This window comes from Microchirus variegatus, assembly GCF_963457635.1.
Source record: "Microchirus variegatus genome assembly, chromosome: 8".
Taxonomy (NCBI): domain Eukaryota; kingdom Metazoa; phylum Chordata; class Actinopteri; order Pleuronectiformes; family Soleidae; genus Microchirus; species Microchirus variegatus.
In genome coordinates this window covers 7,592,257-7,736,435 of record NC_139809.1, presented here as the reverse complement: position 1 = coordinate 7,736,435, position 144,179 = coordinate 7,592,257, and the positions used below count along the sequence as shown (strand labels likewise).

General features: G+C 40.6%; 7 protein-coding genes across 7 annotated transcripts; 2 read left to right on the top strand and 5 right to left on the bottom strand.

Annotated features, from left to right (window-relative positions):
- Nucleotides 1-30,893: 30,893 nt before the first annotated feature.
- On the bottom strand, nt 30,894-33,093 carry cdkn1cb (cyclin dependent kinase inhibitor 1Cb). Its single transcript, XM_083894097.1, has 3 exons — nt 32,355-33,093; nt 32,085-32,199; nt 30,894-31,640 (listed from the first exon to the last, which is right to left on the bottom strand). Exons 1-2 carry the CDS (start codon nt 32,950-32,952, stop codon nt 32,090-32,092), a joined length of 708 nt encoding a protein of 235 aa, XP_083750223.1. The 5' UTR covers nt 32,953-33,093; the 3' UTR covers nt 30,894-31,640; nt 32,085-32,089.
- Nucleotides 33,094-40,350: 7,257 nt separating this feature from the next.
- On the top strand, nt 40,351-57,216 carry ptdss2 (phosphatidylserine synthase 2). Its single transcript, XM_083894016.1, has 13 exons — nt 40,351-40,357; nt 40,986-41,221; nt 46,574-46,675; nt 48,099-48,181; nt 48,976-49,043; nt 49,607-49,741; nt 50,961-51,011; nt 51,389-51,502; nt 52,583-52,701; nt 52,840-52,954; nt 53,462-53,607; nt 54,259-54,444; nt 56,011-57,216. The coding sequence occupies exons 2-13, from the start codon at nt 40,998-41,000 to the stop codon at nt 56,162-56,164; spliced, it is 1,497 nt and encodes a 498-aa protein (XP_083750142.1). The 5' UTR covers nt 40,351-40,357; nt 40,986-40,997; the 3' UTR covers nt 56,165-57,216.
- A 7,266-nt stretch (nt 57,217-64,482) lies between these two features.
- Nucleotides 64,483-69,422, bottom strand: tmem168b (transmembrane protein 168b). Its single transcript, XM_083894062.1, has 5 exons — nt 68,789-69,422; nt 67,002-67,695; nt 66,535-66,677; nt 66,159-66,433; nt 64,483-65,482 (listed from the first exon to the last, which is right to left on the bottom strand). The coding sequence occupies exons 1-5, from the start codon at nt 69,229-69,231 to the stop codon at nt 64,935-64,937; spliced, it is 2,103 nt and encodes a 700-aa protein (XP_083750188.1). The 5' UTR covers nt 69,232-69,422; the 3' UTR covers nt 64,483-64,934.
- A 1,816-nt stretch (nt 69,423-71,238) lies between these two features.
- On the bottom strand, nt 71,239-76,320 carry samtor (S-adenosylmethionine sensor upstream of mTORC1; the record flags this gene model as incomplete). Its single annotated transcript, XM_083894153.1, has 5 exons — nt 71,239-72,469; nt 72,775-72,889; nt 73,535-73,657; nt 73,777-73,918; nt 76,161-76,320. The coding sequence occupies 5 exons, from the start codon at nt 76,318-76,320 to the stop codon at nt 71,837-71,839; spliced, it is 1,173 nt and encodes a 390-aa protein (XP_083750279.1). The 3' UTR covers nt 71,239-71,836.
- Nucleotides 76,321-79,667: 3,347 nt separating this feature from the next.
- ppp1r3ab (protein phosphatase 1, regulatory subunit 3Ab) lies at nt 79,668-84,822 on the bottom strand (the record flags this gene model as incomplete). The annotated part of the gene is made up of 4 exons (XM_083893733.1): nt 79,668-83,036; nt 83,505-83,602; nt 83,714-83,781; nt 84,047-84,822. 4 exons carry the CDS (start codon nt 84,820-84,822, stop codon nt 80,226-80,228), a joined length of 3,753 nt encoding a protein of 1,250 aa, XP_083749859.1. The 3' UTR covers nt 79,668-80,225.
- A 3,665-nt stretch (nt 84,823-88,487) lies between these two features.
- On the top strand, nt 88,488-97,356 carry LOC310930690 (forkhead box protein P2-like; the record flags this gene model as incomplete). Its single annotated transcript, XM_083893732.1, has 15 exons — nt 88,488-88,607; nt 90,717-90,821; nt 91,102-91,179; nt 91,497-91,560; nt 92,067-92,244; nt 92,601-92,696; nt 93,037-93,124; nt 93,328-93,465; nt 94,287-94,446; nt 94,527-94,597; nt 95,640-95,741; nt 95,860-95,981; nt 96,836-96,884; nt 96,972-97,084; nt 97,227-97,356. The coding sequence occupies 15 exons, from the start codon at nt 88,488-88,490 to the stop codon at nt 97,354-97,356; spliced, it is 1,614 nt and encodes a 537-aa protein (XP_083749858.1).
- Nucleotides 97,357-110,954: 13,598 nt separating this feature from the next.
- Nucleotides 110,955-133,246, bottom strand: ankrd26 (ankyrin repeat domain containing 26). Its single transcript, XM_083893437.1, has 43 exons — nt 133,072-133,246; nt 132,144-132,432; nt 130,928-131,042; nt 130,668-130,841; nt 130,260-130,366; nt 129,795-129,932; nt 129,397-129,557; nt 128,941-128,977; nt 128,788-128,857; nt 128,659-128,710; nt 128,372-128,568; nt 125,889-126,081; nt 125,522-125,583; nt 125,341-125,437; nt 124,976-125,080; nt 124,467-124,525; nt 124,311-124,380; nt 124,189-124,233; nt 123,775-124,041; nt 123,586-123,687; nt 123,447-123,517; nt 122,228-123,097; nt 121,084-121,235; nt 120,436-120,648; nt 119,634-119,809; nt 119,233-119,446; nt 118,951-119,134; nt 118,726-118,872; nt 118,126-118,588; nt 117,478-117,983; nt 117,193-117,345; nt 116,863-117,038; nt 116,586-116,679; nt 116,390-116,434; nt 115,882-115,959; nt 115,547-115,681; nt 115,331-115,443; nt 114,912-115,059; nt 114,482-114,772; nt 113,572-113,807; nt 113,182-113,416; nt 111,547-111,592; nt 110,955-111,430 (listed from the first exon to the last, which is right to left on the bottom strand). Exons 2-43 carry the CDS (start codon nt 132,341-132,343, stop codon nt 111,300-111,302), a joined length of 7,128 nt encoding a protein of 2,375 aa, XP_083749563.1. The 5' UTR covers nt 132,344-132,432; nt 133,072-133,246; the 3' UTR covers nt 110,955-111,299.
- Between the last annotated feature and the right edge of the window lie 10,933 nt (nt 133,247-144,179).

The window sequence follows — 144,179 nt, the reverse complement described above, 5'->3', positions numbered from 1 at the left end:
TAGAACAGTTTAGTCTCGTGGTTACAGCTGGAGTTACGCTCAGCCAAAGGATTTGGCACTGCAATATAGGCTCAGGTTAAACATCTGTAGCTTGTGTGTGTGTATGTGTGTGTGTGTGTGTGTGTGTGTGTGTGTGTGTGTGTGTGTGTGTGTGTGAGAGAGAATGACCTTAAGAGAGAGTAGAGTGTGTGTGAGGACAATGGCATGCCTTAACTACAGTACAAAATGTTCTGGATTCAGGAGGACTGGCGCAAGACCAAGTCTCTGGACTGGAGTAACCTCAGTCTCTCTGCTCTATTACTCCTCATATCTCCTAACTGGCCTGCATTAGCGCACATACCAGGCTTAAGCAGCACAGAGGTACAGAAACACTTTAAGGACACAGACTGATAAGTTCCTGGATGAAATCCCCACTGAAATGCGTTTCACGAAGAAGCCAAATTCAGACGAGTCTGATTTGTCTCAGACACGCTTTCTAAAAAAAACTCTTTTAACTTTATATTTCACTACTATCAAAATCCTTCCCAGTAAATTATGGCTCTGACCTGTGTGCTCTTTATTATCGGTGCTCTGTCGTGCTACTGATGCAGAAAGTCTGTACTGTCTCACTTGCTGCATATCAGGATATCCTATATTTACACTGTTATGTACAAAAAAAAGAACTCACGTACTCACTGTGAGTTCTCAGTCACGTTTTCAACGTGCTCTGTGATAGTGCATTCCTGTACGATGCAATCAGGCTCTGATTATTCATAAGCCTTGGGTGTTCTATTGAACTAAAATTAGATTTAGACTCATAAGGCAGCTCAGGACGACATGAGACTCCCTGTCCGGCACCACTACAATGGAGTGCCGGCAGGAACAGGCGAGTTCATATTGTGAGGGGATGCTTAATTATTAGCTGGGTGAATGTGTCTCAGGCAGTGATGGATGTTGAGGTCTAGACACCAGGGGAACATGTGGGCCAAGTAATAACCCTGACTCCTCCTCCTCCTCCTCCTTAGTTACCTTTAGCTGAGGTTTGGCACATTCTTTGGACTGAACAACGCATGTTCACGGGAAGCCAAAGCACCGCCCCGACTCCACATGGTTCCCACTTAATTTTTTTTCCCAAACCAGCAGGAAGTCACTGATTTTCACCACTGCCATGTTTTTTTTCGTCATCTGCAGCTTTGGTTTTTTGACTGAAGGTGATGGTATGATTACTATTTCCATTTTTTTCTTTTATGTCATCAAAACACCCACAGCAAAATGTCAAGAGGTCACAGATGGAGAGTTCAAAATTAATGCTGGGTGGTTAGCGGTGTTAATGCTGTCAACGTTAACGCACATTAAAGGGGAAGTAAGTAGTTTATAGTGACATCTAGAGGAGAGGCTGAAATTTACAACAAAGACCTGCTGCTCTGCTCACCCCCTCCCTTCCATGAGCGCTACGGTATCCGCAGCTGGTCAAATGTCGTCCTCGTCGTCTTTCTCCGTGTCAGCAGATGAGGTTCGTGAGGTGAGGGAGAGGGCGAGCTACCACGGCCGTAGCAGACGAAGCGGAGAGAGAGGAGGCGGGACTTCCGCTACAAGTAAAGAGACGCTTGATTTGTTCTCTCGCGTTTGTCCTTACAGGCTCCGGGAAGAAACATGGCGTCTCGCTGCTAACAGTGGCTATGCGACCGCGGCCCGCGACCATGTTATTTTACATGATTTTTTGAAACACTACGAAAATGAAACAAAGAATATTATACAGCGACTAGACAATGCAGGAGCACATAATATGTATACAAAAGTGGATTTTGGGTTATATAAACCCATAAACACTACATATTGTCTCTTTAACGCATGATGCGTTTCCATGACGACTGACTGGAAAAAAAACGCGTGTGACGTCATGTTTATGTGACTCCGGATTGTTAAAATGAGTCTCTAAAGTAGCGCTAAACTTTACAAAAAACAGAGGCACACCTACGCATTACACAGTTAGGCTGGTTATTTGTAGCGCTGCTCTTTTCGTTTACGGCGCTAAAAGGAGCTAACAGAGCTAACCGGTGCTGCGGCACGTAAACATGACGTCACGCGTCTTTTTCAGGTCAGACGTCATGGAAATGTGTCATGCTTTAACGTGCTTTAACGTGCGCATATCGTTGTTTCTGTCCAGTTCAGTGCACCGCGGTACAGTTTTGGAACAGTAAATCCTGATCTCGCTTGCATTTCCATTTCGTGGGATGTGTCGGCCAGATGGCGATAGCTGCCTCAGCATGACTTCATACCACCATGACACAGTGTAGCCTCGACAATAAATTAACTCGCTGAACTGAAACGAACTGTACTGCTTTGTATATAAGGACATTTGCACAGCTGAAAGCGTGGCGCAGTACTGGAGGGTGTCCACTTTTTTAAAATTTAAGGACAGACACACCATAAACCAGATAAATAATAATAAAAATGTCAAGACAAACAACATTTAAATCTCTGGAAGAGTGACATTCACTGGAATACTGTAAGAACCTAGCTCACAAACAGCAACATACACTACCGTCACCTATACATTTCTTTGTGTTTTTCATTAAAAGTCACACTTTTATGCAAAATGAATAGAAAATATAGTCAAGACATTGACAAGATTAGAAATAATGATTTTTATTCAAAATATTAATTTTACCTTTTCGTCAAAGAACCAGCAAAACTGTTTTCAGCTGTGCTAACATAATAGCACAATCATTTTTCAAGGGTTTTCTAATCATCCAATAGCCTTCTGACGCAATTAGCAAACACTATGTAGCATTAGAACACTGGAAATGGGCCTCTATACACCTATGTACATATTCCATTAAAAACCAGACGTTTGCGGCTAGAATAGTCGGTTACCACATTAACAATGTATAGAGTGTATTTCTGATTCATTTAATGTTATATTCATTGAAAAAAGAGCTTTTCCTTCAAAAATAAGGATATTTCTAAGTGACCCCAAACTTGTGTGTATGTAGAGTAATTTTTTTTGTCAAACTAAGAACAATGAGGACTTTTTATATTTCCACCATTTACAGTTTCAGTGATTAAGCCTGGAATAATCCCTACAATATGTCAATTTTCTTCTGACAGCATCCACCACGCTGATCACTGACAGATTTTCGTGAAAGACAAAAAAAAAAGAAATGTAAGTGTTCATCCCACTGCAGCCACTTTGGATGCAAGCCTCCATAACCTCTCTCTCCTTGCTGTTTCAGCGGATCACGGCCTCGGCCTGCTGTGCTGCACCAGGCTGTCGTGGAATTTTCATTATTTTCAGAGAGGCTGCTCCTTCTTGGGTGGTCCTCTCCATGTGCCGGGCCCCAGAAGTGTAAATATATGGTGTGTGTACGTGAGTTTGTGACTTGTTGCTTGCAAATTTTTTGTGTATAAATTTTTGCCCACGTGGCTTTTGGCGAGTGTGCGTTTTTTGCCCAAAGCTGCACAAGTCACGGATTCCCTTCCCCGTGTAATTAGCCATGGCTGCGTCGCTCTGTGTGGGTGATCATTTAAAGTGGGCAGGAGCCAAAGCGCTTTGGACACAGCAGCGACAAACAGAAATGCCAACACAGAGAATTAACTGAATCAACGCAGAGTGGAAAAAAATACACACAATTGCATGATTATGGATGTTTTTTTCTGGTTCTCATGAGATTAGAAAGTATAATAACAAGCAAACATCTTCCACAAAAGCTTCAGAGGATAATTACTCCTTTCTAAAAGTGACATTTTCAGGTCCTAAAACAGGAAGTGAAGTGAAAATGTTCACATCTGTAAAGAAAAAGCCATTCACGCTCTTTATGGTGAATACAGAAGTGTGGAATTCTCCTTCGTGTACAGTCAGTAGCTTGTTTGGTTGAATTATTTCAAGTAACTCAATAATGAAAGCATATTTGCTTGATTTTCAACAGACTGCCTTTCAGTGACAAATTTCCCTAAACTTGGAATGAATTACACTTTTCCATGAAATGTCAAGACAAATAATTATTTGGAAAATTAGGGGCATGCCCAGCTAAAGAATATAAAGCCAAATTATTCCCCCTCCACTCCTCGCAATCGCAATCTGCAAAAATCGTGACCAGGTACTCTGTACCTGCCATGTGTAGCCTTTCTTTTTCTTTTTTTTTTTTTCCTACCAGATGTTGGACGTGAACGGCTGCAAAAGTGCTGCAGAAAAACAAAACTCTGTTTGTGGAAAATACTTTTTCGCTGTACACATTTCCAATGTGCATTCACCGCAGCTTGATTCAGAACACAACCAAAATTTAAATACTTGTGGTCGTCTCTCAAACAAGAGACGCCTGTTCGGAAATCGTAGGCAAGAAAGAAAGAAAGAAAGAAAGAAAGTGTCATTACTTATTACAGTGGAATATTTTAATTTTGATTGGTTGCCTGTTATTTCTGTACAACAAACCTCGGACTCTTCCGATCGTACGAAAGAACACAAATCAGTCGGCCGAAGAAAGTCTGGTTAATCTGTCGACATACACTTGGTGTTAGACACCATGTGGCGAAGCCAGGGGCCTTGAAGTCGCGCCTCCACTCTGTGTCTGGGCCCTGCGTCATCCTGTCATGTTTTTTTTTTTCTCCACAATTACAGTCTCTCTGTGCAACATCCTTTACTTATTTTGCAAATGTCTAGTCTTTATTCTTTTCTTTTTCCTCTGCAATTGTCTATTTGTTGTGACTCCCCTTTAGTATCTCTGATATGTGAACTTGTAGTCTTTGACACCAGCTATATATACTGTACGTACAACTGTTTCATAACGTAGAAGACTTGACCACAAAGACTTTGACCTATAAACACTTACCCCCTGCAGTCAGAGGAATGTGATGCATGAAGTTAAAAACTACATGTATGCAGTAGACACTGATGAGATTGTGGTGAGCAAGAAGGATTTTGAGAGACACTAGCTGTGTTTCCAGCAGCCTGTTTTTGTTGTGCATTAAATAAAACATTGAGAAAGAAATATTGACATATTGCATAAAGGTTTTCGGTGAAAAGGTTAAAGGGTAAGTGCAAGCGAGTCACATTCAACAAATAAAGGATGACATTCACAAATCCCATTGATTAATGCATAACTCGAGGCACGTATAAACTTGAGTTAAAACCACAACATTCTTCAACATATTGCAAAAAAACAAATGTGACTACAATAATAAATAGAAGCAGCAAGAAAAAATGACCATGTATCAACATCTCTTTATTAATGTCATCAAGTTGTGCTTTCTTGGCCTTTAAATTTGGAGTAAATTAATTAATTGTGTACGTGTACGTCTAACTCCGCATCCGTAGGTGGCGCTGTGACTCTCTATAAGCAAGTACGTTTTGAATCAGTTTCCTGTTGACTTTTACGTCACAGAAAAACAAACGTGAACGTCGAGAAGGGCGGTGAGATGGATCGTGCTGTTGTTCTGTATGTTTCTTAACCTGCTGTACATGTTTATCGTGATTAAAAAATGAGAGGAGCACGGCTCGTGCGGTTGCTGTCTCATCTGAAGAAAGATGCAACAAATTTTGGTGCATGCGCAGAACACCAAGTCCAACTACAGTCCGACTAAGCGTATACATGCAGGAGTAAGAGAGCCTTTGAATCACATTATCCAGATATGTTAGTCCGACTAAGACTAGCTTGATTTTCGTCCAACGAACGTGTTAACATGACATTAAGAAAACTTTTATTGTCTTAGGCCCCGTCCCAATACCTCCCCCTTAAAATTTCCCCTTGGTTTTGAGTGCCCTCAACCTTCAATTCCCCTCGTTGAGGGAAGTGGTATTGGGACAAACGAACGTGCTAACCTATGTCACATGTTGACAATTCTACCGGTGGAGCGTGATACTATTTTCATTCAGGAAAAATGCCGGCGGATCCAGCTGTTGTGTTGCTTGTTGTGTTGGCTATGTTTGTTTTTCTCCGTCCTCGTAAACGCTATATCACGAATGTGATTGAAATCTGAAGTCCAGGGTATTCGTGTTCAAGTGAACGCCATTACACACATCCAAAACACTGACAAAACTACCAAGGTGTAGCAGAGCTAGCTAGCGGCTATTTGGCAAGTGCTTCGAGAGAGTTTGTCCATCATGTAGAGCTGTCTGTGGAATATGACGGGCGAACGCCCTCGAAGCACTCGGCAAATAGCCGCTAGCTAGCTAGTTAGCTAGCTGCTTTCATACATTGTCAGTTATTTTCTGACATTGGTGTTCAAAGCTCTACGGTCCTGTTGATGTATATCAAACCAACATATTCCAACACATTTCGACACTGTAACGTGCTTATTTGCAAAACTATATTACAACAAAATACATCCTCGTCAGATGTGGCTCGCTGAATTCGCAAAGCATCATGGGTAATTTAATATTTCCCTTCGTTTTAAGCCCGCATCAGAGCTCACTACATTGTGAGAGTTGATTACAAGGGGAAAATTGCATTTCCCCTTGCTCCCCCCCCTCCCCCTACAAGAGAATGCTCAAAATTTAGGGTTAGGGCAAAAATAGATATTGGAACAGGGCCTTAGTCTGACTAAAATTGGACTTTTAACGTTTTTAACCCTAACCCTAAACACTAAAGGCCTTTCTATACTATCTGCCTCCTGTGTCTGCTTACTAAAATGAGGTCCCATGTCAGTCTGGTGTTCTCCATACCTGAGTCAAGGCAGTAATACATAATTGGCTGTATGCAGACAAACATACACAGGGTACAAGTGGACTTCTGCAACTCTTAAAGTATAAAAACAGCCTTAACAGACTGAATAAGGTGTTCATTGACTGTATAAACATGTCGTTTCTTCTTTGCAGGCTCTTGGGCAATGTTTTTTTTTTTCTTTCTCACTCTGCTAATTCCAAGTACTGGAGGGGGCAGACTGTGTGTGTGTGTGTGTATTAGTTTTGTCCTTGTTTGTGTGAACATGCCTCTTTCTCTTCCCCACTGGCATGAACAATAGCCTGTGGGGAAGTCCTGAGGTGCAGTCAAAGCCAGGAACAATGCGAGAGGCGTCGCGTGCCTCAGCAGGAGGCGGTTTCGTGCGCGTACCCTGGACGTCGACGAGGACGTCGAGACCCGACTAGAACCAGGTGAAATGCCTGGCATGCCACAGTCTCATCTGGCTTCCTGTGATGGCAAACATTCCCAAATAAAGGAAAGAGAATGCGTAGGATTATTTTCAGTCTCCAGAGGAGTGGAAGAATAGCTGATTGGACCAGAACCACTGCTAACTTTCTCACTTTCATTTCCCCCGTGGAAGGTCAAAGGATGGTGGTGATAGGCTGAGACTAAAGCATATATACGCTCTCAGTGCACTGTGTCATTATTGGTCCTCGGTTACGTTGACAAATGAATTAAAACACCATCTGACAGTGATGTAGTACAGGCAAAAGTGAATATTGTACATTCGCACTGATCTCTTAACTGTGTTTTAGTCACTGATTCATCAGCTCTGCTTTCTGAGGGAGTCGTAAAAAAGGATGTGGGCAGCGACAAGTGGGCTATTCTCTCGGAGAATTAATTGGCCCAAAATAAACACACACGGACATAAATCTTGCACTGAATAAACAGTACGAAAAATAGGGGAGGAGATTGGGGCGGCCGAGGGAGTACAAGTGACAAGTGCGAGGTTATAATGTCTGTATTATACACCTGCATTTCTTCAATCCAAACTAAATACCCTGTAATGACAAAGAAAAAATAGACAGTCAAAAAATAGTGAAATATAATTGGCAGAAATATTCAGATTAGTTACTGTTGTACTGTTTAGCCCCTTACCCTAACCTTAACCATAACAACTTAGTGCCCAACCTAATTCTAACCTTAACCCTAAAACCAATTCTAAAGCCCAATTTATACTCCTGCGTAAAGTGCTCTGCGTAGGCTACGCAGAGTCCTCTGCGTCGACGCAGAACCTGTCGAAGAGCCTCTGCGTCGTCTCCGGGTGCACAGAATATTTTTTAAGTGTCCGTCACTCCGTCAAGGGACAACGGAGACGGCAAGAGCTGCGATTGGTCCTCAGGACAGGCTGAGCGAAGCTGCTCTGTGCCGGCTCACAGTGAGCAGCGAGCGTCCACAGAGGGCGGAGCTGAACACCGCCGACTTTGTCGCTGCCGAACTATAAATACGTCATATCTTAACACACACAGCACATGTTTAGACTCTAAATGGCCAATTTCTCGCCTCAAATTATCTTAAAACTGCGTTCCGGGACACAGAAAAGTGACAAACGGCCGATGTTTCAACAACAACAGTCTTTCTCCCTCGGACGCCATTGCTCACTGTAGCCAAAAGCACAACAACCTTGCGCAGCGACCCCTACTGATCGGGCGGGAAATTGCAGCGCCTATCCGTCACCACGACGCAGAAGTATAAAGGCTCGAGTGGTCTACGTGGTGACGCAGACGGATAACGCATTACGCAGTCGGAGAAGTATAATATGGCCTTAACCCTAAACCAGGTTAGGTGTGTCAGAATGTGAGGACCAGCCAAAATGTCCTCACTTCCTTACGTATATAAGTTTTCTGGTCCCGGCAAACATACCCATACAAGAACACACATACACACAGGTTTGTGCAGCTATTCTTCTCAGGACACTGCATTCATTTCCTTCCATTTAGGCAGCCTAAATAAAGTGTTATCCTTATCTCTGCCCAAAACTTAACCATATCCTCATCATTAGGACCAGGTTTTGGTCTCCACCGCGACGACGACGACGACTCTCCATGTCAAGGTTTGTGTTTGTGTGCCAGAAAAGGTCCTAAAGAGGTAACGCAAACAAGTACTCACAAAAACCACCTCATCATCCCCGAAACCACCGCTCTGCTGATTTGACATATACACCTCAGACATGTCGGGACACATCGCTCTGCTCACTTTTTTCTTCTTGGCGTCACATCGTGTCCCAGATTTCAAAATCATTCACACTGAGGGCGAATGCGGATGATTTGGGAAAAATAAAATGGAACAGATCTCACAGATTCCATCAATAAAGGAGTGAAAACAAACTAAACAAGCTTCCATTTCTCTTCTTATATTTGTATTTGTTACAGCTTCAGGATCTTTTCAGGACCAGTAGTCCTCATTGAGACCAAAACCTGGTCCTAATGATACAGAATCTAATATCTGAGGGACTTGTTATGTTTAGATTTAAATTGTGGTAAGGTTAAGGTGAGGGATAACGCTTTGTTTATTTTGTCCAAATGAATGGAAGTCAATGCAGGTCCTCAAAAGGGTGTGTGTGTATGTGTGTGTGTGTGTGTGCGTGTGCGCGTGTGTTCGTTTTTTGCAATTAATGTTAGATTTGAATTTCAAAGGGAAAACGTCAAGCTAGCGACTTGCAAATAATAAATCAATTCATTCATTTGCATCACTAAATTCTGAGTCACGTTAATCTGCATGTTATTGGCATCCTTCCTTTGAATCAGAGCCACAGATTTTATCCAAGCGCCTCTTTACTCCCATCGGATTTTGGCAAAGCTCTGCACAGATTGTAAAAAGGTGCTTTGGGACACGTTTAGTCCTTCTGTCCACGCGTCCTTGCGTCCCGTCCTTTTGTGTAAAATCTCGCTTGATCACTGTTATTGATTGCTCTTAATCACTGCTATTGCTTTCATTTCATTACATGACCACCTCTGCAGTACTAATGATATACACAGTGCCATCTGCTCAGAGCACGAGGCAGATCTGGTTATCAATTCAACACATTATTCCCAGTAGACCTGTCCATGCGAGCTGTTTGTCCAGTCACGAGCTGCCCCTGCCCTCCAGCTCATTACTACTGTGTTTCCAACGTGTGTGTGTGTGTGTGTTTCCATTCACAGTTAAATTGGACCACTAACAGTTTTAAAAGTCTGTATCTGGTCGGGACAGACCTGCTCACGCACCGTTTTTGGTTGTGGCATTTCTGAGCACATTCTGCCGCGATCACAATCTCAATCTCAATTTCAATTTCACTCGTCAAATGATGCGTATACAATGATACACTTTGCGGTTGACGCAATCGCCATGCATTGTGGGAAATGGATGTTTATGCTCAACGCACGCCTTAAAGCAGCATAGACCTACTTTTTTTTTTTTTTTTATGACTTTATTTAAGGCATTTTCAGATATACAAACAAGAACTTAGATACATACACATACAAAAACAGATATAACATTACTCATTAACATAATCCCATATTACCCTCCCCGTGTTCCCTCCCACAGGCCAAGAGTGAAAAAAAAAAAAAAGAGATCCAGAGATACTGTAGAAGCATGACATTAATAGACCAGTCAAACAAACAGATTGACAAAAGAAAGCATTTAAATAACATGACATGTTACAAATTTAACTCCTTCACATACTCGACAAAGGGAGACCACACTCTGTTGTATGTGTCACAGGAACCCTTCAGTGTGTGCCTTATTTTTTCTAGCTGGAGTAGAGATAATATCTCCTGTATCCATCTCCTGAAGGACGGGCATTTGTTGGATTTCCATTGCATTAGAATCACCCTGCGGGATATGAGGCTGCAGAATGCCAATGCTCTCTTCTGTGCATTAGTGGCGTATATTTCTGAGGATACAGTTCCAAATACAGCAGTGAGAGGACTGGGTTTGAGAGATGTTTCGCATAGAACTGATAAACAATCGAAAATGGAGGACCAAAAATCAACTAGGGAAGGACAGGACCAGAACATGTGACCCAATGACACTGGGCTGCCACACCTAGGACAGGTGGGAGAGACAGATGGGTATATTTTGGCCAGCCTATCATTGGAATAGTGCAACCTGTGAAAAACTTTAAATTGAATCAGCCCATGCCTTATACAGAGCATAGACCTACTTTAACACCGATTTTTTAAGACCAATTAATCACTCGCGGGCCACATAAAATGACGTGTGGCGGGCCACATCTGGCCCCCGGGCCTTGAGTTTGATACATGTGTTGTAGAGGGTGGCAGTTGCCAAAATGCATTAGGAGAAGAAGAAGAAGGGCTAGACCATAAACTTTTTTGTCCTCCTTATAGTGAGCAGTTGAGGGAATCATCTCCTACATCATGGGTGTCAAACTCTGGCCCGCGGGCCAGATTTGGCCCGCCGTGTAATTTCATTTGGCCCTTGAGGCAATATCAAATTAACATTAGCTGGCCCGCCGGTATTATACAGCGGCAATCGCGCTGAATTTAGCCGGCGATTTGGCGACTTTGATGGTCAGTATAGCGGTATTTTCAAATTTATTAGCTTGTGGAAAAAGTTAATGTTGATATTTACCTCAGAAGGCTGCAAATAGAAAAGAGGCATTCAATTTTTTATTTAAATTTTATTTGATATGCCATTGATATTTTTTAATTATTATTATTATTATTTGAAACTCGATTTTGCATGTCACTATAAAGTTATATAAGCCTTGCTTGTTCAATATTCAATGCAAAACTTGTTTGGGACCCTATTAAAAGGTTAATTTGTTCAACCTTGGCCCGCGGCTTTGTTCAGTTTTAAATTTTGGCCCACTCTGTATTTGAGTTTGACACCCCTGTCCTACATCAATGGCGACACACTTGGGAGGATCCAGCCCCTGGACTGAGACACACCTATAATCCCTATACTTTCACCTCCACACTCCTTCCCTTCCTTCTGTCCCTCTACCTCCTGACATGTTGCCCCCCTACTCGTTTCTTCCTTTGTCTTCCGCCAACAGTAGCCCAATTTCCATTGGCACCCTGTTGGTCAATAGGGTTAGGGTTAGGGTTAGTGGAGGTCGTTGTTACCCAAGGCATTGACCGATCTGGTACGGCAGTATTGTTTTTAGCGGTTTTACTGCCGGGCTGCCCTTCCTGACAGAGCTCTCTTCATTTATCCAGGCTGGATGTGGCCCCCCAGTGGTTGGGTTCTTCCTACCATTCATGAACTTTAAAATACCCAATTCTTCAAGTTGACAGAGTATAAAAAAAATGCCCTGTAAAATGCATTGACTGACACACACACAGTGACCAAACTCCAATGTGGGTGGTGGACAAAAGGACCAAGCAAAAACAAAAGACGGTGTGATGAGCAGCTGTATTGTCATTGAGCACTGAGCACAAAAAATGAAAATAGGCCGAGGCCTCACACATTTAGGGCCTTTTACTGTGTGGTAACTGAGCACCAACAGATGTGTTTACACAGCCTTTATTACCTGTCATTATTGAGCTGTCGACATGCGAGTGTGGAAACAACTGCAAGGTTTACCTCAGAGATACACAGAACACGAATGCGGAGGTTGTGACGGGTCGATGAAAGGATTTGATTCTTCGTTTTTTTTTCTTTTAAACATGCCCTCAAGTGAAAATCCTCGCCGTTTCGTGAGATAACCTTATCATCGAATCATATCTTAAATCGCCCGTAAAAAGATTTATCTATTAAGTCCCCGCCTGTGTCGTCAGCAGTGAGGTTTAGGACAAGTTTAGTCTAGCACTAAAGTGAAAGCAGAGCATTTAAAGTCGAGGAAAAGTGAAGGTGTTGAGAGGCTTAGAAAAATTAGAGACATTGAAATGTAATACAGATCCTGTTACCACGAACGAATCAAAGCACTTAGTTCAGCTCTGTCGATAACAAGAAACTCGGCTCTGCAAAGCCACATCTTATCTTTTCTTAAAGAAAAACACATCATTTTACCATGAAAAATAGATTCTTTGTTAGGTACAGGTGCGGAAGGAAAAGGAAAAATTGTAATTCACAGTGTAAACACAGTGTTGCTCAATGAACTTGCAGGCCACATTCTCTGTCTTTTCCCTTATTGTTTTCAAAGGCAGATAAAAAGATGGATAGGTAGATGCTTGCTAGAACTTATTTTTAACTCTCCTGTTTGTCCATCAAATTTAAAAAAAACTGTGGGGGGAATAAGGATAAAAATGCTGTTTATGGGACATTATGCATCACACATTACTCAAGGGGGCAAGGCTTATGTTTTCTGCATGTACTACCAACTAAAAAGTGGATTTCTTACATGAAACAGCCACTGTATGGATTAAACAATACCCTTTATTATCTGTGACAATTTTGAAGGAAAAGATATTGAGTGGCAATTTTTCAAAAACGGGTATGCGTCAGAACTACAGTTCTATTCATCCAACTCCATAAATAAGGAAGAAAAAAAACTGGTTTCATGACTAAAATAGTAATAATAGCTAACCTGGCAGAATGAGGTCACGCAAGCAACAGTTAAAGGTCGGGGGGGGGGGAGCAAAAAAAATTGCAAAAAGGGGAATATAAAAATAGCTGTGATGAGAGAAGTGAGAGTGTGACTGTGGGTCGATGAAGGAACTAAATGACACTGTTGCAACTGCCTGTTAGTTAAATACTCTTTTAATGTCTTTTTTTGTTGTTTGTTCAATATTCAAATCGGACGATCGTGTGAAAAAATGAAGGATAAAAAAAATGACAGACGAGGCCCCCGCAAAGACTCCAAGTGTCTGTTTATGTTCTGCAGCACCAGAGTTTGTGGCTGCAGCCTGAGCTTTGCTAAGGTCCACAGCTGCAGGCTGTAGTGTATTGTGCAGACCACTGCAATTATAGCAGAGCATGTCAGCCAAGCAAACAGCTACAGTGGACACTCCGGGAGTGTGTGTGTGTGTGTTGTACTGTTACATTGTGTGTGTGTGTGTGTGTGTAGTTATGGACAGCTGCCAGTGGAAGGAGAGCACAGTGAGGAGGGGGTGGGTGGGTGGGGGGGCTGGTTGGATATCACTGTTTGCGTTGGCGCAGTGCCAAAAGACTCCTCTGTTTTTCTCAGCTGGCGATAATAAATGGAGAAGAGAAGAGTCTAAGACTGACCAAAAGGGAGACGAGAGAGGAAGAAAAAAAAAAAAAAAGACGGACCAAGATAAGAAAGAGAGGAGAAACAGGGGGAGGAGAAGGAGAAGAAAGAAAATGAAGAATAAGACATGAAAAGTAAAAGAATAAGAACAAGGGGGAGGGAGCAGGAGAACCAGGTGGAGGAAAGTGGAAGAAAATGTTAGTATGATGTGGACGATCAGTGAGAAAACAGAAAACACTGCTGAGAAGCAGAGAATTCAAGTCGTTTTTGTGTACCACACTGCTTCTTCTTCACTCCATAGTAACCCGTAAATCACGCAGTGCGTTTACATGCACAGTTGAATCGAGCTAAGGCCGTAGTCTGACTAAGACAGGGAATCGGACTACATAACTACAGTGCGTATTGAATCAGTTTCCCGTTGACCTTTACGTCACAGAAAAACAACGAGTGAAACGGTGAGATGAATCGGACCAGGGAGGAAATTTTGGTGCATGTGCAGAACGCCATGTCTGACTCCAGTCTGACTAAGTGTACACATGCAGGAGTAATCGGACTATGAATGGCTTTATCCAGGTATGTAAGACTAGCTGGATGTTAGTCTGACTTTGTTTCAGTAACATTAAGAAAACAGAATTATTGTCTTAGTCTGACTAAAATTGGACTTTTAACATGCATGTCAAAGCACTGACTGCTTCCGATTGTCCCAATATTGCGTTTGAAGTTGCTTGTCTTGTTGTGTTCTTTTCAAATAACTATAAACTATACGTAACTGGTCATGCAGCAGTATGTACAACGTAGAAACACACTGTCGCCAGCAGCCGTCAAAGCTTTCAGTGACTGCAAATTTGATGTAAAGGATTTGGTTTTAAATATTTGTTCATGAAGTAATGGATGAACACATCGTCACACTGTTAAAATAATCGCCTAAGTCATTTTTTTTCCTAAATCATCTCCTCATGACGCCGGCCACCTATGGTAAAATCACCTAAATCCTCAGTTGATCAGGTCATGTGATTTTACCCCTTTAAGATAATGGCCTAGGTCAAGTGTGTGCCTTAAGCGGTGAAGTTTCCTATAAAAAGGAGTTAGGCGATTATTTTTAACTGGGTGATGACATTGGAATTAATGTTTTCGGGCAACGTGTGTGTGTGTGTGTGTGTGTTAAGTGGTACAGTATGTGGCAGAAATGCAGCATATTCATGCATACATGACTGCAGCTCTTGCACTTACACTGCTAATAAGAAACACACACACACACAGTAGCAAGGTAGCATGTTAGCATCGTGTTCACTCATCAAGTTGTACAGCTGTTGCCGTCATAAAGAATTACAGAGGCAGAACCTTGTACATTACCTCCTCTCTCTTGCACACACACACACACACACACACACACACACACACACACTAGACCCGTCAACCCATTTGTGACTTTGATCATAGCAACCACAAATCCTGCCGGGGCGGTGTTTATAGTGTGTAGTTGTCGCCTCTGTGTGACTTTGGTGTGGGGGGGAGATGGGTGTGGCACCGAACGACTCGACTTTCAACTTCATAAAGAGCAGCCAGGCACAATTAGTCGTGTTTTTACACTCCGGGCCGTGCTACCCAGCAGCCCCTGGCCTTTTCATGTAGCCTCCTGTCTGCTAAAAAAGAAAAAAAGGTGGTGTGGGGGTGTTTGAACCAGCTGGATCAGTTAGTAAAATGGGGGGAACCACATCTGACGTAGGCCTCTGTACTCATGGCAGATCCCGGCCCAGATGTGACGTTGTGGAAAGATGAAAGAGCTTCGTAGACGAGACTTCTTCTTTTTTTTTCTGTCTGAGGAAACACGGTGTGGAAGTTTGATTCCATGACGCGTGGCTTGGTGGAAAAAGATAAAAGCGTCGAGGGTAATTTTAAGCATAATGACTTGATAAAACAGACCCTGGCTTGTCAGAGTGTTTGTTGTTGTTTCTTTTTGAAGTTCACTGTTGACGATAACGGCGCCCTCTGATCATACGACCGCCGTATTGAACGACGAAGGCAGCTCATTAGGGCCATCTGATAAAAAAAAAAAAAAAAAACATCAACACAAAAAGTCTGATTTTTGTTTTAATAACAAAAGATAAACACACGTAATCACACAATATGCCAGTGGTTTGGGTTTTGTTTGCTTACTTCTTCTTGCCTCCCCTCCTGGCTCTCAGTAGTGCAAATGTCTCTCGAGGCTGACAGTGTCTCACTCTGGGGGGGGATTTAAAATCTTAATGCTCTCCTTGTTTGTTGGGTGCTTTGATCAAAGGGCTAAAAATCCACTTGGATGCAGCAGAAGCGGGGATTGAATGAGGTTTGTCGGCAAGTGACTTAATGGGAAAAGCTCAAACACGTATAGTGTGTCCGTGCCTCGTTCGCTGAAGGGATCGCTGCTCAAGCGCTTGATAAATGCTGCCGTCTAATTAACCCGTTTCAAAGCAGTAACTCAACGGTCAAGAGGACCTGCTGTGGTTTAAAACCGAGCGTCAGAATGGCGAAATGGTTGAAGAAACGTTGAAACATGGCGGGGTTATTGGTGCCAGACGGGGCTGGTCTCACACAGAGGGGTTAGATCTGCAGATCTCTGGGCTGAATGTGTCCCGTTAATGTGAGAGATCAGAGGGAAATGGACAGACTAATACAACATAAGAGTAACTCACAACAGTAAGTCAAATATTTACATGTTACAACCCAGATATGCACATATAGATCATTGCTGAACACACAAGAAGTGCTTCATTTACCTAATAAAGTGCATGCTCATCACATCACATCACATTTTCTTCTAAAACGTTCTACTGACTTCATTCATCTTCTTGTCCTATCTTTACCAGGACTCCCTGGAAGAAGAGATCTGAATGGGACCTTCCTGGCTCTATAAAGGATAAATAAAAAAAAAGAAAACAAATCTATTGAATTATTTTATACATTCATGATGTAATATTCAACCAAATTAAGGATAAATAACTTGTATAATCTATGCCCTTTCTCTTCTTAAATCGACCCATATAGTTAAAGTAAAGTTAGACAGGGTCACCATTTTTATTTTACAATAAGATGCTGCAATGTTTTGACAATTTTTTTTGTATCCATTTTATATATCTTTTTCTTAAAAAAAAAAACAAAAAAACTCATATAATCTTACTATATACTGTAACCATGACAACAAACTCCTTCGTCCTTAGTCTGCTTATCCCTCTATTAAGAGCAATTTATACACCTGCGTAAAGTGCTCTACGTAGGTTACAGAGACCCCTCTACGTCGCCTGAAAGCCTGTCAGAGAGCCTCTGCTTCGTCTCCGACTGCACAAAATATTTTTTAAGTGTCCGTCACTCCGTCAACGGACAACGGAGACGGCAAGGGCTGCGACTGGTCTTCAGGACAGGCCGAGCTAACGCTGCTCTGTGCCGGCTACTGTGCTCACTGAGGGTCCACAGAGACGGAGCTGATCAGCCAAACTATAAATACGTCATATCTTAAGACACAAACCACATGTTTAGACTCTAAATGGCTAATTTCTCCCCTCAAATGATCTTAAAACTGCGTTCCGGGACACAGAAGAATATCTATTTCAGGTGAGAAACGTCCACTGTTTCAATGTTATTCAGCTGCAACAATGTCTTGTTTTGTCCAAAGAACCGAATATAATATTCACATTTAAGAAGCTGAAACAATCAGAAATCTTGTTTTGATCGTGAGAAAAGCTTCAAACGGATGAATCGATTAGCAAAATAGAACGATTCATTGTATTTATCGATTCATCAAGTAATTGTTTCAATTCTGTTATAATATTTTGCCCATTTTTATATTTTACATAAAAGAGCTCAACAGAACCAACTGGACGGCCCGGAGGAAACCAGACGTCTGTCATCCATCCATCCTTCCTTCTCCTGCTTCAACTCCTCACAACAGTCACATGGGGGCATACTTGAACCGACAGGCTGCTCTTTCTCACTCTGGTCTGTTGTGACACACACACACGCACACACACACGCGCACCTTCGCTCACACTGAGGGCTTTGACATCCACTGTCATACAGTGGGGACACCCCCCCCCCCACCTCCTTTGAAAATACACAATCACCATTCACTCTGCAAAATCCATACACGCCATGTCCTGTCTGCTTGGTTACACTTTATCCACACACACACTTACTCCCACACGTGCACTCTGACACACACACACACACACACGTATACACCACAGAGGGCCCCTCGTTTTATTGCCCCTTCCATTTTGCTGGTGCCATTTGTTCCACACCTTTGTCAGTGGCTGAGGAAAAGGCTGCACGGAGCTGGTGGTGCCGCGGGGGCCTCACGATAGAAGTGCTTGTCCTGACTTGTTGAAGACCGATGTCATGACCCGAGACTTAAGCAAGCATTTATCCATCAGAAGTAATCCTTTTTTTTAACAAAAGGAAAGTTCGATGAATCTTCCGCTACAACGGGGAGGCTGTGACAACACAAAAAGGCGAGAGGACTTTGAACTCATCCCACTGAAGCGGTCCCTGAGAGCGTCATTACACGCTTTTTTTGTCTGAAACAAAGCCTGGAATTACACACCAAGACCACATTAAATCAGGTGTACCGGCACTTATGTGGGGTTTTTTACATTCAGTGTTTGACCAAGGGCTCTTCGCCTGGAGGAGATGAGAGTCAAAGCACCAAACATGAGATTGGTCAACAACCCGTAGTCCCTCCTTAAACACAGCTGCGGGGTTTTGCTAAAACAAAAAAGTACACTTGAACTGTTTGACAGAGTTTGTATTATAGTTAAAAGGCAGGTGTTTTTTCACATTATTGATCAGTGATTCCATAATAACCTTGCAGCACATTTGGGATATAGTGATCTGAGAGAATGCTGTCTGTTTACGGCCTCATAAGCATGTTCAAAAACTGCCTGTGCTGCAAAAAAAAGAAGAGTTGGACAAATAAACACAATAAAACATGTCAATAACGGCAAAGAAATGTCTCTTGCTACGGCATTCTCTCTTAGGACTGAGATTGACAAATATTTTAATAACAAGTGAATGGATGTCAATCATTTTCTATTTTTATGCTGTAAATGCTGTCTTTTAAAAAAGGCCCAGAGGTGGAAATCACACAGTAGACATGAGTCTTAGTTTTTCACATTTTGGGGACTGGTATGGCCTCCAGAGTCCCAAATATAAGTATTAAAATGATTAAAAATTTGATTTTGTATAATATGGGCCCTCGGAGAGCGCAGACCCCCGCCAAAGCAGCTCAGCCCCTGTTTTTTTTTTTAAGTTTCTATTTTGAAAAACCACACAAAACACCAGTTTGTGTAGTTTATTTTTGTAACTCCTGCGAGAAAAAGGCAGCTAGCCTAAGCTTTCACTTATGCAAGTTATTTTTTTGTACAGTAAGTAAGTTTTTATTTGTTTTGAACTAATAAATGTTAACTTTTGTCTGAAGTTTGCCTTTGTGTGATCACATTATCACATTATCTTATACAAACTGTATTGTTTTGAGGCCATAATTTGCCTTAACACACTATGCATTCTATCAATTTTTTAATCGAGAATCGTATGAATCGAATCTGTTGAATCGAGAATCGATTTTGAATCGAATCGTGAGCCACCCAAAGATTCACATCCCTAGTTGTAAACCAGTGATGGCATCTACGGATCACGGCCGAAATTGAATCACTTGTTCCTGGTCCCATTGCGTATATTTCCTGAAAATATCATCCAAATCTGTCGGTGACTTTTTCGAGGTTATGTTGCTCACTCACAGACAGACGAACAAACAAACTCCGGCGAAAACATAACCTCCTTGGCAGAGGTGATTAAATTCAGTTTAGTAATTTAGTGAAACAACATGAATCCCAGCTCGTGACATTAGGTAACGGTTGACCAGGTTTTGCAGTTCAGTCAAACTACGAGCTATCAGAATAAGATGAATTTAGCTCTCGCTGTGTTGCTGCTGCTCTGATAGCAGCGCTGATTCACTGCTGAAATCTGCTGACTCGATCGCTGTCGCTGGTGTTTCACAAGAGTGCTGTGCAGATGTAACGCACTCCTCCACAGATTCAGATTCGTGTAGAGGCCGATACGCCGACTGTGCTTTTTATTAGTCTTCTAGCTCTCTTTAAACGCGTCTGTCACTGCACGTGTTCTGCTGAGCCACCGCTGCATTTCAAGCAAGGGAGAGACGAGATAAGAGATTGAACTGATTATAGAGTACAGTGCGACCAGAACGAGCAGCAGAGCGTTTGAATCTTTAGGAGTCGGGACGGTTCACGCGTGCAAACACGCATGCACCCCCACCCCACCCCCCATTTCCATCGCTGTCTCTTTTGTTATCCTTTTCCGCTCTCCGCTTGTGAAAAGAGAAAAAAAAAAAAGCTGCATTAATTGTTTTCAGAGTGTACACATGCAGGCACGAGCGGGAAGGACCACACACCAGCAGGGACACGAGCACATGTGGTGAACACACACACACACACACACACACACACACACACACACACACACACACACACACACACACACACACACACACACACACACACACACACACACACACACACACACACACACACACACCTGAGCCACACTCGACTCAGTGGGTGGTGGAGAACTCGCCGGAGTTTGCCTCTTTAAACAGATCAGCAGGCTGGAGACGGGGCGCACGGTTTAATGAGGGGCTTTGAGAGCGAGAGTTAAAAAGTCGGCTTCTTGACGAACGTGTTAAAGCCTTCGCTGCCGTCTTTATTTTGCATCTGTCATCCTCACAGATGTGTCCAGCGGGAAACGAGATTCCGGCTTGTGTAGCTGAAAGACAAAACGATAATACAGTCTTACAGATATGTATATAAAGCCTTTATTTCACTGTTCTCATGCATTACTATATACAAGTTCATATCTACTTACATGAGAAATTTTCACTAAGGATTTATATGGAAAAGGCCTCAGCCTGAAGACCAGGCAAAGCAATGACTCCTGCAGGTTGTATAGACAGAACCTTCTGACCCTTGGCTTGTACTGTCCCCTAAAAAAAGGACATATAAGTTCCCTTTGTCTCTGCTTCTTTCAGCCCTGTCTTGTCCTTATGGAGCAACAGCATTTGTATTTGCATGAAATTGTACACACACACACATACACACACACACAGTATATGAAAAACAGCTGTCAGGCAAATTGCAATTCAGGAAATAGACTCATTTTAATTCCGGTGTTCTGCAATAATTAAGCCCTAAAAACGAATTGTTTACAGGAGTGACTTCCTTTCATCACGTCTTCTAAAAATCTGAAAGTTTCTGGTTAAACTCAGGTTGGTTTTATGATTAGTAAATGATGTCACCTGTTAGAACTCTTAATTTATTGGTTTTAAATGGACTATTTTGTTTGTTTTGGTTTACTTTGGACAGAGATTGTGCAATATTTAACCCAGTGGTTAAAAAAAAAAAAAAAAAAACACTCCAGGAATTACTGAAATTAATCTGAGGGTTCACATGATAAGCATAATTTTCTTTACCTTAAACCAGGGGTCTCAAACTCAAATGACCTGGGGGCCAATGTGCATATATTGTGGTCAAGAGGGGGCCGGCCTAGAGAACAAAAAGTGGGGGGAAAAAAACATCTGTTTACAATATTGCATCATGATATCACACGTATACTTAATAATACTATTTATGATGCAACATTAATGTATTAATATCAAAAACAGACATTTATTTTAAATTACATAAATAATAGTGTGGACAACTGTAATTAAATTTCGTACCAGGAGCCGTTTCGGCCACTGCCATTGGTGGCTCAGGCCCTAACAAGCGTATATGGTATTTGAATGTTGTATGTCTTAACATTGCTAGCAAACATATATTCTATCACCTCGCTGGCAGCTGTGCCTCAGCTACACACTGTGTTTAACAGACGCTGAGGTCGTGGGCCATGTTTTCATTATAACATGATATTAAGTGGGGGGGGCCGCATGTAATCGATTGTGGGGCCTCCAGTTTGAGACCCCTGCCTTAGGATATTTTCACTGGCCTTACATCTCTATCCAAGAATGGGTAACACGTCTTTGGTCAATTATAACATTTTTGTGAACCAGTTAAACACAGAATTGAGAACAAATTTAATGTGAACAGAAAAAAGTTATTACATTTTATACATTTTGGCAAGATTTCAATTCACGTGAAGGCCAAACGAACAAAAGCGTCTTTAAATTAGCAGACACATCTTATCTTAACAAGGCATTGGTCATGATGATTCATGTAGAATGTAAATGAAATGCTGCTCATTCACTGCAGTGACTTCCTCCTCCTCATTTCCTCTGACTCGTGTAACTCCTCTGACTGGAACAGTGCAATATTCATTTTCTTTTTTAACCACTTGAAGGTATAAAAAAAAAAGTGTCGGGGGGGTGGTTAATTTTAGGGGGACAGACAGAATAAGGGGGTGCCCATGGTGTCTGGGAGCAGATGGCATGCTTCTCCCTCTCTCTCTTTTTGGTGACGTCCGCTGGGAATTGGAGAGGCCTTTAAGCATTCCTTTAGAGGCCAGAGACAGATAAGTGAGTTATGCAGTTCACCACCATCTGGGCTCAGACGGTGCCTGGCCTGCAGCTGACAAGTGTGTGCGTGTATGTGTATACTATAGTAATAGTAAAAGGGAGGGGTATGGGGGGGGGTCATGTTTCCATAGCGATAGGACCTGGATTGAGGTCTGCGCGTTGCACACACAGCCCTCCGCCCTGGTGCTGTGTGTCGTCATTGTTAACTCTTTGAGAATGTATTTTTTTTTTTTGTCCGCCATCATTGTTGACAAATTTCGGGGGCCATTCTCGTGCAGCTGACAGTGTCTTCATGGAACACGGCATCTGTTGTGAGGCGGAGGGTGGGAGCGTGAGAGGGACGATGGCCAGGAGATGTTAAGTTTGCCAATTTCCCCTATTCCCATCGCCGGAGGCTTTGTGCGCGCTGCAAGATGCCGCGTCGCACTGCCAATTCTGATTTGCACTTGACCTGCTGCCTATCTGCCTGTTGTTATTGATGTTTAAGTCTTTTGTTTGGCCCGGGGGACGACACTGTGCCAATCTGTGTGTTTTTTTTTTTTGGACAAACTTTGAATACTGTGTTTTATCCTGTAGCTGCATTATACTGAACATTAGCGTCATAGTCAGCAACACAGTTCACACCTGCTGCTCACTATGTAGAGCCACTAACCCTAAAACAGCCACTATGAGTTTACTATGAGGCCAAATGTTTTATATCAATGGCTTAAAGTTCCCTCTTTGATAGGCAAATGTTGTTTATTTCTTAACCCTTTAAGGTACTACTCAACCATTTGGTTGACCACACTTTAAGTCACTATATCTCATTGAAAAATGCATCTTTCTCAAATCTCATGCATTTTTGCTGTTGCACAACCACCAAGAAATATTTGTGCTGTTGCACGCTCGCCAACAACTATTTGTGAGTGAGAAATATTGGTCAAGAAATTGCATCTAATGTGACTTGTTCTGAATGTTGTACTTTATGAATTATGCAAAACAGGTTCATTATGAACAGACGTCTCAACCGTTTGGTAGAGGCCTGTATCTGTAATACTGTAGGGTCTAATTTTTAAAAAAATATATTGATTGTTGTTATTGTTATCATAAGTTGATAATAAAATGCAAAGAAATTATTTTTCTTTGCTAATTTCTTGCTGCGTACCTTAAAGGATTAACTTTACAACAAGGTATTTATTATTTGGTTATAAATGCTGCTAAAGTAGTAGCTTCTATTATATTATAGTGACAAATTGTGGGGGAAAATTGTTTATTTTCAGCTCACAGCATGAACTAATGAAATATTTAGTTTTTAGTTGACAAAATTCCATTTTCCAATTAATTTAATATTGCAATCTTCATAAAGTACTTATATAAGATGGGTTAAAACACAGAAATGCCCCAAACTAGTGTGATTTTCTTAAAAAACTTCAACATAAATGTTAGTTTTATTCAATGCTAATTAAGTTAATTAAATTCTTCATAATAAGTTAATGTTCATGCAATTTCCTAATTTCTTTGTTACATAAATACAGTTGGATAATTAAATTAAATTAAATTAAATTAAATTAAATTAAATTAAATTAAATTAAATTAAATTAAATTAAATTAAATAGTTAAATGTCATTATGCATCCACTTGTACTGCATTTATACCATAACAGTCCGTTGGCAAGTGCTGCTAAAAAGAGCTTATACGTTGCCCTGTTATGGACTTTCATTATGATGCTCTGTTGTGGTACAGTACCACCTCTTGCTCAAACCTTTGCTGCATTGATTCCTGTTTGCACAATATAGGTTGAATTCCCACTGTGCTGGCACAAAAACCCCAAAACACACACACACACACACACACACGGACACAGTTTCCCTCTCCCTCACTTTTTCCCCTCAACTTCTCTCCAAAGCGCCGCCGCATCACCTGCTTTCCCTCCTGCGCCAACTCCTCGTCCATTCATCTATCCGTCCATAAACATCGATGTGTATGTGTGCACGCATGCATGCGTGTTTTTGCCTCAGAAAGGTTTTCCTGCTGTGTAATTGCAAGCTGCATATCGGCCCCATTGGTGTCGCCCTGTGTGGAGACTAAAAGATGTTGCTAATCTGCCAAAAGAAAAGAGCAGGTCAAGCAGCCAGCAGTGGCTGAATTCAACCCCAGGACCACAGTCACAAATTAAGACAGGCTGACAAGGCCCCGTGGCATTCTGGGTATTGTTGTGAGCTGCCAACAGGACTCTTTAAGCTCCTGGCGCTGTGTGAAAGAACAGCCGAGGAAAGGTAAAGTTTAGCTGTGGCTTGGTGACCCAGGAGTATGGCCGTAGTGGAGCTTTATTGTAATTGTTATAAGAGCAAACAGAGCTGTGCAGCCTGCACGGCACATTAACCGAAGAGGAAACACAATTATGTGACAGCAAAGTGCCTGTAAGTGAGGAGATAAAGTGTGTTAAATGTGATGGATATAAATCTACATCATCACCAGAGGCTCAAATATAGTACATCCACACACACACACACACACGTATGAGCATGCAACAACTTTCTAAACAAAGTAAAAAATGATATCATTTTTGATGACTTGATAGCGTGACTGTGATTATAGTTCCCCGTGCAAAAGACAACAGTTTGGGAAAATAATGCTAACAAAAGCAGCCGAGCGCTAGCAGGATGAACCTCGGCGCTGCCACTCATTGGTGCTTTGCTGTCTGATGAATGATGGCCCTTTGTTGCGCGTCTCATAAAGGCTTACGTGGACATCCCCTTTCATAGGACCTGGCGAGCAAATGTGAGGCGTGAATAACATTAGTCCGAGTCAGTGCACCCATAGCAGTGTAGCCAGCCCTGAAAACACAGCCTGCTAACCCTCCTCCACAAGTTTTATGAGCCAAAATGATTGAAGGCGAAGAAGAACGGCGCTGCCTGCAGAGGAGCGAGAGAAGTGGAGGTGTCAGAGATGGATGGATGGACAGATAAAACAGAGACAGCAGCCGCTCAACAGAGGACACGCATCCCGCGCAAGAAGGCGACGTGAGAGGGAACAGGTTTGGCTTCGAGGGACTGAAAAGGATCCGGACAAAGGCAGAGTGCAGAAGAATGGAGGTGGAGGACTCTGGCTGTCAGGACTGGCGCTGGGATAGAGTTAGATCTCATTTCTCAAGTGTCATCGCACTATCTGTGTCTCCTCCTCTCTCCTCTCTGTCCAATTACTCTCACAATGAAGCCGGCCCCCTTCCTGTAGAGCCACATATGGTCCTCTGGTTGCAAAGCTATCACTCTTGAGTCAAGCTATGCGGTTTTTGATAGGTACAGTATGTGTGAAACCCTCAGGGCAGACTGGTGTGTGACATTGTGTGAGGTGGTGGTGCTGCTGATGCTGATGCTGATGCTGATGCTGATGCGTCCTCCTGACTCCACATCATCTCCTCTGAATGCTTTTAAATAAATTTGAGGAGCTGAAGGTCAATAACATACAGGAGCAGACAGGAAGAGCTGCACAAATATCCTTTATATATATATATATATGTGGACAGAACTGGGGCCACGTTTTGACATTTACAAGAAGGAACTGAAGCTTATATTCAAAAGTGTTTTTGTAATGCTGAAAGAGAGGAGACATTTCACAGCTGCATTTCTCTACGTTTTGGAATCCCCCTGGGTCTGTGATGCGCAGGCATCCACTGGCTGCATTGCTTTACTGGCTGCACAGATATGTCAAGGAATCTATTGATGATGCCACATGGCGAGACAAGTGTTTTGTAAGAGTGCAGGTCGAGGTCAGCCCTACGATCAATTACAAGGAAAATCACCAATGGGTGCTTGTTCACATGGTCCTTCAGCTGATGTTTGTTTAGTGCTGAGTAGGGCGAGTATAGAGTGATGTTGATGTGTGACGGCATACCCTAACATGCACCAAATGTGAAACAAAGGTTTATTTGATTCCTATATAAAAACAATCCCTGTCATTGTTGTAATTTATACTGTGTGTTGATTCCTTATGAGGTTCTTCAGTTCAATTTATGTCATGCTGTGACACACTAGAACAGAGGCTCTCTTAACAGAGGGGGAAGCATACGGATGTTGAAATGAAAGTCCATAATGTTCATATTTGAATAGATTCTGGACATCACACCTTGTCCGCTCTGTACTGCGCCATCATACAGAAGAAAAATACCCAGTTTTAGACGTTTTCTATATCTTTTCAAATCTGGACAACTGTCGGCAGACTGAGGAGAAGTTATGAACTGAATAAACTGGATTTCTTTTCATTTCCAGCAAAGACACAGTATTAAAAAGTAGATTTTCCTGCCAAATTATACAGTGATTGCTTACCATTTTGGGGGGAAACCTCTGCAAAGTTGCAGCAGGTCAACAGTGCAGGATATTATGACACGTTGTCAAATAAAATGTTCTTTTACATCAACCTAGGCTTCTTCATTTAGACTAACCATATTCTGGAAGATATACTTCTAATTCTAAGTCTTATTCTGCTGTAACAATTCATTGTTTATATTTGTTTCCAGTGCAGACTCTGTGAAACATAAAGGCCCTGATTTTTTTTTCGTGGACAGTGAAATTAAATTCCCTTCATGGGTGGAGAGTGCAAAGTGAATTAGAAGTTGAAGTGGGAGCCCCCCCAACCCAAGCAACACACACACACACACACACACACACACACACACACACACACACACACACACACACACACACACACACACACACACACACACACACACACACCAGGTCCCCAAGACCAAAGTCGTGATGCAGAGAAAAGGATGAGAAACAGAAAGGAGGTATTTGAAAAGCTGCCACGAGTTCCCTGTCACGCCGCCTCCTGCGTGGATTGAGTCGTGCGCTTTGTTGTCCACGGGCATGAATACTGAGTGGATGTAAAAAAAGAAAAAGGCCCGTGAGACGAGGGGTAGGGGGAGGTGGAGCAGGCGGGCCTGCATGTGGAGGAACCCAAACAAACCAATACGTTTTTGTTGAAGGTCCGTACAGTTTGATAATCCTCTACTTCAGCCTTTTCGTGCGCATTTTTACGCATTCTGTGCCAAATGCTTGTGTTACAACGTGTTACAACGACTTCAATTTCTTACTGAAGTGCGTTTGGTGACTTTATTATCGTCTTAATATCATAACTATGTAATTATAAATACATTATAATGTATACTGTCGTTGTACTTATGAGATTGGCGTGTATAATACGCACATAATTTTACACGAAGACTTGAATTTAATCACTTCACGTCACTGATTTATGCGTTTTATCATTATAGTAAATTTACACACACTCACTCGCGCGCGCGCGCGCACACACACACACACACACACACACACACACATAAAGACAAAAGGAGAGGGAGGGTCCCTCTCCACCGGATACAATCACAGTCACCTTTATGCAAACGCGTGGGTCTCTCTGTCTGCGGACTCTCTCCAACCCCGAAGTGGAGTGGGAGTGGGGGGTTGGGCTGACGAGGGCGGCGCAGGTGTCCCGCAATCTAACGATCGTCCCATCCCACCAAAACATTCTCCGCATGCGAGCGCGCGCACACACACACACACACACACACACACACACACCCTGACGTGACATCCACACCCAAACTTTCACCATCCTGAGGAAAAACTCGGCAGCATCAGTAATTAATTAATGTGCATATCTCACAGTTTTGATCAGGATGAATTTACTCCGAATTTTTATTAGAGGGAAATAATAAGGGGATGTTGGGGGTGATGCGTAAAGTGGCTCAGCAGCTCCGTGCGCAAAAACGCATCATCATCCACAACTAAACACGTATAGCGGGGCTTCCTTTTCAGTTAAAAACCCATCCTGTTGACTTTAGAATATACAAATAAACCTGCATATAGATTTAAAACAAATATCGACATCTTGAATTATATAAATATGTGGAGAAACGACACAGGCCCATGTTCGCCTGTTTGTCAATAATTCCTGGACAGTTTTGATCTGCAGCTCCAAAACACACACATCTGAATCCAGGCCTTCCATTCGTCACGCTATAGATATTTTAAAAAAGAGGTCTTTTTTTTAGGAGGGGGGTAAAGAGGGTCAGGGAGCTTTAACTCGGTGACAAAGACTCATTTGCAGGTCAATGCGATGGCACACTCGCCTCTCCTCTCGATCCAGCTCTCCTTTGTTCCCTGTCGCCTGCGCTGATGCCAGATGGTCATGGAAAATGCTAATTCCCCTTGGCTGATTTTCCTTCTTTGTATATTTAATTGTAGTCTTAGCAGACTGGCCCATTAATTGTGTGTTTTTAGTATTATTTTGTTTTTACTCCAGAAATGATATTTCGAGTTGCTATATTTGCCACAGGCCTGTGACGACATTAATGCGTCTGTGTTTATTTCCACTTCAATCCCCAAAAAAAGAAGAGCAACATTTTTTTTTGCATTTAATGCAGAAACATTTGACTAAAAATAATTGAAGTTTCTTAAAATTGTACTTCTCGTTGTAGCAACTGAAACATCTGCCTCCTTCTCTTATATCCTAATCCTACATGGTCTTTCTCAATTTAAAGCTTTATTATATCATGTTAAATCTATCTTCTAACCCTATAATCTATAATCTAACCCTAACCCTTCAAATAATTTGTACACATTTGCACATGGATTCATTATTTCTTCTATTTTTGATGCAAAAATTGAAACTTTTCTGACATCTTAAGAAATGTGTATTTGTTGTTGTTGCAAATTTTACCAGATTAAATCAAACCGATGTAGAAAATATAAAAGACCTGAAACAATTGTCTTAAATTGTATATTACATACAAGTTATATGTGACTGATGAAGGTGTAATTTGACTAAAGAACGATAATTTCCGTGGTGATTGAGGCCTTGGCGTAGAGGCTCATGTGTAGACACTGATGAAACTGCAGATAGGCCTAAAGGTCAGATGGGAGACTGAAGGGCCCATGAGGCTGATTGTCTCCATCAGCAGCAGCTGCCTGTTTGGTTATATTCTCCTGCAGTATAGGCTTGTTAATGGGCTCTGCATGTTAGCTGTCATCTCTTTCCTTTATGTCCGTCATATCGCAGCGTTGAATTAAGCAACAATGGCGTCCATTTAAACTTTAAAACCCCGCCTTGGCTCAGACTTTTTTTTAATTATTATTATTGTTTGTAGACAAACTCCATTTAGTATGCATGACGAGTCGGATTAAATTGATTTAATGTTTGTAATAAGACAACCGTTTTTAATTGATCTTATTTTATGTGTGCCTTTTAAAGAGACGCTCGGCTTTCCATTGAAATGTGTCTTAACCTACGACCTCTCCCTCAATGGCTCAAATTCAACACTTTTATGATGAAATGAATGTCCATTTATGAGACAAATTCTATATAGTTACACAGCTGTAGAGACAAATAAAGGAGGATGACCTCTCTAACTCTGATGGGGACTGTGTCCAGTCTCCATCATAGAGGCTACTTCATTAAAGTAACACATGAACAGCTGTTGTCTTTAACATGTAAACTATTGAGAATTTAAAAGTACACTGAAAGGCCTTCGCAGCTCCCCGTGGGCATATGGGCGTTAATTAGCTGGATATAGCCATAGATTAATTATAATATTTTTTCGGCCCATTCGTATCAATAGAGCAGCCAGACAAAGTGTCCTTTGTTCTCTGGTGCAGGACATTCTGTGGCTGACTGAATAGGTCTTGGCTATGTCTACATGGATTTGCCATATGGCAACAAAAAGGAAAGAATAGAGCCAGCGAGTGCTTTGTGTTGGAAATCAGAACAAGCCCGTCAGCGCTTATGGCTGCGCAGAGCTGATAAAGTCACCCTGGCCCATCAAAAGTCCCCATTTTCATCAAAACATGCCTGTCATATAGTCACTATCAAGAAACTTATGAAAATGATGAGCTGTTGTGTTGTTGTTTTTTTTTCACTCTGCACCCCTGACAGTGAGTGCAGGCCCAGCGTGCATTCAAATGCTTCTTTCACTTAATGGTAAACTTGCAAGTATGACCTGTTCAATGGTTTGTTTCAATAGACAAGGACAATTACAAAGACTAGTAGTTTTCTTTTCCCCGGCTCTGGCAGGTGGCCTCCACGCCCGGTGTATCCACGGCGGGGTAAACAGTGAGCGTGAGTGGGTCTATAGAGAGGGCTTGTTGAGTGCGGGTGGATGTGGGGGTGTCTTCGTGGTGGACAAAGCGGAGATCCAAAGGCAGCTGCTGCTTCTTTAAAAGGAGCGAGAGGGCCTTTAAATCCCAGCCTATACCCCACAGCTGCCATGCTGCCCAGGGCTGCGTGCCTGAATGTGTTATAGGCCGCGTAAGGTAAGAGAGAGCCTGTGTGCAGACAGAGACATGCCAGACACAATGGAGAGGGACGAGAAGACAGTGCAGGGTCATGACACTGTGTGGATCATCAGTGAATAAACCCCAAATAATCATTTTAAAGTGTTATAATCTATATGTAAATGTAAAAAAAAAATCTGTGATAAACAGTAATAACAGTTTTTGTGGTTTGGATACATAAAAAAAGAGTTAAATTAAAACACATCGAGTTAAAATTGAGGTGAAAAATATTTTTTATTCCCATCTTTTGCAAGACATTATTAGGGCACTTGTAGGTACGAAAAAACACAGAAAAAAACAACAACAACAACAACGGCTCAGAAACACAAAGAAACCTACTTTTCAAGTGTGGACTATGGGGAAGCTACATGATTGCAAAGATCACATTTAAAAAAAAAAAAAATGTAAATAATTAAAATAAAAAATAAAATAAGAAATAGAATATGCCCTTTGGCTAAATCAACAAGGCATTTGACAAATATAAGGAAACATAAATAAATTATAAGTTAGAATAGTCTTAAAAAATATACATTTACAGAAACAAACCAAAGAAATAAACATTTGTATACTATTGTCTCTATAAAGCTGTACACTTTTGGCCAGTGTAGACATTTTTCTTTTTTAAGTAATTTAGGATTGCACAGATGTTAAAACATTTAACACTGTCGAGTGGCTGTATGCAAAAGCAATAATGAATGCTACATTTGTACTGGATAGATGTCATTCGGCTGAGTTCCCCCTCTTCTTCTTCTTCTTCTCCACCTCCTCCGCCCCCAAACCGTTCGGTCCTGAGAGTCTGCTCCGGTGCTGAGGCTCCGCTCTGCCGGAGCCGCAGCAGCCGAGCGCCGGGGCTCCGTCCTCCTCCTCCTCTTCCAGCGTCAGAGAAGCGAGCGGGGGGATGGGGATGGGGGGGCGGCGGCGGACGACGAGACAAAAACCGTCTTCACCTTCTTCCCAAATTGCGTAAAGGCAAAAGTAGTGCAACGACGACGACGACGAGAGAAAAAAAACAACACCTGGAGGAGGAAATTAAGAAAACCATGAGTCTCTTTACTGAAGAAGCGCACGAGTCCGAAGAAAGCAGTTCCACGGAAAACAGGAAATGTAACCTCAGCAGCAGGCGTCACCCTTTACCCGAGCCTTTTCCCGCCACACGGTGACGCACGTCCCCCTCCCCCAACCACTGGTGTTACTACAGCTACTACTATCACTACTACTGCGATTTCACCATCACAAACTCTCCCCACCCCCCTCTCCTCTCCTCTCTCTGATAAGCCTGCCTTTAATCCTTTAACACACATATCCCAGAAAAACAAAAAAAAACTCAAGCGTCTAATTATAACACAGCATCGTAACAATGTAATTACCCAACACTTTAAGTACATCAAAGTAGCGCGTCATAAAAACATTTAATGTAAAAAAAATAAAAAAATAGGGAAAAAAAATAAATCTCAAATTACCTCTTTCAACGAATTCTCTTTCGTGGAGTCTGTTCCACGGGGATTGGAGATTTGGAGAGATGACAACCACTCGTGTCGGCTTTTCTGTCAGCTCTCTTTCGTTTCACAAAAAAATCTGAAGAGGGGAAAAAGGAAAATGAAATTACAACACATATCATGGATCTACGTGTGCGTAAATTACGCACAGATATGGTGGTCATTTGGACAGCGCTGCCAAACACACACACACACACAGAGGAAACTCAGTGTCACAACGCGTAAAATATTTACCTGTAATGTGTGTGTTGTTGTTGTCAGCGCTCGGTGTCCTCTTACGGCGCACACACGGGACGTGTCTGTGGTTCGTCTTCCCTGAGTTGAGCTTGTCTGTGCGGTTCTCCTGGTTGACCTTCACCTGACAGGGAGCGCTGCTGCTGCCGCCGCTGCTGCTGTCGCTGCTGCCGTCGCTGCTGCTGTCGGGCACCACCAGGCGCTCCAGCACATCCATGAGCGGCGTCTCCAGGGCAAGAGGAGGAGGAGAAGGAGGAGCAGGCTCCGAGGACGGCGTCTGCGTTTTGACGGGCGTCGCGGGGACCCGGCTCCTGTCCTTTTGTACAGAGTCCTGATAAAACTCCGCGGTCTTAACCACGGGCACCGCTTCCCACTCGTAATCCCCGTCCAGCGGGGTGTTGGCCTCGAAATTAAAATTCCACCTCTGCTGGTCGCGCTCGGAAATCTCCAGCATCCTGGCTTTCATGTCCCGGTTGAGCTCGTCGTGATCCACGGGTCCGAAGAGGTTGCGACAGACGCTGGTGCGCCTGTGGAGAGGGAAGGTCCTCCTGGCCACCAGCCTCTCCAGCGCACTGCTCGATAACTGGACGTTGGACATCTCCAAAACCTTTTTTTTTTTTTTCCTCTCTCTCTTTTTCTCCCCCAAAAACAAGCTCCCCAAAAACGCGCAGAAGACACTCGACGCGGGTGTTTATTCCTGGGTGTTGTTGTGATAGAGTCTCCTCGCTGTCGCGTCTCTTCTCACCTCACAGATCAGTTTAAATGTACCTTCGTCGTGAGACGTGGAGTTTATAACCTCAGTGCGAGTCCTGTGTCACGGCAGCTACCTCGGACAGCTTCCTCATTGGCTGCCTTGTCCTCGTCCAACCCCCTCCAGTAACACACACACACACACACACACACACGCACATCCCCCACCCTGATTTCCCGTCGATCTTCTCTCTCTGCGCTGAACGCGGAGCAGAGAGCGCAGGTTTGTTGTTTTTCTGCTGCGATAACCCCGAGCACACTTTCCTGGTGTCAGCGTGAAAAGTGTCGCTGTTACACTTTTGCCTCGCCCGTGGATACTTGACACACACACCGACCACTGTATCCATTGTCGGACACGGATTTGTTCTTCTTCTTCCCCCCCTGTGCGTCCGATAATGGGCCTACGTTTGATTTATTTCGCTGTGTCGCAAGACTGAATGTTTTTTTTGTTTTTTTTTACATGCGAGTCATCGATGTTTGTTGTCGATTGTGACGTGAGAATAAAAAGAGCGAGAAAAGCTTTCTCTGAGCCGGTAAATTGGCCGATGTTTGACCCCCTCGAGCTTCACACACACACACACACACGCTCGCCCTCAACAGTCCAAACACACACACTCCCTGCTTTTCTTCTCTCACAACAATAACAATAAGCTCCTCGGGTCATATAGTATGAGCACTCAGCAGGGGGAGCTGCTATACGTCGTCAAAGTGACCCACACTACAGTCACTTTTACAGTAATACATTAAAAATATAACCATAACCAAAATTTACGTATGAGAAACCATTATCTTACAATTTACTTACTTTCTCCAAACCCATGTTTTTCTACACTGATCATCAGTTGCACTTTTCTGCAGTGAATAAAAACAACAGTGTATGTAATGTTAAATACATTGATTTTCTCTTGGACCAGTACTTAGTCCTCCGGCATGGATCGGAAACATCCATGAGACCTGGTCCTAGTGATGCAGAAGAACCTAATTACCGAGACTCTGGTTTAAGTCCGGATTGGGATGTGAATTGTGGTCACGACAAGACTGGGTTTAGATGGGCAGTGCGGTGTCCTCACCAGAGGACCTGCTCACAATCTGTGTGTGTGTGTGTGTGTGTGTGTGTGTGTGTGTGTGTGTGTGTGTGTTCGTATGTGTTCTTTGTGAGGACCACAGTCGTAAAAAAACATACGGAGTGAGGACATGTTGGGAAAGTGAGGACATTTTGGTCCTCACAACCTTAAAGTGCTTTTTCAGGGTTGGGACCTATAGTTGTATGGTTTATGTTTGGGTTAGGGTTAGACACTTAGTTAAGGTTAAGGTAAAGGGTTTAGGGAATGCATTATCTCCTCCATGAGGGTCCTCTCTTCAAATGCTAAGCAAATCTGTGTGTTGGTGTGTGTGTGTGTGTGTGTGTGTGTGTGTGTGTGTGTTACTTGCGGAGTCTGCTGCCAGTGAGGACAGGCAACGCCTTTGGATTGGATTGATAAGTGTACAGCACCCCCGTGTGGTTCATAAGTGCCACTGCCGTAAGAGCTCATAAAAATGTGCTTTGTCATTTCATCAACGCAGTCAAATAAATATTTGTTTATCTCACTTATCACAGCAAAGGACTGCGGGAAACTGCACATGTGCAAATATATGAGTGACACACGAAAATCTAACTTTGATTGTTATTTTATTTGGCATATTTGGAGTTGTTTTTTTTTGCCCTGTGTCAGCAGGGATTGCATCAGCGACTCCCAAGACCGTAATGTGGAGAATTGAGTGGTAGAAGATGAATGAAATTCTAGTTCTAATTAAAAAAGAGATATATAAAGATTTAGTTTGACATTACAGTTATGTCCATCTGCAGTCACATCTTTCACTACTGTCAGTTGACACATGGCCTAACAACGCATGCGAGGACCTTTGACCTTCCGTGTGTCATGTGAGGATCACGTAGGTCGACGCAACAGTTTCATGCGAGTGAAAGGGTGAGAACACCTGAGGAGACAGTGGCGTCGTTAACAGGCCTGTGTCAGGTCAGACGCTCTCTGTGCTGTCCTTTAGTTACACTGCTATCATGAGGTGGAACACAGTATCTGAACATGCACGGAATCGTTTTAGGTCACAGTGGGGGAAACCTTTTTTTATGTCTCTAAACCATGAGTAAGAACTGGCTGACCTGCTGGGACTGTCGTGCTATAGAGAATCAACACCTTTCCATGCAACTGGTCTATATGTAAGAATATAAAGTGACAGAAACTCTTTAAGAAGAAAGGCTCTGATTTGTGATGAGCAGCTTTGAACAACGTAGAGCCTGTACAAAGTACTATACTTGATGAATACATGATTAACCCTTTCTTTTACACATCTGCTGTGATTTTCTTTTAATCTTCGTCGTGAATTTTAACACGTTTTATTGATTGTTTTGCCCATTAAAACTGGGAAAACGAGATCCAGTTTGAGTAGAGCTTTGATTAATGCCTCCACTGATTGACGATTGTGGTGATCACTGTGATCAGAAACGTGAAACTAAATAATTCCCTCCTCATGATCTTATTAAGCCTAGAACACCATCACTAACTGCGGGTGACCCAAGATAATAAATACAAATTACTTGTCATCAAAATATATCAAAACATGACAATACACGAGTAGTGTTCTTTTATTTTAAACTGTGTCATGTCTAACAAAATGAAAGAAAAGCATCATGAGGGGACCATAAATAAAAATGCTCAAAAATTACTGGAAAATGAGGAATTTGGGAACAAAAAAATGTCCCCCCCCAAAAAAACAATGAAGATGAAAACTTCGTTTTCATGACAATAACATACATTTATTTGCTCGAGTGAAAACCACACGACAATGGTGTTCTAGGGTTAAGCAAAGAGCTGGGTGATGTTTTAGCTCCCTCTAGTGGTGAAATAAACATTCTTAATTGTCGATTTTGTCATGAGCCCAGTGAATATAGACAATTCTTTACATTCTTCACATTCTGTGTATGTAAACGTGAATAAATACCATGGTACTGAATGGACTGTTTTATTACAACAGGGCTTTTGTGTTCACCATTTACGTAAAACTCTGTCCAGACGCAGAGTCATCTCTCACATCTTTTTGATTAGTTTCAAACTGGTCGGGGTTTTTCCAAGCAGATATTATCAGCAAATGTCTGAAAGGGAACAAATGTCTGAGGAGAAAGTCTGTATTCGTGATTTCTAAAGAGGCAGATGCTAATCTCGCAGATTTCATCAGAACAGCAGGTACGGTCAGTCACTCACTGAGATGCACTCCCACCCATTCCTCAGAAAAATGCAGCAGCATGTGCCTTTCATCACACACGCACGCACGCACGCACGCACGCACGCATGCACGCACGCACACACACACTTTCACAGTAATGGAAACATCCCAAGGGCTAAACGCATGTTAAGGAGACCCAGGCTCAATGGATCAATGGAGCAAAGAACAAAAACAGGTCTGCACATTTTGCATTTGAAGGTTATGCTCTCCAGTGCACTCCATATAAAGTCAGAGATTCAATCATATGTTATATAATATTATAATATGTTTGCATTATTATACAGGCATCGGTTCATTTGAGCATATTTATATGCAATCCAATGCTTTGTTTCCAGGCGTCATGTGGAAATAGTCATGACAAAGATGATTACATAGTGTAATGTAGTGTAGAGTGTGAGCCACAGTGTAAATGATACATATGGCCATTGTTTTCTGCAGGAATCATCCGAAGAGACAACAAAGCTTTCAGTATAAATCATGTGTACGACACCGTTTATTGTATTTAGCCACTTATTTACACCGTCTCTCGCTCTCTTGTCCGCAGATTTTAGTGTTTTGTGGTCTTCTTTGTTATGGCTGCTGCCGGGCTGGTGCTGGTTGATTTTACCACCTAAAGAAGGACTTCAACTATTAAAGGGCCATTTCCTGGGTGTGCCGCGCACCCCCACCGAGACCACTCACCTGAACAAACTCGTCCTTTTGATGTTCGCACAGGCGCTGCAGGCCACACCGCAGGAATAAGTGGTCATTTCGTCCCGCAAAGCAGCATGACACACCCATAAAACAGTTTTCTCTCTATATATATATATATATGTTGCCTTCAAGCTGAAAATCAGCCATTGTTGAACCCACCATTGTGGAGCGATTTCCTAGTCGAGTTAGCCGCTGTTTCACACACACTTCACCAAATGATATGCTTCATCAGAAACTACTGTATAGGCAGGACATCTTTCAAACAGCAACAGGCAGTGCAGGCACCATGCTACAGTTGTTATAGGACAAAACTGATATATTTGCATTGTTAAAATCCACACAGCAGTCCACCTAATCACTTGTTCTGTGATTCTGTGATTGTTACTGTGATTACGCTCAAAGCCAAAGCCAGCCTGTGGAATTTTAGGAAAAGTTAAGCAAAGAGCTTCATCCAACACATTGATAACACAAAGAAGATGTGTAATTGAAAAGCTTTTGACAAGTTGTATTAAGCCAAAAAGAGAAAAGAAAATTAAAGGAAGTATTTGTTGAACTTTGTTTCTGACTAACTAAAACATGCACAGTAATGAGATGCACATTTGGCCAGAGAACATTTTCTATACAGCTATAAATAACTCTTGTAATGTTTCCATAATACTTTTTCAGAAACAAAGGCCTAAAGGGCTTTTGTCTTACTGGTCTGTGAATGTGATTTTACTGTAACTCTGCTCTCCATTACTTTGTTAGTCATTTATTGTCTGTAAAGGTAAGATTTGCCTTTTTTTTTTTAATGTCTTTGCAATGATAGGGCCTAAAGCGGTACTGCATGAGTAAAGCTCAGGATCAGAGCATACATTTTACTTCTTTTTACTTATATTAGAGCGTATTTTTACCTTACTGTATTTTATTTTATTAGAGTCTTATTTGTATTTAGAGTGTGATTTGTTTACCATATTGTATTTTATTTTTTACCCTATTTTTACTCTTATCTTTACGTTGTCTTTCTTCCTACTTATTATGCCCTTGCACATTTCTGCACCTCTTGTCGCCTTAATTGAGCTGTTGTAAATGTGTGTTTCTCCCCCGGGGGAGGAATAAAGTCATTCAATTCAATTCAATAAATTAAAGAAAAAAAGCTTTCAGTCCAATCAGAAAATACTTGTTGATTTAAAACAATGAATGGCTTCAGGGGGACAATCAATCAATACATCAAGGCTTGTCTGTTTGAATGTAAATACTTGTAAATGCCATGTAGTCAAACACTATAAAACAAGGATACTAGACAAATAAAACTAAAGAATAAACTAACTAAAAGCCTGGGGCAACTCCTGCCATTTATTTACCCAGTTACAAAACCCCTCTACCCACACTTTAACGTCCACTGGCTGTTTTGGCTCAGTTTGGCTCATCTATGCCTGTGGAGAGTGTTGCCTTTGGCTGTGGACACACAGTAGCACTCGATTATCATTATCTTCCTTTGCTTTTTGACTACATAAATTAAAGGGGGGAAATTAGGGGAAAAAAACATGAAGACACTAAGTCATGATATCCTTTCTACATATTTTAGGCAGTGTCTGTAGTAGAAGCAAAAACCAATGTTAGATTTGCATATTTACAAATGTATTAGCACTAAATCCAACAACTACTTCCCTGCTTGTTGACATAATAGTTGCATTTACTAGACTAAGTGAATGCAACCAGGATGCTGTTTACAGTAATTAGTACTAACTGACCACAGACCATGATCTCCCAACGTGAAACGAAGCCTTGCATGACCGCAGATAAATTAAGTGGCATAAAAAGGACAATTTCCATGGTGGAGGATGAAATCAATACAGATGAGCTTTGTACTTTTATCCTGGGGCCTGTGACTTTGGTTAAACAAGAGATTAAATATGGTTTTGCCATGTGTTGTCAGCTGAGGGTGTTTTGACTTAACTGCTTAACATCACTTGCTTAGACTGACCTAATCGTGAACATCGTTTACATATTCATTAACATTACGTCAACAGTTACGATTGTCGAGTATGACAGTGACTGGATCTTTGAGAATACAAACTTAAAGGTAATATACAAACAAATGTTTTTTTTTTCTTTGAAGTATTCAACAACAGAAAGTGGACTTGAGACCGAGATTGTATAATCTGCAACTAAAAGCATTAATAATCATTAATACAGACAACATTTATGTGTGTATGTATATATTCTTGTACATATATACACTGTATATATTCTGGTAACTGTCTATAATGTACATTCTGTTTTTATACTCTTTTTATACGTCTTTCTATATTGCACTTTCACATATGTGGAAATGCATGTTTATTATTTATTACCTTTATCTTTATTGTCTTTGCTGCTGTGACAATGTAAATGTCCCCACTGCAGCACGAATAAAGGACTATCTTATCTTATCTTGTCTGATCTTTAATAACTGCAGGACTGAAATTGCTTGTGTTAAGTTCTTCTTCACTTCTGAAGGTGACAATGACCAGAATATATATACATATATACAATATTTTTCATTGAATTTATGAAATTAAATATATGCCCAAATATTGGTTTAATCAACTGCTGCATGTCGCATTAGGTTATTTCTTCTATGAAATTGCCATTAATTTGTCATCATTCTATCTTCTGACGTCAGATTTGTCATGCGGAAGTGACGACATAAAAATGTCTGAAAACATGTTTTCAGGACACTTATGATACCATGTTTCTTTGTCGCACACCTCAATAAATAATCTACTCTTGCATGATTTTATATATTCTGGCTGCTATTACTGTGGGATTTTTAAAACTTGACTTCCAAGTTGTTGTTGTAAACAAAGCGTTTAAACGGATCATCTCGTCTGAGCTAAACCCGCCAGATAGGTCAGGTTGTCAGATTAGCAAAGCAGCATATAGCGTAGCAAAGTGGCCGGTGCAAAACGTCCGGCATCGTTTCACAATAAATCCCACTTGAATGTAAGACTGCCGGAGCGCGCTTTAATTTGAAAGATCCTGACCGGATATGGTGGTTGTTTGATGGCGCTCTTATCGTGACTGTTGGCGACGCGTGTCCATGTGAAATGTGTCTGGAGTGTACGGAGCACACTGTACTGTGTGGAGTTGTTTTGTTACGACGGGCAGAGACGCGCCGTACACGGTGCAGTCGCTGAATTATATTGCTTCACAATTAATTAGCAAACGGATTTCCTCCGCGTGGGTTGTACCGATGTAGCGTTAGCAGCAGCAGCTCCTGAACTCATCACCCTATTAATCCAATATAAGACCAGCTGGTAAGTAATGCTAGCTTAATTTTAACTACGCCGAGACGCTCTTCTGTCACGCTAACGGTCAAAGTGGGTTTCGGAGTTACGGTGACCTTAATGAAAGTTAATGTTTAGCGAGCTTTCAACAGTGTTAAAGTAGCAGCGTTAGCACGGTGAAGTGGTCATAGAAGCCCATATGGCTCATGTGGTTAGCCAGGTTGTCTCAATTTCTCGCAGTTGAGTCACTGTGCGCGCGCCCGAACACCTGACACCTATGTGTTTATTGTAATAATGTGGTAACACGGTGGTCTATAGCTGTAGCTGCTACATAACATGACAGTGTGTCGCTTTATGGTTTTGTAGAAATGCGTTGTTATGAGTAGGCGGCGTCAGTGAAGGAGTATGACTCTGTGTGTACATGTGTGTCGGTGTTTTACACTGTGTCTGTGCAGAGAGCACCGCTTGCTGGGTGGTGCTCGGTGGTAATAAAAACAGCACGACGTGATTTTCAGGTTATTATCTCCGCCCTCGTCTTCATTACGTTCATTTCCTCCGACCACCTCAGGATGCTGACAGTCACTTGGGTGGGGCTGCCGCGGATGACGGTCCTCGGGAGCAGAGCTCAGGGATAAATGAGATTATTTTGAATATCCAGGGCGCTGAAGCCATGACCAAGCCCGAAGCGAAGAGAAGCGGCGTGGCCGCAGCGAACGCCGCCGGCAAGTGCGCCACAGCCGCAGAGCAGGTCAACAACGGCTCGGTCGATCCGGACTGTCCGGGTCAGAGCTTGCCGTCCAAAGCCAAGGTGATGAAGCAGACCTCCAGAGAGAGCCTGCAACGCAGGAACACCGAGTGTGAGGTCTATGACGACGGGACCAACACCTTTTTCTGGTGAGTAATGCTTTTGCAATGTCCACAGTTTTAATGTCACTCCCATCATCTGAAGTGATGGGATTGTTTCTCACTCCACGCAAGAAGATTTAGTGTCCCTGCAGAATCATGCGCATGTGTGGACAGGTCTCAAGGTGAAATGAAACACAGGCCCAGAGAGATCTGCTGAAACGTACTATCTCCATCCTGGCACCAGAGTGAACTGAGTGAGAGGATTTAACTTTATATGTATGTTTATATATACATATAGAGAGAGATGGTTAATTTATTTAACCACAGAGCAGCTTCAGAAAGGCTAAATAATAAAGGACTGCTGTTAAATACTCATCAATGTGAACACTGAAATTATTCATTCCGGTGTCTGTTGATTTTTCACTTTTTTTGAGTATCGGTGTCTTACGAGAGCATAAACATAGCATAGCACTGAATATACTAAAACTTTGTGTTTATTAATGACTGTCACACCCACTTTGATCCAATGTGGATCTTTCTCAGTTTTACAGATAAGTCAACCTCTCATATCTCCCCTGCTCTGTTTAGTTACAACAGCATGGTCCAAAATACAATTGAGGTCTTTATCTGGTGTCAAAAGTACAGTGATATACAGAGGACAACTGGGGGGGTTACGCCATAACATGTTAATTTCACAATTTCATGAACATTAACACAAAGTTACACGAAAAAAGCATTTCTGTGCATTTCCATCCAGCGTTTTTTCTTTTTTTATGAATGAATGACTCATGCGCACACACACAGGCATTTGACATGTATGTTGCATGTGTATTCAGGTGAGGGCAGGAGGTGAATCTGGAAGAGCAACATTCCCTTCTGCAGTCTTTAATTCGCTGCTGCGGCCCTTCCTTCAACCTGTTGCTCCAGGAATATTTAAGCCCGATTAAGTGTGCATGGGTAACGTGTGTCTTACCTCACTGTGCTTAAAGCAGATGGCATTAAAAATCTACTAAGCTATCCAGTGACTGAAAGTTGAAGAGCCTGGTTCCCTTAGAGAGAAACCTTGATAATGAGAGTTTTTTCATTACTTTGTAAGAGCTTTGGAATCCTGCCTTGTTTCCTGTTATTGTAATTCTCGAGGCCAAGCTACTTTTGTCAATTGAAATTACTGAAGTAGAAGCATCCTGAAGTATAGCGGTAAAGCTGCATAATACAAAAATGTCTTGTACTCTGTGTACACCAAAATCTGCATGTAAACACGAGTTCTTTAAACTCAGGAAACCCCAGCTGTTTGGCAGTAAGATCCTTGTTTTCTTGTGTCCTATTCATTGTCACAAGATTGAAAAATGTTGCTTTTGTCTTTTCAAACTCCCGGCCAAATTAACTATAACTGAGCACTGCTCGAGAGAAGGAATGCAATTCATGGCAGAGATAGTAAAGAGTTGGAGACATCAGTCCTTACAGGTCATCAACAGCCAATCTATGTTGACCCCATGACCTGTGCCATAGTGTTGCACCAGAAAAGGACTGGAGCTGATAAAAAAAAAACATGACTATTGCACTATTGTTGGACTTTCATACACACAGAAGCCAGAAGATAGTTGGTGTTTTAATTCAAAGAACAAACACTATCTCTCATGATGATCATATATTAAATCAGTGCATTTTAAAAAGTATTTTTTTCTAAACATAATGGCAATGTGCAACATTTCACGAGCTGTATTGGTTATTTCTATTCCTTGTGTCTCTCTTACTCTCAGACCCACTTATTCTATTTATTAGCTGGTTGTTGTCAACATGTTATGTTCCTCATTGTGTTTGAACAATCAACAAAGATGTGTACCACCATGTTTCCTTGCTAAGCACAAAGCCTGTTTTTGTAATGAATGCCTCAGGTCAAACTCAAACATCGGTTTAATTTCTTTCAGACGTGAAATGACTAACCTCCTAATCAAAAAAGCAAGCCATAACTTGGTAAATGTGACCACTTTAGGGGTGAAGGACATCTAATAATGGTGTTGTTGTTCACAGAAAATGTAAAGCTTGCAGCATGGATAATTCAAAAGTAATGAAGTACAGAGCTTTGCAATGTGTTAGCAACTTGTTTATTTGGACCAATATTTTAAAGCCTCTAACTCTTAAGTAAATCACATTCAAGCTGACCATTATAGTAGCTTTGGGGCACTGGGCTCTGTCACTGAACCACCTCATTATTTCAGTCCTACTGTCAAGCTATCACTATAATACATATACTCCAGTTGTTCGAGGACTGACATGAACCAGTAGCTTCTTTTATCTGGATGCCCAGCCTCAATCTCAGTGGTACATTTTAGTCTAATCCTGTCCTGGGTTTCAGTCGCACCAAGCTGGTATTTCCACTGTGTCTTTTTCACTCCCACTGGTGTTGTATGGTTGTCAGGCAACAGAGACACCAGGTCCTCCCCTGTGTCTCCTGCCAAACAGGTTGGATGAGGAGGTGCAACAGGGAAAAGATGCTAATAACACCTTGTGTGACATCTCGTCTCTCAAACCCTGAGCAACAGCACTGGCTGTCTCACATGTTATGTTTAAAGTCCCATTAATTGCATGTTCCATTACTAAAGTCACCTGATTGTCTTTGTTTTCTTCAATGAGCGTAAACATGAACTGTGTTGCAGTAACACCACCAACACTGCATTGTCAATCTCCCAAGGGTTTCAGGTATTCCTTGTTGAGATTGCCTTGGAAGTTCGGTGTGATAGGAACACACATTCGTTTTCCATATTTATTGAGGACTGTTAAATGAATTGTTTGTATATTCAAACAAGCTGACACACTCAGCCACTGTGTATAATTTACATATAGAAGCCGTTCATGTGTTCTTGAAACAGAAAATGATGATGTTGAGCGAGACATCCGTCCAAAGGTTCTGGCCACCTCTTAAAGTCCAATTTTCTTTTTATCTTTAGCTTTACAGTATGCATGCATGGTAAGGATATTTGCCTTATCTTAACCAGAGTGTGAGCATGATATTTAATATTACTCATACATACAGTCATTTCCAACTTTTACCAATCCCAGTTGTATCAGCACTAATGGATTAACAAGACATTGCAGGACAGAGTGATATTCTTTCAGGTTTGAAAAAGATGTAAGTTATGCAGACTTTGTCTACAACAGAGTTTATTCAACAAGGTTAATATGTTCAGCACATGACGTGTTGGGGAAAAAAAGTTATTTTTTAATTTACTCAATGCCAGGAATTTAGGAAGTTAGGCAATTGTTTTATTGGTTTATTGTGCAGTTAGTTGACACTGTTTGTATTAGCTTCACTTAATCACAGTTCTGTTTGGTGTCAGTCGGTGTGTTGTGAGGTCAGTGAAGCGTTTTTTGAACGAACAAAGGATCTGCAATAGGTCAGACTTTATAAGTGACGGATTGGCCTTGACTCTGTTGATTTATACCAACTCTGTTCTTTTCATCCCTTTGACACAGCCATTAATAATGATTACTGGCTATGTGGCTAAAACCATAGGCCATCCAATCAGTGTAAGCATTTTAAATATGAAATATTTATAACACCAGTTATAAAGTCCAGATCTTCGGATATTTAAAATGTTCTATATCAATTGATAAAGTCCTTCGATCAGTCTTTTCTATCTCAGTCTATGCCATATCCTGTGCCTTTTTCACAAATTTTGCAAAACTATCGGGGTCACATGTTGTGGTTATCTGCTCAGGATGACAGTCTAGTCGCTGTTATCTTTTTTCTGATTAGCAGATTTTGAACTTGAACGGGCATTTAACTTTCAACTTTGAGTTATCGCCTATGTACTGTAAAGTTGCACAGTGTGCTCATATTAGTACAAAAGTGCATTCATGTAACTACTTGGGGGTTCAGTATTACATTTTAATATTCCAATTTTTTCAAAACCAAGCATATTGGTATTGAACCATTTCAAAATGAATCGATATCAAATTGGCATTGTGAATCTGAATTCAGGAAATCAGTCATGATACTCGTTTGTCTTGTGTCTGCAATGGTAATGATACAAAATTTAATTTCTGAGTTAAATGACTATGCAGTGACACTGAGGTTGAGCAGATAAATAGTGCTGATGGCTGATGGTCACCATGGTGCCCTCCCTGCCACACACTCTATCAAAAATCTATACATTTTCACTGACTAATTGATCTGCTCTGCTCCCTTTCAGGGACACTGCAGCTGGATCATTAACATACCGTATCAGGACCGCCTGAAAATACGTTGACATCACAATTGTTTTACTTTACGAACACCATGAATTTAGTAAAGTGGGCATCTACAAACTCAAGTTAATAGTCTGTACCGGCTCTGATCAGTAGGGATGAAAACATGACACTTAACTGAATGCAGCAGTTTTTCCTCCTCCTTCATTTTGGCAGTCTAGATTGTGCTGTTTAAGCAGCGATCAGTTACTGCTGCTGTGTTTGAGAGAGAGACTGAAGTGAAGGATACAAAAGACATTGTCGCAGTGAGCTTTTGTCTGTGGCGTGTTTTGACTCCCGCTTCTGATGTGTTGATTTTTGGTGACATTGAACATGACTCGGCAAGGACAAACTCCTATCGGCAAAGGGGATTGTAACATTTTGCCTTATCTTTTACCCACTTTCTGACTCAGAAATCCTGAGGCCATTCATTAATATTTGAGCTTTTGAGTTGCACAGTATCAGCAAGTTGTTGAACAAAACTTCGCACCCTGAATTGAGATAAAGCGCACAGATAGCATGTGTTTATCTGAACAATAGTGGGAAACTGTTGCATGACAAAGGCCAAGGCTTGTCACCTACAACTGAGTGATCTGGGCGGGAATGGTATGAGCCTATGGCAAACATCACAGCCTTTAACCTGAAGCGCAACCTGCCAACCAATGTATACAAATGCTATGAGATGAAATCCTTCCACAGTTTGGCACGTCATCAGAAACACGGCATCACAAACTAGTTGTGACTTCTCTCCTGATGTCACCTGCGTTTAGGACGATGTTGAACTGACTGAGAAAACCTTTACTTCCTTTTTAGTCCTTTTTTCTTTTTGTATGTTTGTTTTTGTTTGAAGTTTTTGCTTCTATTTTCAGCTTAAGTAGCCCAGTTTCCCAGCAGAAATATTTAAGTCATCTGTTCTACTTTCCTAGGGAAACTCACATTATTTGCATTATTGATTTCTAAATTCTATTATTGAGTTTTTGGTCCATAAAATGTCAATGTGGTGAAAACTGTTTATAGGGTTCAGGGATTAATTATAGCAAAATTGTATTAATGGGAGCTTCAGTGTTTTGTTTCAATGCTGCTAAATGGTCTCTCTCGGTGTTAGAGGTCATCAACAAGTTTGTATTTTTCCCTTATCTTTTTTGTTTTAAAACCTCTCCTCCTCTTTTCCAGGCGGGCTCATACTCTGACAGTGCTGTTCATACTGACTTGTGCTCTGGTCTACGTCACCCTATTGGAAGAGACCCCCCAGGACACCGCTTACAACACTAAAAGGTCAGTAGCCTACACTCTATATTTCTTGTATGTACCTCCAGAATCCTGCTTGTGTCCTTTTGATTGAGTTCAAAAAATAGTTTTAGCTGGAGTTTTGTTTTATCTAACAAGAGTTAGAACCCCTATATCGTGTAGTTATGTTCTGTTTATCTGAGAAATCTGCTGGTGCCATTTAACTTGCCTTTTTGGTTTGTATCTGTTTGTCGGTCCTTTGCAGGTCATGTCAGATTGTCGATCAAAGACAGAATAAGAGGTTACGTAACTAAAGTAGCCAATAACACACAGCCATTTTAGTGATGTTTACCAGCTATTTGGCATCAAGGCAAGTGAGCACAGGGGTGAGGTGTGTGAGTCATTTCAAATTGAATCACTTGGTTTTCATTTGAATTCACCTTAAGTCCATTTGGCACTCTCTCAATGCCGTGTGTAGCTTGTCACGGAAAACTAAAACCCCGATGACCATGAAAAAAGAGAAGCATGAATCTGTTCGTTTGTTTGATTTTTTTTTTTTTTTTTTTTAATCAACATGGAGAAAATGTGCAAGACAGATTTCCTTGTGTGGTTATATCAGAAATGGCCAGAGGGGAAGTGTTACTGATGAACTCTCAGTTATGTGAAGAAACGTAATGCATTAAGTTATGAACATAAGGCCATCCCATCCATCTTCACTTGTTGATTTAAATCTATTGTTATAAATGCTGGTGTTTGTGGATGGTTGTAGGAGTACAGAAAAACAGTGTTTGTTCTTAGTATTAGCATTACTGTAAAATGCTATGTGGGATTAACAGCTTAGGTGCAGCAATGATGGTGTTGTAATGGACAGGTGTGGTTAACAGAGAACTGCGTTGGGGTTAGTGACTGAAGTTTGGAGACACCACATTTGTCTACAGAATCACGTGAACTACATTTTATTGAAACTATTTAATTTGCTTTTATGCAGTTGGGCTGTATGTTTGGGTGTTTTAATGCCACAATGTTTTAATGTTTGTTTGATGTTTGTGTGTGTGCGCACTTTGGAATTGTGCTTAGTCGGATTTGCTGCAGTCAGCGCAGTAAGGCTCGTTGGGATAAAGAGCATAGAGCTTCTTCCTGGCTGTAACACTCACACTCATTTTGGAAACATCTGACTAATCCCTTCCTGCACTCACACTAGTTCACACACATGCGTGATATAACTGAACTTTTGACACACAGTTTTACGCTTTACTTTTTTTTTTTTTAACCCTCACACTCATACAACTAAACAAATGCACTCATACTTGTTGGCAAACACCCACTTTTCTTCACATGTAAGAGTTGGACAATTGAAAATGCACATTTTATTGATAGGTGCTGTTGTTTGAGCTGTGTGAGTGTTTTCAGTCCATAGAAAAAACTAAATAGTTAAATATATTTATTTCTGTTTCTGTTTGTACTCTTTCAGGGGGATTGTAGCCAGCATCCTGGTTTTTCTCTGTTTTGGAGTAACACAAGCCAAAGATGGACCATTCACTCGACCACATCCAGGTAAGATGAGTGCTTTTAGACATTAGAAGGTGTCTTCTTGTTAACCACTCAAAGTTATTACAGTACGCCTCCTCCATCCGTCAACACACATTCATACAGTGGTGTCTTCTGAGTTCTGATATTTTGTTTTTATTGCAAAATGCTGTGGGTTTTTTTTTTTACCTGCATTTCCTTGGCAACAAGTTTGACTTGAGTGAAGGATCACATGATGAGTCACAACAAAATGTCACATAGTGAATTACAGGATTATTCAAAATTGTTCTCTTCTATAATAATATCATAATGTGGGACATGTCTTCTCCTGATACATCTTTTGTAACATTTCAACACTATAAATTAATGCTTCTATTTGAACAGTTCACTTCTTAAAAGTAGTTTTCTATGACGATTCTAAGCGGGCTATTCATGCAAGAGACAGACTGAAAACAAGGAGGCTAGATAAAAGGGTGTGGACGACAGATGCAGACACGTTCTGAATATTGTCAGTTGTTAGAGGCGTGAAAGGACACAAGCATTTGGGCCACTGTTGTTGCATTACTTGAGTGAAAGACAAGAGGGTTCTGTTTTTCTATGTGTGTTGAGCGACTGCGTCATACTCCCTGACCCGCTGAACCAGCCAGGTAGGTTATTTTTGATGTCGTTCAGGTTGTTGCAGTCCATGCAGAAGCAAGAAAAATCTTTTACAAAATTTACATCAGTTTCCATTCCCTGAATTTCTTTTTATATTTTGACACACTGATGTTCACTTGTAACTGTTGCTCAAATCATCACAAACACCTTCTTTCACCCTGCAGCTTACTGGAGGTTCTGGCTTTGTGTCTCTGTCGTCTATGAGCTCTTCCTCATCTTCATCCTGTTCCAGGTGAGTACACTGATGATGCTGATACTATGATTGGCTGAAACCCTGAACTATTCAAAGGACAGGTGTATATATCAAATTAAGGAAAAGCATATACATCGGTCAGGTACGAGGTATGGATGTCTTTCTCAGGTGGTGTTGTGGTGATGCAGTCCTACAAAGCACCACAGTTCTGCTTATCCGCTATGATACGTATGCCCCTACGCCAGTAAAATAGCTGTCACTGAGCCTGAACCAAAAGCTTGAACACTAAACGGCTGCTAAATCTCACCAGGCCTGGAAATTTCAATAGTTAAGCCATCTGTCCTCATGAATTTGCACAAGGAGTTTTTTTTTAAGAGAAGTATTAGAGAATTATCTTGTGCTACAAACTGCATAATTATGTGATGAAATGAATGTAGATTGTTGAAACTGATTGTACCAGCTCAGAAAAGGTCATAGTTAGTGCATACTTTTTGCTGTTTTGTTAAATCATGATTAGAAATCTCCATGTGTCTTCATGAAACTACTTTTCAGGAAGAATTAAATGCTGACAGTCTCTACTTCTCTAAACTCTTGTTATCCAGACGGTACACGATGGACGACATTTCATGAAGTACATTGACCCCAAATTGGGGGTGCCTCTCCCAGAGCGCGGCTATGGAGGAAACTGCCTCATCTATGATCCCGGCAACACCACTGACCCCTTCCACAACATCTGGGTAAGAGACTATTTCACAATATTCTGCGGAAAATTACCGGGTAAGAACGATGATTCCTAACTAAAAAAAAAATGTTGACCTGTTCCAGCTATTTACAGTTTACAATTAGCACTGATATGGCAATGACCCAGATTTCAGATCCCCGATAAAGGAGCACACACAAATGTGCACGCATTCTTCTGCACCGCTGTAAAAAATGTGATAATCATCTTATCCTCACACTGTCTTTTTCTTAGTTTTTACTGTGACTCCTTTACATTTCTTCTACCCTTTCTCTCATGAATTCTAACAAACACAAACACACAGTGTGTGTGCCTGCATGTAGACTGGCTCCAGAGAGTTGTGTCTGATGCAGATTATAGAGCTTCAAACCAGCTAGGCCTTCTTTCCTCCCTGGAGAGACGAGTGTCTTCCTCTGCTGCTGCTATGACCCGGTCTTTACTGTTGGCCTGGTTCCAGCCTCAGTGTGGGTCAAACCACTACATTTGCTGCTAAATTGCAGCCAGTCCATGTGAAAATACCTTTTAAAAACATCAAAATATGACCAAAGGTTTAGAAACAAATCATATGATCATAAAACAGATTTAGGTACCTATGTAAAAGAACATAATACACTTCAATGTGCTAGATTGCTAACAGGAAAACATGTAATCAACTGTATAAAAATATGATCAACTATAATCAAACCGCTTTTCAATTTTATTTCTGTGTTTTTATGATGTGATTTCCTGCCAATTTTTGTCTTGTTCATTGACCCAGTACAATGTGTGCTCATGTCCTTTTGGGCTAGATGTGATTCACTGAGAACATGGATAGTTCAGATAATGACTATTTCCATCATTCTATTATTGTATTTAGAAAGTAATGGAAAATGCCTAATTTATCCCTCATTACTAGGGGGTGTAGTTCTGTATTATTTGTTTTCTTTAATTAAAGGTTTAATGATTTCTGCTTGAAGAATTACTAAAATCCATTAAGTGATTGGCAGAAAATGATTGATGAACACATTGTTGCTGGCTAAGTTAATTACAGACAATATCATGTCATGCTGCGGATGACATTATCACTTGCAAGGTCACCTTGTGTAGGCTCAAGTGTAGCTTGATGATGTAATAGGAAAATCAAACACTGAATTTATTTTAGGACATAAAAAGCAGTAGTTTAACAACAATTCTTTGTTGTTGACAACATGTGAAAATAAAGTGTTTTATTTGAACAGGACAAGATGGATGGATTTGTTCCAGCTCACTTCCTGGGGTGGTATATCAAGGTAAGAGTGGAGAAGATTGCCGTACACACTGAAAGAACTTTGTCATGAAAGCACCTGAGCAAGTGGCATATACATTAATTTAATTAATTATGTTCTATAGTAACATCATTAAATTTACATTCAACAAAGAACGGTGTGATAACACAATGTACAGTAAAGAGAAATGGAGAGTACAGCAGCAAGGACTCCTGTTGTTGGAATATGGTTTATTTATTTTCACACAAAGAATTGGACAGAACAATTGAACGTGTCTGAATTTCAATTCACTGATCAGTAAAAAATCTGTCCTTAAAAAGTCTTCTGTTGCCATCTGATAGCTAGCATCTTTAGTACTGTAAAACATTCACCCTACCTTTCTGCTCTGTTTTATTCCTCAGACTCTGGTGATCCGGGATTGGTGGATGTGTATGATAATCAGTGTCATGTTTGAGTTCCTGGAGTACAGCCTGGAGCATCAGTTACCCAACTTCTCAGAGTGCTGGTGGGACCATGTACGTGATACACTCCTGAGCTTCTTTGCTGACATGTTGCTGTACTTGACACTTTCACACTGCCTTAGTTATGACAGGACAAATCTAATATGAAGTCAATACCGTGCTAAGTGAATAATATCAGGAACAGATGTGGTTGCAAGTAAAGCATACTGCTTTTAGAAACACTGAAATATGAGAGCGATAGCAGATTTTGCACATCGTTAGGTCACTAACTCTTGAAGCCCTAACAGTTGTAGTTACAGACTTAACAGTAAGTTTCCATGTATAGAATGTAGATGGTTGGTTTGAAGGAAGTGTGTGTGACCTTCTGCTCCACTAGAGGATCAAAACGCCCCCCTTTCAGCTTGTGGATATTGGTTTCTGGTTTAGCATACGGCTGGTTTGTAGCATGTAGAATGCCATTCAGACTCTTCCTACCATCCGTTGATATCCAGGTCAGCTTATTTTTGACAATGGTCTCTTTGTATATGTGCAGTAGTAGCATGACTCCCAACAGCATTATCTGGGTGTGTTAGTCTGACTTTGACAAATTCCATAGTACAATTTCATTCAGACTAACAAAACAATTACATATATATATTTTAATCTTAGTCTTTCACACACTGACACATTGTTCTCAGACTTGTGTAAAATGTCGTTTAATGTGAGCCTTTATGGGAAAAATGTTCACATGAAGTTGTTGACCAGCTTTACCTGTTAGGGGATAAACAGTAGACCGTAAAAAGCATAGTAATTTGAGTAAAGTAGTTAGTAGTAAAGTAAGGGCTGTTATTTAATGTAAGTTGTTACACAAACAGATGCATATTTACAGTACATATTGACAAGATTACAAGTGTATAGGCTGCTTATACAGTTTTAGTATAATAACATCTCTCTTATGTCATTTCAGTTTTATGGGATGTACAAGAGGAGGTTCACCTAATTTAAATACACTAACAAATTGAGCAAAAGTTCAAGCTCCATTTGCACTCCTCAGAAAAGACCTTATGTAATATACCTGTGTCAGTGCATCATAGTTGTGTAGGAGTATTCTGTGTTTTATCCTTTTAAAAATGTGTTTATTTTTTCTTTCTCCAGTGGATCATGGATGTGCTGGTGTGTAATGGTCTGGGGATTTACTGTGGTATGAAGACACTGGCCTGGTTGTCAATGAAGCCCTACCAGTGGCAGGGCCTGTGGAACATTCCTACATACAAGTATGACTCTTCACACTAACTTCACACGCCTTCATTTTCTATCCTCTGTGACAAATACAAGATGTACAATGAGGTATAATTCCAGAAACATATGCGTGTGTGTGTTCTTTGACTGTATATTTACCGTGTGCCTCTCAGGGGGAAGATAAAGCGCATAGCATTCCAGTTTACCCCGTACAGTTGGGTGAAGTTTGAGTGGAAGCCTGCTTCTAACCTTCGTCGTTGGCTCACTGTGTTGGGCATAATCTTTGTGGTAAGAAACACCCTTTAATTATTATTATTGACATAATTGCAACAATATTTATATGTATCCTCATCCTGTCTGTCCTCAATAAAGACTGATTCACCCACAATGAGTCCACACATTTGCTTAAAGTTCTTTATCCAAATTTTCATTTAGAAGAGGGAGAAGCCGAAACAAGCAAAAAAAGATTAGAAAACCTCACAACCATTTCTGGACCCCACACCTCTTCCAAGCATATATAAGTTCATTGACAAATCAAAAGGACAATTACAATGTGTTATTTTCTTCTTCGTTTATTAATTATGACACAAAGACAGTCTCTGCTTTTTCCTGCTGCCATTGGACAAGGTGGATCGTTACTTAAAGTATCAATAATAATTGTTTTTTACTTCAATAACTTAATTGTTCATATTATACCATAGTTGAGTACATGATAAGCAATGACCCACATATGTAATTATAATTAAGTAACTGGTGTTGGGTGAAAATTGAGATGTGTATGTTGTGTTTTTTCAGTTCCTCCTGGCTGAACTTAACACCTTCTATCTGAAGTTTGTGCTGTGGATGCCTCCTGAACACTACCTGGTGCTGCTCCGCTTGGTCTTCTTTGTTAACGTGGGAGGCGTAGCCATGAGGGAGATCTATGACTTCATTGGCGACCCGTGAGTATTGGTCATGTATGTAAAATGACTGCTGGAGGATGTGGGGTTTGAGCTGGGCCTACACGCTGACCACATATATATATGTCACATGAGTAACACTCTGCATGAGGAAACAATTAAGACATTTTGTAAAACAAATGCTCCCTGGAATAATATAAAAAAACAGAAATAGCAGCAGTGAACTTCGCTTATTTCCACTTCCATTTGCTCTGTCAAAGGTCTTTGTAATGATTGAGGAATATAGCGGATTTCTAGTCTTCATGCCCACTCAAAACACTCAACCCACTCTTTTACCATTTACCCATTCACGCCTGTATGCAGCACTTTATGAACCACACACACATTCACATAATGCAATTACCAGCATGTCATCAGTGGCCCCTTAATGATGCCAGAACAGATCCATGAATCTTACTGTAATGTAAAGACTGTAATGAGGGTTAATAATTGAGGGAAACTCATGTATTAATAGAGTAATTAGTTCCATGTTGGCTCTTAATTGATTGAGTATAAACATCATGTTGTTTACAGACTTGGTGTCTTGTTTGAATGTCTGTAAGCCTTTATTTCAGCCTTTTATCATTCAGTGGTTTAAAAAAAAGCATAATTCCAGTCTTACATAACAATGCCTTATGTAATTTTTCCCATCAGGAAATTCCACAAGAAGCTTGGCCAGCAGGCTTGGCTGGTGGTAGCCATCACAGTGACGGAGTTCCTCATCGTGGTCAAGTACGACCCAAACACCATCATGCTGCCCATCCCCTTCTTCATTATGCAGTGCTGGTTTTTAGGAATCCTCCTCATCGTCACCTGGACTCTGTGGCGCTTTTTTATCCGGTAAGATCTAGAGTATGGGGTTGCCAGGTAGAGGTACAACAAAAAAAAAAAAGTGGGAACAGGAGCTAAAGATGCCAAAGAAAGGAAGAGACGACTGAGCTCACAATAAAATACGCTTTCTCATACAGTGCTGTTATTATTTAGGCTATTTCTGGTTTGATTTATCTCCTGCTGAGCAGTGTTTTGTTTTGGTTGAACATAGCCCTGCTTCAGCATGTTACGCTTCCTGTTTGTTTTCTTCCCCTCCCTCAAACCTCATACTCCTTAAAACATGCAGTAATGTCTCTGTCCAGTGAGGTAGGTGCTGTATGTGAGGGAAGTGTTTGCCTCGGTCCACACCCTTCCTTCAGCAGTGTTGTTTCCTTCTTTTTTTTTTTGTCTCTCACCACTATTCAGAACCACATGTTTAATCAGAGGATCTTCTTGACACTTGAGCCTGATTTATATTCTGTTACTCGACACTTTTCTAAGTATCATGAATCATTTTGAGCAGATATATTCTGCATGTAGAATTTTCTTTTGCTCCATTGTTTTGGAGGTTAGTGTGTGGTTACCATGGAGATGAGTGGAATTTTTAGCTGAAACATAAATTCCTAAAGTTGCATGACTCTTTAAATTTTGTCATTTACGAGAAGTGTGGAGACACTCGCTGTTTTCTGTTGTGGTGGATTGCATCGTCTTATTTTCCTCAAGATAATTTCCCTTTTTAATCTCAACCGCATGGAGTGAAGCGATTCAGGAGATTAGATTAGCTTTTATTGATCCCACACCTGGGAAATCCACCTGAAGATTTTAACTCAAGGGACCGGAATATAGTTGTTCAAACCTGGATGAAATCTATGTTTATTTGCATGGACATTTCATTTGGTTACAGATGACTCTGCATTGCCTGAAAATGGTCAATCATGGCAGCCTATTTACTATAATTTTGTTAAATATACTATAATTGAATATTAATAACAGTAAGTAATGTAATTTATTTATTACTGATTGCCTCGTCCAAGTTGTTCAGCTGCAGGAAACCAAAATCAGCTGCTGCTGTGGGCAGAATGAAATCAGTGGAAATTGGGAAATAATTGAGGTCAACTAATTTGGCCAATTATCTTTTTTTCCTTAGGGTATAAAAACAGAAGATATGCAAAATAGCTAAATAAACATGTCTCTATCTTAAATAAATATACTGTATAAACTACATATTAAATACAGTATGAAACGGATCATTTAAAAACTGAAAAAATAAGGTTTTAGTGAACGTGAGCTGTATTTATCAAGAAAAAAGTATGTAAGCTGCATCAACAATACTTAATACAATACAATACCATGTTAATTAAGTAATAATCAGTCGGCAGATTATTACTTAATTAACATAAGCTGTACCTGCAGATACTTATTAACCACAAGATTTGCTTGTGTTGTGCTGGAAAACAAAGACGGCACAAAGTCTGCTATCGCTGTAAAACATTAAAGAAGCTCTTTCTCTGTGACAAAAGTCGAATGTGGAACAGAAACTAGATGTTTTTCCTGTGGCTGATTTTCTTTTCTTTTTCTCCCCGTCCACCCTCCCAGTGACATCACACTACGCTACAAAGAGACGCGACGACGCAAACAGGAAGTGCCTGCCGACTGGGATCGCCCTCTGGGCAACGGCAGCACCGCCGCCCCATCCGGGCGCAGCAAACTGAACGGCAGCTCTGAGACGGTGCGGCAGAGGAAGTCGTGAAGATGGAGGGAGAGAGAGAGAAGGGAGGAGGACACGGTTTAAAACGGGGCGTGAACAAAATCAGACGAATGAATGAAGGAGATTCGAGACAAAGGGACACACAGAGACGTGCAGACGGACTAGTATTCACAGTTTCTGTGCCTACATGAACCAAGTAGTCATTCAGCAGAGGAGCGGGTGGAAGGGAAGGGGGGGCAACTTTCATTTGTTGCGTTCTTCTAGTTATTGTCGTACTACAGGGATTTACCTCATACTCTTTTTAAGAACATTAATGCAGTTAATACAGGTGACATGTTTATTTATACATGTAAACAATGATGCGGGTGGGAAAACACAAAGCTGAATCAAAGAGACGTAGAGTGGTGGAAGGAGTGTTTTTTTTCTTCTTTTTAGAGCGAAGTAGATGAACTCAACCAGTAACTGCTCACCGACGGTGAACTCTTTCCTCTCATCTGCACCGAGTAGAATAGAATCGCAGAGATGAGCGTGAAGCACTCACGTTCGTCGGTGTAAATAGGCTTTGTTTCCGCGTGCTGCAGGTGAGAGGAAGGAGAGTATTTGGAGGAGTTTGTGTAGATGTAATGACTGATTCATTGTCCACTGCTATGCAGTCTTCAGCATCCATAGGTTATTCTTTGGCCACACATTGTTGCCGGGCGGCAGTCGAACTGCAGCTCGGGTTATTCACGACACATTTCTGTTACATATAGTGAAAAATATGACACTTTAGTCTTTTGATTCGTGGGAGTCGTATACAGTTTGTAGAGCTTTTTCCTCTTCAGTCTTGTCCCACGTTTGTGACAATGCTAGATTATTTTTTTAATTATTTACTGTTCAGATTTCCTGATTCCTGGAGGCACTGCTGTGTAAACTGCTGTGGATCGTCCCTCAGTCACAGAGAGGAGAGGTAAACTCTCCTCTTCTCCCACTCTCACACTTTGCTCTTAAAAAGAACAAGTTTGTGTAAAAAAATAGAAACAAATCGAGATGTACCATTTCCTATTTAACTTCTGATGCTTATACATAGTATATAAGATATGGTTTGGGGTATTTTTAGTAGATGATTTGTTATCACTGTTTCTATTTATTTAGGGTAAATCAGTTTTGGACACTACTTTTTTTTTTTTTTTTTTTTTTTGGTCCTGAGAAATCTGCAGCGCTCTTTAACAAACCGATCCATGACAATCACACTTGTCCTCTGATGGAGACATGTTGGCTCACATGCAGGAACAGAACTGCAGCTGAGGCTCGGCTGAACATCAGAACGTCGACGTATTAATCAGATGTCTGATTATGTTATTTTATTCCAATAAACCCGATTTAGCTGAAACTCATGAGATCACACTTTACTTTCAGAGGGAGGAACAAGGGATCAGTGTAGTGTGTCTTTGTGTTGAGGTTTGGGAAGAAGACCAACCTTTCCACCTTTGTGGTAGGAGGAGGAGGAGGAGGAGTAGGAGGGAGGTGTTGCCATATTGAACATGCAATCAGCCAAAGCTTTGATTTCATTCTTACTAAAGCCATAGATGCCACCCGGACTCGCCGCTCAAACTACTGTTAAACCTCATTTAGATTCCTTTAGAATTTCAAAGCCATTGTCAGTCGCAATAAAAAAAAAAGAGAGAACACCTGGAGGTCAGACCGTCGAAAACTCCCCAGCTGCCTTGTTTCTGTAACACTGTCTTTTGTTTTAATCAATTAATTGTAGAACTAAAACCTTTAGTTATTTAATTCATGATAACTTAATCTGTAACTACTGTTGATAATCGGTTAAGTGTTTATCAGTTGTGATAGTGAACTGTCGAACAGACATGGATTTATAAATTGTTGGACCTACAATAGCCATTTTTATCTCTAATCGCAGAAGGTTTATCAAAACGGTTGTCGTTAGTTGTAATCGCCGATAAATATCATAGGATACAACAAACTGAACGTTACGTTAACAAAAACAACAACTGTCAAAGTGAACAAAACACCACTGCATTCCAATGTTTCTGGATGTTCAGAGTTTCCAGAAAAGCGTATGGACTTTTGCACTCTTCAGGTCTCGTCACTGTCGAATAGGGCTGCAACGATCAATCACATTATTAATCGATTAATAAATCAATCTGCAAATATTTTGATTATTGATTGTTTTGAGTGTTTTCTTTAATTTAAAAAAAAAAAAAAAATGTGAATATCTTCTGGTTTCTTTGCTCCGTATAACAAATAAATAATTTAAACTGGATACTTTTGGGAAACACTGATCGACATTTTATGGACCAGAACGACTTTTGACGCAGAATCAGCAGATGAATTGATTATGACAATGATAGTTGCAGCACTACTGTCAGAAGAATCCGTTGTGAACGTGTGACTCATTTTGTCCCTGCGACACAGCTGATGTTGACACCGGTGACTTAAAGCTCCCCGTCGTTCGCTTGGCCGGTGTATAAAGAAGATACTGTTGTCATTTTCTTGTGAATGTAGTCGGCAGAGTCTGCTGTGCAAATGAGAGGGTCGGTCCTCGTTGATCGGTTTATTTAGCCAAACACAACAAGCTCAACTTGGTTGTTTATGCAAACACCATTTTCATTCTTCTCCAGGCTGTAGCTGTCCACGTATTCCACCCTCCTTTTTGAAAAACGGATCGCTGTGCAAAGTGAAAACCTTCGAAACCTCTCGCTGATGTATGAAGTTGTGTGCTTGTTTCTGTGATGTCATGATTCAGTTGCTTGGGAACTTTTTAGAATATATGAGAACATTGGCTTTTTTTTTTTCAATCGTTTCTAAATGAAAGCATTTTAAACATGGGCTAGGAAGTCACTGTGTACTCATGTTACATACATATCTGGGATTGGAAAAATGATTTCACAGACTGAACTCATCAATGACGTGTTGAATGAAATGGAAATTGGCCAAAAGAAAAAGAGATTCAGGACCTTTTCTGAGAGCTTCAGTGTAGTTTCGCTTGCAGACACATGGGGGCGGTAGATTATTTGTTACCAGCTCTGCCTGGTGTTGTTGTCTCTCTGTCAAAGATCACTGGTAACCTGAAGTAAAAGCCATTTCCAGTAAGGTCTGTGTAAATGTGAACATGTTAAAGATCATAAAACTGGGAAATGCTGCTGCGCCACATCATTTTATAATGTTTTCAATAAAATCTAATTGAAACTTGTACTCACTGAGTCTGTATTCATTTAAAAAGTAACATGCATGGGGGAGTTAATGGCAGATATTGAAAAAAATTAAAGGCCCCTTTGTTTTGGAAATTAATTAATTCATCCAAAATGTCATCCAAAATTTTAAAATATAAATTGAAAAAAAAGTTTTGGTCTAAATGTGACAAAAAGTCATAGTCGAAAATGTGATATTTAAAAAAAAAAAAAAAGAAATTGGTCCAAAATTTGACAAAAACGTCATACTATACTATGCAATCCAAACTTTGACAAAAACGTCATAGTATAGCATGCTGTCCAAAAGTTGACAATTTTCCTTTTGAAAAGAATTTTGGTCCAAAATTTGACAAAAACGTCATGCTATGCTATGTCATCCAAAATTTGACAAACCCGTCATAGTATAGCATTTCGTCAAAAAGTTGACCATTTTTTAATTTTTTAATTTTGGTCCAAAATTTGACAAAAACGTCATACTATACTAAGTTGTCCAAAATTGGACAAACACATCATACTATACTATGCAATCCAAACTTTGACAAAAACGTCATAGTATAGCATGCTGTCCAAAAGTTGACAATTTTTTTTGGAAAAAAAAGTTTTGGTCCAAAATTTGACAAAAACTTCATACTATACTATGTCGTCAACGTCATACTATATATACTATGTGGTCCAAAATTTGAGAAGAACTCATAGTATAGTATGTTGTCCAAAATATGACTTTTTTCGTCCAAAAGTTGACCATTTTTCTTTGAAAAAATTATTTTTGGTCCAAAATTTGACAAAAACGTCATACTATACTATGTTGTCCAAAATTTGACAAAAACGTCATACTATACTATGTTGTCCAAAATTTGACAAAAACGACATACTAAACTATGTTGTCCAAAATTTGACAAAAACGACATACTATACTATGTTGTCCAAAATTTGACAAAAACGTCATACTATACTATGTTGTGCAAAATTTTGGTCTAAGATTTGACAAAAATGTCATACTATACTATGTCTTCCAAAAGCTGACAATTTTTTTTTTAATATATATTTTGGTCCAAAATTTGACAAAAACGTCATACTATACTGTCGTCCAAAATTTGACAAAAACAAAATACTATACTATGTCGTCCAAAATTTGACAAAAATGTCATGCTATACTATGTTGTCTAAAATTTGACAAAAAAGTCATACTATACTATGTTGTCCAAAATTTGACAAAAACGTCATACTATACTATGTTGTCCAAAATTTGACAAAAACGACATACTATTCTGTCGTCCAAAATTTGACAAAAACGTCATACTATACTATGTTGTCCAAAATTTTTGTCTAAGATTTGACAAAAAAGTCATACTATACTATGTCTTCCAAAAGCTGACAATTTTTTTTTTAATATATATTTTGGTCCAAAATTTGACAAAAACGACATACTATACTATGTTGTCCAAAATTTAACAAAAACGTCATACCATACTATGTTGTCCAAAATTTTGGTCTAAGATTTGACAAAAAAGTCATACTATACTATGTCGTCCAAAATTTGACAAAAACGTCATGCTATACTATGTTGTCCAAAATTTGACAAAAACGACATACTATACTATGTCGTCCAAAATTTGACAAAAACGTCATACTATACTATGTTGTCCAAAATTTGACAAAAACGTCATATATACTATGTCGTCCAAAATTTGACAAAAACGTCATACTATATTATGTTGTCCAAAATTTGACAAAAACGACATACTATACTATGTCCTCCACAATTTGACAAAAACGTCATACTATACTATGTTGTCCAAAATTTGACAAAAACGAAATACTATACTATGTTGTCCAAAATTTGACAAAAACGACATACTATACTATGTCGTCCAAAATTTGACAAAAACGTCATACTATATTATGTCGTCCAAAATTTGACAAAAACGTCATACTATACTATGTTGTCCAAAATTTGACAAAAACGACATACTATACTATGTCGTCCAAAATTTGACAAAAACGACATACTATTCTGTCGTCCAAAATTTGACAAAAACGTCATACTATACTATGTTGTCCAAAATTTTTGTCTAAGATTTGACAAAAAAGTCATACTATACTATGTCTTCCAAAAGCTGACAATTTTTTTTTTAATATATATTTTGGTCCAAAATTTGACAAAAACGACATACTATACTATGTTGTCCAAAATTTAACAAAAACGTCATACCATACTATGTTGTCCAAAATTTTGGTCTAAGATTTGACAAAAAAGTCATACTATACTATGTCGTCCAAAATTTGACAAAAACGTCATGCTATACTATGTTGTCCAAAATTTGACAAAAACGTCATACTATACTATGTTGTCCAAAATTTGACAAAAACGACATACTATACTATGTCGTCCAAAATTTGACAAAAACGTCATACTATACTATGTTGTCCAAAATTTGACAAAAACGTCATACTATACTATGTCGTCCAAAATTTGACAAAAACGTCATACTATATTATGTTGTCCAAAATTTGACAAAAACGACATACTATACTATGTCCTCCAAAATTTGACAAAAACGTCATACTATACTATGTTGTCCACAATTTGACAAAAACGTCATACTATACTATGTTGTCCAAAATTTGACAAAAACGAAATACTATACTATGTTGTCCAAAATTTGACAAAAACGACATACTATACTATGTCGTCCAAAATTTGACAAAAACGTCATACTATATTATGTCGTCCAAAATTTGACAAAAACGTCATACTATACTATGTCGTCCAAAATTTGACAAAAACGAAATACTATACTATGTCGTCCAAAATTTGACAAAAACATCATACTATACTATGTCGTCCAAAATTCGACAAAAACGACATACTATTCTGTCGTCCAAAATTTGACAAAAACGTCATACTATACTATGTTGTCCAAAATTTTGGTCTAAGATTTGACAAAAAAGTCATACTATACTATGTCGTCCAAAAGCTGACAATTTATTTTTTTTGTACAATTTTGGTCCAAAATTTGACAAAAACGTCATACTATACTATGTCGTCCAAAATTTGACAAAAACGACATACTATACTATCTCGTCCAAAATTTGACAAAAACGTCATACTATACTATGTCGTCCAAAATTTGACAAAAACGTCATACTATACCATGTTGTCCAAAATTTGACAAAAACGTCATACTATACTATGTCGTCCAAAATTTGACAAAAACGTCATACTATACTATGTTGTCCAAAATGTTGGTCTAAGATTTGACAAAAAAGTCATACTATACTATGTCGTCCAAAAGCTGACAATTTTTTTTTTTTATATATATTTTGGTCCAAAATTTGACAAAAAACGACATACTATACTATGTCGTCCAAAATTTGACAAAAACGACATACTATACTATGTCGTCCAAAATTTGACAAAAATGACATACTATACTATGTTGTCCAAAGTTTGATAATTCTTTTGAAAAAAATATTTTCGTCTTACATTTGACAAAAAAGTCATACTATATTATGTCGTCAAAAATGTGATAATTTCTTTGAAAAAAAATTTTTTTTTGGTCTAAACAAGCGTCATACATTGTCCGAAATTTGACTGAAAGGTAATACTATAGTATGTCGTCCAACTTTGACAACTTTTGAGAAATAAAAATGATTTCATAATAAACGATGTCGTCCAAATTAAAAAAAAAAAAAAAAAATGTTTGGTCTATAAAAAGCGTCATACGTCGCCCGGAATTTGACTAAAATGTAAAACCGTACTGTCGTCCAGAAATTTTTTTTTTTATCAAAATCTGAAAAAAACGTCATACTATACCAGGGGTCACCAACGTGGTGCCCGCGGGCACCTGGTAGCCCGCGGGCAGCCAATACGGTGCCCGCGGGCTCACTTCACTTCACCTCACTTGCATGTATCCGTATGATCGCTCAGTAAAATATCTTTGATATTGTTTATACAAACTGATAATCGTTAGGAGTAAGCACTGGAATGAATGTGTATGCAGTTGAATGCATAATATTAATCGTTTAAATGGTAAACAAACAAAAAAATATTATATGGTAGCCCTCCATATTATTTTTTACCCTTAAGGTAGCTCTCTGTCTCAAAAAGGTTGGTGACCCCTGTACTATACTATGTCGTCAAGAATTTGACAATTTTTTTGAAAAACATTTTTTGGTCCAAAATGTAAAAAGAAATATATGTTGTAACGTCATATTATACTATGTCGTCCAGAATTTGACTTTTTGTGGAAAATAAATTTTTGGTCCAAAATTTGATAAAAACGACTATACTATGTCATCCAAAATTAGACAATTTTTCTAAAACAATTGTTTGGTCCAAATGTGACCAAAACGTCTATACTACTTTACTATGTCGTAACTTCATACTACACTATGTCGTCCAGAATTTGACTTTAAAAAAAAAATAAATAAATCCTCCAAAATTTGAAAAAAACATCATACTATACTATGTTGTCCAAAATTTGACATTTGTTGTGAAAAAACTCTGAGTTGCACTCTTGCTGTTTTCCCCGCACGCTGCCATGTTGATGTTGATTGTCAGAGAACTCGTGGGAGGGAGTGGAGGGAACGGGAGCTGAGTGAGCGCAGTAAAAAGGAAAAATAGATTTTTTTAACATCGTCCAAACACATCCGATTTCGATATAAAATCGATTAATCTCTCAGCCCAATGTTCTACCTCTTCTTTCTCCGAAACAAAAGACAAGAACATTTGCTTATCATTCTTGGTTCTGACCAAGTTGCATTGCTTTATTGTGAAACTACTTGGAAAATATGCTTGATCATGATCACTAAAAAAACTTCAAGACATTTACTGGATTACAGCGGATCAGTTCTTTTAAGGTAGACTTTTTGGAAATTGTTTTATAATCTGCCCAACTTTACTAAAGGAACAGTCTGAAAATACAAGGAATTATAAAAGGGAAACAACAGTTCTTGTATATTTCATCCAGGAAACTTTCAAAAATGACCCAAAATAAAGCAACGCACACAACTTATCATTCAATCATTTATCTCCTGTCTTGCATTTCGTTTAGCTTGTGGTTTCCCAAAAGAATTACAAAATGTCATTATAACAGACACAAGGGAGTGCATAGACAATATACTCAAAACTTTGAGCAAAGTACAAAGGCGTTTTTTTAGAACATACATATCAATTTTCAAAAACATAATAAAATTTTTCTGCTAAGAATATAATTTATGCCTGAGATCATCCTCTGAAATGTACCATAGCCTCTTTAGTTTAAGAGATAAGAGGTCATCCTCGTGAGCTTGACGTTCTTTGGTGGATGTCGTGGTAAAAAAAAAAGGCACCTTGCAAATGTATTAAATTCAGTTCAGTGCAAAAATGTGCAAAGTCGTAAATGTGTTCAATCTCACATCGGCATGTTTGAAGGGGCTTTCTGAATGGGAATTAAAAACACATCAGTATAAACGGTTTGCAAAGAGGAAAGATGATGGTAAAGAGACAACATCATCAATCAGTAACTGATTCGTTTTGCAGTAACTGTTAAAAGGTTATTGGCATGTTTATGACAGAGTTGATGTCTTATATGATTTTAGAGTGTATTTTGTGTTTAGTGTTTTCTGCAGTTCTAAGATCTGACCAGTTTGAAGCCTTGGCCGGTGTCCAGTATCGCTGGTGGAAACCAGTTGAGTTTGACTCTCCTGATACAACGAAGGCAGATGCTGCAGATCCACAGCAGGTTCATGCTGCCGCACAACAACGCACACTGAACCACCGGGTAGGTTATCCGAGGATAGTACATGCTCCAGTGGTTGGTGACATCACTATGGCTTGGCAGGTGCAGCGTGTAGTCGCCCCAGTGTTTGGAGATGCCGTACTCTGCGGTAACCGCCCTGCCCCTCTCTGACCACAGCACGCCGCTGCCCGTGTTGCAGTTATACTCCACCCACTGAGCGGTGAAGTCTCCGAGCTGCGGCGGATCATGCGGCTCGACTTCCATCGCTCTGGCGAGCGTCGCTCCCTGCACGGCCACGTATGGACCCTCCACGTTCCTGATCTCCTTCACCCAGGCTGAAGAGTTGTCACAGTCGAGCACCAGAATGAGGCGGGAACAGAAGTTGCTGTTCTTCTCCCTCCACCACTCCAGGATGTGGTCCAAGCGGAGAGTGTCTCCTCCTGATGAGCACGGAGACAAACACATTACACCTCACACTGAAAAACGTGCAACATACTTACAACCAATCAACAAGTTTATCAGAGGGGACGTTTTAGTGCGATTGTAGATAATGGAAATGTTCTACAGCAGTATAAGCCAATATTTACCTGTATAAAGGATGATATTTGTTGATGTTTATCGATGTATATATTGTTTACTATGATTATGTAAAAGGCTGTGTGACCACATCATGGGCCTATTTTTAAACAGGAAACATCTGTTTGCAACTTCCTGTTATAGAAGTGTTCCTCATTTTATTAGTATTTATTTATTTTAAATAGTTTAATGAAGTTTGGGTCAAGGTTTAAGATCTGAAAATGAAAAAACGTATTTAATGTAATAACTGTGTCCAAGACTTTCACCTACAAATACATTCAGTAAGAGAGCAAGTTTATACTGAATACAGCAGCTGCCAACTTCACCTAAAACATCCTTAGACCTGCTTTAGTTCCTATGTCCCCTTGTCTTAAGGCAGATCCCTATTAAACAGGAATATACATTACATGTTGGGAATAAAAAAGTGAATAAAAAATGACGTAAGTAACAAATAAAACAGAGACCAAAAATACTTCACTACATAATGCAACCAAATAAGACTTAAATGTATATGAATATTCTATCAACACCCCCTCTCACCTGCCAGCGCCCACTCTCCCGTTCTGTGGGTGTGACCGCTGTAGAAGATCACGTAGGTGTCGTGACGAGGCCCATCTGCGGTGCGGAGCTCCAAGAAGTTCTTGATCTTGGCCTGCAGAGCCTCCAGAGCCACGCCACTGGTGGAATAGTCGCAGCCGAAAGTCTCGATTAGGTGGTGGGCGAAGAAGCGCTGCACGCTGTTCAACATGCCTGTGGAGCGTCGGTTCAGCTCCTGCACCTGGTCTGGAGGCAGCAGCATGGGCTGACCATCAGGACTACAAGACAAACACAGGAGAATCAAAACACTTAGTTGGTTTTTCCTAATAAACCTCTTGATAGTTGTTTGCTGCTGTCAGTGTAACACATTGCTCAGTACCTGCAATAGTTGGTGGGGATGACCAGTGCGTAGCCCACACAGGTTCCTCCCAGGCTGCTACCAAGCTCGTGGAAAAGTCCATGGAACAGAGACTCCAGAGGCAGGATGAGCAGAAACATGCTGACAAAGATGCTACTGTGGGCCTACAGAGAACACATGCGAGTCAAACACATAAGGTGAACATTTATAACACCAGTGGAACAGGAGCAGCAACATTCTCTTAAAAATGCCCCCATAATGTTCTATTGTAGTAGTAGTATTACATCATGAGAAACCATCAAAAATATTCAGCACTACATTCTGATGTAAGGATGACAACTTCAAGATATTGTTTCTAACATGTATGTACTAAATTACAATTGCAAATTTGGCTTTTTTAAAGTATTAATTGTTCAGCTCTACTCTGAAATGGTATGAAGCCCCAACTCTAACCCATGTCTCCAGTGCATACTGTCTGCTGTCCTTACCTGCCAGCAAAGCACAGCAACAGCAACAGTTGTCACCAGCGTGAAGAGCAGCAGGCGTTCAGAGATGAGGCAGAAGTGTCTCATGCCTTTTGAGGCCATGATCTTGTCCAGTCTGCTGACCCCCAACCCCTGGGACAAGCAGATTCGCTGGCAGTCGCTGAGCTTAGTGTGAAAGCCCCATACGGTGATGATGAACACCAAGTGGCAGATGGACCAGAAGAGCATACACACTAAAAAGCCTAGGATCATCAGGTACCACTGGTGCACGCCTGTCAGCTTCTGACAGGCCAGGACGATAAAGGTCACTTCCACCACCAGCAGAGGGAAGAGGGACAGGCGGCGCAACAGGCCCCGCCACACAAGGAAAGGCTGCCAACGCTCTGTAACAGAGAGGCCGCTGAAGTAGACGTCCAGCAGAGGGTCACAGATGAGCTGGCTGAAGAAGCAGGCGAGTGCAAATGGGTTGATGGCGACATGCAGGGAGTCGAAGAACAGCACCGCAGTGATGACAGCAAAGCATACCAGGTTGGGAAGAGCTAGGACCGCCTTCATCCTGAGGGCAACCATGACGGCAGCCAGCGCCACCAGCAGCACCATCACGCTGAGGGACTTCTGGAAGAGCTGCACCGTGCTGGCGATGGCAAAGCCAGCCAACTCCAGCCGCTCTGCCGAGGTGAGGAAGGCCGGACGGTACCTGGCATTAAGTATGAGACGACATGAAGATTTCCTGTCATGACCATGTGACCAGTATAACTAGTGTGATCACTGTAAAAGTATGCTTAGTTTTTTTTAGATTCTTAAGCAAAGACAGGCAAAGCATTCTGTTTGTACTCATCAACTTTTTGCTGATATTTACATGTTTGTGCATAGTGAAGCATGCAATACAGAGGATGTTTATATTGTATCTGATTTTACATTTATGTGTGCCAGATCCAGTGATTTTGACCAGTATTGGAACGATACTGACTGATTCCAATTCACAACCCTAATACTAAATCAATCTGTATACATACTCACATTTTGTAACCATCATTAATGGCATATTATTTATAAATTAATACAACTTTTGATTACCATATTTTAAATGGATAGAAAAACAACCCTAACAATCAAGATCATCATCATCTCTGAACACGCAGATGAGGACAGGTGTCGTGCCAATGTAAGTATCCCCGACAGAAAGTGTTTCCCCTGGCCGCGGAGGCAGATAAACAGTTGAGCGCTTGCTTTCACCCAAATAAATTAAAACTAACAACAATTGCATTGTTTAATGATTTATTTTATGTAAACTTCACATACTACTCTATAACCTCTGGTATTAAGAACAGCTTTCTTCTATTCTAGCCAAAAATATGGGGGGAAACACATTATTTCAGACTGTTTACCTGTCTGCCATAATTTGTATCCCCCCCTCAAAATGGACAGATGAAACCTGATCATCAAATGATTTATTTCATGTATACTTCACATACTACTCTATAACCTCTGGGATTATGAACAGCTTTCTTCTATTCTAGCCAAAGATATGGGGGGATACAAATTATGGCAGACAGGTAAACAGTCTGAAATAATGTGTTTCCCCCCATATCTTTGGCTAGAATAGAACAAAGCTGTTCATAATACCTAAGGTTAGGATACTATGTGAAGTATACATAAAATAAATAATTAAACAATGCAATTGTGGCCAGGGGAAACACTTTCTATCAGGGATACTTACATTGGCACGACACCGGCAGCAGAAAACCTAAGTAAAACAATAAAGTGACCAGTCAGTGTCCCATCCCTACCTGGCACATCCCAGCATTCTCTCCAGCAGCGCCCACAGCGTCCTCAGGGTAACACTCGCCAGCAGCATGTAGTTGGCCGCCTGCTCCTTCACGTCGACGTCAATCGAGGGATGGTTGAGCAGGCAAATCAGACCCAGCAGAAAGCCGATCCACAGGTGCAGAAGACCGAGGCTGACCCGCTCCATGCTGAAGTAATAGTACAGTACACTCGCTGTTCCCAGGACGAACAGAGCCAGCACGAAAATGACGAGGAGGGAGGACTCCGCCGTCTTCACCCAGCGGACGTAGAGCCCCAGGCACAGGGCGAGTAGCAGGTTGAGACTGGACAGGTAACCCAGCCACCGCACCGACGACCACATGCTCACCTCCCCGTTGACCTCGTCCAGCCGGGTCATCGCTGCGTGTGCGCAATGGCTGACACAGTAGCGCAAGAAACGACACATCGTGGCATAAAACAACAACTGCCCGAAGACAAAGCCAGGCACTTTAGTGAGTTACGGCGAACTTGTTGCCCGGTGTGACACGTGAAATCCCGCGACACATCCGCACTAAAGTTAAGCTGCTAAGTGGTTAGCTTAGCTTCCGTTAGCTATCAACGGTGCATCTTCGCACCGGTCGCAGTTATTAAAATACACATTTACATCTTCAAATATCGTGGTTTCACTTTTCCTTCTTTACATGTGTCAAAAATACAACTCGAGGCGCCCAGAGGGCTGCTGTCAGGAAGCGAAGAGAAGCACCAACTGAAAAAGTTTGTCACGTCAAAAGTTTTAGTCCGACAACAGACGCCATGATACCAGTTCCGACTACGGCGAGATTAGAGGGTCAAAAGGACTCCGCTAACGTATGATAAATGACGTCTGATACCCAACAACCACAATCAGACAGAAAAGCCCCACAAAGACACCAACTGACCTAAAAGGTAACTTGAGTGAGTTGGACTTTATTTTATTTAATTTTCATTTCAAAAAAATGACCTATGGAGCCAACTCACTGTTCTTTCATCTGTGGACAAACATGACAGCATAATGTAATAATCTTGATGATGCTGGTGTTATTAATTTGTTCTGCTTGATATTTTCAGTGTTTCAAAAGCAGTAGATGGTTGAAATTAAAAGTAAAAGCAAATCACACACACAGAGAGACAACTCAGAGACACTTTACATTTACATTCATTTATAAAAGAGAAATACAACCATACTACAAGAACACATTGTTCTGTGTTGTTGAAAACCTTGATAATGAAGATGAACCATCTCATGCAAATTTGCCAGAAGGAAACACTGGAAGACAAATGCACCAATCAGTCACAAACTCCCTTCTGAAGAATCTGAATATGTACTTGTATGTTACTGTTGAATGTTTTGTTGTTATGTAAAACAGAGATAGATGTGTATAACTGGAAAATGATATAGGAATGATGGAAACAACACACTGCATCACATCGACACTGGAGATGATTCTTGTTAACCAGGAGTATGACAAACACACATAATAGTTTGTATTTACTGTTTGGCCAAAGACGCTGGATACTGGTTATTAAAAGTATGCATTTCTTTTTCTTCAGGGTTATTAAAGTCTGCTTGCAAAGTAAATGTGAACAAAGAAGGCACGTTAGACTTACTGGTCTTATGTAATGGGCTCATCATGTTGGTTCTAAAACTGTCCTCATAGGAAAATAATTACATTTTGTGACACCCTTTGGGATCAATCGTAAAGTGCCACAGGCAAAAAAAAACAAAAACACAACACATCAAGTAAATTCACTCCTTCATTCACACTAACAAACCCACCCACACACGTGGCCTGTTCAGGAACACACACACGAACGGTGTTCACCAGGTAGTGTCTTAAGATAAAACCTCCTCTCACGGAATACAGTTATCTTTAAATCTGCTTGTTTGCTATTGCTAAAATCTACAGTATCTTACCTGTTTCAGAGTTTCTGTCTGACAAATAAATTAGTGCAAATATCTTCAGTCAAGGTGAAGTTTCCGACACAGATCTGTATAGTTTTGGAGGCAGAGTGCTTACAATATTTCAACATCAAAGTTACAAAACTGTGTCAAAGGATACTCCTGCTGGAAAATCAGTTTGATATGGGTCACTTACTTGCAGTGTTGTACTTGTTTTTTCTCTGTGTGAGAATACACAATGTACTGGAAATCTGACAGGAGATAATTCATCAGTAATATTTGTGAGGACAATGAGAGGAGGAAAAAAAAAGTGCAACACCTAGTTTGAAACACTTGTACCTTAATGAGTAAACACAGTTACAGTTTCACATTAGTAAACCTATTAATACTCCTACTGTATGGTTCTGAAAATGTTTAAAATGCTACAAATACCACTTTCTTGTAAAAGATCCACAAATCAGAGGATACCACATTAAAATGGCATTGCCACATTTTACACTGGACAACACCAATGCTTTGACTGTTGATAATATAGATTTCTCAAGGTATTTAATCCTTTTTAATCTTGGAAAACTAAATGCACATCAAGAATTTTCAGTCTAGCTGCATGACTGTGACAGAAGCAAGCGCACCCAGATCGCCCAGTCTATCTCAGTCTTTCCAGTGCAATCAAACTCCTACCCCACTGCTCAGGTTGCTGTATTTGGCATTTATACTCAACAGCCTGCCACACTAGCTTATTCAAATAGAGACCAAGTTAAGATGTACACAAGCTGACTTTTGTTACTAAGAGCTGATTTGGAAGATGGGGTGGAAATAAAGGAGCAGGGATTTATGATATCTTAGGGGAATTCACTTTCCAACTCTTATAAAAGCTAACTATTTATCAAAATATATCCATCTTTGTGTGCGCATGTGTGTGTGTATGTACTTTGAAGTGTGTGTGTGTATATGAGAAAGTAATCTGTAAACTTCTCTCTTTCACACTGTGCAAACTGCATCAAAAGGAGAGGGAGGATAAAGAGAAGGAGAATGCAGCAGGTTAAATTTGGCAGCGCAGCAGTTGAAGGGGAGTTGACAGTTATGGGGTTGGGGAGGTGTGGAGGTGTGGGGTGTTAGCTGGTGGTTTAGCCTAGCTCTGAAGCAGAATGGGGTCCTCTAGCTCATGAAAGCCAGGTACCGAGCTGCTCTGGCTCTCCCCGGAATCTGAATCATAGGGCGTGTCGGGTAGCTCCGTGAAGCCCCAAGCCAGCTGGTCATCCTCGTACTCGGAGCGCACCTGCATGGGTACATCAGCGCAGTCTTCCTCCTCGTTGGAGTGGAAGTCCTGAGGGATGTAGAGCATTTCAGGGTAGTTGCGTGACACCAGATCACTGGTGGTAGCCAGAGAAACCTTGCGGAAGGCAATGAGATGCATGTGGGAATATTTGACATATTTGTAGCGCTTGAAGCCAAGCGACTCCACAGCGACACGCCAGCTCCGCATCATGAGGGCGTGGCGGTTTTGATGGGACGAGTCAGGCGTGATGATAAGCAGTAGGCCGTGCAACTCGAGCAGCTCGTGAGCTTTCTTGCAGCAGATCCAGCGCTGGTATGGCGAGGGGAAGTAGGAGAGGAGCAGTGAGAAAACCACCACATGGAAAAGCTGTGCGGGCAGAGCATCGATGGGGTTGTAGAGCTGGCGGAGGAAAGCCTCAACTGCATCTCCTGCCAGCTGGAGAGGCTGCTGGAGCTGAAGGTTGAGGAAGTCACACTTGTACACACTCTGTAGGAGAGCAAATGCAAGAAACCTGCGTTGGCAAAAGTTCACATCTTTGCTTTTCTGCTACCTATGCCACTCCACTTATTTTGGTTTCACAGCTTGCAGCTGCAGAATGTGCATCACTTCTGCTTTCTGCTAAATTTGTTAACACATACTGACAAACCACAACACTGATACTCCTGCGTGAGTCATTTCTGCTTTAGCTTTGGAGGACCAGCACCAAGACACCAGGGCAGGAAAACCTAAAACATTTCTGTTTGTGTCAAGTACATTAAATATGCTGTGACTGAATAAACAAACAGTCATACCTCAACTGCAGGCACAATGTCAATACCAACTGTGAGGAATTCATCAAACTTCAAGAAAGGGTTGAAGCAGCTTCCCACATCCAGAAGACGCATTTTCCCCAGATGAGAAATTGAACTGTAAAACAAATGCGAGCAACTGTCAACTGCAGCAAAACATCCCTGCACATGATTGGTATATTTAAAGTTTTACATCCAGTGGGTTTTGAAAGACAAAAATAATGAATTGGTAGTTGAATAAGTGAATTTCTGTTTACTTCATGTTACATTACAAGTTTTTTTCTATGAAGGAAAAAAGATGATGTGTGTGTGTCACAGCAGTCATGAGGTGTGTTTGTGTTCTGCAGTAAATCAAGATATTGACTGATGGAAACCAATTCTAGATTTCTTCTTCTTAAACCACAACACTTAAATGGAGATCGACACAGATCGCCAAGGTTTAAAACAACCCTAACCAAATCCTAATATTATCTTCTCCCTGTTCTGCTAAACAATTTCATGAATGTTCTCTATTTCATTTACTTAACTAGATTTTGAGAATCTTCAGATTCAAATTTACATTCTATTTCTTGACAGCATGGCAAATAACTTAATAACTGATAAATATTCTGGGCACAAACAGACAAGGGTGCAATGTACTCACTGGTAAAATGGATGTATGGTATAAGATTTCCCCGCAGTGCGTTGTATATAGTATATATATATAAAAACAAAACAAACAAAAAATGTATATATCCCTGAAGTAGATAAATGCTGAACTTACCTTGGGATGGTTCTGTAAGGTTGGGTATTTACAGATGCTGCAGGCATGGCAATCTTAGCACTTTTCTCATCCTTTTCTAACATTCTTTTCTTCCCGCCATCCAAAAAATATTCTTGACAAATGCTGCAGAAGTGAAGTGAAATCGAATCATGAAATTTCACATCACGATAGGTTTAGATGAATCAAGAAACTGCAGCTGAAAGACATTACAAAGCAAGCACTGAGGAAAGAAACATTCGTACCTGCGACACCATTCGATCCGCCCCTCTCCTTCACAGTTCTTGGTCCAGTGGTTGTCAGCAAGATTCTTCATGGCCAGTGCGTACTCACTCAGTGTCTGCTCATCCTCACAGTGCTCACGCCAAATCTTGTCAAAGTCGCCCACTGAGGGAACAAAAAAAGTTACGATAAAAATTATGAATTCCAGTTCACAACTTAAGAGGAACAAATACTTTCAACAGTAAATCAAGCTACTGTATCTACTTTTCTGTCTTAAATGCAGTCATCCAACTCTGTGACAAAACATAAAATCAGTTCCAGTTACTGCTGCATGTCCAATGTGTTCAATCATCCCTGCCAGCACAGAAGTGGATCCGTTTCTCTAAAAATCTGCCTCAAATGGTCATTTCACAGCAACAATGGTGTCCACAAAAATTATTTCAGCACATCTTCACAGCTACCCAGAAGTTTAAGCTTGTAGTACAGACAAACAAACGGACAATTCCATGACGACAAGGGTACACTCTTGATCAGATTTGCAGAAATGAAAAAGGACAACAAGGGGAGTGGCGGTGAACAGCACAGCACTCTGGAAGCATGACCACAATGATTCAATGCCAAGCCTACCAGATCATGCTTTACTTATTAACCAATCATGAGGTCTGTTAGCAGGGCAACTTCTCTGAACTGATCCAGCCTCCAAAACAACCCACTAGTCTCTCTCTCATGCTCAATATCTAATACTTGAAAACACGATTTGATCCAAGATATATTTAAAGCATTATGGTCATGGTCATGTATTGCTTTTAAGGTGAAAAAGTAACTCAGAGCTGCAAAACATAACAGTTAACTTCACCTCTTATGCCTTAGTTACTATACAACTGATGCAAGAGGATGTGACCACATTCAACAACAACTCCATAATACTCCTTTAAAATGTTCTGCTAACACTACATTTGCCATAAAATATCCAAGGAGTCAAATAAATAAAAGTATGATTTGCATTAAGAGGCACTGAAATGTACAGTCAATCATTCAACCAGGAAACATGTTGCCATTTTAAAGCAGTAAATTCAAATCAACCTCATAGTGTAATAATAACTGCCATGCTGTTGTTCTGCATGAATCATATAAGAACCGTTAAAATGAATGTCAAAGCGAAAGATTTTGTGTTTGCTCCAACATAGTTTCCAGCAAATGTGTGTATTGCTTCAGAATTCTATCTATCAATTCTATCAAGTTTGAGCAATTAATGCAATAATAGACAGTAATTCAGGGTTTTTCCTAACTTCCTATTTTACTTGCTCTTATCAAGACTGACTAAAAATCACATGAAATATACAAGAATTTTGCTTAAATTAAAAGGTTTTGCAACTGGAAAGATGGATTACAGTGTTGATCATTGTATATGCAAATGTGTTCTGGGCTTTTTAGTTTAGATTGTTGAAAGAATGATGAAGATTAAAGAGAAAGTTTAGATCATTTCAGGCTACCTCTTTTTTCTCTGTATGCAAACTATACGTGTCCCTGTGATGGACTGACGACCTGTCCAGGGTGTACCGAGCCTTGTGCCCTATGTCAGCTGGGATTGGCACCAGCAACCCTCATGTGGAGGATAAAGTAGTAGAAGATGGATGGATTGATGGATGAAAATAATTTATTATTATTAAAGTGCACTTTGTTCAGACAAAGTTTAGTTTTTGTATTTGTATCTAAAGTAAAGAGACAACATGTAGATTGGAGAGACAGATGTAATTAAATTGCTCTATAGTTAATCAGCCAATCATATGGGTAAAAGAAAAACAGCTTCATCTGCTCCATTTCTTAAAATAAGCTTAGCAAGATGACTGACATACATGTTTAATGTTACATTGTCAGATTAAATTACTTTACATTTTTAGAACCTTTTCAGTGCACTGTATGTTTATCATAATAGGAACAAACGTTTCACAATAGGACCCAACTGGCTGAAATACACAATTTTATTTTACATAATTGTATCTTTGGTTTAGGACTGCTCCTTTTTGAAACAACAACCTAGATACTTGGTGATACTTCCTTTGTACACAAATTATATTGATCTATGTGCCACTTGTCAGTATACTGGTTTGGAAGAGTGATAAGATGTTTACTGTAGAGACACCGGATCACAGTTAGCAGCAGCATTTGTGGTGGATTTAAAGGCCTCGCTCGCTGAATGAATGTAGTGTCCTCCTCTCTGCTGTCGACAACAGCCAACCTCAACCCTCAACACAAGACCAGAGGTCAGGTGTGAGCACAAAGAGCCGTTTAACGTCACCACTGTACCGTTATAGTGTTATAGTGTTCGTGAGTGCTAGCCAGCAGGGCCACGGGCTGGCAGACAGGTAGGTAAGGAAGGAAGGAAGGGCCCGCTGAAGCAGCTTACCCTCTCTATATTTCCTGCGCAGTTTTCTGTGGACGTTCTTCACGACCCCTGACAACTTCTCCTGCTCCCTCTTGAATGGTGCTTCCCCGGGGATAGGCACGTAAAACAGCTCCGAATAGTTTTCTGTCTCCCCGGTCTCGACATTGTCGCTGGGGTCCATAGCACCGAACCGCACCGGGACGCCGATGCCTCCGCCAGTTGTTGCCCCCCTTTCCAAGCTCCAACTCGACCGGCGAACCGGTGCACTGGCCAACAAAGCGATAGCTGATTGGTGGAGACTACCAGGCACGTGACACAACTGACAGCCCGTTGTCCAATCACAGCCCAGAACACGTACTCAAGTCGAAGTGTGCTTTGTGTTGCGTTTAAAGGAATCCTGTAAACCCCACGACTGATCTAACAACTTGAACGCTCACCCGCCACCTGTTTAACCGCGTGTTGACGCAGATTTTTAACGCAATTCAATACATCAAAATTACGATGAAAGGGCATTGAAGTAACTTTTAATGTGCCATGGTTGCTGGTGCCACATGAGTTGGAGTATTTCAGAAACTGCTGCTAATTACAACAACGATATACAGACAGACTTCTGAAAATATGGGCTTATAAACAGTCTTAAAGTATAAAGTATCTAACTGGGATACTTGAGTAAAAGTACAAGTATCTTCACAGAAAATGACTTTGGTAGAAGTTAAATTCACTTTTTAAAATAAAATAATATTACTGAAAAACTTTAAGTATATGACATTTACTGTACTTAAGTATCAAAAGGCTCAGTGGTAGGGTGAGTTGTCTTTCACCTGGAAGGTTGTGGGTTCAATTCCTGGCTCTGCTAGTCTATATGTGTCCTTGAACAAGACACTTAAAGGTGCCATATGTAAGAATGTGGCCAAAACCGGTTACTACATTAAAATTCAAAATACCGAGGTCTTTTAGGTTTCGTTTTCTGACGTAACTGGCAACCCGTGGTTGCTCGGCAGCTGAGACTCTACTGTAATGATTGGTCGACGGCGGTAGGTGGCGACACATGCCAAAATGTTGTTGGTGAGTTCAGAATGTTGTATGAACATTATTCCTGAGTCTCTGTGACATATTAGGAGGATTTTATGGCCATTTGCTTTAGATTTATTACATAATGCACGTTTGAGGAAATGCAGTGCATTTGCTAGAAATATAGATAACAACGTACAAAAGTACAGATATGAGAATTTTGTTCTTCAGTACATTAACTTTATTTCAATACAACACTGCTTATAAAGTGGCCATGTGTATTTGCACACACACACAAGCAAGCTCATCTATGTTTATTTGACTCCTTGTTAATCCAAAAAGGTGCCCATGCAACTTCCCAACCTACAGTGATTTGGCACAGTTGCTGCAATGTCAAAAATACCTTTGGCTAACAAATGGGATAAGCAGATTAGACCCCGAAATGGAATGTATGTACTGCAGAACAGATTTGAGTGAGTTCAACTTTACACGAGATGTTATGTTCTGTGCAGGAGGTCTACTGAACACCAGTATTGTCATCAGAATATGTTGGTTAAATGATATGTAGCCAAACAAACTCCACTTGCACAGCGAAGAAATACCAGTTGTTATATAACTAACAAATAACAGGGTGATTTCTCGCTTAATGAAAATATTAAAATCTTACAGTGAGGCAAGTAGAAGGTTGAGTCATTGTGCCTCATCTGATACTCCTATTTAAAGCATCACAGTTTATAAAGACAGAGACAATAGTGAGGTAAAGTGCAGGACTGAAGTCACAGATTTCAGCTTCATATAAAACAAGAATCTCTGTCGCTGACGGCTACTGGAACAATAAATGATGAATGACATGTTCAGGATCACTCCATCTTTAGATATACATACTCGGTGTGTCTGAAATGTTACTGTGTTTTTTTTTAGTTGTGGTCTGGCAAAAGAGAGAGGTAATCTTCATAGGCGGCTGCCCTGGAATCTGCCAGTGAGTACATCACTGCAGCTGTGTTCAGCTGAAAGCCAGAGTTCAAACAGGGAGCAGGGCTCTATCTGCTGTAGATACAAGTGATCAGATTAAACTCGACTCACTTATTCCAAGACAGACATTGCACGCTCAGTGGAGAATTCTGCTTCACTAGATTTACTTGGTGGCGGATTAACACGTAAAACAGCATGTGAGACTTGGCTTGGCTCATGTTTTTATCCTCTGTTTGGAACAAGTCCATCTTGGAAAGAAGCCTAACATTCTTTCCCAGAGAAAGACAAGGAGAGAAGGATGGAACAAGATGAGGAATAACGCAGAGAAAACATTGCTCTCTACTCTGTCCCAAGAGACGTTTGTTCCTGAATGCCGACTTTCAGGCTGCACCTCAACAGTCCCGCACATCTACTGTAAATGGTATGCAAACACATGGTTATTTGCGGTCCTCAGCTGGATGGCAAAAAATATTTTAAAAATGATAAGTGGTGATAAGCGATTTGATCAGAATGTAGACTGAGATATCAAACACAAATACGAGTCGGAATAGTCTGATCGGAATCTGGTTTCTGTGTTTTTAAAGAGATTCTGGGTTGTGACCAATAAAATTTTTTTTTTTTTGGGGGGGGGGGGGGTTGTATTATTAATAACACGCTGATCTTTAGTGGAAATATAAATATATTGTCATCTCATCAAGATGGCTGAAAACATGTTTGTGCGATCACAGTGACTTTTGACATTTGACCACAAAAATCGAATACATTTATCCTTGAATCCAGGCAGACATTTTTACACACATTTGCAAAGTTTCCCTTCAGTCACTACTGAGATCATTTCTTCAATATGCTAAAATGACATTGACATTCAGCCAACAACACCTAGTTTTACTCTTTTTCCTGAGATAATTTAATAATTGACAAAATGTAATCAGTTCATCCATGAACTGTCAAAACTGAAAGGATTCCATCAGGCCATTCCTGAAACAGCTGTATTAAAGGTGCATTATGTAATAAATCTAAAGCAACTGGCCATAAATTCCTCCTAATATGTCACAGAGACTCAGGAATAATGTTCATATAACAAACTGAACTCACCAACAACAACAGTACAGACAAAATATTTGCATTCAAAAAAAATATTTTACAGACTGCAAATCATGTTTATGTTTTGAAATCATATTTTGGCATGTGGCGCCACCTACCGCCGTCTACCAATCATTGCAGTCAGTAGAGTCGCAGCTGCCGGGCAACCACGGGTTGCCAGTTACGTCAGAAAACGAAACCTAAAAGACTTCGGTATTTTGAATTTGAATGTAGTAACTGTTTTTGGCCACATTCTTACATATGGCACCTTTAACAAGAATGAGACAGACAGACGAATGGACGGGCAACCAGGAAACATACTGCATCTGGCAAAAGTCACTGTCATGGGAGTCATTATTAAAGCTAATAACAAGTCACTCAACACATACACATTTGTATACAGTTCAATTTATTCATTCCAGTCTTAGGAAAATGAAGTGTAACCTCACACACAATGGGATTTTGAGGTGGCATTATGCACACAGCACGAGTTTTACTCACACATCACACATCAAAAACACTCTGATAAGTCAATGCCAAGCTTTATCTACAGTCAAGCTCTTGACATCAGAGAGTTAACATCCTCTCATAGGGAATACAGACCAATATTCTACTATAATATACTTTAAATTAGTGCTTCTCAAACATTTTGATACCAAGTACCACCTGAGAAAACATTGAAGTAACACCATAATCACCAACTTTAAAAGATAGTGGTGTAAATAGTTAGTGATTCTTCACAGGAGGCAGATTTATTCCTAATAAGATAATTTGCCCACTCATCATCCTCACATATACTTCACACACTGGTGTAGTGAAATTAGATTAAGATGGAGCTAAGGTGACTCTAATTAATGCCCATTATTATGCTATTGTTCTCTTTAGACCATTTCTAATCCTGTGAATATAAAGTTAGTTTTTTAAGTGAAGAATTTCTATACTAGAAAACCTTAGAGGTCTATGTTAAATAGTTTCACAACTACAACTGATATATTTAAGTTAATTTTTGATCAACTTATTTCAATCTGTTCTGCTGTTGTTCTTCGACGGTTGCTGCTGTCGTTGACAGTAGAGCCAGACTATTGATATCAAGTAGAGCACAAAACAGGCAAGAAAATCATAGTGGTATGCCACAACTAGAAACGACACTAACAGTGAAGTGTATAATACAGTTTTTGAAACATTGCTGCAGGAGAAAGTCTCTTTCCACCATGAAACCTCGCTAGTGTTGCTTTCCTGCCCTCTTGACGCTGATGGTGCTGCAGGCGCAGGTGCAGGTTGGAACTCGGCCGGGTTCAGGTCTTCGTGGTTGTCCTGAAAGCCGCCGATGTGCGGTTCTTCATCCAGAGACTCGCAGATGGAAGGCATGGGCGTGGGCAGTGACTTCCTCCTGCTTAAAGAGCCCCTTTTGCCCGCACTAAACCCTGTGTCGTTGTCTCTCGTGGCCTGTGCCCCCCCTGTGTGAACAGCCCTCAGACAGTGCATGTACAACTCCACCTCATCGTCCGAGTCAGACTCCGATGATGCGCTGTCGTGGTTTGTTTGGTCACTTTCGGGTTCATCGGTTGCAGAGCACAAGTCTCCCTGTGATCGGTCATGTGCAACATCCTCGCCGCTTTGAAAATCCTCCTTTTTGTAAAGATCGATTTCAGGTGGAATGTGTGCATTTGCCTTCTCCCTGTCTTCACCAGTTACTCTCTTCTTCTTCTTCTGAACACTGTTCATCAGAGGAGATAACGCATCATCACCATTGTTTTGTGAAACCTCATCTCCCCTGTCGTTTGTTGTTATGCCATCCGATGCAACACTTACATCCTCTGAGTCTCCTGCTTCATCAACAACGATCTCCTCCTCATCTTCTGTCTTTTCTTCTCTTGTTTTAATCTCTTCTTCTATCTCCATCTTCTTTTCCTCTTGGACACCGGTTTGACCATCCTCCCCGGCTTGTTGTTCCTCACCTGTAGCTGTCGTCTGTGTGGCTTGAACGTGTTCTAAATCTGTCAGGAAATCATTTTCATCTCTTCCAGCCACAGCCGCCGATATTTCTACCTCGTCAGCTCTTCCCTTGTCCTTTAACACCAGAGCATCATCAGCCGTGAGCTCCTCACACACTTCTCTGTGTGTTTTCTCTTTTTCTTCTTGTGTTGTTTTTCTCTTTTCTAATGTCGTCTGCCCTCCTTGATCTGCTGCAGTGTCTGATCTCATTGCCTCGACTTCCTCCTGATTGAGTGAGATAGTCCTCTCCTCCTCATCGACCATCATTTCCCACTTTTTTACATCTGTAGTGTCTGCTAATGTAATATCCTCCTGTTTTAAAACAGCTGATCTCGGTTCATCTATTAAAGAGTCTTCATCTTTCAACTTCACAAACATGTCATCATCACATGTTCCCTCAGCTGCCTCGTCACTAACTTCAGTTGGAGCAGAGTTTTGAGACTCATCTTCATGGTTAGTCATCTTCTTTTGTTCTTCCACATTACTAGTTTCGTTCTTAGTTTCCTGACATGACCCAGATGTTGAGAAATGTGAATGATGGGTTTGATCAGAATTCAAATCATATGAAGCTTCTAAAAGGTTATCCACCTCTGGAGATGCATCAGTTGTTGATTCTGTATATTTTTTGTCCTTAGCCTCTGAGTTTGATTCATTTACACACTGACAGTCATTTTCTCCACCGCTCCTGGTTTCTTGGTGTGTCTCACTGCTAACAGGCTCTTGCTGAATGAATGATGGTCTTATAGTGGGCCTGACTTGTGGAGATTCATTTATATTACTTTCAATTTTTCTTTCTGCTGTAGTTTGGTTCTGGAGGTCACAAGGTTTGGTGTCTTCTTGTGTTTTTCCCCGGCGATGTAACCTCCGAGTGGGTATTGGTGCACTCACTGTATGAGTGCTTAAAATGGTTCCAAAGTGTTGATGTGCTTCTGTATCTCCAGATAAAATGATTGGGTCTTCAGCTGTATTTGCGCATTTGTGATCTGACTGTATAATCTGAGCCGGAGGATCCAGGACGTCATTTGCCGCCGCACTGTCACCTGTCTGTTCCTCCACATTGGAGGGACTTCGGTTTGATTCTTGAGCGTTCATCACATTTCCCTGAACTGTGCCATCATGTCCAACACCAGTTGAACCAGTACAGCAACTCTCTTTTCTCCAATCTCCAGTACTCAGCGTGACCCTTACGTGACTTCCCCAGTCAGCTGTGCTTTGTCTTTCACTTCCCTCTCTGTCAAACATCTGATGATACAGTGGAGCCACCACAGTTCCGAATGTGAAGCCGTTGTCGCCGATCTCTGCTGAAATAACAGGGTCAACTGGATCAGGTGCAGTGTTGCTCACAGGTCCATGACATGTGTTTTGACTTTCCTCCTCGGCTCCTGGGACGGACTTGGTTACATTTTGCCGCTCTGCATGAGTAGGCAGGTCATTTATACGCAGTGGGTAGTCTGGGATTTCTGTGACACTCGCACCTCCTGTGGCCGAGTCATCCATTTCGTTGCTCTCACATTTCTCTGGTTCATTGGAAGCTGTGTTGTGATTCGCCTGCAAAGAATCATGTGGAACATCGACAAGGGATTTGCAGCATGCTTCAATGGAGTTTAAAGCACATGAAGAAACTTCTGATTTGCTGCTCTCGTCAGAAAACGGTGGCACATTTGAGTGCTCCTCCTGTGGCTTTTCTTCTTGTGCTGTCTGCTTTGCTTCCGGAGGCGTTTCATCTCTTTCAGTGTCACTCCCTTCTTTACTTCTTTGAGCAAAGTGGTCCCTCACCCGGGCTAACCGTGCGGCCTTTCTGGCACTTCGTCGGCTGATGTGTGGTCTATTTTCAGTCTGTCCATCAACAGAAGCAATAAATAAATGTCAGCCTGATCACATAATAGTTATGCTACTGTGTTATCAAGTATTACATTATAGTAAAAATGGTGGGGTGACATTAAAGGTTCCAAGTCACACAGGGACACCACAGCAATTTTAATTAGTGAATAAAAATAATATCAAATGAACACGCATCATAAAATATGAGCCGAGGGAGAAAGTGCAAAGCATAGTTTCCTGCAGGTGCACAGTACTAAGTGTTACACTGGTGCTACTGAAACTGCATGTGACCTTTCCAAAAAATGCACCTGGGCTCATGTTGCCATTCTTTCCGTCAATAATACCCTTGTCTCTTTCAGTTCCCTTTTATGGCCAATAGTATATCAAAACTTAAGTTAGAAAATAAGTGCAGTGTTCAGCAGGATTTAGGGTGTGAGGATAAACTATGTAGGTTTTCAATCCCAGGCCTTTTTTTTAACTCACCTCTAATTTCTGTTCACCTTCTGCAGTTGTTTTGGACTGACCATCTGAGATTTGCTTGGCTTTCATAGAGTTCACTTCCTCTCCAAGTCTCAATTCATCTGGAAAAGAAATTATACATTTTTGGCAGCTGCACTTTTGCTGGTGTGATTCTTTAAATTTGACATTTATTAATTCACATTTATTTCACAAGCAGTAACATTCATTTTCACCTGCTGAGATCCTCTCCTGTGATGATGCATCCGAGCCTGAAATGGTCTCCTCAGAGGAGAAGTTCAGACTGTGAAGTATATACATTTGTGATGAGTCAGACTTTATTTATAGCTCTGTCTCATACACTATGGCTTCATGCACCTATATAAATGTAATATAGAGCTACCTACTGTATCCTTTGCTCTATCAGAACATATTAAAGCTTTTAATTAAACAAAAACATTTAAACAATAATTGTAAAAGCAGTTTCAGTTTTGTTCAGACCTCTACACCAGGTTATTTTCTTGCTTTTTAAAATTATTGTTAGTAGAACATGCTACACAGATCTTCACCTGACAGCCTTGAGGCAGCCTTTTTTGCTCCCATTGTCCTTCCGCGGCCTGTCTTTCATTTTCTGGTGACAGAACAGCACGTAATTCCTGTAGTTATTGTTAGCCCAGAATGTCCCCGCAGGAGTTTCATACCGCAGACAAAAGTCAACTCTGACACCCTGATCCCCAAATGGGGGCACCAATGTGAGCATAAATGAGAAACAGTCCATCACGCCATCACTGGAACCCGGGTCGTACTCTGCCAGCAGGTCAAAGTTGCTGGACCAGGCATCCAAAGTGGTTCGGACATAAACCGTCTTACTGAAGGAGATGTTGAGGACACGGATCACACCTTTCAGTATTGTGGTCCCCGGAAGTAACTCTATTGACTCCAATTCCACTTTCTGGTCTCGCACTCTGACAAGCAACTCCTCAGTAGGTAAGGGAAGAGAGAAGGTGAGAGGAGATAGGTAGTATTCCTTGGCCTCATTACCTTCATCCTCTGATGAATCATAACCTGGCAGTTTGGGAACAGCCCATGTGTCAAACTCCTTCACTTGTACCAAACTGAGGCCTTTGGCGTCGGCAAAGGACACTCTCCTCGAGCTGCAATAGGGAGGATCACGTTCCGAGTCATCGTCGGAGGTAGAGCTCTTTCGTCGCGGAAGGGGTGAAAATCTGGGCCTGATGCCGATAACCACTTCACCCTCATCCCCGTCAAAATCCGAGCAGCTGAGGCCCGGTACTTCCAAGAGGTTACAGGCCCCGGAAAGTCTTGGTTGTCCCACACACTCCATGGGGCTCTTGTCGAGAGAGTCAGCGGGAAATGAGCTGCAGTGATTCTGCTTCTGGCAACTGACATTCAACATGCTCTGACTTAACAGATGGCGTCGAGTTACAGATGACTTTGTTGCAAGGGCCAACACTATAAATAGGTGAGAGGGGACTCAAACTATGTATACTGATCCAAGCTCAATCATCTCTTGCCTCTTTGAGTGAGATCACCTACAATATACTAGTACTCTAGATTGAATATGATCGAATTCCATTACTGCAAAACTTTCCCCAAAGCCTCATCTGTTTTGTTTAACTGCAGCAATTGCTCTCTGAGGAGTTATAATGACATTTGCGCTACAAGAATGGGATTTCCCAAGGCAGCTGTTTTTGTTTTTTTGTTTTTTAGCCTAAAATGGACCACATGAGGTCTGAAACAAGACAAATGGTCACAAGACAAGTGGCCCTTACATATTTTTCACCTCAAAAATAATTTCCCTTGACCGACCATTAACACCCTGGTGCTGTGAAAGCCTGACATTGTGAAGAACCACAACATCCCACATAAATATACTCTTTTATCGGCGCATTCCATATCAAGACTTGACTGTGGGTTCAAGAATTACACAGTTCACAGTTGTGCAACAATGTGTTTGCATTAACTTCCTGTGTTTATCTCACAGCTGTGACAGAGTGGCATGTCAAGCCCAAGCCATGAGCAAAGCGGTCAATTCTTAATCTCACTGACCAAATAAAATAGATATTTCAAAAATGAGTAATAGTGTTGTGTCTTAACTGAAGAATGGTGACCGCGCCCCCCCCCCCCGTGACTTGGACATGAACAGTATAAAAGCATGGAAAGGCCGTCAGGTACGATCATAACTTTGGCCAGCGATGTGTCAAAGGAACACGGGATCTGACACAGAAAAGATACTTGAAAATAAACCATGACGACAGAGCAAGTAAGAACAAGACAACATCTGATGGATAATTCATATGGGCAAGAACAAAAAGAAGGGTGTGACTCGAAGATATCGGAGTGCAGCAGGGAAATCGCTGAACAAGAAATGCCTGCAGAAATGGTAGATGTTGTCCTCACTAACCCAATCCATCTTCCAGCAAACACGATGAGTTGCTCGGACAATCCCTCTCCTGAGGATGCACATCTCCTCTCAAAGCCCTCGCTCTCCTATATTGCCCTCATCGCCAAAGTCATATTGTCCTCCCCCTCCCAGAAACTCAGCCTGGCGTCCATCTACGCAGCAATGGAGGAGCAGTTTCCTCACCTGCAGAGCCGTGGTCCGGGCTGGAAGAACAGCGTCCGGCACAACCTGTCTGTAAATGACTGCTTTGTGAAGGTGAGTCACTGTGAGGACGGTCGAGGCCATCACTGGGGCGTCCGCCGAGATTACCTTAGAGACTTTGAGCAAGGGAACTACAAGCAGTACAGGAAGGCCAGAGGAAGGAGGGAGAGGGAGCGATATAACAAAGTCATGACACAGTATGTGGTGTGGATGAAGAGCAGCAGCTTCCTGAGAACGCTCTGTGAGAGTAGATCTTTGGGTCGGGTGGAGCCATCATGCCCTCTGCAGGAACCACGGAGGTATCAGATGATTCCTTTGGAGTGGACTCAGCCATGCGTTCTGCCCTTTCTGCGTTCACATTGGCTGTTTACAGAACCCCAGCTGGATGACACACGCCACCGTCCTCCTGACTCAAATGCGTAGCGTTGCGGCTGGGGGCGATGCACAGCATTCAACCTCTGAATTCCAGGCTGCGCCACGAAGACACAAATAACCCCGATGTGAAAAGAGTCACATGACAGCAGGCTCGTGACACGACCTCGCAGTGCAACACTTGAATTAAAAAAACGAGAAAGAACCGCGCACATCCGCCACTTAAGGCAAGAGGACAAATTATCATATCAATCATCGAGGAGACTCTTTTTTGAAAATGAAATTCGAGTAGCAAAACGTTGCAGCAATAATGAAAAAAAAGCATTCTTGCCAGTTCAGACAATGTGCGAGAGTCTCCTTGCTACTGTTGTGTGACCTCTGCCTTCAAAGAGTTAACAAACCTGTGCTTTACAAAGTCAACCTTTAGTTCAACCTCTGCTTTGTCCACATTGCAAACAAAGAGGAGACGACACAGGAAGTTGACTCCTTTCTCTGAACATGCAGAATGTATTTCTTCTTCTCATACACACACACAGTGCTTCAGAACAGATAAATACTAGTCCAGTAGGTGGCAGAAAGTTACCTTGGAAACAGAATCTACATATGAATCAAGTCCTTGAATGTGATGTTTGTCTTCACCTGTCATTTGTGTGGATGCATAAATAAATACACAGCTCCTAACCTTATGTTATATTCTACATTATGTTTGTGTACGTTCATGTTATTTCCTCATACTTGTGCCACATCATGAAATAAATTCTACTATAAAAAAGAAATGTAAAATATGAAATGACGGATTTAAGGTTTTTGTTTTGCCTGACCTTTGCTGCATGTGTCGTCTGTAAAACACATTTTGTAATTAAAATAAAAAGAAGCTGCTATACGTGAGGTGAAAAAGCTGACAACACTAAACAAGCATGAATAGGTTAAGGGATAACAAATGAACGTTTGCACTCTGGTACAAACTGCTCTTACAGGCAAATGAAACCACTTTTGTTTGTTCTTCACAGATGCACTGATGCACCGTTCAAGTAAACATGCAACTGTAAATAGCTCTTTGATGACACTCTGACAATCTCTCACCGCCCGAACGCTTTTTGTTGTTTAAAATTGTTATATCTAAATAAAGTCTAAAGACAACTATACTTGTCTTTTCTCTAAGGAGCCTTTGTTTTCACCTTTAAAGACAAAAAGTTATGTTTAAAGACATCTGTTTGGTTTTTTTTTTGGTTTTTTTATCGTTTCATTGTTCGATTGTGTATGAATATGAATAGCAACAAAGGAAAGTCAGAAAGGTATAACTGAAAATCACAGGATCATGTTTTGTTTATTTAACACGTTACAATATACATGTCTTTTGCTTGATGCAATATCGATGAGCGTGGCTTTGTTTACCGCACACATTTTTCAAAAGGATCTACAGCTCAGGTCGATTCGCAACCTGTGAAGGTTCTCAGTCCTCAAGGTCATATTAATCCTTCAAGCTTCAAGTCAAGTTACCCACGGCTATTACCGAAAGATTTGTAAGCATCATTTTTTTTTTTTTCATCAACTGCTTCTCCTGCTGTCTACTTTACTGACTGATGTGGTGACTCCTCCCTCTCAGGTACACAAGTGTAGCTGAGATCTCCCATCCTCACTCCAAACTGCATGACAAGGAGACATCAACTCTACCCGGCTGCTTTGAATTTGCCTATTCACCTGAATGGTAGGTAGCTTTGATTATACTCCATGAAAACACAAAACTGTCTTATTATTTCCATGTGATCAGATGTTCATCTTGTCTAGTTTTTGCTTAATTTTAGATAGAATATTGTATTCCATAGCTCCTGTTTTTCAAGTGTTTTTCTTCTGTCCATCAAACATACGCAACAGTATTTTTGAAATTCACAAACTTGTTCGTCGTGCACACGAAGATGTGTGATGTAGCAGGGATGCAGAACTGTAATCGACAGCATCTTACAGCTTATTCAGTGTTGCATCTTAATGTTTGTTGTAGGACCTGCACTGAGATGCCCGAGTCTCCTCTCAGTCCCTCGGCAGCCCGTCAAACCTCAGCCAGCAGCCTGCTCACTCACACAGACGACGGCACAGGAGAGAGAGCAGCAGCTAATGGGACCTCCTGCAGTGGAGTGAGTGGTGAAAACTGGCAGAGTCTCCATAATAAACAGGTGCCTCCATATACTATTCTGCCCTACTCCTCTTCTTCTTCTTCTTCTTCTTTCTCCGACTATTCCTCCTCCTCCTCGTCACAAATGGGGAATAGAATAGTCGTATGTCAGCTCCACATCAGACGTCAGACTCTATGATGACACACAGAAGTCTTGGTTGTACTTAATTATTAGTTTGTGAGTTTGACTCAGGGGAGGAATGATTGTCTACAGATAGACAAGAGAAAGGCAAAGAAGCATGACATTATTTTATGGTTGTCTGTCACGATTTCATCTCAGGGAGTCTTAATTTAGGAGATCAATGAGAGAACCACATCATGAATACCTGCTTCTCATCTCTCGTTAGTTTGATCCTGAAACTCTTCTCTTAATTCACTCTGAAAATGTGGACTTGTAAAGGGCCTTTGTCTTCAATGAAATAACAAATAATAAATGTCTGCATGCACCGGCCAAAGCGTCACATGCATTTTAAGAATGTTACAATTTTTTACATTTTCATATAGTATATATACGGCATCTCTCTTGCAACCGTTGGCTTGACTGTGACTGTGTGATTCTAGACTGCAGAGCACAAATAATGACTTATGATATAAAAGAATGAACAGATGAAGTGAAGACTGGGAAGTCTCTTGTGTCTCCTCCTGTGTGATCTGTTGTAAAAGTGTAGAGCATCCACACATCACAGAGGCTTATCCAGCATGACAATGGTGTCGGTGCCTAATTTAAACTACTCTCCTAAGAGAACTCACACTTGCAAACTATGCAACTTTTTTTTTTTTCAAAATTATTTTTCAATACATAATTATGAAAAAAAAACATTTCCATCACATCAGCTTTTTGTGTTGCTTGTTGTGTCTCAACGAAGTTGTTGAGGGAGACAGTTAATGGGTGTTAAGTTGTAGCTCAAGATGAGTCGGTTTATTAGATTTTACTAAGTTTGGCAAGATTGAGTCCCTCTTTCCTTTATTTATACAGAGCAATTTTACTCTGAAAAGAGGGAAAAGTTTCACGATTTGTGTCTATATTCTTCTGTTTTGATTGTTATGTCACTGTTGCCTTGGTGTTTCACACACTTAAAAAGAGCTATTAAATTTGGTGGGTAATAATAATAATAATAATTATTATTATTATTTATTTATTTGTGTAGTGCTTTCTCTCAAAGTGCTTCACAGCAAATAAATAACAACAAACAAAGTGTAGTAAAATACACACAAAACAGAGGAAACAGTGCACCTAAATGGCAGAAAATGCGGCTTAAAAACACTGAATATCTCTATATCTGTCTGTTGATTAACTGAATACGTCATTCAGAAATTCAGAATTATAGACCCTGCACAAACAGAAAGTCCTCGTCCTGCTTTATGTATCATTTTATACAGGATTTTCAAGTATTTGATTGAAACGTGATAAAAACGGATTTGCATAAACGACAAACTTGAGTTGTTTTCCTCTTTCATCCAAGAGATAAAGTAAAACACTTTATGTATGTTCTAGCTTGTTATTGTTAAGTAATTATAGTAAATAATAATACAATCTGAGATATTCATCATTTAAAAAAAACAAAATTAAAATGGTAACACTGATAAAATAAGAAAAATGTTCACCTACAGTCATATAATTTTGTTTTTAAATGTAATCTCTATACAATATTATGTGTAAATGTCTTAATTTCGTTTGTTCCTAAATGCAATGATGGTTATTTGCTGCTGTGTCAGTTAAAGCTCACACAGTCTCACAGTCAGTAAGAGCAAGAGCAGATCAGTTATTATTCTGTGAGTGTTTGCCTTTATTAATATCCATACACTTCTATTAAGAGTCACAACAAGCATGTAATTGTGTTGCTAATTAACCGGTCAGCCTCGATCTCCCATCTCATTTAGGGTCAATGACACAATCCGACATTATGATGTTCACAAAAGGTTGACAGCACTGTTTTGTAATTGGATTGGAAAGATTTCTATCAGAAGGTTATTACTGTTTAACGCTTCACACTCACCTCTGCTGCGTCTGCTGTGCTTGACTTTTGTCGTCCCCTAACATTTCATTCAACCCCCCGTCTTCCTCTGAAAGGTGTTTCTGGCCATGATGGCACCTCAGCAGTTACAACAGCTTCTGTCCCCGAACCAACTGCAGGCTCTGATCCAGCAGAAGCAACAGTCACTGATGCTACAGCAGGTAAATTAACACAATACTGATCATTAGACTTAGTGCTACAAATACTTATTGGATAGAAATAACAGTGACCAAAGGAACACTTGTAACAAACTGCAATTTTTAAAAAGGAATCAATGCACTATGAAGATGTAAGGTCAATAACAAATGGCTTCTTCCAGTTTTTATATTCATTTTTTGTGGCTTTGGAGGGATATATTTTAACATTTTTTTTGACTGTAGTTGGGAGAAAATTACCCCTTCGTCTCTGAAATAAATAATGTTCCAACTCCATTTTCTCTAGCAACATCTGAAATTGTTCTACAAGACGCAACAACAGGTTCAGCTGCTGCAACAGCAGCCCAGCAAGAAAGTCAAGGAGGTAAGCAATGGTCTACCTAGTTTACCGTTATGTGATGTAATGAAAACACATTATATTCTAGACAGAAGATGGAATGACAGGCAGACTAAAACCTTTTTATAAACTGTTAAACAATGGTGGTAATCTTGTAATTTATAAGGAATAACATGTGCATGTGCTCAGTCAGTCAGTCAGTCAGTACAGACTAATACTCACCATTCTTCTCCACACAATAACTATCCCATGCTCTTCTCCAGTTCTCTGCACAGCAGCTCATGTTCCAGCAGTTCCTTCAGCTTCTGCAGCTCCAGCAGCAGCAGCAGCAGCAGCAGCAGCAGCAGCAGCAGCAGCAGCTCCTCCAGGTGCAGAGACCAGCCCTGTCCTCTCCTGCCGTCTGTCCAGGTCACTCATCTTCACGTTTACCACCGATGTTTCACATGTTTCCTACATGTTAGAGACACCGTCTGTTAATAACAAAGTAATGTGATGTAATACTGTTTTTGTTTCAAATCAGCTATTTGCACACATTTGACGTGTTTTGGCAGGAAAATTAAAAAAAGTTAACTGCTAAAGTAAGCCAGGACGGCGCGGCAGTGCCGGTTGCACGCACACTGACACTGAGAGAGCTAAATGGAACTCAGCCATCATTAATTTGACCATTTAGACCTATAGTTTCCTATCAAAGTTGCTGCTTATTCGAGCACAGAATAACAACATTATTGTATAACTATATCAGATATGTATGGACATGCACATGCAATAAAACTGCAACAAAGGCAAAATATGAAAATGTAAAAGTAAAAGATCTTGTTAATCTTTCTGTAAACAGCAGCATTTTGATCAACTTGTAAAACAAAAAACTAGGATTTACAAACTTTTAATGTCTTGTGTGTCTCCTTGTGCGTTAGTTGGCTTCAACCCAGCAGAGATTCAGCAGATCTGGAAAGAGCTCACGAATGGAGAAAGTGAAGATAAAGTTTCTGTTGAGAGCAATCACAAGTTTTGTGGAAACAGCTTCACGTCAACACAAGTCGCAGCGAGACAAACCAGTGACCTGCAGTCGTCTTCTTCTCTCAGGGCAGAAAGGTAAGACACATTAACACGAGAAATAAAACAAAACAAAAACACAAAGGATTTTTTGTAATAACATCAAAGATTTGATTCCCTTTGGGACAATATGTTTTCTTTTGTTTGTTTGGTTGGTGTTTTGCCACCAGAGCTGGTGAAGAAGCAAAGACTGACATAAGTTTACACGAGTACGTGTCTTAAATCCAAAGTGTTATTATTATTATTCCATTTATTTTTTCAATGCTCCCTTCCATTTCCCTCTGACATTACACAAAAAGGAAACACAAACATCTTTAATGTGCTTTGTTGCTGATGTTTGGCTGCTGTGATTTGTAATTATGACAAAAATGTCTCTCTTCACCTCTTTCGTCTAGTGCTGATTACGCTGCTTTACACGTCCTCTACAACCACGGTGTGTGTCACTGGCCCGGATGTGAATCAGTCTGTGAGAACTTGTACCAGTTTTTCAAGTAGGTTTTTGACTCAATTTGTTTTGGTAAAGTTTACATATGAAGTGGAAATACATCTCAAAGTCAAACAACCTTGTGATGTATTTGGATTTGTCTTTGTTGTTGCTGTTGTTGCTTATCACTGTGACTAAATAATACATGGATAAGGCACAATACCAAAAACTGTGAGGCACAAGCTGGGAATAAATAGTTTGTAGCTTTGCAGAATGGAGCTGTAATGGGTTGGATTCACAGTAATTACAAAGAAAAGGGACAAGTGTATGATTCTCTGTGAGCAGATTTTCACTGGAGTGTTTAACACTTTAATGCACCTGTGTGTGTGTGTGTGTGTGTGTTTCAGACACATTGGCAGCGAACACACTCTGGATGACAGAAGCACGGCCCAGTGCAGAGTCCAGATGCAGGTGGTTCAGCAGCTTGAGCTTCAGGTATAGGCATGAGATGGTTCACCTTCATCTTAACCTCTCCTCATATTTACAGTGAAAGTAATATAGTATGTCACCTGCCCGTGATAATAAATATTCATCTAATGTGGGAACGACTGCTCCTTCTTCCTCCTGATGTTTCATGTCAGTAATCAAAGCACATCATCCATAGACTCACTCTCTTTTACCTTCATCTCCTCCAACAGCTCTGCAAAGAACGCCAGCGTCTGCGAGCGATGACGTCTCACCTGCATCTGCCGTCTTTAGAAGCTCAGACGGTCTCTGCCCCTGCGAGTCGACAGTCGCCACAATCAGACGCAGACACTGACCCTCATGGTCCACAGGTAGAATACACAGAATACCAGGTCCTTCTCTGTATTGTATATTGTGTAATTAGGATGTCAAGACTGAACTTGCGCCTTCCTACAACATCAGCAGGGAGTCTGCATCCCCGATACCTGCAGTAGACAAAGAGGTGTAAAAACACGGCCCGGAAAGGCAGACTCCTTTGTCTATTGGAGGAATACGAAAGGGGAGTTGTTCAGGTATAAATGTGGAGGGCTCACTATGCTCTGGGTTTTTCTCCAGCTAGGATCGTGTGCAGATTGACCTCGTCTTTGCAGAGAAAACAAAACCTCGTCGTTCTACCTACCTACCTCCATCAGCACTGATGATGATACAGCCTGTCATTTACATTTACAGTTGTATAGCTGTAAAAAAATAAAGTCAGTAGAGTAATACGATTTCAACAAACACGACATGAAGATGGAGTTGCTCAGAATTGTGCAGAACGTAAACAGTTTTACACTTGGACTGTCATATTGTCACCTGCACGGCGCAGCAGACGTGTCCTACAGCTGCCTCCCGACGTCAGACAGCTGCCACTGTGTTTCCATATCAAGGCAGTTATGCTCCGATGATGTGGAAGCTAATCATGTGTTAATCTCGCAAAAAAAATTGCACCATAATCACAACACCCACCAAACAATTTCACCCTATAATTAAGGATAATTTGCTTCCCTCCTCGTGCGATATTAGTGGGATCACCTCTGAGGAGGTGAATCCAATCGCTCTGTTACACTGAACAGCTTCGCTGTCTGTTTTGTTTCCTCTGTCAGTCTTTGTTAACGCGCGTCGTTCCTCGCGCTTGTGTTTTGCTCTGCAGCTCAGTTCAGTCACCGGCGACCTGCCCTCGCTGAGCCCATCGCACTTGGCACAACCTCTGGCTCCATCCCAGGAGTGTGAGGAGAATTCAGCCACTCTTACAGAATGTGCCCGGGCCATAAGACATTGTCAACACCCTTTAGTCCATTCACTGCCCTCAGGTAAATACACCGCATCTTTATATGGGAAAATAAGGAATTCACTTCTCCAATGTCCACTTACATGCTTTATCTTCTTTCAGAAAATGAATATGAGCTCTACAAGAACAACGACATCAGGCCACCTTTCACCTACGCAACACTGATCAGACAGGTAAACGTTCTTTCAAGCAAAACTATCAAACCTGGGTGAGGGAGCACGTCAGTGTCCACAGCAGCAGTGCAGCAGGCTTCACTTCTGAAACCTTTCCTGACTGATTTTTTTGTCATAATTCCAATCTGTTTGCAGCTGTCTTGCTACACTGGGACAACGTTGCTGTTGTCTCCAACTGTCGTGACATAAAACAAATCACTTCCTGTATCCAGTGAGGGAATTTTGCACAGTCACATGCAGACTGTCATGTTGAGATCTCATTTTGAACATTGTGTGGAGCTGAGTTAGGCAACGTTGCGTAATTTTGACCTTAATTGCTGTGTGTAAAACCGAGCAATATTCACATTTGCACATCATTCATTTGTAACTAGACATCCAGATATTTGACCACTTTGTGATTTCCCTGGCCCTGTGCATGTTTCTTTCTTATACAATTGAATCACCTGTTTACAAGTGATATGCTTTCATTTTAGGTGATTTTTTAAGCAAATACACTCATAGAAATAAAAGTGCTAAGTAGAACCATATAAGGCTCTTCGGCTTGTCCTCATAGGAGAACCCTTTTTGGTTCCAAGTAACCCATAGTGTCACCAAGAACAATTTTAAAACTCTTTATTCAGGAAAGGGGTTTTAAAGGGTTCTCTGGATGAAAATGTTTCTTAATGGAACCATTAGTGTTACCAAGAACCCTTGAAAAACAAATGGTTTCAGGTAGAACCTCAGCCCTAGTAGAAAAACACTTTTGGAAGCCTTATTTCTAAGAGTGTAGGCCAGACACGCTCCCTTCTCACTTCTCTGGCATTTGACAGTCTAAGTGGACTTAAATGAAGTGAAATAAGTCTATTTGGACAACAACAGAAACTGAAACAAAAACTCTAAAAGAGAGTCAGAGACATGAGACACAGTAAAACGTGTGTCAACATCAGCAGTGAGAGAAGACCTCAGGGTCATCGGCTTTAAGTCCAAAATAGAAAGAGACAGAGACAAAGACAGTATTTGATATTGTCACATTTGACAATAACTACTTCCTCTCCATCCACAGGCTATTACAGAAGCACCAGACATGCAGCTAACGCTCAACGAGATTTACAACTGGTTCACACGGACGTTTGCGTACTTCAGACGCAACGCTGCCACGTGGAAGGTATCGTTGCATCGCACCCAGGGATAATTAGTAATAAGTGTGTGTGTTGACACCTGATTTATGCCGCATGTATTCAGTCAGACAACTGACTTCCTTTTGATTTTCTCCTCCCGATCAGAACGCAGTTCGCCACAACCTGAGCCTGCACAAGTGCTTTGTGCGAGTGGAGAACGTGAAAGGTGCTGTGTGGACAGTGGATGAGTCGGAATATCAGAAGAGGAGATCACAGAAGATCACAGGGTACAGCAGACAATTTCAACACCTCCAAAACAATAAGTGATGCATCCAGGTGTAAAAATATCCTGGATTCTTGTGTAAAAAACACAAAAAACTTATTCTAATGTATTCTATTGTGTTCTATTTTATTATATATATGTATATATGTATATACAAATATATATATGTAAATACATATATACATATATATATACATATATATATGTGTCTGTCATTTTGCTGCTGCAAATCTAATCTAATCCAATCCAACTTTATTTGTAAAACACTTTAAAACAGCCACAGTGGACCAAAGTGCTGTAGAGAATAATAAATACAAAACACAATAAATAAATAAAAATGCTTAGAATAAAGATAAAATACATCTTAAATAACTTAAATAAATGACAATATATAAGCACGTGGATAAAAACCACAACAAACACAGATCAAATAAAATAAATAAAACAAAACATAAAATTAAACGGAAATAACATCAACAATTTAAACAAATTGTGATAGGCCAATGAAAAGAGAATCTAATCTGATCTAATCTAGATGTGGAAAGACAGAAAAATCTTCTTCTTTAGACTCTTATCTGCTTTGATATGGTGTTTTTTAATAATATAGTAACAAATCAACAATGCATTTTAAAGCTGCAGTGCTGCAACTTCTTTTTTAAAATTATTGTGTTCAGTAAATGAATGATAAAATATTCCATTCTAAGAGTTTTCAGGCTCTTATATGAGGGAGGTCTGGTCCTGATCGTTGATTTAAACAAATCATTCTCCATCATAACACACACCGTGCCTCAAACTTTTGGACTGAGTCAGGGATTATTTCTTATTTTAAAACCACTGTCACCATCTTGTTTTCCTTAGGAGTCCTTCACTGATCAAAAAAGTCTCCTCTAACGTCGCCACTTTACAGGTGAGCGAGTGTGTGAGGTCGAGTGTCGCCTCCTGGTTAAAAAGTTTGTTGAACCATGGTAATAGTTTTTGACATTTTCATCTGTAGACGACGCTGACTGAGGCTTCGCTGCCAGGACTCAAGGAGAGCGTGAGCAGAAACGGCAAGAGTCAAAGTCGGGAAAGCAAAGCAACTAAAGACAACAGCTGCAGAGTTCAGCAGTGAGTTGTGTTTATTTTATTCTTTTATTGTCGCGCTCAGTCCAAACATGTGAAAGGCTTGTGCTCGATATCAGTTCTGTTTAAACGAAAGGAGACACATAGACTATATTATATATATATACAGTATCGGTTTCTTTTGCAGGTCGCTGTTCTTTAAAGATGAAGTGATGAACCTCATCGGCCGTGAACCTCAGTGGCCGTCGATGAAAGTTGCCCCCGTGCTTCAGGACGCGACCGAACATTACGGCGAGCACACGTTTGACCTTGAATGACCTTCAAGATCATTTACGAAGCAGCAAAAGAAGCCTTTGCTTATTCACATGTAGTATATTCACACGCGTTCGTCAGTGACTACGTGTCTCCAGTTCACAGTAACACTTGCCTGTAGTTTGCCGTTCACACACTACTTTTTCGATCAGTCTGAGGCCTTTTTTTATTTTCAAAAAAACAAAACATTTCCAACTGTAAAAATATTAAAGTTAATGTATTTATGTGTTGGAGGTCTAATGATATTTGATCTACATTTTTCTGTACTCGCCACCAAGAAAATAGCATCATGGTGTCAAAACACGGATGTTTGTCATCGTTCTGGTTACAAACAAGTAGAGTTTGAGTCATTGTGTTGTCTCTGTAAATAGTAATATAATGATCCATGTGGTATAATACGGAAGCGTATTGCATTCACTTGAAAAAAAAAAAAAAACTCCTGTTTTTCTCAGTAATTAATTTTCGGTTAGATTTTTTGAATAATTTTTGTATTCATTTATTGAATTTTTTTTTTTTCCCCTGTTTTTCGGAGTAATTTTTTTTCTGTTTTTCTGAGTAATTTTTTTCTAACAACATGGACGGCTTGTTTAGTTTAATCACGTTTTACTTTGATCTGGGTTTAAGACACTGGGAGATAGTCCTGTCTTTAGATGGTATTATCATTAGTTTGTTGACTTAACGCAGGCACCTGAGGACTTTGCGGTTGTTCAGAAGGAAAAGCCCGTTCAGATCTGCTAGACATAGCAATCTTTCTCCAGGATCAGTTGGACAGATATTGCATGCTCCATGGATACAAGATGATGAATTTGAAATGCATTCAGGCTGGCTACGTGGTGACTCAAGAGACGATCAGGAGACTGCTGAAAATATTGGATGCACACGGTGTGCAGCTGAGGCAGCAGAATCGCCTTCGGCGGCGTGTACCATAGCAAGAGTTCTCGATAATTCTGAAAAAAATTACTCTGAAAAACAGGGGAATAAAAATTTGCATGAAAAACAGAAAAAAAAATTACTCAGAAAAACAGAAGAAAAATTAGACAGAAAAACAGAAAAAAAATTATTCAAAAAATAAAACCGAAAATTAATTACTGAGAAAAACAGGAGTTTTCTGTGAATGCAATACGCTTCCGTAGTATAAAGATAACGTTCCTTCTTTTTTCTTTTTTTACTTAAAGCAAGGTTTTTATGTTTTTGTGTACATAGTGTTTTTGAAAGACTGTTCCCTAATTCCTCTTTTATAAACATTTGAAGGTTAAAAAACAGTTTCTAAAAAACTGTATTGTGTTCTGTGGTTCTATGTCCAGTGCATCCCATCACAGTGAATAAACATGTCTGAGCTAGTATAATGTTTACTTTATTATATGAAACATGTAACATAAATAAATGTGATGTTTTAACTGACCTTGTGGGCTTTTACATCATGTCTCTCAATTCCTGAAAAAAATGGCAAATGAAGTTAAATTCAAAGTGTGAAAGGACAATAATCAGACAATCTTTGGTATCTCAACTTCATTTCAGTTCTAAAATCTATTTATTAGATATATGATAATCTCAATGTGTATTTATGGAACGTTTCATTGGTACGAAAACCAAGTTTCCGTCAAATTATTCACGGTCTGTTCAATTTCTGACATCAAGTGTATCACAATATTAGATTAATAATAAATCCCATGGACAAACAGCAGTCTCCCCTGAATTGTTTTGTCTCACGCACTGATGAGCCCTGTGAAGTGAAGCCACTAAAATCCACTTCATAACACAATAAAAGAACAAAGGGCCTCAGATTCTTCAGCTCCTGTGTTTTGACTAATGTCAGTAATTGTCTTCGCTGATAACACAATCGTTTTTTTTTTAGGTTTGCTGTTGCCTCTCAGGGCTTCCTTTGATTCACTGTCAGCCCATTAGATGACACTTTCCCTCTGATTGCCTGTGCAAACTGTGTTTACCGACGGCGAAGTTAGCGCCGTGCTCGACGACTTCAACAGCCTCACTCCTGTGTTGCTTTGATGTGCCACAAACTCACTGTGAGGCAGGCAAGTCAACATGTTTTTTCAATGCCGCTCTCCTGACAGCACTTAAGTCAACAGCCCCCTCTGGAAGGTAGGTCTTCGTTCACCTTCTCATCAACACGCAACAATGATGCTGTCAGTGATCAGCTCGTGCTCTTCACCGTCCTCATCTGTGGGGAAATGATAGATTTTTTTGTGAATCAAGATAAACAGTAAAAATCTCTTTCTTTTATTTCTTAACAAAATACTAGTGCAGTGCCCGTAGGAAGCATGTATTCCTATAGTGCAAGGCTATTAAACTAAAATTTCCGGAGGGCCAGCTTCTGGGAAGGTTGTCCAGCCAGTGGCCCGGTCAACCCCTGTACTACTATTTTGTGTTGCATGTGCAGTAAACGGATACAAACAGATACAAAATGTTATACATTATTTAGCACTTATTTATTGAAATGGCTGCTAGTTTTGTGCAAGTTTTGTGTAAGAAACAAAACCACCAACATTCATGTACAATTTGTGTATAGTGCAAAAAGGTTACAGTTACAGCACCACCAACATTTGGGTAGAACAGTCACAATTGGCTCTTACAAAATTAGAGGTAACAATATCAAAGACATTAAGGTGCAATGGCCACAATAGGCTATTTTTGCAGAAAAATAAGTTACAGTACCAACAAGACACAGGTACCACTACAGTTGGCTCATAGTGCAAAATATTCTGGTACACGCACACACACACTCACTCACTCACTCACCACATATAGACCCAATACTCGGAGTTTTAATTCACTTAAATGAACCAACTCAACCCAATTAACTACATAACAATGTTATGTTTAACTTGGACAGCCTTATGTTCCACATTGTAAACGCATTTAATTATGAATGAATGAAAAGGCCATCTCAAATAATAATAAAAAAATCTTTCAAAATTGATTATGCATCGCATATCGTAAGCCTAATAACATTTCCTATTGCATTTTTTTGGTAATTGTGATATCTGCCTAACTTTACCAATGTGCTTGCTAAAAAAAAACGTTTTTTCTTGTTTTTCCAAATATGACTTAGGCAACGATGCTATTAGGCTAACGAACTGCAAACACACAATTCAGTTTCAGTCTTTTTTTTAACCTCTAATTTTTATTTTTATTTCTATTTCAGTTAACAAAATGTTTTTATTTCCATTTCAGTTTTTGTTATTTTGTTAGTTTTCGTTAACTATAATAACCTTGGATAGGGTCAGGGTTAAGGATTGGTCCAGTAGTAATTATGGTTATGTATGGTTAAATGTAAGTCAATGCAATGTCCTCTGAAGTCATGGAAACCTGTGTGTGTGTGTGTTTGTGTGTGTGTGTGTGTGTGTGTGAGCATAAGAGGGCGAGAGAGTTTGCATTTCTTGAGCCGACACACTTGTGAGGTATGTGTCTCTGTTGTGTGAGGAGACTAAAAGCAGAACACGGAGGGCGACTGAACAGTCACACAGTGCGACCATGGCTCTGTCTCTGCAGCTCTGTGATCAGCACGTTTGGACACATCTGCTGAGAAAGGGAGTGTTGTCCCTGAACAACGACAACAAAACACACACACACACGCCCACGCTAACACTAACAGCTCACAGTCTCCTGAGCGGTGACTCAGGCCAGCGTGTTGGGCTGGAGGTTTCCTGACCTTCTGGTGTGGACAGAATCAGGAGGATGGAGACGGTGACTGGGTGAACGACGTGGAGCAGAGATCCTGAGCAGTCATGAGTGTCAGACATGCAGCCTGGACACCATTCACCTGTGGACGACGAGGACAACCAGACTAAAGGTCAGTCTACTTCACTGCTACTCTGACCATTTGTTTTAAGCTTTACCCAATGAGCAAAGGTTATGGAATATTAATAAAGGTTGCAGGGTCTTTTTTGAGAAACCATTAAAAATTGTGACAAAGTCCCTGAAACAGCACCTAGAGCATAATGGGAAACTGATGCACTATGACACACCTTTGAAGGATCTCTCTGAGATATGAAAACAAACATCCAAAATACTGAATTTATAGACTTTTTCTTCACGTTGTAAGTGAAACGTCTTCATATTTTAACACGTTTGTCTCCAGGTTGTGCGTCTTCTTTAGAGGATATCCTTCCAGCGCGTGACCCTGTGTGCAGAGGAAACACCGTCCCCACTGACCTCATCACCAGTGAGTGGAATACAATACAGTGACCACAACGTATTTGTTGTGTGTGTGTGTGTGTGTGTGTGACTCCCAACGAGGGATCAAACTGAAAAAAAACAAGTCTGTTTTGTCAGTGAAGTGAAGATGAGTTAGTAAAAAGGGATGCAAACTGAAGTGGGAGACTGACTCCAGGCTAATTTACCATCTGTTAGGCGACAGATTAGAAAAACCCTGACCTATGTGCATTTATAACTCAATTTATGTTAATTTTCACATTATTTTGAATGTGATGTGTCGTATACTACCGATGTTCAAAGTAACATCGGACTGGATTGTCTTTATATTGTACTTTTTTTGATACAAATTAATCCAACAGCAATTAATCTGACAACAAAGAAAAAAACAATACATGTTTATGGGACTTTTGAATGATCTAATCTGATAATATCTATCTATCTGATAATCCAAACTTACTTCAGACAGACTCAGTTGTTTGACTTGAAATACATTCCAAGTAAAAAGTGTCCCACACTTATGTTGTGCGTGTTTAATGTTTTCACTAAAGAGCCTCCACACTGTTCCTGTTCCTGCACTAATCACAATCTCAATCTCCTTGTGTCTTCAGCTCAGCCTGTACCTGCCTCGCAGGATGCAGCAGCGGCGCTCATCACGTCACCTACCTGTCCACGATGTGGCCTCACAGTCCCAGACCACAGAATCCTGCCGGTTCCCCGGGGCCAGAGCAAACTGCAGGACTCCGCTTCATCGGTGTACAGCAGCAGCAGCAGCAGCAGGAAAAGCAGGAAGAGCAGGAGCGCACACACACCTGCAGCCACAATAAGTGGTAAGCACAAGTCATGTGATTAAAGGTGCATTATGTAATAAATCTAAAGCAACTGGCCATAAAATCCTGCTTATATGTCACAGAGACTAAGGAATAATGTTCATATAACAAACTGAACTCACCAACAACGACAGTACAGACAAAATATTGACCTGTCTGCAAAAAGAATTATGGTTTTTCACTTACTGTGGTTGTTTCTGTACCAAGTTATTCCAAGCCTGTCTCAGTATTTTAGAACTATGGCGTGCACAGCCTGTGTCTGAGAGACAGATAATTAATACAGCTGCTGAAAACTGGATTGTTTTTTTTGTTTTTTTTACAATCAAACACAAAGGGCAGCAACAAGGCCCTTCCTGTTCCACTGGAACACATTTGCTACGCTCCAGTATTACTTATGTAAACATTACACTACACTACCCCACTTGCCGTGGGGGATTCTTGGTGTTTCCTACGGTGGCCTGGAAGTGCAAAAAAGCTTGACACAAATTTGTAATTTGTGCAAATGTGCAAATTTTTTCCGAAAACAGATTCCCAAAATGTGAAACATGTTAAGAATTCCCGAAACAAATGTCACAGATACTGTTCCGCTATAAACAAAAGAGACACAAACTGGACTTTTTTCTTTCTTCATGCACAATAGTCAATCACATTATCTTATATGTACCACTTCCTATGAACCTGGCTTTCAAAATAAGAGCCTCTGACTTCTGATTTCAGCTTTTTACTCGTTTTTATATCACGCTTTTGCCATAACGTTCACTGTATTAATTAATTTGATAAACTAAACTAAACATAACATGTTTAACATCTAAAAGAATCGACCGCTCCCTCGATCACTTCCGGGTGACTTGCAGTATTTGGTACATTCCCTTTCCTGTAAGGACTGTGGCTTTTGTTCATTTGTTTCGGGAAGTGTTTCACATTTCAGAATTTTTGATTTTGAAAATGTTAGTTTGTTTCGGGATTTGTTAACGCGTCGTCACGTTTCGTAAGAATGGTTTGCGCTTCCAGGCCACCGTAGGTTTCACCCATAGTGCAACTGCATGTAGCCGTTGTCATTGACTAACACTATGCCGCTGCTGTAGATTACAATAGTACCTTGGACAATTGTTATACAAAGAAAAAGAGCGTTCAACATTGTGTGAAGTTGCGGACTACAGCTTTAAAACTATCGATTTTAAATTGAGAGAGTAAATTAAGTTTGCATTCTTTTTTTTTTTTACAGCAGGTGTAAAAACTCTTATATTCAAATGAATATTCTGTTTCTATTTTTCTATGAGAGAAAAAGTTTTGCTTTCAAACTGCTGCACTTTCTTCCAGTTCTATCAAAGCGCGTGGCGGGCCGCTCTTTGTTTATCATTGTGTTCGTGTTGTCGTCGCTGTGAAGTTGTGCAGTAAATCAATACAGTGGCCACACATTAATGCTTCCCCCTTTCATCTACACACAGGTATTAGCATGATTTATGTGTGGGGGGTTGGATAATTTGAGCGGCTATGCAGAAATAAAGCTGAACCCCACTCCCCGGGGAATTCCACCGTTTCCCTTTTCATTTACGTCGGTGAATAAACAAGATAAAACGGCTCAATTTGCATGAGCTCGCCGACTATGTTTTGCGAGGATGAAAACGGTAGCTGAGTAATAACTAACGGTGGAGCACGATGAGAGACGCAGGGAAAACACAGCAGCGAGGTTAATGCATGCAACTTCATCTGCACCTAATTTAAGAAGTAGACCAATTATCATGTGACAGCTTCTTCCTGGATGTTGTTCATCACCAGCAGGCCCCCTGTGGCCTTTTTTTTGTTTTCCCTGGAGGACTCAGAAAGCCTCTGTGATTAAGTAAACACAATCACACTTGATCACTGCAGCACAATAGTCTCCCTTTTAAGTTGCAGTCGGCACAACATGCAAACACGAGGGAGATTAATTTCGGGGTTAATAGAGTCGTTAATCCCCATTTTGTGACAGGCTTTAAGAGCGCAGCAGCTTATTTCTGTTTCGTTTTTTTTTTTTTCCTCCAGACTCTTGTTTTCAGCTGTTGCTGGCCTGTTTGTCGTGTCAGTGCTCCGTGGTGCTCCTGAGCCTGTTGGAGGCCTGCTCCTCCTGCCTGAACACCTACTGCTGCTCCTCCTCCTGCTGCTGCTGCCACGCCTGCAACCGCTGCTGCTCCGCGGTCCAGGAGGCGCCCGTGGAGGAGCTCAACTGCCCCGCGCACTGCCACTCGGTGCTGTTCGAGTCCTGCTGCGAGCCGACGGAGTGTCTGGAGCTTTGCGTCGACTGCTGCGAGATCTGCCATCGCACGTAGGAGACGGCAGACGGTCAGAGGCCTGAGGACTGACTCAGGGGAAAAAAAGGATCTTTAGTGTCAATATGCAACAGAAACTGCAAAATCAGTTGGAGGGTTGATCAGACCGAGCGCCACAAGGCACCAATCTGAGCGAATGTTTACGCATGAAGACAACAAGCCAACAGAAGGTCCCAGCACCTTCTTGTTGTGAGGCAAAAGTACTAACCACTACGCCACCGTGCCACATTATCAAGTCAAAAACAACATGTGATTCATAAGTTCCATACGGATGTTGCTTCTGCCCACGTGTCATCCTGTGCGGATCCTGTGTTGTGACCTTCACGTTCTATGTTTTGCGGCTAATTTCCTACGTACTTACCCACAGGATTAAGGGGAGATTCGGTATCAGTGAAGGGAATATTTATGTCACACTTTTAATCACTTCCTGAGAGATAAATAACAAGAAACTGGAACTTGAGCTAAGGGGCCCATTAGCCTGGGTTAGCATAATGATGGGGTTAGCTTAGTTCATAGTCCCAGTTGTGTTTTTTTTAGCGTGTAACATTTAGGAGGGTTTGTTAACAGGGATTTGTCATGTTTGTATAAATGTAGAATCACTTTAAAGTAAAACTTGTTTGTTTTTTTTGTAGCCTTTTAAATGTACTTTAGGCAAGGGCCTTGTTTTTAGAAGGCCACAATTTTTCTACAGCCGTTGCTCCATTAGTCCTGTAGACCACAGATACGGATCAAACTATTTCATGAAGGAGATTCCAGGGATTTGTGATCTAACAGAGATAGTCACGTGATTTAACGCGACTTCAGAATATAAACAGACATGGAGGCAGACTGTCGGCAAAGTGACTTTCCGAGTTTCAGGTCTTCAAACGGTTTTGTTTCAGAAGTAGTCTGCATCTACAACACACAAAAATGCTAATGACGTGACGAAGGATGGCATTGAACAGTAATACTTGTGAGTATCGGGTATTGAACTTCCTCTGTATCACATATATAACATCAGAAATGTGTTCTCAGTGCTTTAAAGAGACAATATGTAGTATTTATGGGTTTATATAACCCAAAATCCACTTTTTTATACATATTATGTGCTCCTGCATTGTCTAGTCGCTGTATAATATTCTTTGTTTCATCTTCGTAGTGTTTCAAAAAGTCATTTAAAATAACATGGTCGCGGGCCGAGGTCGCATAGCCACTGTTAGCAGCGAGACGCCATGTTTCTACGGGAGCCTGTAAGGACAAACGCGAGAGAACAAATCAAGCGTCTCTTTACTTGTAGCGGAAGTCCCGCCTCCTCTCTCCGCTTCGTCTGCTACGGCCGTGGTAGCTCGCCCTCTCCCTCACCTCACGAACCTCATCTGCTGACACGGAGAAATACGACGAGGACGACATTTGACCAGCTGAGGATACCGTAGTGGTCAGGGAAGGGAGGGGGTGAGCAGAGCAGCAGGTCTTTGTTGTAAATTTAAGCCTCTCCTCTAGATGTCACTATAAACTACTTACTTCCCCTTTAAGTGGGCCGGTCTATGCACCGAGTACCAGCACTTCTCAATTTTAGCCTCTGGCGTACCGGGACTTTTTTTTACGGCGGAGCGGCACTTCTCATGAGCTCATAGTAACTTGTCCTGTTCTATTTCTCTCTTTGCGATCACCCTTAGGCCACATGCGACCACCCTTAGGCCACATGCGACCACCCTTAGGCCACATGAAAGTGAACAAATGAATTTGTCTGGAAAGTTGAAAGTTCAATAAAACAATGATCTTTTTAAAGATGTTCTAGTATTTCAATATATCACTTAATGATCTGCTGGAACCGACCGCCCACCGCCTAATTTACCTGGCATCAGTTGTATAAGGGCACTTATTTTTTTTCCCCACTTAAAGTACTGTGTTCTCTTTCGTGAACAAACATCAGTACCGAGGGAGTTAATCTCATCAGTGTCAGCAGACCATAATCACAGCGCTCGTGATTGGCTGTTCTGAGGTGTGAATGAAGTCACGACCGGAGACTCGGGCTCATTCCCTGAAGGAGAAGAGGAAGACTGGGCTGAACGTGTGTGTGTGTGTGTGTGTGCATCGGTGTTGTGTTTAGAGCGGTGGTTGGGTTTGTCGAAAAGCTGTTTACTACACAGAATCAATATGAGAGAACATTTAATTAATTGCCATTTAAAAAGAAATCCATATCACAGGCTGGTTTTAATCAACACCCAGTCCTACACATGACCATTCAGGTACAGTGGGCATGCTGATTGTCATTTCTAACAACAAAACACAACATAGAAAGACCCATAAGCATGTACAAGCTGCAGAACTTTCAAGATTCAAGGCCTTGTTCCACGGAAACATGTTTTTGTTTGTACATTAAGGTTCATTAAATGACTTTTACCCAAAGACCCAGCACCAGAGTGCTGCCTCTTTGCTCACTTCTGTTTGGGCTCTCATGTCGTCTGACTCTTTCCCTGCACAGCTCTTTACAGCGGAGGAACAGGCCGCCCGACAGAAAGGGGCTGTCAGCTCACTCTTGAATCGCTTTTTCATATTTGTCATGAAAAGCACTTAGAAGATCAAAGGATGCTTCTTCTTTCCAGATCTTGGAAGATTGAAGCGGCCTCTTTTGAAGTCCTCAAGCAGTGAGGGGCGACAGCAGAGAGCGGCGCAGAGTAAACAGCCAAAAATAAAACAAAGCGGGGAGCGATAAAGACAACGCTGTCAATCCGTCCGCAAAGAGCCAAGAGGCTCATTTAAATCACGTTAGAGCGAGTAAATCGAATTGAAATCTCTCCTTTTGCCCACACAACACATTTGGATTCTGCTCGTGACAGGAAACATCGGCGGTGTCTAATTTGGAGCGTGGCGAGCAGACGCCAAACAAATAATAAACACTCAGGTTTGTTCCACTTGTCCCCCTCAATTTGTTCTACCCTTTACCCACAAACTGACGTCTACCTCCACGAATCACGACCAGCCGATACCGTCAGAGCGATTCCTACATCTGTTTCAGCCACACACACATTATTCTGATATAAAATGACGACTGAAAGAGTTTTATATCAAACAGTTTCTACAGGTTAGAGTGTGTCAAGTTTTTGGTGTGACCTACAACAGCACGACTCTCTATTAAAGCTGGAGCGAAACTGATTAATGTTACCGGTTAAAGCTGTGTTTGCTCGCTCTATTATTTCATGTTGAAAAATGCCAGATTTATTTAAGACATGCTTGAGGATTACATGTAAGAGTTGAACTTAGTTTGTTCATGTATAAGAGAAACTTTCAGTCACTTCAATTATTTACAGCTATTGACATGTTGTCATGTTTGCACAGTACTGTATATGGAAAAAATGTTAACAAAATTAAACAAACTGAAAGTAATTCTATAAAATATATATATTTTTTGAATATTTTGTTTGATTAACTACCAGTAAATTGATGATGTCATCAATACCAAATAACTCCATAAAACTTTCTCTTTGATGTGTTTATAGTCGTATAATCTTGCCAAACACGTTGTCTTTTAAAATATACTGTGCATTCGCTATGGATAAATCAGGAAAATTAATCAATCAATCGTAACTGTACGATTAACGATCAATGATTAGGATATTTATTGTAATCGCAGCCTGTTTTTAGTGAAGTGATGATAAACAGTACATGTAGAAATGTAAATGATATGGGGAAATGAAACATTAGTCTTCACTCCAGCATCAGAAGTAGTTTTACATACATTTTGATTCTACACTTAAAAACCTATACCAGTTAAAAAGTTTTTAACTGGTATAATATGAGCTGGTTTACATTTGACCATTTTAAGGCCAACAAAATAAATAAATGTATATTTTGGTCTTTATCCACCAAAGATTTACAATATTACACAATGACTTTCAAGGCTTAAATTACTCTCTTGTCCAAACCTGACATATTTCCAGGTAACTTTTTATGTTTATGTTGAGCAGAGAAATGAAGGGGCCACATTTTGTGAAAAACTGCTTTAAAGATATTTCTCTTTCATGTCACGCCGTCATTGGAGTTGGAGTCAAAGTTTGCGAAAAATGTCACATTTGTGCCATTGTTTTAACGTTTAAAAACACAACCAAACACCTATTTTTTCCTGAAGTGGACAGGCAGATTTGTAAAACAACACTGACTGGGCATCACAGATAAAGGACGACCCGGTGAGGAGCAGGTTTGTTGTGAACCCCCCCCGAAAAACAACCCTTTCAACAAATTCTGAATGCGTCTCGTTGCATTCTCGCCTTCCTCCCAAAGTGTTATGACAATGGTTGTAACCTCCTCAGTCAAAACAAGGTGTATGTGTAAGTGTATGAAGAGGCATCAGTGGATAAAAGGAGGGGAAATAATAACACATAATAGTCAGTCTGTCAGATGTGCCCGTCTGCTGTAAAGGAAACAAAAATAAATGTAACCAGATTTGAATATCTAACATTTGAGGCTGACGCAGTGAGGACGGATCAAAGGGAGGAGAGGAGACACATGAGAGGGGGGCAAATCATTAACACACCGTCTCATTTTAATAAGTGAGGGGAATGGTTTCTAAACCAGAGCATACAATCAAGTTTAATGTGTTTGGAGTGTGAGGAGGAGGAGGAGGAGGAGGAGGAGGAGGAGGAGGAGGAGGAGGAGGAGGAGGAGGGATAAAGTCAGGTACATCAAAACATAACTAATGAGGGGTGGGCTAAAAATGGTTGTGCATGAAATATTGATGGCAAGCTGCATTTTTATCTTGAATATAAGACACATCTCAGTAAGTTCTGCACACAATAAGTGCATTTATTTATTTAGGTCTACAGACCTACAGTAACTAAACAGCTGAATTAGTTAGACATCACAAAGCGTAATTGTTGGCTCGTTTGCAATATTCATGACCTTAATTTTTACGACACACTAATCATTTATGATATAACATTTAAGTGGTTGTGGCGAAGTGGGAACCGTCGACCGTTTGTGACGTCACCAAAACTATCTGGAACTCCCGTTTTTTTTTCTGGAACTCGTTCCCCAAGTTTTTCCCGTCGACATCCGACAAAATAATTATCTTATAAAAGTATCTAATGTTTCTAATCTGACAAAACTTGAGATATTTACAATTATTTTGTCGAAGGGGGAAAAACTTGGGGAATGAGTTCCAGACAGATAGCGACTTCAAACCTGTGACGACTTCATTCGGTCCATTGAGCAATCAGCAGGCAGCTTCCTAAAACCTGCCTTAGAGCAAAGAACAAATCACGGAGCACAAAGAACAAGTGTATTTTCAAACAATAAAATGCAATCTTTTGAATTATTAAATGTTTGCTTATTAAGTGTTGTTTTTGTCGTGAAAAGAGTAATTCTATAATTTTGCAGAAGAGCTGAAGGTGATATAAACTCATCGACTTACCGACGTTAATCAAGTGAGAAGTAGAAACTAATTTTCCCAAAAACTTCAATTCAAATGGAGTTGCCACCTAGAAGCTGTTCAATATATTCTTATTTCCTGGTTGGTTTCAAGAGGACAGTAGGTCTGCTTTTTTTTTTTTATACATGGTCTACGAGTTCTTCCCTGTTCTGTTGGGACACAGAGCTGCACAGTTTCCAAAAGACAGTGGAAAAAAAATAAAACACTACTGTGATTAGCTGCAAAAGACTGAGTTAAATGAATTGGAAGATTCTGAAATGAAAATAAAAGTAGCTATTAGTACTGAACAAACGGCTGATACGATACATGATGGTAAATTCTGAAGAAAACTGGGACTGAGTGTCAAAATGATGGCTTTGCAATGTTATCAATATAATAAAATATTAATTTACTGACCACTAATGAGAAGCTGTGTTTCAATTCAGAATCAGAACATCAACAGTTAACACATAAGTGCATTGTTTTCTACACGTTTATTTACAGCTTTAGAGTCTTCTGTAGTGTACAAGCGTCATAAAAGTTTTCACCTACTTTATTACAATATTTACGATATGAAAACAAGTGTACTTTTTATTTGGTGGCCCTAAAAAGTAAGCCAAGCACAGTTAAGCCACCCTGTTTCATTTGCCAGAGAGTAATCCAGCTCGTCTCATTCAAGTATATTACAGTCGTTTAAAAAACAACAACAAAAGAATAAATAAAATAAAATAATCATTATACCAATAAGTCCGATAAAGAACTACCAAGACAGATATTACACCATTTGATGGCACAGACCTAATGTAATATCTTGGCAAATGTTTTTTTTATAAAAGATACGTACGCCAAATACTTATTAAATTCAAATTTAGCAATACCAATATTCACAAACAAAACTCCATCTTATGATTCTGTATATACAGTATATATTCTAACAATAGAAACAAAACCGTTTCAGATTTAACAGATTTAGCGAGAAGGAACAAATACTTTCAAGGTTCTCTCTAATCGTACCCATCGATAACGCAACATATTATTATTATTATATGACTCGTGCCCTTTGTTCCTGAGTGGTTAAGTGCAATGTGCATTATTATTCTGCCATAGAGTCTTAAGTAAATGTGTACAAAATTATTGTATTAATTCTGTGGTTTTGGCCTAAAAATATGAAGCTTTAATGGCTGAAATAGAAAACGTGTATTTTGTAGTATGATGGAGTATTATAGTGAGCAGCAGTGATGTGTGGTGGTCAGTCAGATCATATTGTTCTTCTTCAGTACCTCCAAGTACTGCTGCGTCGCCCTGCTGACGGGGTCCAGCTCCACCCTGGAGACCGAGCCCACCGGAGACAGACGAGCAGAAGCGAGGTCCAGCTCTGCTGTGGCTGAGGACCAGAGAGACAGAGAGACAACGCCATGACGGAGCAGCTACGCATCACATAACCGTGACACCATCCATTTCATCAAAACTGCCAAGAAATGTTTTCATCAGTGACCTCACCATTGTCTAATTCTTTAGATATGTTTCTATCCAGCTCACTCTGCATCTGGAAAACAAACAAAATAAAGTTGTGGACTGAAATGAGCCAGCATATTATTTAAAAAAAAAAAAAAAAAAAAGAAGAAGAAAGATGCAGTTATGGATGGAGCATCACCACCAAACACAACACTAAGACAACACATTTAATGACACACGGTACTTTAACTGTAAGAATAAATCAATAAAATAAATAAATGAATAAATCACTGCAGGAAAATCCGGGCGATTATGTGAAACACAGCAGGACATGCCAGGCGCTCCAGCTCGGCGTCAGTGCAGGCTTTTTGATGTCGCTTTTTAAATCTCACTCCAAGTATGGTCAACTGAAGCCATGTGCCTCCATAAATTATTCAGTAATGCCTATGATGAATGACTATATTTTTGGTGAATATATGGATGAAACTTACACTAGAGAAACACATTCTTGATAACTAACATGTAAAACCAGTACTGAGCTACTCACACGCAGAAGCATACATGCTCATGAATGCATAATGTGCAAAAAGAGACATAGTACATCTGGATAGTACAATAAGTCAGTGTTTCTTATTAAAAGTCCATTGCAAAATAATAATGACATACATTTTCTGCAGTTTTTGTATCTATGCTAGGGATGGGAAGATAGCACTTTTTTTGTGCCCGATACTCAAGTATCTACAGATACCGATATTAGTCCGACACAGTCATTTTAGACCATTTATGAACTATGAAGCTGTGAACAACACATTTGTGCCAGTCATCCAACTATGTAACAAATGCTGTTCTCCCAAAAAGAAGAAATAAACAGGCCAAACATGACATGTTGATTTTCGCAGGATTCATAATATGTAGGATTTTTGGATTGTATCAGACATTTCTTTTGAGAAAATGAATGTGAGGAGTGTGTGGTATACGTAAACCAATATTTGTAATTAAATATTAAAGCTACAATAATACATGTTATATCATTTTTATATGGTTTAAAACCAAATTTAAATAAGTCATTATGGAGGAAACAGTTCTACTTAATTTTTTTTGGTTAAAGCAGTTCACTATAATATAGTGATCCAAAAAAAAAATAATCAAATGATAGCTCAGTTAAAAAACGAATTGCCAGCTTCTTCCAGTGTGAACGGAGATATAAATGTGAGCCGACCAGCAAAGTGAAGGGAGATGCAGCCAGTCACACACCGAGCTAAACACGTTTACACACCTGATTATGATTCTGGCTGAAGAAAGGAGAGACGAGAGACAGACTTTTCTGCTAGAAGCTAAAAGAGTGAGAAATAGAAGAGAGGTTAGAAGTAAAGTCCTTTACCAGAAAGAACGGAGAGAGAGGGAGAGTGAAGGAGACGCCTCAGTGGAGACGGAAGCGAGGAAAACTTAAAATTAGAAAATAACTCTGGTTTCAAATGTTTTCTTTACAGGGAGAGTGGGGATTAAGAGACGTTTGAAGTTGTCAAAAGCCTGTCTAACAAGTCTAAGCAGTTTTAACAACATTAACTGCTCTATAAAAAGCAACAAATGCTTTGAACAAATCATCGCCGGTTTAACAGAATAATGGAAATGAAAATGGCTGAATCTTATTCGTGCGTGCCGGGTCACGACTGTACAGACCTTTGCCAGATAGTCCTCCACTCCCCTGTTCTGCCCCTCAGTTACAGGGTTGAGTAGGGAGAGACCCAAGCCCAGGCTTCTGTTGAGCGAGACGCCCAAATTTCCCGACGAAGCCAAAGCACCCACGTCCAGCGAGGTACTTCCGAGGCTTCCGTTTCCAATGCTGCTGGTGAAAAAAGACCTGCTGCGCTCGTTGAGCAACTTGGAATTGGCTTCTGCAAGACGAGTGTTGGCCCTGCAGATGGAAAACATAGCAATGTTATATCGATGTTATATCGATCTGAATCAAAACAAGCTTTAGTAGTATTAAATCAGTGACTAATGCCAGTGTTTATGTCCTTAAATATACCAACAGACCTTTAAACTGAAGTAAGATCAACTTGGTCTCACCTGTCCAGTTTGGCAGCCAGCGACTTGCGCAGGCGCAGCTCCTCTGTATAAAGCTGGCGATATCGCTCCAGCTCGGTGCGTGTGGAGTCTCTTTGGTTAAGGCTGTCTAGCTGTGTGGTTCGGGACCGGCCCAGTTCTGTGTCCAGCTCGCGGATCTTCTGCTCCAGCTGAGAGCGCAGGTTAGCCTCATTGGCTGATTTTAACTGATCCAGTGCCTCTTGGGAAGCTGCTTGCGACTGGGAGACAAACGGTATTCAGACTCCATCAGACTGAGTGAGGTTTCACATTATAGTTGATTCATTTGCAACATGCAGTACATTTCCTTGCACAGTTACAATTAGAATGAGTTATTTTTGCACACACGAATGAGTGAAAGTGAATTTGACCTCTGCATTTAACCCATCTTTATGACACACCAGTAATGAACACACACAGAAGCACAGGAGCAGAGGGCAGCACATACAGTATCTGCGCCTGGGGCGCATCCCAGCCCTTGACCCATCCTAGGATTTGAGCCGGCAAACCTATGGTTACAAACCCAATTGTTTGTCTCCTTGCCAAATATGTATGAGCCTGAATTTAGGAAACTTTTATCCCTGTTGCGTAATTCTTGTATTGTTTCTGAATTTAAGTCACGGGAAGGGATCTGTGGAGCACTCAGGTCAGCTCGAGTCTGACTGAAGGTACACGTAGCAATAATTTGACTCCCAATCACATGATCTGGGTGGGTGAGTCTGATTTTGAGAAATTTGATTTAGTACAATTTCAGACCAACATATTTAAATTTAAAAAGTCTGGTTGTAATTACATTTTTTAATATTTGCTTGAATCAGATGCCGTGAAAAGGTTTGCTACCCAGTTCAACTGGGATCATATACACACAACAAATCTGCCCATCTACAATTTGTACCTGCAGGAAGAGGTTGACCTGCTCCAGCTTCTGTTGTATCTCTTGCCGGGCTTTCTCCTCTATTTCACGACGATACTGCTCAGCCTGGCTCTGCTCCATCTGAGCACCCTCAATCCTGCGTCTCAGGTCTACGACCTCCTCCTCCAGCTGCCTCTTACTCTTCTCCAGCTGGTCACTACTGTGGCTGAAGCTCTTCACCGAGGCCAGCTGATCCTTGAGCTCCCGGTTCGTCTTCTCTAGCTGGCTGCAGCGAGACACTTCCTTCTCCAGCTGCACCTGCATGTCATCCACCTTAGACAGAAAATGTGTTTGAGTGTCTTACAGACTATGTGTGCGTACAAAAGACACAGTTTATACCTCTGTTGTAGTAGTGATATTATTATCATCAGGGTTTATATTGAAATCATAATACTGCGTCAGGCAAGCAAACCTTTTCTCTCATTCGTCCGAAGCCGCCCTCAGCCCGACTGTGTCTGCCCATGTCCATCCGTAGACTGCTCATCGGAGAGCCAAACTCAGCTCCACCAGCGTCCTGATCGCGCAGTTTCTTCTTGGCATTCTTCAATAGAGTACGCAGCCTTAAACATAAATGCACAAAAAAAAGTTCCGGTTTAGAACAAATCAGTCACAATCAAGTGATCATATACAACAACCATACAAAGACAAACTATATACATGTATGGTAGTTTGTATTATAAGAACAATGATGAATATTTGCTTACAACACATTGTTGGATCATCCATATCAGTCAGGAAAGGCTGCACTCTACTGACTATTTGTTTCTTAAAATTAGGAAGTGACTGCCATACAGTAGTTGAGGAGAGAGTGAGGAGGAGGATCAGATTCACCTGTACATCTCTTTTTGAAGGTCAGTGTTTCTCTTCATCTCCTGATCCAGCCGAGCGTCTACGGATTTTTTCTGCTCCGCTATTTTCTTTGCTTTCTTCTTTTCGATTTCCACCTAGACATCATGCGATAATGACCGGGATATAATTTATCATATTAAATGACATACATTTACCTGCACACATATTATATTATGTAGAGAAGATTTGTATGATCACCTGAGTGTTCAATTCTCCTTTTTCCTTTTCAAGCTCTGCAAAGCGCAGACCTAACTTGGAGCGACTCTTAAGCTCCTCCTCCCACAAAGCCTGAGAGTCCTGAGCTGTGTGAGACAACACATTGTGCTTCTGGACCTAAAAACAGAAAGGCCATATGTATTTTTATTAATATTGTTGTGATTATAATAAATAACTTTTCTTAATGAATGAAAAATGACATGTCATATTTGGTCTGCAAATATCCCTTTAAATATCATTGTTAACATTCCAGTGTAATAAAACTTCAGAGAATGAAAACAAACAAACAAACAGAATAAAGAGAATGTGTCACTGACCTCTCTACTTAGTTGGTCTTCTAAACTCATCTTACTGCTTTGGAGGTTTGTAACCAAGTCCTCCAAATGACCTCTGACCTGAAGAAATAAGAATTTTCTTTCAAAAGTTCATAAATTAAAAAGGGTCTTTCTGTTTGGCCTGTTCCCATTTTATATTTGTTTGTTTTTATAGAAAGGTAAGAGACACTTTAGGAGTAAAGAAAGATACATGCATCATGCAGCAAGAGATTAAAAAGGAGTGAAAGAGCCCACATACCAAAATAAGGCTAAAGGGAAACCACACATTTTGATTTCACTGAGAAACACCCAAACCTACACAAAGCTATTACTGCTACTATAAGTTTGGATTTCTGGTGTAACAGCTTGTGAAATAAGCCCCAAAGCCCAACTGCTTTTCAACTAAAACATAAACACAGCATGATCTTTATGAAGTTTCATAAAACAAATAAATAAATAAATTTAGAGTTAATCCACACAGAGAACCTAAGCCTAAATTCACAATACCAACCCCGCCTCCAGGTGAGCAGTCGGATAGCTGGAAAAGATTGGATACCTTAGGACTTCATAATTTTCAGTCTGCTATTTCAGTGCAACAACAATTAGACATTGTAAGATACTTTCAATTCACAAAGAAGAAGACATTGCACAAATAGGATCTGGTGTAAATGGAAAATGGAAAAAAATAAATAAAAAAAATCACTCACCATCGCAGCTTCCTGAGCTCCTTTCTGAAGTGAGTCAATTTTGTTGGACTGTTGTTTTGCAGCTGCTTCCAGTCTGGCATTCTCTATCTCCAGCCTAACAGGACATGACATAGACACTCTGCACCAAGCATTTATATACAACACATTATGTGTATTTTAATAAAAATTATTATTGTTGTATTTTACAATCTTTCATTTTAGTATTATTAACATTTTGATAGATAAAGTCATTGATCTTTTAGTGTGTGTGAGAGTATAAATACTTGCGTGTAAATACCTCTGCATGGCATCCTCCAGCTGTTTGACAGTGGTGTCTGTTGCAGCCGAGGCCGACAGCGCCTCCTGGAGTTTCTGAGCAGCAGTGGTGAGTTCTTTTTCCCGATCATCCAGACTGCTCTTTAGACCGTTAATTCGTCTTTCAGCCTGCACATAGTTGTCTTCACTTTCCTCGAGCTACAGACAGACACAAAGTGCACCTCATCAACTGCTAACAGTGCTAAAACATAATGGAAATAATTCATATCTACTGCATTATGCATTGCACAGTGAGTATTGGAGTTGTGGTGAGGACATTCTGCCACAAGGTGTCACTCCTCCCTACACTTACCTTTCCTTTAAGCCTGTCCATGTCTTTGAGGAGCCGAGACTTCTCCTCTTCCAGGTCATTGCGATAGCGTGTGTTGACCTCCAGAGAGGCTTCACTCATTGAAAGCTTTTTGAGAGAATCAGCTAGTTCCTGCTGAAGCTGCCTTAGGTTAGTCTGTGCTCAGAAACAATCCAAAAACATCACAGATTAGATGTAATGCGTGATCATTGACTGACATGTAGAAGAAAGATTTAAAGTACATCTGAAGGGATTTCCTTAACCTTCAGTCCTCTTAACCAATCTTACCTCTCTTTCATTCTTCTCTTCCTCCAACTTGTAGATCTGATCTCGGAGGTCAGCAGCCTTACTGGCAAGCTCCTTGTTTCTCTCATCCACGAGCTGCACCCTCTCTTCAGAGTCAGAGCGCAGCTTGGACAGGATGTCGCTGAATCGCTCTTGGGCATCGGTCACAGCTCGCTCCTTTGCAACACCTTTGTTCTGCGACTCCTCGAGCTGTTGCCGTAATAGCATAACCTCACTTTGGGTTTGGGCTAGTCGCTCCTGCGAGGCCTCTTGACGAGCTTTGGCGCGGGTGACCTGCTCCCTCTCGGCATGTACAGCGGTTTCCAGCTCTTTGGCATGTGCAGCTGCCTGGTCCTTCTCACGCTGCAGCACATCCAGCAGAAGGCCCTTCTCTGTCAACTGCAGGGTGACACGATGAACTTCATTCTCCATACTGTTTGCACTAGCTTCTGCTTTGGCCAGCTTCTGGGACAGACTGCCGACTGTCTCTCGCTGACTTGTTGCTTCACCTGTGGAAAAATAATTTGTTTAATAACACTGGGGACAAAAGTTTCACAGGACAATAAAAATGGAATTAACTGCAGACCACAGCACAACACAAACACACAGAGCTCTTGCACTAAATGTCCAGCTATTTTACCCACTACTAACCTGTGGATCTGTCTTTCAGACGTTGATGGTCTTCTTTCTCCCGGAGCAAAGCCTTCTCTGCGTCTGCGTGAGCTGCCAGACAGCGCTCAGCCTCCATTACTGCTCCAGCCAGGCGGGTACGAGTAGATTCCACCTCCACCTCCAGTGTTTCGCGAGTCTGTCGCTCATTTTCCAGGCGGGTTGTCACCATAGCATACTCAGACTTTAGCGTGGTCATCTGGTTGTTGCAATTGAAGATAGTTTGGGTGAATGTTTCACTGTTAAGTTTGAAATCTCGCCGGGCATCTTCTAGCTGCTCCTTGAGGACTTCGTTCTCCTCCACAAAGTGACTCTCTTTGAGACTGCTGTTGGCCTGCGAACGCTCTAGGTCTGTCCTGAGGATGGTCAGCTGTTCCTGTAAGGCAGCAGTCTGTTGTAGCAACTCCCTCTCTCTGTCACTGGCCTCAGTGAGCTGAGACAATGCCTATTATGAACAGCACACACAAAAAAGTAAAGGCTGACGTGAGTCGGCAGTTTAGCATCACAGTTATATCAGAATTTCACATTTACAAATATGAATCTTCTATTACTAAAATATACCACAATAACTACCAGGATCACCTCATAGCTTTTGCTTTTATTTCTCTGATGCTCCTCCTCCATCTCCTGCTGCTTACGGAGATGACTGTTGAGCAGATTCTCCTGCAGCGTCCTCGCACTGCGTTCCTGAGCCAGCAGTCTCTGAGTTTCACTGTGATCCTCTTCGAGCTGGGTGGTTGACATGAATGCACCAATGTAACAATGACAATCTGTATAGGAACACCAAACAAAAAACAACCAATGTACCTGCTTTATGTTGTTGACCAGCGTCCTCATCTCCAGCTCCATGTTCCTGAGAGTGAGCTCCACCTTCTGTTTCTCCTGAACCTCTATCTGGTGCTGCTCCTCTATCTTCCTCAGCTTATCTTTGATGGTGTTGTACATCATGGTGGCATTGCGACGGTTTTCCTGCTCTTGTTTGAGCTGAAATCTACACAAAGTGTCAGGAATAGCAATATGACATGTGTATGGATGAAAGACACTGTCAAGATATGGGTATTGATTAGCTTTCAAGGAACCGATTCTCACTTGAGGTTTGTGACTTCAGTTCGCAATTCCAGCTGGTTGCGCTCCAAGGCAGACTTTACATCTTTAACTTCCTCAAGAGAGGTTTTCAGCTCTGCCCTCTCCACTTCCAGCTGGCTCACCTTGTCAGTCAGGTAGCCATGGCGACTCCTTGCTTTTTGGATGGAGCGCTCATATTCATGAAAAATGTTCTGGAGCTTCACCATGCTCCTTGAGTCTGTGTGAGATGAAATAATAGTGTTTAAAAGGACCATTCCAAGTCTCACCATTTCATGAGCAGAAAGCAGATCTTTCTTTCAGAGTACGAGTACTGCAAAATCAATGAATGAATTCTCAACAAGGTCCGAAAGCATGCAAACACATATCATTTTGTGAATTAGCATTTAAATCAGGCGAGTCTGTACCTAAAGTAGCCGAGTCCAGCTTCTGAATGAGGACAGATGCGTGTCGATAGCCTGACGTGGGCGAGTCTATGTCATCTGTGGCTGTGTCTGAAGACTGAGTCAGTTCATCAAAGTCTTCTGCCAACTCCGCTTCCTCCTGGCCCTGAATATGAAAATAGAGTGGTTTTATATTTTTTCTGCTTCCCATTATGCATTGTGAAACAAAGTTAGAGGCTACTTAAAAGCTCAGTTGGAGTTTTACCTCATTTTTCTGTTGTCCACTGTTTGGAAACCTGAGCAAACAAACAAATGGAAGAAAAACAGGGTTATCAGCAAAACTAATGTTTCTCCATTTCGACAAAATAGCTGCTGAAGTGTGATGGTATAATGCAGTATACAGTTCTAGTTTGGGAGAGATCAATTAATAGTCATGCAAATATAGGGAGACAAAAAGAATGAATTAATACAGATTGTTAACTAATAATCTCCCACCACCAATGGTGTAAATGTCTGTTCAGAATGAATGCAAAGAAAACATTTTCAAACCTTAATATAGTTTAGTGAATTGACCACCGAGGACTTACAGAGGTCTCTTTATTTTGACTACTTTTTACTTACTATATTTTACTATTTTTTTTTTTACTTGTCAATCAAAACAAGTATAGTTAGTATTAGATAAGCAAAAAATTATCTTTTCAGCAAATAGTTTATTTCAACTGACTAACACAATTATATTTCACTTTGCATTGAGTCTGTACACACCTTACAGGTTAGTGAAAAAGGGGTTCAACCGATAGACATAAGTGGCATACTGCATATATACCTTCCTTCATCGTCCGACAAATCACTTAAAGTGCTATCGTCAAACACAGAGAGAGGGTCTCCGTTAACATGGGTGTTAGTCTGAGGGGCTCTGCGGCGCCGGGCCCCTCTGACCAGCTCCGGCTTTACGGTCTCTACAGTTTGTCCCTCCAGTTTGTTGTTACTGTGGCTCTGCTGGAGTGGAAGGTGCGAGAACACCGGTGCCCCATTGGTGCTATAAAGAGCAATAAATCTGATAGTGAGTGAGTTGTGACAGCTACTCCTTGGGCACTTTGGGGTAAAGATGAAGAAAGATCATTAAATACTTATTAAGGATGTGTTTAGATGAAAAAAAAAATCAACAAGCATTGACACATACACTACATGACTTCACAGTACATTATATTACACACCTACTATAAATATGCCAAGGTCTTATATTATTGCTCCTCAATATTGTCCCTTCAGTATGATTTTAAATAGCATGCTAGAGTTCAGAAATCAGATGTATGACATGTAACAAGTAATGTGACTGAACAACATGAGTAATGCAAAGTAGATAAAATCAGATTTTGACATCGAGGAGAGAGGTGTAGATGTCTTGTTCTGAAATTATACGAGCAACATTTGCTCAGGGCCAATACATGTACAACAGGAGGAGAACACATACCCTTTGGTGTGTGCAGGCTGCTGTTCCTGGTGAATTCCTATCCTGCTCTCAAGTTTCTCAGTACTGGCTTTTTCCAATGTCCTTCCACCGGAATGCCCGGAAGCACTGGACTTTTGTACCTCCACGGAAGTCTTTGTCACCTCTTTGCCAACCTGGAAAAACAGAGGCAAACATTTGACAGCTGAACTTGTAATGTTCATCCTCACTGAAACAAGTTGGAGCCAGCCTTTTTTTTTTAACGATGCAATTTGTGTGTGTACTTGTACACTTTGTCATATATAATTCAGTGTCTTCCCTGCCTTCTGAGACCTAACACCTTAGTGTGGTTACTCTATTTAACATAGTATTTCCATTAATTACCAGGACGCGCAATTTCATACACTACCATGCCGTGACATTCTCAAAAACTAAACTGAATAATGAATAATGATTTGAATGGCTTGACCTCAACACTATTATGTAATATTAAATGTTGCCATCTCTGTGAATTATAATGCCGCATTTTGTAGCAAAGATTCTTTTTCAAATGTACGGTCTTAACTTTTTTACAGAGACACCTAAACACTCAAAAGACTGGTAAAACAAAACAATGCATTCCAGGGACATAACAATTTAGTTACGCACAACATGCGTTGAAACAAAAATCCATCAATTGACATGTCATCACAACTGCACTTCTTTCAAAGGCAAAGAAGGCATCCCCTAGACAGAGAGTCTGTGCAAGGTAAAGATGCATGCAAAATCCATGCATAACGAAAAGTAAGTCACTGATAAGAAACACAGTTAAAAATGGCAAACATTTGCTAAATTCTCGAGAGGCAAAGCTGTAGAGAGAACGCAAGTTCAGTTCTACTTGAAATCAAACCGAACGCAAACCAAAAAAACATAAACCACGAATGACAATGACAAGACGATGATGAATAATCATACAAACAGAAATCATGTAAGTTTGAGGATAATGTACAGCCAGTCTGGCCCCTTTGAAATGGTAAAGGAAACAAAATTAAGTAGACAAAGGAAAAAGAAAAAGTGAAACAGAGACAATCTAGAGGGGACTATAGGAGAGGCGGCCATCTTCTACCTCTTTCTGTAGCTGGGCTTTTTCTTTCTCCAAATCCAGGAAGACACCCTTCAGCATCCCTACCTCAAGTTTAAACCGTTCCATGTCCTCTTCAAGCTCCTCATCAGAAACCCCTGGGATAGATGTCGTATATCTGCTTGGAACATGGGGGCCAGAATTGGTGGCCTCCCCAGGATCCTCCTCTGAACTCGCATTGGACATCTCAGCTTCATATTGAGCAGCAATTTGGTCCTTTAAGTCAGTTTGTTGCTGGTGGAACAACCCAAGTTTGGTCTCGTCTCTTAATGAGCGAGAGTCAACATCAGAGGTGGGCATGATGGGATTGTCAGTAAAAGTTGTGCTGACATGATCTTTGGGAGTGGAGAGTTTCGGTGAAGGAGACCTGCACTCCTCCAGATCATCAGTAAGACCTTGTTTTTGATGTGCGATATCATGATTGGGATTGGCGGGCGGCTGAGTGACCTGCATCCTGTCATCACACAGAGAGTTGTCAGCTGACTCCGTCAGAGAGTCTTCCAGCCCAGACTCCCTCTGCTCAGGTATGGTGAGGAGGACAGTACACCTTGCTCTCGCCGTGGGACGCACAATGATGTCACCCTCCTCATCACTCGATGTTTCTTCGGAAGATGTAGATTCAGCTGAAGCCTGTTTATCTTCTGCAACATCTTCTGCTGAACATCTTGACTTGAGCAATTCTCCAAACTTCTCTTTCAGTTCCCCAGCAACATTCTTGAATGTAGATTTTACTTCCTGTTTCTCCACCTCGACCCAGAGCTTCTCGTAACGTTTCTCCCACGGGACGTCGTCATTATTTGTACCCTGGTCTTCAGAACTGTGTTGATCTCTACATTGCTCTCCTCTGTCAGTGCCCACACAGCCAGATGGCTGTGGATCATTTAGATCTATATCACATGTATCTCCTGTATCATCTTTCTTCTTTGATGGCATGAGTGGGCAAGAAAAACAAAACACAGACAAGACAAAAATGCAAAAGCCAAGTTTTGATTTTAAATTAAACACACAATATTGACACAAAAAACATGAAAACATATAGACACTTCATTGTAAATCAAGTTATTTTAGTAAATTACTTTTCCATTAAGGAATACAAAAGCCGACCAAATGATAAAACATATGATTTAAACATTAAAAACAATCACAAGGAAGATTTTTTCTGTGACTGGGAAAACACGAGTGATGCTGTTTTTCCTGGGACCAGATTCAGTGTGGAATAAAGATGTTAAGATTGTTGTAAACACGGTATATTCTAGACATTTCTCACCTTATGAAGAGCCTCGTCTGGTTTGCTGTTACTTTTACTGCTTTTTGCCATTGATGAGAGCTCAGCAAAACCTAAGGAGACAGAGTATGATTAGCAGACAGCATGTGTGCACAGAGGCTGAAGAAACTGTGAGCCTTACCTTGTATAGTCTCGACCTGAAGCTCAGCTGTGTTTTGCAGCTGATTGTCAAGTTTGGTTGTACTGGAGGCAGATGGTAAATGATCTGGTTCCCAATCTGATTCTGCGTAGTCCAAGAAAAATGGTAAATTATGTGCTAAAATGCTTGGTTTCAATGAAAATGAAAAACAGAAACACACTGAAAATATACCTTCTTCACCCTCTGGTTTCTGAGGCACCATCTTTCTCGCTCGAGGTTGCGGTTGAGGTAAGAGTTGTGGGGATGTGCTCGGCAGTCTCGTGTCAGAGTTGATGCTCCTCTGCGGTGTCAAGGGTGTTGCAGGTGAAGCATCTTCATCCTGTATTTTAACAGATGGAGTGGGGCTTTCCGGAAACTCATCGAGTGCAGGGGAGGCCATTTTGCGGCCAGGCAGTGTTCTTTTACTGGTTGTACTGGCTGAGTCCCAATCTGATGCATCTGTAACATTGATAGAAGAATATTTAGGTAAATTAGTATGACGATGATGTTGCTGAGAATAGAAGGCCAGTTTAAACAATGCTGACTGTTTATAGTCCCCATGATCTTTTCTCTCCCTATAAATATATGCATATATTGTAAATGTACCTTCAAGATCATCAACATTTCCCAGACCAAGCTCCTCCATTAGGTCTGTAAATGAGAAACAAAGTCGTAAGACAAAGTGCTCTTTTTCAGATAACTTCACCATTTCTAATTGTCTTATTTACCTCTCTTTTGATCAGTGTCCTCTGTAAGTTTGTTCAAAATACGAAGTGTTTCCCATGTTGCCTTCTCAGTCTGGTAGACAGGAAGATTTTTTAAAACGTTATTCCAATAGGAGACACTTTATTTTATCTTGTATGTCATGTATTTACTGAACCTACCTCTTTCTGTGGAGTGTCATCTTTAGCATCAGGTTCCATTTTATTATCACCATTTCCAACTGCAATACAAAAGGCACGTTTGTTATCGCTGAGACAACACAATTAACTGCTGCTGCAAGAAAGAAAACAACGATCCAGTGATACTGGGTGAGTCTGCATTCCCATGCAAATGCGCTGATGGTTAATCAACATAAAGAAAACATGGTTTGGCTCCAGACAAACTTTAGACCCCATTCTGGTCTTATTGGGACAAAAGTTCAGCATCAGCCAAGAATGCTGACAAGCTGCTTAAGAATATTAAGGGAGATGGAAAAAATAAATGCAAGAACCTCAAACCAAAACAGAACCTTTGACCCTTTAAGTTCCAAATTTGGGGAAAATGGGGTAGCAGGAGGGATGCAGTAGTGTATGCTGCATGCATTTTCTTTTGATGATGAAGTGATGGCCAGGCCTCTGGTATGGTTGACATGCTGTTCCTCAAACCTGTGTGAGCCAAGGCATACATTTACCCTGTCCCTGGCTGCCTCTTGGCCTGTCTACACTCCTCCGAGGCACTAGAACTGCCGTCTTATTGCCTCCTTCTCCTCTTAAAAAAGAGGGAATATAAAACAAGTCTACAAGAGAAACGCAACATATTGTTCGAAATGCTGTTTTTATAATCCATTACAAATACTAAATAATATGCATGCTGAAGACAGAAAGCGTGAAACATTTCTCACTGATAAAACTAATGTATGCATTTACACATTTAAACATTATATAATGTATTTTGAATACATAAGGTCATTTTTTGTAGCATGAAATGGGGCCTGGAATGATTTGATTCCATTAAAAACAACAACAGCAACAGTATCAATAAATGAAATACACCTACTTCCTTTCGTCACTTGTGCAGCAGCGGACATCTCCTCTTGATCCTGAGTGTGTGTGGAGTGTTTTTCTTGTGGCATACCAGGATTTTCACAATGGGACTTTAAAGAGAAAATCAATATGTGACAATGTGTACTACAAAGACTTAATCCTTCATGCTTTTCCAAAGTGTGTTCTCATTGTACCTCAGAGTCCCAAGAATATTGCTCTTCCTCTCCCTTCTCCAAACCCAGCTCAGACAGGAAATCTGCTTAAAATAAATAATTGAGGTGAAACAACTGAGTTGCAATACAACAACTTTGCTGTTTTTTTTTTTTTTACCATTGACCACAGTAGTTCTTGACAGACATCCACACTAACACAGTAGTTTGGTGCGAACATGCATTGATGCATTGAACAGCATATTATGTGATTGAAATGCTACAATGTTTGTTGTTACTATGTTACTCAAAGTAGCCACAGCAGCTAAGAGTGGGCAGAATTAGAGCTGTAAATTAAGAAAAAAAGAGTGAACAGTGTAAATTATGCAATGATAAATGATTTGCCATTAACCTCTTTTCTTATCTTTGGAGACTTCTGTCTCAGGGACACTTGAAGAGGCATCAAGTGACTCTCCACTCTCTGCAGGCTGTTCATTTTCATCCGAGACTTCTCCTTCCTCCGCCTCCTCCTCATCTCTCGCTAGCTCATTGTCACCTTCGTCGTCATCGACGTCATCATCCTCATCCTCAGTGGAATCTTCTTTCTGCATAAAAAAATTGTCTTGATTGCCTTGTTGCACACAAGCATTTCTGATGAACATAAATCTCTAGTTATACTGTGAACAAAATTATACAAATCAATACAATGTGATGTAAGCTTAGGCCCAGCATAATAGTTAATAGACCGCTTAGACAACCACATTTCACACAAAACAGCTGCTGTACAACTAAAATGTACTTGTTGTGTTCCAGTTTTACCTGAGGGACAGGGTCTTCAATGTATTTCTTTGACAGTGGGTTTCTCCCTGGTTCATCGGGTGAGTCTAAATCCACACTGTCGATGTCAGTCTGGGGTAACACTACTTTAGATAACTTGTTACCATCTGTATTACGGCATAGACCAATATTGACATCTTCTTTGGTGGGTGGACTTTGCCGATTTTGTTTTTCATTACATCTCTGTGATGAGACACTCCCATGAAGAGCAGTGACATTTTTATTTACGTAAGGAACATTTGCTGTTAATCTAGCTGTGTGTTCATCTGCTGATTTGTTGTTTCCATCAATCAAGACGTCAGAATAATTTCCTTCTTCACACTCGTTGACTGTGGCACTGTTGAAATCACACCGTACATTTTCTTTGCTGCCGTCTGAAACTTCACTTCTCTTCTCATCATCATTGCTATGATTGCCTCTTTCATAATCCACCAGCTTTTCTTCCATCTTACCCTCAGTATAGTCCCCATTTCCTTTGATAAGAGAATCATCATCATGAATATCATTGGCTCTAGGGTCGATGTCTGAAGTCTTGTTCATTGCACTTGTGTGTCTTGATTTTGGTGACCTCAAACTGGCAATGTCAGCAGTGTCTGCAACTTCAACATCCTCTCTATCCATTTTCTTCAGTTTTTCAGACTCATCACTTTCATATTCATCATCCCAGTTACTACCATCACTTTCCTCATTTTCAAGATTTTGATTAATAGGTGCGTTTTCAACACCAAGTTCTAGTGACAGTGCAGGGGACGGATCACTGGCCTCTTTCTCATGATTTTTGTCAACTTCTCCCATCTGCGTTAACATTACATTTATTTTGGAAACTGGTGAAACCACTTCACCTTGAATGAAGGCACCTTTATCATTTTCATCAAATTCAGAACTAGAGTCCCAATCTGCATGGTCTTCATTTGGTTGAGGTAAGGTGCTTTTCTCCTGCAGAGATGCTGCTTCTTGTTGGGCGTCTGATGCTTGAACATCACTTTTCTGATCAAATGTCTCCTCCTTTACCTCATGATCTTTGGATGGCTCAGTGTCACTGTCCTCTAATGAAGAACCCCAGGATGACCTGCGTTTCTCCTCTTTGGGGACTGTACTATCTTCAGCATCATATGCACGGTTGGTATTTTCTGCACTAAAACCTGGTAATACATTTTTTGGATTGGCAAGTGATTTATTGCAACCAAATGCTTTTGTTTGATTATCTTCATCGTCAACATCACTGTCCTTCCATACTGTATCATTGTTTTGTTTCATGCTCCAGGAGTCGTCACCATCATCAAGATCCTTCTCAATTTCTTTATCCAACCTTTCCTCAATCTTAGCTACTTGTCCACCTGTTGGACCTAGGTGCAAATTTATACTGCGGTCTTTTGCAAGGCTCTCCTCTTCATCAGAAAACCTAGATTCGACCCTGATGGCTGACACAACGCAGTCATCCTCAATATTTAATGTTGGCAGTGCATAGCTTGCGGTTCCAGCTGGATGGACAAGGTCATCATATGGAGTGTCTGTTTTGGCCACCACCTCTGAGGCATATTTATTACCAAGAGTAGTTCCTGCATTGTAATGGATATCAGTGCCAGGTATGATTTGAGTATCAGTGTCGTCTGTAATCTTGGGAGCAGCAGTGACCAAATGTTTTTGAGGGTCTTCATATTCAGAAGCGTTGGCCTCTGCAGAAGCTACGTAGTTGTCATCCTCCTCCTCACATTCTTCCTCTTCTTCACTTTCTTCTTCATCATCATCTTCTTCGTCTTCATCATCATCATCATCATCATCATCTTCTTCGTCTTCATCATCATCATCATCATCATCATCTTCTTCATCCCCATCATCATCTTCTTCATCCTCATCATCTTCCTCCTCCTCCTCCTCTTCTTCTCCATCTTCAGAATCCTCTGCCTCTGGGCTTCTTCCCTCGTGAGAGTCTGATCTTGCTTTACTGCTTGACGGCTGCTCAGAGTCTTTGCTTTTCCCCTGCTCAGCTACCATGGCTGCGTGTTTTGGATGTTAAGAAAAAAGGAGAACAAAAAAGTGTCAACACAAATATTTTACCTCTCTGGAGCTAAGAAGAGGGGTGGAAGTCATCTGTGGTGGTCTAGCAAGGAAGGAAATGGGAGCAGGATCAACTGGTTTCTGAAGAGCATTCCTAGATGTCAAAGTGTGTTCAAGGGACGGGATTCTCTGGACTCTACTCTCACACTCTGGTTCAGATTCTGTACAACTCAAGGATCTGTCATCCAGTGCTGGAGCTATAGGGTAGGCAGGGATAAAAGATTACTACCAAAAACACATACTAAAACAATGGATAGTAACACTTAATGCTGAAGAATTTTCAGTACCTGCTCCTTTTTGAGATGCAATCATTTTACTTAGGTTTACTTTCTGTGGTTTCTGAAAGAGAGCATATCAAATTAAGGTAAAAGTCACAACATTTCAGAATTAAACATGTAAAAAAAAGTGCCGCTGACCTTTTTGTTTAAAATCAATTCATCATCATCTTCAGATGAAGGCCATTCATCAGTGCCACTTTTTGAAACCCTGAGGAGGAAATTAAAGCAATTTAAGATGGGAAGTCAAATGTTTTAGTATGTTGCAGTTCGCAAGAAGATCACTGTGCTCACCGACTTAATGACTCTGATTGAGAATTGTCTTCAAAGTCTGCAACAAAGCAGAGGAAAATGAATCAAGATCAATTTCATAACAACACAATGTCATATTTTAGAATGAAAATGATCAAAGTGCAACATCTTGAGAGCATCTATATCATAAAAAGCAGAAAAGTCCTAGGGCACAAAGCTCTACAATCTAGGCAACCTAGCAAGACAAGACAAACATATCCATGCTTCTTAATAACCGTTTATGATCTTCACTGGCAAGAAACTGACAGCCTTTGAGTGACAAAACTCATCTAAACAAAGTAATACCTCCTGCTTCATTTGCTCCATGCTCTAGATCCAGTCAAGTGGTTATGCATGCGGAGTAAATGAAATAATCAAAGTCAATATTAAATAGACGCATTCATTATATTCTCATGCCACCAACATTTGTTGTTATGAGACGGAAATGCATATCCCTACCATCTTTGTCAGTGGCTGGTCCTCCCAAAGAGAAGCCTGCTTCAGCATCATGGAAAGGACTGCCCGGCAGCATTTTTTTCTTCTTTTTACTTGGGCCTTGATGTGACAGGGAGGGTCCACAGGTTCTCCGAGTGCCGTGCTCGATGATCAGGAGGGAACACCTACAAAACAGTCAAGGAGCATTGATGTGCTGCTGTGATTTCGGGTGTGCAAATAAGATGTGAGAAGATGTGTTCTTTCTAAGCCATAGGCTTTAGTTGTTTGGCTCAGTTCAATATTAACCTTACACAGCACAAATGCTTTGGTGATATGACACCCTAAGAATGTATTAATTCATTATCTACCACTTTTTAATCTCCACATGAGAAACAAATCTAAAAAAAAAAAGAACAACTTACGGATGATGTCCGTTCATTACTGCGTAGTCATCAGCTGACCATCCTTTGGAATCCTTTAGCGTTATATCTGGATTAAACCGCAAAAGTAGCCGCAACATACTGATTTGTCCATTGCCAGCAGCAATCATTAATGGAGATCTGCAGGGAAAATAATAGCAACAAACCCAACTGTGAACTTAGGACTATCTTGAAATTGGTGAACACTAGCAAGATAGAAGCACACTCTTCTTCAAATTCTGGTTTCATTATAATTGTATTATTTAGTTGCGAATAAATTTGACCACAGAAAGTCATGTAATTTATTCCTAGAGACTTAACCTGTGTTCCTGTGTGGAACACAACTTTGTCCATAAATGTAAACGCTCATTTAACTGTTTTTTTATTGTGTATATAAACACACACAAACAATGGTAACAAAAAATTCAGGAACATTTTTTTTATTAAACATAAATATATCTGAGTTACCTTTGGCCTTGGTCCATACAGTTCACATCAGCAGTCTCCTTGAGGAGAAATTCAGCCATCTCAATATGGTCCTCACGGACAGCCACAGTCAGGGGTGTAAATCCCTCCTTTAAAAAGGCTTACAGTCAGTAACCTCATGCAAAGGAGAGGTGTCATGCCTATCTTTCTCACAGTAAGCATTATTTAACTTTCAATGGAGGGAAAAGCATAGGTGTGTTTACTAAAATATTATTATTATGGTGTGCTATGCCATGCTTGATATTAACCACAATAATATTTGTGAAGAAAACCCTCAAGACACCAAGAAGTTCTCACAAAGTACCACAGTCTCCAAGCTGGAACTTCAAATATATCAGACATCATGGTACTAACTTTGTTAAGATAAAATATGTTGTGGAAAGGACTCACCTTGTTCGTGGCGTTGATGTTAGCCTCATGTTGTAGCAGCAGGATAGCAATAGAGAGGGATGGGATGTTTGCTGCCAAGTGTAGAGCTGTATTGCTATTGATGTCCACCAGGTTAGGGTCAGCATGATTCTCCAGCAGTATGCTCAAACATCGCTCATGCTGACCCTGCACTGCCTGAAATTGTCAAAATAATTGTTATAGACTTATCATATGATTTAAATTAAGTTTACATAAATGAATTAATATTTATCGAGGGTTACCTTCATTAAGGCAGAGCGATTCTGATTGTCACATAGGTTAAGCTTGGCTTTGCTTTCAACAAGGAACTGCACCACATCCACATGTCCACTGGCACAGGCAATATGAAGAGCAGTTCTGTAAAAGAAGAGTTTCTTAATAGAAAGCGTCCATGTTCTTAATAAAGCATTTGCATTTTATAGGATCTTAGATCCAAAGAATAACTTTACTAACATTACTGATACTATCATAATACAGCATAGACTGTATGTCAATGATTTTCAAATCACAGTTATTATTACACTGTATTATATCAATGTGATAGATACATGGAATAAAGTTAGAACATATTTTCCATTTTACTTGCAAATCTGATGATTCGTGTGAGATTGTGTGACTTAAAATAGAGTGATGATGATTATAATTATATATAATAATTATGTTGCTCCTGTTTTTATTACCTTATTTAAAGCTATTGTGTGAATTGCCTCGTGCACTGACTGACACTTACACTACACAGTGTTCAATTATTAGTTCTAATTGTAAATGGTAACTTGAGCCTACCATGAAACATAAGCAGAGAAAAAGACACATGGTGGTTTTGTGCACTTCACTTGCACATTTAAAACACCTGCTAGTTTGCTTTAGCCAGTTCAAAGTCATTTTACAAATTATACCAAAAGATTACACTGCTGCCGAATTACAATATATCCCAAACATGTCATCCATACAATACTTAACAATATGCACAAAGTCCATAAAATTTGAGACTTTTGTAACCAAATATACTGTATGTTTATAGATTTAATGTGATTTCAAAAACCTTGAGCATTAGCTAAATGTCCATTTGTATAGCTGCATTTATCTGTGGTATCCAATTGTGACTTCACTGCTGTATAATGTGATTGCAATTTGATTTGTGGTATCATTTTTATAAGTCAAGATGCAGTGCAACATTTACCCAGTAGTAAATTGCATTTTATACTTTACATTATGCCGCATTAACACTAAAAAAATACCAACTACTCTATTTTCTAATGCATTTTTTTATTTTTTATTTTTGTAAATGACTGGTTGTGAATGTTTTTTTGTCTCTATGATGTTTTTTTGTCCCTGTGATGGACTGGCGACCTACCCAGGGTCCCCAAGTAGATATTAACTAGTGTAAAAGAAATTGTTGTGACGGTATTGTTACAATATATTCACATCAACTGGCTGTATTCTTTTCATGCCACTTACCTGTTCTCCTTGTCAAGCTGATTGATGTCATTCTTTTTAGCAAGCTGCCTCAACTTTGCCACATCGCCCACTGAGGCAGCCTTGTGGACCTTCCCGAGGTCCTTTTCTTTCAGGTCATATCCAAGGGAAAGCACGCTCCCACTGTCAGGGGTACCAGACGAGTGTTTTTTCTTCTTGGTGAAGCTGAATATCTTCTTCATTGTACGCAGCAGCACGGCATTGTTTTTGCACCGTCACTACCTGCCACTCATAGGTTGCTGGAGGATCACCGCAGGTGGCTCTCCCATCCCTAAAAATAATACGTGCAAAGCGGATTAAGAACCTTTAAAGCCGACGTGCAGAGAACACCGTGGTTTGCTAGATATAGGGTGTAATGAAGTACCAGCAATACTGTTTATCAGTAAGTGATGTAAAGCCTGATTCATCACATGCAAGACACAGCATACGGATACAGATGCAGAAAAGCAGTAGGCAAAATGTCGAGTATCTTATTACTTCACAACAGCGTTAGGTGACAGTAAACACAGCTGTCATGCTAATAGCAGGCTACACGGACCATACCTTACGCAGGGCGTCTGTCCTCTGATATGATAAAGCACGCTAGAGTTTCAATAACTAATCGATTTAAGGTGTTATATGTAGAACCGAACACGTCCACATTAGCTAACAACACCCAGTGTTCTTTACATGAACGCAGGGCCACATCTTGTGGTGTGTTACTATGGTAACTGGTTGTACAAATGATAGGTTAACGTAACTATCACTGCTTATCCAAATTGCTAATGTTAAGAATTATATTAAAACAAATACATAGTTTAGTGTCAAATTCGTGATTACACACAACAAAGAACAACAAATAAACATTCTGGTCAGCGGAAAAAAATAGAAAATATTTAAAGATTATTTGTTGCCTAGCAACATTACGTACCTTCAGTTGGCTCCGTGCTGCGCCTCCCACGTCGTCAATTCACAAATACCATACCGCCACATTTAAACCGGATTTGTTAGAGATTGTCGCTGCAGCGCTCAAACAGGGGGGAGTTTGTAAAGCTCAATTTAAACAAAGATACTTGTTCTGCTCCTCTCACAAACGTTAGCAGGAGTAGTTAGCTAACGCTAACCTCGGTGAAACCAAACTTAGCCTTGCTTACTTATTGCTAATTAGCAAACGTCAGAAAAGTGGAGGTGGCTGTGACGTTTACACGGGAATAATGTTACGAAGGCTGCACCGGCATGATGCTAACCCTAGTTTATACACGCCTTTGAACTAGCACTATCTACAGTGGTCCGCTCAACAACCACTAACCTGTTGATTTTTAGGAGCCAGAGCTAAGGCTAACATGTAGCCTGCTCCCGTGAAAAAACATGCTGGCTGATTGTTTTTTTCAAGCAACCAATCAGAGATTAGTCTGCGCACGCGTCTGCTTTGACTGACCAATAGGCGGCCTCGGTGTGTGCAAAGGTTGGTTGACGTGTCACGGAGGGAATTCACAGTGCACTTCAGTGATGTTAAAGCTTCACCACTTGATGGTGACATTTATCGTAGAATATAAACATGTGGCATGGCAGCAAACAAACTGCACACGTACGTGTACTCTTTGTACATATTCATTGTTTTGATTTGATTATTTTACATTCCACTATTTCTGTTATTGGAGTATATACATTTATTCTAATATTAACATTTTTATTGTTGTCATCTATCTATCTATCTATCTATCTATCTATCTATCTATCTATCTATCTATCTATCTATCTATCTATCTATCTATCCAAAAGATGGGACTTCTTTGTCAGAAGTCTAATGTTATGAAAGCATATTATCATTTTGTTGTACAGAGAGAGCATTGATTTGATATTGTGAGTTACACTTCCACAAAGATTCAGAGTGCTTTCGATTACACAAATAAATAAATACAATAATGTTACTGTAAGAAATGCAATTTTATTAGACATCAAAATAAACCTCTTTTTACAGGAAAAAATTGGGAGAAACCTCAGGTGTTGAAAACAGGAGGGATGCTTGGCTCATGCACTGCTGTGTGATGTACCAGCCAGTTATTAGAGGGGATATCTGGGGTCAACACTTAATAACCACCTGTGTCTCTGACGTCACCAGTTTCTCGAAGCTGGGATATTTTGACCTTTTAGCTGTTTTGTTAATTATATGATGCACGTGTTATGTGACGTCAAAGTTGTAGCCACTAATCCCCCGAAAGCTTCGTTGTATTATATGGTAATGTAGACATTTTACAGTTGAGTGTAGATGGAAAATCATGACTCATTGAACGACTCTATTATAACAAGCAACTATCCCAGTTTCAATCCTTAATGCAACTGCAAAAGATTTGTCAAAACCCATTTTTTTGTTGCAAAAGGGATACAGGCTAAGTATTATCTACTCTGTGGAGTTTTTTGTGTGTGTTTAGGATGTAGAAGAAAATTGCAACGTTATCCCAAATAAAAAAAGAGCAAATATTACACTATGTTATGAATAACACTAAGTTATGAAAACCCCTATAAACCTATAATTGTCTCTTATCTCTGATTACATTTTTCATTATTGACGATAATCTTTTATAATCTACAGATTAACAACAGTCACACTCTGTGAGTTGAGGCTGTATACTTATGCACTTTACTTATGATGGCTTGAACTACATGCTTAATGTGTAATCCATGCACATAATCTTATCACATAATACTAATAAGGTTGAATAAATGTGTTGACAAAAGCTGAATAACAACAAAACACATCAAAAGTTATGCATTACAACTTTGAATTTGGACCTTATGAAATGGACATTGTGTTGAGATGAATACAACATGTGTACATTTCATCCTTTGGTTGGCATAAATATATGTTTTTTTTATGACCGTTGCTGTTCTGTACTTCAACCACCAATAAATGAAATGTAGTTTTTGTGTTTTAAGACAGAAAAACATGAATGCAATATTGTTTCATCCTGTTCACAATGTAGGGTTGCATTCTTGTCTAAACAGTAGCGACCTGGTGGATCCATTTCCTGCCAAACCGTTTCTCAGGAGCTTATCTTCACCTCATCAACATGGTCCCTCTATAAGAGCTGCTAAAGTTGTTAGTCTTAATGGTGGCTTTGAGCCTGTGGGCGGGGGGGAAATAACACCAGTGTCTTGGTCACTTATGGAGGATTGTCCATACATGCATATAAAAACTTTAAGAACAAAACCATAGTTTCAATACTAACCATTTACAAAATCAATGACCGCTTCATACTCCGACACATTTTTCTTCCTTTATAGAAACTTGGTCTCTCGTTTCCCGGTAAACCTGTAGCATGTTTTCATAAGTCACATGATCGTTATGTGTCTTGCAATTCAATCATCACCGACTTGACGAAATGCCAGCATTTCCATGGGGGAGTTGTAAACTGCAGAAGAAAAAAGAAAGCGCCGTGGATTTCCTGTGGGTCAGAATCAAAGGGTTTAAAGAAGGAAGTCAATGGAGCTTTCAAGTAGTCCTGCTGTAAATAGATGGTCCCTTGTAACACAATATATTTATGGATAGAGAGTTTATGGACTGATGTGGAGGAGAAATGGCGGTACAGGAGCTATACCATTGTTGCCTCACAGGAACAAGGTCACTGGTTTGGATCCTGGTGTCACTGGGTCTGCCCTGTCTCTCACCCCAAACAGGTGCTAGATACATTTTAAATGTGACATGCCTCAACACAAAGGTCTCTACACAATCAACCCCAAGCAGACTCTTGTTGGGGGGTAACACATCCCTGTGGTGTGGCATATGTAATGCATCAAGGATGCTATATTTGTAATGGTCTCCATTTTGACGAGGGGGGAAACTCGTGTGGTGGAAACGCAGTTAAAGATGTCTTTTATCAGCTATTCTTTCAGGAGCTGATGTCATTCATGTTGGAAAGCCATTAATTGGAAAAGCGGCTTTAAAGTGCCGCCTTTCAGCCGCTCCATTTTTAGCTCAGAATGAGGGCACACATTGAGGAAATGGATGTAGAAATATCCCCTTCCACTAATTGTTTCTTGTTGCTCTCCCCCATGACTCTGAGAACGTATAGAAGGATATACTATGAATACTCATGTATACAATATATGGTGAAATTCAGGGCAAAGATTCATCGGCAGGGCAAGCTGGCTATAAAATGACCGTAGAGCAGAATGCTACAAGAGAAAGGTTATATCAATATGTGCTTCATTGAATTTTTTTCAGCATTATTTGGCCACGAGGTGAAACTCGTCCCGGTGTTATAGACTTGATGGAAAGTCTATAAGTCTGTTGACTTTAGATGAGGAATGAGGGAAAACTTTTGAGTGGAGTGTCCAACAATCTGGACTCACTCCAGCACTTACATTCAAGTGGCCCTTCAGCCGCTTTGGGCTCTGTGACCCCATTCACCAAAACAACATTCAGAGGTGATTTGGAGATGCATTTGACTGCATTCATTCATATGTGACTGCCTCCACAGCTGACATCCTCTGACCCACTGTGAACTGACTCATTTTTCACTTCCCTGGGCCCATATCTTAATTTATTGACACCGCCACGGTGTTTACACTGATCGCATGATCAGTGAGCACATGGATTTCACGTCACAGCAGTGAGTATATGTCATTGATTCATTTCGCGCCCCACAACTCTGCAAGTTAACTGTATACTTTTATTAGAAATGTTTCAGTGTCACATAGTTATCTGATTCTTGTCTTTAACCAACATACTGTATGTTGGAATAAGATAATCCCAACCCTCTTTGATGATGACACGTCTTCATAATAAACCAAACTATGCTTTTTAAGTCTGTTAATAACAAAAAATGATCAATGTTTAATAACATGACAGTGTGTGTCACATCATGCACACTGGGTAGCTGTGGAGCACATATTTAGGTTGTGAGATAAGGGTTGTCTTACTGTAAACTGATGTATTATTTGACAAAACTTTTCACCATGATTTATATTTCTGACAAATGTATCAGCATGGAAGATTTACAGGTTTATAGAAAAAAACCCAGGTTAAAAAACAATACATAAAACATAAGAAATTCAAGTAAGTTCAAGTAAATGCGTAGTTACTTTAAAAAAAAAAGAAAAAAAAAAGAGCACATTTGCACATTTACTCGAAACTAACAAATACCCATATTTCTATTCACCTGCCTTCAAATACTCCCTATATATTCTTCCTCATATAACAGTTAATAAATATTAAATATGGTTTTCCAAGTGTACACTACACATTCTGTCGAACATGCTCTGGTTTCTAATGCAGGTGTCTGGTGAATTATCTTGACATGAAGGACTTTCTTTCTTTTTTGTGCTTTTTTGAGTGCTTGAAACAAAAGGCCTTTAAACTGCAGGCAAGTCCCAGCGTGACCTGTGTCATTTCTGAGCAAAGCTGTTATTCCCATAAAAATAGGATTGTAATTAATGCAGAAAAGAGATTGTGTGGGTGGATTTTAGAGGAAATTATTGAAAGGTAACCTTTAAATTTGTGATGAACCCAAAATTACTGTTCAGGACATGTGAAGATTAAATGCATTTTGTTGAATATTTCATAAATTGGTCAGTGGAAAAACTCCGGGCTGGGGAAATTCTGCAAATGATATTTGAACTTGAGCACGACAGGAGGCTTGCTTTTACAAGCAGGACATCATGTCAACAAACAATTTTGTTCACGAGGGACAATTTTTAATTTTATTTTTATGAATTCACTTCCTCCCGTGTGGTGACAAAGATGAGCAGTCGTGCACATTCCTGTTGCTTAAATAAAAAATAAGAAAAGTTAAAGGTTAAAGCTTCTCCAGAAGATGTAACGTGACACAAAAGATACAACCCTTAGCCAGTCTTTTGACATTTAACTTCTCACTATTTATATTTTTTTTTCCAAAAGAAAACAGAAAAAGTACACTCAAATAACATAAACATTCATATAAAAATATAATCAGACGTGCACTCAGGCCTTTTATTTTCACCTCTGTCCTGTCCATTAACATGGAGGAGGCGTGATTTTTGACATTCAGCCAACTGCATTCAGCCGGTGTTGAGCAATGAAGGATGCTGTCATGTTGCCCATCACTGCCTGCGTTGCTTTTGAACTTTCCTCATCCACACATGTTTTTTTATCGCTTTCTTTTTATTGATTTTTCAAATGCAAAGAAAACAACATGAAAAAGGGAAAAAAAAGAGCGTGAAAAAAAGAAAGAAAAACACCTTGGAAGGTCTGGATTGGCACATCCTCACTGAGTCAATACCATTCTATACAAAGGTCACTGGTCTGTTCTTACATCCTGTCAGCAACATGTAATTATTGTCAATTTCTTCCATTTCCCATAACACTTCTCTTCTTCAGTTCCTATCCATACATTTCAGTCACAATCCTTTCATCTTTCATCAGCTTTGTGATCGCCTTTTAGCAGAATTTCTAACAGATACATTCACACGTTTTTTTTTTTTAATCCGAGGACGCCGCATGTGTCCTAACTACTGAGAGATAAATGGGCCACTCATGCAGAGAAAGGCTGAAGGTTGAACAACTGGTCGCGCTGGCGTCGACTGAAATGGTGTCATGCAAAAATGATGTTTACAACATGTGTTCCAGGGTTATCTGAGCTGCGGGGAAGCCGCCTCAGGAGTGATGATGGGAACCAGTAGCTGCTATGTTGGGTGGCATGAGGTGTTGCCTGTGGAATGCAGGCAGTGTATTTAAATATGCTGAATCTCCTCGGGGACAACTCATCAGCAAAAATACTGCTCTTTTCCTGTGCTTCAAAATCTTAATTGGTTTGAATATTTGTGAGGTCACTCGCTGAGCTAATGTGTGAATATATTCCTTCGATTCATTGTGGACTTTATTTGAACTCCCCTGTGAAGCCTCGTGCATTGCGTTCACACTCAGTCTGTCTCTATTAAATTATCACAGCTCACAGAAAGGTAGCAGCTGTGTTATATGAGCCGTGTTGTATCGTGAGATCATGAGATATGTGCGTAAACTAAATTAATCAGGACACACAACTTATAAGCACAAGGTTAATTATTCTGGAGATTTGTCCATTCCATATGATATTTAGCATATGGTATTTGCCCAATTGTTATGAAATAACCTTTTGTTCCAAGCACTTCAAGAACCATTTGTACAATTTTTGCTGCTGAGGTTCAGTTGTCATCCATCATCTATGACATGATGGGAATAAAAGCATGTGATGTAGTCAAAATCTATAGAATACATTGACCTTCATTTTATGAAGGTCAATGCAGAACACAGCTACACATAAAACACAATACAAAATACAAGTTCAGTATTAAGTGCAGTAGTAAAACATAAAAATAAGATTATTGACTAAAAGCATTCACAATTTCCGATGGAGTCCGACTTCAAACTCATGACAACAGCCTTAAATTCGTTAAGACTTATTAGATCCTGAAGCTTGAGCTGCTTCTGCAGCTTATTCCATGAAAACGGTGCAAAAAACTTCAAAGCTGTTTTACCCATCTCTGCACGAGCTTGAGGAACAGTCATAAGCACCATATATCCTGAGATATATGGTGCATGGGGGACGCATTTTTTGGGACATATACAATGACAAATAACAAGGGAGTTTACCTAAAATAGCCTTGTAGATAAAAACATACCAAGTCGTCGCATAAAAAGAGAAGGCCAGTTTACTCTTGAGTACAGCTGTTCAGAGTACAGCTAATGTGAGAAAAGGAAAACCATGCGCAGCTGACTGTTTTTGTAACCTTGCTGTACAACAGCCATCTCCATCAATGCAACATGAGTAAAACATAAAGTGTCCATAAACTCTGAAACTCCTCAAAGTGTCTCGCCTCATACCTTTTTGACCTGAATGTAAATTATATTACGCAATGATCACAACAGGTGACCGATCGTTCCGTCACACAACATCACCACTTCACACAAACACACTCTCTCTCGCCGACTCCCTACAGCTGCCACTGGGGTGACCTCGACTGAGCCAAGCTGGATCTCATTCCTTCTGCCTCTGCATGTTCAGGAGAACTTTTTTGCCTCATATTTAGCCTTAGCCTTTTGGGAGGAAGCATATCATTTTTAGAAAATTAAACTGACCTCTTTTTTTTTGTTTTTCCTTGATTAACTTCCTCCCCCCCCCCCATCCCCTCTGTGACTTGGATGCAGTGAGAAGCATTGGTATTTTTCAGAATGGGAAAACATGCACTGATGCTTGACAGACGCATGGTGACCTGCACGAATGAGGCAGGAAAAAGGTGGAACATAGTAACACGAGCAAATCCAGCTGGAGCACATGTCTGAAACCGAAAAATCCTGGGGTTTATTTTTCCAGAACATAAATAGGCTTTTTCAGTTGAGTCTTAAAAAAAATATTCCTCTCATGCTGTGAAAAGGCTCAGTCAAATCAATCGATAAATCCTTGAAATGTAAACACCGGTATGTGGTTGTTAAGGCAGCGTGCATTGATGGCGTGGTGCGGTGTTCAATTTAAGAGGCACTCATGGGTTCAGTGAGCGAGGTCACGTGCGTGGCCGTACATTTTACCACCATGCAGGGACACCAGGGAGAGGAAATCATCCCTGTCTTTTGGACTCTTTCGTTGATAAACAAGAGTCATTAGTGGGAACATCTGGAAAGGATTTACGTGTTTCTCATCGTCTGCTGGGAACCTTGGGCTCGCAGACAGAAACGAACACAACAATAGCTCGAGTCACATCAGCTGAGAATTCAAGTTGTGGGAAGTAGTGTATTGGCGTGCAATTACTTGATAGAATCATCAATGTTTAATGAGTCTACGCAGGCCTTGAGAAAATATGTCAAGTACAGCAGAGCAGCAGGGTCTCCCGGGAGTTACAGGGACCCTCAGTGAACATGATGAATGAGGACGACGGCTTTTGAACACTTCATTTACCGTCAGATCAATTTACTCATGTTTCTCATTGTTTTCTCAAGTCAGATAATAAACCTTTGTTGCTTAAAGAATGTTGAAAAGGAATTAAGTGTATTTTCAAGATACAATATACAGTTATAATACACACTCTATACATTTTAGAGGAACTAAAAAATAACAAGATAAGATGTCATTGTTTCTTAAAGGGGAAATAAGTAGTTTATAGTGCCATCTAGAGGAGAGGCTGAAATTTACAACAAAGACCTGCTGCTCTGCTCACCCCCTCCCTTCCCTGAGCGCTACGGTATCCTCAGCCGGTCAAATGTCGTCCTCGTCGTCTTTCTCCGTATCAGCAGATGAGGTTCGTGAGGCGAGGGAGAGGGCGGAGCTACCGCGGCCGTAGCAGACGAAGCGGAGAGAGAGGAGGCGGGACTTCCGCTACAAGTAAAGAGACGCTTGTTTTGTTCTCTCGCGTTTGTCCTTACAGGCTCCAGTAGAAACATGGCGTCTCGCTGCTAACAGTGGCTATGCAACCGCGGTCCGCGGTCATGTTATTTTAAATGACTTTTTGAAACACTACGAAAATGAAACAAAGACTATTATACAGCAACTAGACAATGCAGGAGCACATAATATGTATAAAAAAGTGGATTTTGGGTTATATAAACCCATAAATACTACATATTGTACCTTTAAAAGGCTTTAAAGAAAAGAGAAGAAAAATCGAATTGCGTTGGAAATAAGTTGCCACATAATAAGGTTCCATATTGGAAAGTACAGCTCATGTCAAAGAAAAAAAAGTGCTTTACTTTAAAACCAAAATGCACATTTCCAAATGGGCCAGAAAACACAAAGGCACGCATGACATCCATGATATGTTTTGCTGAGGAACGTAATTGCATGCACACGTTCCGACCGTTGAACGATCCCTCGGAACAAACGTGCAAACACTGGAAATCCTTGGCCCCCTAAATCACTGTCTGTTACAATTTTTAAAAATGTCCAACTGTTTCCACCTGTTGTGCAGTGTTCGGAGAATCATTCGTTGCAGAAATCCTGGCGTAGTAAAGGAGATGTTCGGCCTCAAATGTTCTAATTGGAGGTCAGTTTGCATGCGTCTGCCAGTAAGGGACTAACATCACCCGAACATATGGAGGAGGAAACAACACTGTTAGCAGATGGAAACCAAGTGAACTGACGAGTGATTTAAACATTTGGAAAACTTTGAGTCAGTTTACTTGGACCCTTGCAAGTAAAACACAGATTATAAATTCTAACTGGACACCTTTTCCTGATTATAAACAATATCTTTTTGTTTTCACATTTTCACAACCGTCACGCATCAACATCGATTACGCACTGACTCAGCTCTGATAGACCTCACTTGCTTCTGCACTAAAGCTTAACTTCACAGTCATGATCTCACTGAGGTGTTTTTTTTCCATCATTATCTGACAGACACAGACAAAAAAAACACAGCAGGAGCAGCTCTGAACGAGAGTGTGGCTGATGTGACAATAGCAATGAGAAGTTTCCTGATTTTCAGTTGTAATCTGATTTCACGAGTACTGCGAGTGTACGACTTCTTTGTGCTGCTGTTGATGTCCACAGACTTGTGTATGTATTTGGCAATGAGTCAATTAAAGGGACAATATGTAGTATTTATGGGTTTATATGACCCAAAATCCACTTTTTTATACATATTATGTGCTCCTGCATTGTCTAGTCGCTGTATAATAGTTGTTGTTTCATTTTTGTAGTGTTTCAAACAGTCATTTAAAATAACATGGTCGCGGGCCGCGGTTGCATAGCCACTGTTAGCAGCGAGACGCCATGTTTCTGCCTGAGCCTGTAAGGACAAACGCGAGAGAACAAAACAAGCGTCTCTTTACTTGTAGCGGAAGTCCCGCCTCCTCTCTCTCCCCTTCGTCTGCTACGGCCGCGGTAGCTCGCCCTCTCCCTCGCCTCACGAACCTCATCTGCTGACACGGAGAAAGACGACGAGGACGACATTTGACCAGCTGAGGATACCGTAGCGCTCAGGGAAGGGAGGGGGTGAGCAGAGCAGCAGGTCTTTGTTGTAAATTTCAGCCTCTCCTCTAGATGTCACTATAAACTACTTACTTCCCCTTTAACCCTAAATCAAACTCAGTTAGGATTCAGATCAATCAGACATGACTAAAGTTAAGTTTCTTAAAGTGGCAACAGGCAGTTTTTGCTTCTCTTGTGGTTTCAGGTAAACCTGAAATAGTGTTGTGTCGGTCACGAGTGATTCGTTCGAAAGTACGAATCATTTGAGTGAACGAACTGACTGGGATCACTTCATGAACCGATTCGTTCCTTTCTTAGTTCAGTTGAGCTCAGCAGCGATCGTGGCGGCCGTGAGTGGAACCGCCGCGTTCTGTGAATCACTCGTGAAAGTCGTTCGCCGACGCCGTCACTCACTTCGTGAATCTTCGGCAAACGACGCCAGCACTTACAGAGTGACTAGTAAGAAGAACTGTGTCTGTCGTGCTGCCGTGATTCGTTCGCACTGTCAGTACACTGACTCAGTCATGATTCGCGAACGAACTGAGAGCTGGTGAACTGTGGCTGTGTGGACGTGAATCTCGCAAACGAACTGACACACAGAGAGCTGGTGTACTGTCGCTGAGGACATGAATCACGTCTCTCACGTACTGCACTCAGGGAGGAGGTGAGTCACGTAGCGGGGCACCTGGCTCCTGCTTAGCACTGAACGATTCGGCGAACGATTCGGTGAACAAATCATTTTAATGAACTGATTCAAGTGATTCAGTACACTCAAATGAACTGCCGATCCCATCACTAACCTGAAACTCTTTAGAATGCAGCACAAGACATAGTTGCCAAGAACTTGTGAATTATGGAGTAAAGACTGAAAAGAGTTTCTCTCCAGTCTTCTATTGAAAACTTTTTAGGCGTGTCTAAATATAGGGCTCGATGATGCACAGCATTGTACCCAAATTCGCTCACGAGTGAAGTTGGTCTGCTCGCTTGCTGAGATGTATTCGTCCCTGGATATAAAAACACATACAAGCGTCGGTAAAGACATGAAGGACAGAAGAAGAAGAACAGACAGAGGCTGCAAGTGCCACATCATACACTCGGAGAGAAAAGGAGGGAGATGGTG

Excerpts from the sequence above, each read along its gene's own strand:
- ptdss2 (XM_083894016.1), top strand. The coding sequence starts at position 40,998 with ATGACCAAGCCCGAAGCGAAGAGAAGCGGCGTGGCCGCAGCGAACGCC. Across the intron at positions 48,182-48,975 it reads ATTCACTCGACCACATCCAG|CTTACTGGAGGTTCTGGCTT; the intron begins GTAAGATGAGTG and ends TTCACCCTGCAG. Across the intron at positions 49,044-49,606 it reads TCATCTTCATCCTGTTCCAG|ACGGTACACGATGGACGACA; the intron begins GTGAGTACACTG and ends CTTGTTATCCAG.
- cdkn1cb (XM_083894097.1), bottom strand. The coding sequence starts at position 32,952 with ATGTCCAACGTCCAGTTATCGAGCAGTGCGCTGGAGAGGCTGGTGGCC. Across the intron at positions 32,200-32,354 it reads CAACAACACACACATTACAG|ATTTTTTTGTGAAACGAAAG; the intron begins GTAAATATTTTA and ends TCCCCTCTTCAG.
- tmem168b (XM_083894062.1), bottom strand. The coding sequence starts at position 69,231 with ATGTGTCGTTTCTTGCGCTACTGTGTCAGCCATTGCGCACACGCAGCG. Across the intron at positions 67,696-68,788 it reads AGAATGCTGGGATGTGCCAG|GTACCGTCCGGCCTTCCTCA; the intron begins GTAGGGATGGGA and ends ACTTAATGCCAG. Across the intron at positions 66,678-67,001 it reads TTGCTGTGCTTTGCTGGCAG|GCCCACAGTAGCATCTTTGT; the intron begins GTAAGGACAGCA and ends TGTTCTCTGTAG.
- ankrd26 (XM_083893437.1), bottom strand. The coding sequence starts at position 132,343 with ATGAAGAAGATATTCAGCTTCACCAAGAAGAAAAAACACTCGTCTGGT. Across the intron at positions 124,381-124,466 it reads ATGACACTCCACAGAAAGAG|ACTGAGAAGGCAACATGGGA; the intron begins GTAGGTTCAGTA and ends CCTGTCTACCAG. Across the intron at positions 121,236-122,227 it reads TGGAACGGTTTAAACTTGAG|GTTGGCAAAGAGGTGACAAA; the intron begins GTAGGGATGCTG and ends CTGTTTTTCCAG.